At 34.5% G+C, this 142,937-nt stretch overlaps 15 protein-coding genes and 2 pseudogenes across 17 annotated transcripts in view; 11 read left to right on the plus strand and 6 right to left on the minus strand.

The window, feature by feature from the left end:
* The window catches only part of LOC117934489 (transcription elongation factor 1 homolog), a 3,182-nt gene extending 414 nt beyond the window's left edge, over positions 1-2,768 (plus strand). Inside the window, exons 2-5 of one of the 3 annotated variants that reach the window (XM_034856196.1) lie at positions 1,531-1,660; positions 2,039-2,109; positions 2,278-2,299; positions 2,383-2,768. In XM_034856196.1, the coding sequence (XP_034712087.1) occupies positions 1,548-1,660; positions 2,039-2,109; positions 2,278-2,299; positions 2,383-2,464 (288 nt within the window). In that variant the 5' untranslated portion in view covers positions 1,531-1,547 and the 3' untranslated portion in view covers positions 2,465-2,768. The remainder of the gene's footprint in view (positions 1-1,530; positions 1,661-2,038; positions 2,110-2,277; positions 2,300-2,382) is intronic. The other 2 variants (XM_034856197.1, XM_034856198.1) reach the window with 2 other exon arrangements.
* Positions 2,769-3,864: 1,096 nt separating this feature from the next.
* On the minus strand, positions 3,865-8,007 carry LOC117904695 (transcription factor VOZ1). Its single transcript, XM_034817441.1, has 5 exons — positions 7,830-8,007; positions 7,385-7,631; positions 7,115-7,273; positions 5,215-5,731; positions 3,865-5,078 (listed from the first exon to the last, which is right to left on the minus strand). Exons 2-5 carry the CDS (start codon positions 7,610-7,612, stop codon positions 4,525-4,527), a joined length of 1,458 nt encoding a protein of 485 aa, XP_034673332.1. The 5' UTR covers positions 7,613-7,631; positions 7,830-8,007; the 3' UTR covers positions 3,865-4,524.
* A 1,775-nt stretch (positions 8,008-9,782) lies between these two features.
* LOC117903936 (OPA3-like protein) lies at positions 9,783-15,078 on the minus strand. Its single transcript, XM_034816448.1, has 4 exons — positions 14,694-15,078; positions 13,609-13,743; positions 12,083-12,169; positions 9,783-10,401 (listed from the first exon to the last, which is right to left on the minus strand). Exons 1-4 carry the CDS (start codon positions 14,820-14,822, stop codon positions 10,246-10,248), a joined length of 507 nt encoding a protein of 168 aa, XP_034672339.1. The 5' UTR covers positions 14,823-15,078; the 3' UTR covers positions 9,783-10,245.
* Positions 15,079-17,669: 2,591 nt separating this feature from the next.
* Positions 17,670-19,556, plus strand: LOC117903954 (trans-resveratrol di-O-methyltransferase-like). The gene is made up of 2 exons (XM_034816468.1): positions 17,670-18,560; positions 18,751-19,556. Exons 1-2 carry the CDS (start codon positions 17,778-17,780, stop codon positions 19,051-19,053), a joined length of 1,086 nt encoding a protein of 361 aa, XP_034672359.1. The 5' UTR covers positions 17,670-17,777; the 3' UTR covers positions 19,054-19,556.
* A 3,507-nt stretch (positions 19,557-23,063) lies between these two features.
* On the plus strand, positions 23,064-24,618 carry LOC117903991 (trans-resveratrol di-O-methyltransferase-like). The gene is made up of 2 exons (XM_034816521.1): positions 23,064-23,865; positions 24,066-24,618. Exons 1-2 carry the CDS (start codon positions 23,065-23,067, stop codon positions 24,366-24,368), a joined length of 1,104 nt encoding a protein of 367 aa, XP_034672412.1. The 5' UTR covers position 23,064; the 3' UTR covers positions 24,369-24,618.
* A 4,254-nt stretch (positions 24,619-28,872) lies between these two features.
* Positions 28,873-30,494, plus strand: LOC117903996 (trans-resveratrol di-O-methyltransferase-like). The gene is made up of 2 exons (XM_034816528.1): positions 28,873-29,754; positions 29,928-30,494. Exons 1-2 carry the CDS (start codon positions 28,981-28,983, stop codon positions 30,228-30,230), a joined length of 1,077 nt encoding a protein of 358 aa, XP_034672419.1. The 5' UTR covers positions 28,873-28,980; the 3' UTR covers positions 30,231-30,494.
* A 3,079-nt stretch (positions 30,495-33,573) lies between these two features.
* LOC117904347 lies at positions 33,574-34,942 on the plus strand (annotated as a pseudogene).
* Positions 34,943-35,749: 807 nt separating this feature from the next.
* LOC117904129 lies at positions 35,750-39,085 on the plus strand (annotated as a pseudogene).
* A 1,199-nt stretch (positions 39,086-40,284) lies between these two features.
* LOC117904354 lies at positions 40,285-41,346 on the plus strand. Its single transcript, XM_034816931.1, has 2 exons — positions 40,285-40,513; positions 40,603-41,346. Exons 1-2 carry the CDS (start codon positions 40,346-40,348, stop codon positions 41,170-41,172), a joined length of 738 nt encoding a protein of 245 aa, XP_034672822.1. The 5' UTR covers positions 40,285-40,345; the 3' UTR covers positions 41,173-41,346.
* A 9,773-nt stretch (positions 41,347-51,119) lies between these two features.
* LOC117905119 (auxin response factor 3) lies at positions 51,120-60,830 on the plus strand. Its single transcript, XM_034818026.1, has 12 exons — positions 51,120-51,219; positions 51,310-51,640; positions 51,781-51,837; positions 52,242-52,421; positions 52,569-52,653; positions 52,804-52,894; positions 52,961-53,125; positions 57,168-57,287; positions 57,366-57,441; positions 58,651-58,810; positions 58,896-60,083; positions 60,461-60,830. The coding sequence occupies exons 2-11, from the start codon at positions 51,332-51,334 to the stop codon at positions 59,867-59,869; spliced, it is 2,217 nt and encodes a 738-aa protein (XP_034673917.1). The 5' UTR covers positions 51,120-51,219; positions 51,310-51,331; the 3' UTR covers positions 59,870-60,083; positions 60,461-60,830.
* Positions 60,831-62,080: 1,250 nt separating this feature from the next.
* LOC117905120 (MLO-like protein 12) lies at positions 62,081-66,878 on the plus strand. Its single transcript, XM_034818027.1, has 14 exons — positions 62,081-62,810; positions 62,891-62,948; positions 63,052-63,206; positions 63,485-63,601; positions 63,883-63,943; positions 64,270-64,358; positions 64,454-64,528; positions 64,619-64,707; positions 64,814-64,863; positions 64,963-65,003; positions 65,094-65,267; positions 65,761-65,796; positions 65,888-66,016; positions 66,124-66,878. Exons 1-14 carry the CDS (start codon positions 62,670-62,672, stop codon positions 66,439-66,441), a joined length of 1,533 nt encoding a protein of 510 aa, XP_034673918.1. The 5' UTR covers positions 62,081-62,669; the 3' UTR covers positions 66,442-66,878.
* An 11,996-nt stretch (positions 66,879-78,874) lies between these two features.
* Positions 78,875-79,620, plus strand: LOC117934526 (glutaredoxin-C9-like). The gene has a single exon (XM_034856241.1). It carries the CDS (start codon positions 78,958-78,960, stop codon positions 79,408-79,410), a length of 453 nt encoding a protein of 150 aa, XP_034712132.1. The 5' UTR covers positions 78,875-78,957; the 3' UTR covers positions 79,411-79,620.
* Positions 79,621-87,485: 7,865 nt separating this feature from the next.
* On the minus strand, positions 87,486-88,337 carry LOC117904947 (homeobox-leucine zipper protein ATHB-52-like). The gene has a single exon (XM_034817778.1). The coding sequence runs from the start codon at positions 88,276-88,278 to the stop codon at positions 87,763-87,765; it is 516 nt and encodes a 171-aa protein (XP_034673669.1). The 5' UTR covers positions 88,279-88,337; the 3' UTR covers positions 87,486-87,762.
* Positions 88,338-99,514: 11,177 nt separating this feature from the next.
* LOC117904444 (guanylate-binding protein 2) lies at positions 99,515-118,129 on the plus strand. Its single transcript, XM_034817042.1, has 14 exons — positions 99,515-99,907; positions 102,369-102,530; positions 102,804-102,869; positions 103,070-103,213; positions 103,751-103,864; positions 104,040-104,141; positions 104,248-104,433; positions 105,141-105,230; positions 105,296-105,430; positions 106,320-106,442; positions 113,845-113,930; positions 114,027-114,639; positions 114,763-114,840; positions 116,627-118,129. Exons 1-14 carry the CDS (start codon positions 99,647-99,649, stop codon positions 117,668-117,670), a joined length of 3,204 nt encoding a protein of 1,067 aa, XP_034672933.1. The 5' UTR covers positions 99,515-99,646; the 3' UTR covers positions 117,671-118,129.
* A 13,004-nt stretch (positions 118,130-131,133) lies between these two features.
* On the minus strand, positions 131,134-134,372 carry LOC117903953 (NAC domain-containing protein 73-like). Its single transcript, XM_034816467.1, has 4 exons — positions 134,256-134,372; positions 133,919-134,145; positions 133,636-133,825; positions 131,134-132,215 (listed from the first exon to the last, which is right to left on the minus strand). The coding sequence occupies exons 2-4, from the start codon at positions 134,069-134,071 to the stop codon at positions 131,620-131,622; spliced, it is 939 nt and encodes a 312-aa protein (XP_034672358.1). The 5' UTR covers positions 134,072-134,145; positions 134,256-134,372; the 3' UTR covers positions 131,134-131,619.
* A 2,734-nt stretch (positions 134,373-137,106) lies between these two features.
* Positions 137,107-138,926, minus strand: LOC117904983 (proline-rich receptor-like protein kinase PERK3). Its single transcript, XM_034817829.1, has one exon. The coding sequence runs from the start codon at positions 138,646-138,648 to the stop codon at positions 137,650-137,652; it is 999 nt and encodes a 332-aa protein (XP_034673720.1). The 5' UTR covers positions 138,649-138,926; the 3' UTR covers positions 137,107-137,649.
* Positions 138,927-142,014: 3,088 nt separating this feature from the next.
* LOC117904667 (receptor-like protein kinase HSL1) overlaps positions 142,015-142,937 on the minus strand; it is a 4,091-nt gene continuing 3,168 nt past the window's right edge. Inside the window, exon 2 of the mRNA XM_034817392.1 lies at positions 142,015-142,711. Coding sequence (XP_034673283.1) covers positions 142,323-142,711 — 389 coding nt within the window. The 3' untranslated portion in view covers positions 142,015-142,322. The remainder of the gene's footprint in view (positions 142,712-142,937) is intronic.

Genomic DNA, 142,937 nt, shown 5'->3' on the forward strand with positions numbered 1-142,937 from the left:
TAAATGAGAAATTTGGTGCCGGAAAATATTCCATAAAGGGAAAAAGGACAAATGCATTTATATTTTCATCTATAGCGGGGAAAAGAATTATCCTATTCATATATGCTTTCAAACCCTACCTAGATAGTTTTTGTAGATTTTTTTTTTTCCTGAAGAGCAAGGACTGTTATTTGCTTAATTAAAGAATGTTGAGAGTTCTGAATTTGATTCATATGCCGAAAATTGGTTGAATTTGTTTGTTTGAACTTTTTTTTGTTCTGATCATTGGATCTCGTATAATTTTCTTGTGTCAAATATTAGGGTTTTTTTTTCTTTATCATTATTGGATGATGCATGGCATTGTCTGATGAAGAGCTCTGCAAATCTAGTGTAGAACCTTTAACAGCAATTTTTTTTTTGATGAAAAATGAGTTATTGGCTTCAAGTCCTTCCATTTACATATTTGATTCAAGCAGTTGAATTTCAAATCCAAATCCAAATCCAGATATACACCTCCAACACAACATTCCTCATGATTCTAATTAATCTGGGTTTTAATGTGGATGTATCTCAAGGTTTAGTTTAGCACTTTGGTTTAGTGAGAATAATTTGAGTTCTTCTTGTTTGATATCATTAAATTATTTGAAAAACCTTGGGTGAAGAAAAAAGTGTTATCGAAGAATGTCCTTTTTTTGTCAAATCATTAATCTTGAAGAATTTCCAAAACAATAAATTATTTGAAGAATTTCCAAACAATTGAGAGAAGACTATCTTCCGAAACAGCTGTGAAAGATTGTTCGTAGTTCGGTAACAGCTTTGAGGGGCAAATAGGTATTCAAAAGTTATTGAATTATTTAAATCCAAATTTTCTTGGAATTAAATCCTTAAGATAAAAGCGTGCTCCACGCCGCATGTTTATATCCTAGAATGAAACATGTTATATGAATTATAAATATTATTTAAACACGATCATTCTTAGTGTTAAATCTTTGAAACAAAAGCCTATGTCATTCCACATATTGCACCGTAGAATAAAACTTATAATATGAATCATAAATATTAGGTAGTGAATAGATTATGTGTGTGCTTAGCAATCTACACCTTGGAATGAGAATACCATTTTTGAAACTTTGTACTTTCACTAATTTGTCACCACCAACTACAAACCATCACCATTAGGATTGGAAGCATGATTTGTTTCACTATCCAATGCATGCGAATGCAATTTTTAATAATGTATTTAGCAATGTACTTATTCATTTTATTTTACATTTGCTTTTTATGTCAACTAAAATCCAATCATAGAAACTCTATTGTTAGGTTATGTTTTTTTTTTTTTTTATAATATGGTATTGTTAGGCTGTGTTGATATGCTCTCAGGTTATTTGTTTGATTGCTGAGCACTTCAATTGTTTCATTGAACTCTAGAATGTTATTGTGGTGGTTATAGAATTTCCTGATAACATTCAGTTAGATTTTCCTATATTCAGATGAATATTTTTCAAGAGACAATGTCCAATAAACTAACTTATTTATTGTTGAAACTTGAAGAAAAGGACTTAAGCTATATGGGGAAGAGAAAGTCAAGGGCGAAGCCGCCTCCTAAGAAGCGAATGGACAAGCTTGACACTGTTTTCAGCTGCCCTTTCTGCAACCATGGCACTGGTGTTGAGTGCCGCATGTAAGCATTTACTTAATTCTTTGTCTGTTCCACAATTTCCTTTTGCCAAGGAACAATACAATCTACCAGCAACACCTCCATGATCCTTGGCCTAATTTATCCCCATCTTTTTGTCAACATAATCAAACATCTCTCTCTCTCCCTCTCTCTCTCTCTCTCTGGATTTCTTTGAAACATCATTGTTACCATTTCAAATAAGAGAACCATCTTGGAGATGGTCTCATGTATGGTTGAGCCAATTAAAAAAAGGAAACAGAAGTCCTCTGGTATGTGTTGTGAAAGCCATGGGTGCAATATTGTTGGTAGATGATCTGTCCCATAAGTTAAGGCTGTTGATTGCCTAGTTGTATACTTATGTTTGACGTTCTCCTGTTTCAGCGATATGAAAAACCTAATTGGGGAAGCCTCATGCAGGATTTGTCAAGAGAGCTTCAGCACTACTGTAACAGGTATTGGCATTTAGTGTGTATTAATATTGCTATTCTTTGAGAATGATTAGACTTGGAGATTAGTCTTGGATGGCCTTTTACCTGTGCAATATATTATATTGGCAATTGAACAAATAAAAAAGGGAAAAAAATCCATATCTTAACCTTTTTTTTTATTTGTCTCTACAGCTTTAACCGAGCCGATAGACATGTAAGTACAATTTATCTAAAACAGAACTTCATGATTCCTTTTTCTCTTTCACACATATTTAACCAGAAGTTGCAACTCTACAGCTACAGTGAATGGATTGATGAATGTGAGCGGGTCAACAACCTGGAGGATGATGGTACTTTAGAAGGCAGAGCTGATGCCTAGAAAACCAATTCCATTTTGTGATAAAAAAGCTTGAAGTGATCTGAATGTTTTCAAGGTTTTGATGAATCTGTTGGTTCAGTGGGAACAATAGGTTATAAGACAGTATTAGTAGTTCTAAGTAGGCCACTTCTGATTGTCACTGCTGCAGTTGGCTGGGAATTTGGAGAATAAGTGACCTTAACTGCATGAAAGTAAACTCCTTTGTTTCTGAACCCAACGGGTGCATTTGATAAGACCTTAAGGTATTATGTATAAAGAATGTGTGCTAATGAAATGCTTGTGTCGGTGCTTGGTTTTTTTTACATTTATTGTTGTGGATACGTGGCTTCACAGTTAATTGGGAGCCTTACTAGTGGCAACTTGGTTGCAGTCCCATCGTGATGATAGAGTATCTAGGTTATCATTTTGGCCTAGGGTCCGTTAATTTTTATTGGTTTTGTCTCTTACCGGAGATGTTATCTACCACCCTCTCCCTCAATTTGTCAGAAACTCTCCTCTCCCCCAAACGCATGATTGATATGTTCTAGATGAATACAAGAAATTGGGAAATTTTTGTACCTGGTATATAGAATTACTTGTGTTTGCCATTACCTACTCTTTAATTGCATAACTATTAATCAGGCTTAGATGAATAATCTCCTGCTGGATAAGTTAAATACTTAAATGCGATTAGAAAAGAAAAACCGTTCTTATGAATCTTATCCCCGGAATAAAATAAGAAAAAGGTGGTCCAGCATATTTTCTTTGGGAAAAAGAAAAAAAAAAAAAAGGCATTTTAACAACATTTTAAAGAATTAAAGAAAAAGATAGACTAGACAAAAAATAGCGGGCATAATTTGGAGAATTTATGAGAATCAGAAAAAAAAAAATTATTTTGATTTTGAGCCACATAATATTGATTTTCTCTATATTTTTATTGATAATAATCTCTTAATTAATTTTTCCATTGATTCATTCCAAAATTACAAAGTTTTTTTTACCTTAATTCATAATGAAATATTTTGTATGCTTCAAAATAATCATTTTTTTGGTTCTGCAGAAAAAGAGATGTTATGTTATATTGAAGAACAAATCATAACTTATACAAGTTAATAACTTGGGTTTGTGATAATTTATAAAATACATAAGCAGGAAAGATAGAAAAAGAAAAGGCTGGTGGAAGGCCTCGGCATAGGACCAAACTTGCTTGCACTATCACATGTTTTGGAAGAAACCTCCAACTTATCTCCCCTCTTCCCTGTTAACACAGTTTTCCATTTTGATCTTCAAGGGAAATTCATTTAACACAAAAGCAAAATCAATCCAACCCCAAATCACATGCCTCAGCAGCAGCAGAATCATGATAAAAACCATCTAAGATGCTTGAGAAATGATCAACAATGAGGAGTAGATGACAATCATTCATACAAGACCCAGACCCACCCGACAGATTATTTAACAGAAGACTCTGCAGCATATCATCTCCCCATTTAATGGGAATGGAGTTAAATTTGAAATAATATCCTATTTACAAGTCTTGGAGCATAGGAAAGACAGGAAATGTATCTCATGTATATATAATGACTAATATCATACACCCAACGACATTAAAGTACTGACTGCAACTATTATATCTTTTATGAGCAGTTTCGTGCCTCCATAATTAGCATAAGAAGTCTCAAATCCAGCAAGCAGTTTCTTGCTTACATAATTAGCATAAGAAGTCTCAAACCCACCAGTGTGATGAAGAATTTTCTAGTCATGACATGCAAAGACAGGCCAGAGTAAAAACAGCCATTTTTTGTTGTTGTAACCATCTTCCAGCAGTTAGACTAATAAGCTCCATCATCCAGACGGCAGTCTCAGGTAGCCCTTCCAGATGACAATGAACCATGCACAAAATCTCCATGGAATTGAAAAATGAAATTGGTTTTGATGTTATTGAAAATATTAAACTGAGGACCAACTGGCCTGATGGAAAAACATGACTCCATCACTCCCTTGACTTATGATGATATGCTTCAGAAAATGCAAACTAACTTATAATGCTACTTGGTCTGCACACATCCAATTTTCTTTCATCATGTCAAATAATAGTCACCTAAATTCTCCACAAGATAATCGTAAGGTCCTCCTGCCCCATAATCACCTTGCTGATTTGGAGGTCCTACCCGATTTGGAGTAGAATAAACATCTCCAACACCATCCTTCATATTAATTTTTGTCCTTCCTTTAACAGAGCGCTTGTTATCTAAGGGAAACTCAGCAGTAAGCCTTCCCATCTGCTTCTGCAGATCAGCCACTGAATCAGTTGTTGCTTTTGCTTTGGAACTCTTCTTCCCATCAACAAGCTTCAGTTCCAACCTATACAAGGCACAAGCGTCACACTTACTGATTTCATATTCATAAAGGTGCCACTCAAAATGGTTCAGAGGTTGCGGATCCATGTAGTAAGATCTTTTCAGTCCCCCATATTCATTCATCACTTGCTTCCTTGACTCATGCCAACCACGCCCGCTATAATCTGGCAATGACCTCTGCTTTCTATTTCCACTCTCAAATGCTCTTCGAGGCTTGTCAAAAAAAAGCCATTCCCTAATTGTTTCACCCTCAAGAACTGACAGATCAAATAGCTCTGCAATGAAAGAGAGAAGAGAATTAATTGTTTTACAAAACATGTGAAGGGTAAAAATGAGTATGGCAAAGAGCCTGCCCTAATTCAGAAAACATAACTGCAACATGAATTAAAGATGTGAGGACTAAAAACTTACCAGGAGCATTCCATGGGGATTTTGCAGTTGCAGCCCCTTCACATTCTGGGATACCAACATCTTTTCCTTGCACCTTTGCACTAAGAGCAGCAAAAAGCAGACCATCCTTCAGGCCAATGCCCCCAGGTCGTAGAACTGGGGTCATACCAGGAGGGCCTTCACTCAATGCCAGAGCAGCATGAAAGCTGCTGCAATAGTTTTGAGACCAATCCATCCCTTGAGCTGGCCTGGGGCAATCCCAGAGTGCACATTTTGGCCCCAAGAATGCAGAAGGTGGAAGGCAAATACTTGGCAAAAAGCTAGAAATATGAGGCATAGCATCCTCTCCACACAGACCAGTCCCATCATAACCAGCAAAGAAGTTTTGCTCAAAGTCTTGTTGCAAATCAAACTGACGATAGTCCAACTGAGTAGCTCCTTCCAAATTGTGAACTCCCATATTGTGAGCACCTGAAGGAGAAATTTTGCATTGATCCACCAATTGAAAGCCATGCTCCTGTGGGCCCTTATTATAGCGCTGAAACAAATTAAATACAAAGCTTACAATAACTATCAATCTTCAATGCAAATTAACAATTTTGTGGAAGAAAATTTCATTAAATTAAAATTAAGAAGAAAACTGCTGAAGCATGTGGTTATCTCTCTCTTTCTCTCTCTCTCTCTCTCTCTCTCTCTCACACACACACACACACACACATACACATGCACACAACACAAATAGACATTTTTCAGGAGAATAAACTAAATTTGCATCATGAAATAGAGGGCAAAATAACAAGGCAAAAACATATGATGTTTTAATACTTAAGAAGGCTGGATCAGATTATACTTATTATTTATTTATTTTTCATGAGAAACTGAAGAACATTAACCATCTCGATCCTTCTTCTGTTTCATATGCTAATGCATTAAGGAAAAGTCATTTTAATGGAACATAGATGAACCAATATTGCATTGCTTCCCATCACACACCGAAAAAAAAGGGTATCGGAGAAAGTCATAAAAGTTGGGGCTGACATTATACATTACGGCTCCCCATCAGGTTATGTTCTGGCACTGGAGGTTCACAATTATACAGTCAGAAAGGCAAAAATAGGTTAAATAAAAATTAAATATTTTGAATGTCCATTATGAGCAATCCAACTGGTAGGAAAAGTAATAGAATATATTTTCATAAGTTAATTACTTAAGCTCACAAATGCTCAAGCACACAAGCTTGAGCACATATCAAGACTGGATTGGTGTCAAATGAAAGTCCCTGAGCTTTCCTGACCTAAACCAATCTTACACTTCAAAAGTAGTGGGTGGCACAAAGACCAAATAAAGAGAAAAATGATCAAAGCAGCTTTACCTATGCAACAAAAGCCTGTAATTGGGGAAGTTAGAAGGAGCAACACTAACAAGTTTGGGTTGAAGGTGCTGCCTGTTCAAGGGGAAGACCAAACGTCAGTGAGTTGACGTGGGCAAAAAGAAGGATATGGGTGTATATTTTAACACAAGGAACATCTCCAAATAGCTGAGAGTCCAGGACAAAGCCTTTGTTGGGCTGCACAACAAGCCAGATCCCTCAAAATAGTGAAATATGAAAATGTTCAGCAAATTGGCATGCAACTAGACAAACAAATTGGCAACACTCAAATTGCTGAACATTCGCTCTCATACTTATATCCATCAGGTAATGAGGCTTCAACTCTTTTTAGCTCTCCCAAGCTATAAACATTCAACCCTGTTAGTGTGGCATATGCAACACAAATCAATCTGAGAACCCCAAGACCAACTTTATTCAAAGAAACAAAAATAATAATAATAATAATAACAACACATAGGAGAAATACTTATAAAAATAAAATAAAAATTCCAACACATAGGAGAAACAGAAGAGTTCTAGCAAAAAATCCACCTCTTGGAAAAGCACACTAGCTCCAATTTGATGGCCTTGAGCATCAGGCTCAGGTTTGGGCACTGCCCCATCAGCTAACGCACTAGTGGCATCGTCCTCCTCTTCACAAAGCTGCAACAGCCGGCAAATGTCCGAGGAAAACGACCCCAGACTACCGCCCTACAAAATCATCCATTAAAACCACAATTCACACCCACATGCTCTGATCAAACATGTCTATATATACACCCAAAAACACAAAGAGAAAATTGACCCGAAATTAATGCATACTTGTAGAGAAGATGCGGGAGAGGGTTCGTTGAGTTCGGCTTTCCACTCACGAAGCATCTGATGAAGCTGCTCCTCAAGGACCGCGACATCCACCGATCGGCTCTCCTTCCTCGCAGACTGCAGATCCGTGAACATCCCCTGTAGATCATCAACACGGTTCTTGGCCTTGTCCTTGAACATCTTGTGGGACGCCGACTTGCAATTGCTCTTGGAACCCTTCCCCATCATACAAAAACCCAAAAGTCCTCTACAAAAAAACAACAAACCCTCAATCAATCACAATAATTGGGATAAAAAATCAGATTATGAACCCTAATTGGAGTGAGATCTAAGTACTACAGCCAAAACCCCTAAAATATATAAATAAATAACAGAATAAACCCAAGAAGGTAAGTGAGAAGAAATCACAGTGAAAGCAATTATTCCAAAAGGAAGAGATGCTTACAAAGGAAAGGATGTGCAGAAGAAAAAGGAGAGAGAAAGTTAGATGAGGAGTCTTGGTGGGAAGTGGTTATGCTCTCCCTTCCTCCATGTCCCCTCTCTCTATCTCTCTGTGCTGTGCACTACACAGTCGTCTCCCACAGAAAAAGAATAAAAGGGTACGCGGCAAAAGCCGGGAATATTAGTGGGTTATGGTCTCTGTCTTCTTCTCAAATTACAAACTATCACCATTTATTTCCTTTCTTTTTCTTTTTCTTTTTTTTGCTTCTAATGGAGTTTGGAACCAACCGAATAAATCACCACTTGTACAATTCATAGCCATGCCAAAAAGTTATTAATTATTATTTTTCAAAAATATTAATTAATTAATTAATTATTAAATATAATAAATAAGATAAATATGTGATAGATTTAGAAACGTGGGTTTTGTATTTTTATCACAAGTTTAATTAACTTTGAATTTATTTTAGGTATATATATAGGTCTAAAAATATGGTTAAAATAATTAAAAAAATAAATGGTAATAAAATATTAAAATAAAAACTTGTTTGATAACTATTTTTAAGAATAATTTTATATTATTTAGAATAAAATATAGAAAAAAATATTTAACAACCAAAAAAATGTTCTTTGTTTCTATTTTTAAAAATAGAAAATTAGGTGTTTTGAAAAAACACTTTTTAGTTATTTTCACTTATTTTTTTAAGAATTATTTTAAAAAAAATTATTAAAAATAAAGTACTAGGTAAAAAAAATATTTAAAGTAAATTAAAAATATTTCAGATTCTCAAATAAATTTTTATTCTAAAAAAAATTATTCTTTAAAACTAATTTTTAGAACTGTTTTAAAAAATAGTTACCAAAGTTCAGCTCTTTTCCAATTGATATTATTTGCATTAATATGTTAAATATTTAAAAATCATTAATCAATTTAAAAATTTATGTTTATTCCATGGAATTTTTTCTTTTACGATACTTGACTAAAGTTTTTGTTTGTGTCAACAAGATGATAAGTCAGCACTACACCTAATCCCTTTAGTGTATGTTTTTTTCTTTTTCCCTTTTTGTCCTACTGCTATCTTAAAACAATGTACACAGTTTTACAACTTGTCTAATCCTTATTAGCATCAATTCTAAACCACCAACCTTAAAGTCACAAGATATCTTAATGGCTAAGGCTAACTACTTCCAGATAGACTAAAGTTATGCTTTTATTTTGTACTTAGGGACAACTATTTTTTACTTTTTAAAAAGATAAAAAGATAATTTTTTTATGTTTGGTTGTAGTATGAACCATGGAAAAGAAAGTAAAAAACAATTAAAAACTTATATATTTTTAAATGATTTAATTTTTATATGGAATAATTAAAATAAATAAATAAATTTAAAGTAACATATAAAAATAATTTGTTGACTTCCTATCCATTTTCTTTTCTTTGCAATTTTTTTTTTTTTTTTGGAACAAACATGGGTAGGATAATGAGAAAAATGAGGTCCAATTATAGGGCCTACCATAGCAGGAAAAGGTGAAAGATATGTGGGTGTGGAAAGGCATAAAGAGGCCTCTCCACTACAAACCACAAGATTCCCATCTTGATGCCCTGCTGCCTGTTGGTATGGAATGGGTTTGAAAGGGTGTCTCTATACAAAAGATTTGTCACTGTGAAAGACGACCAGCATCTCATGTTTCAAATACGGTCAGATGTCAGATCATGATCCAAAACCAAATACACTGCTTTGATAATTGGATTCCCATATCTGGAAATGAAAAAAAGGACATTGAGTAAGACTTGTTATCTAGTTCTGATCATGCATCTGCAAACTGTCAAGTTAGGCTAATTTACAGGAAATTAATATTAGAAACCAGGAATCCAAGAAGAAACTTATAGACCTATGTTATGTTCAACAGGGATGCATATGATCAATATATGCATCTTTTGATTACACTACCATTATCTACTAAAACTGTTGAATGCTTGTATTTCCTGTAAATCGAGAACGGTCAATCTCTAACATGGTTGTAGTAACAGTTGAAGGGTATTATTAGCAGGGGAAAATATACCTTACCAAGACTGGACTACCTCATGAGAGAACATTTCTGAGTCTCTCATTTGGTTAGCATACATCTGATATTTATCTCATTATGCATCACTTCAACAATAATTGCAGACCATAATTTGTATCTTGTTTCTCAGTGAACAGCATTGAGACATTTGCTATTCTAGTTTACTTCCCAACAATAGAAACAGAAACTCAATTTTGGTTGTTTTTACAAATGGAACACCGTGCCCAGCCAGTAAAAATGGCCCAAGGTGGAAAGAATGAAAAGAAGAAACCTCTGCTTGCAAAAAGTGAAGACCATCGATGAATTGGGAATTAAGTTACTGAACTGTAATTTTTGACAAATCTTCTTTATCAGATCAAACTGCTGTTGACTTTTCAATTTCAGTTTGAGCAGGTTTCAATTTGAAAATACCACCAAGCCCTCGCCCCTTGGCAAGCTGCTCTATTTCTCCAAGTTTGTGCTTAAGAAGCTCCACTTCTCTTGCTAAATTTTCATCTCTTTGCCTCAGTTCCTAAAAAGAGTGAACAAATAGTATCTGTAAATAGGTCTTAGTTTCAGGTAAAACAGAAATTTGTTTGACAAGCATGACTCTAAGCCACGTGTTTGGATGCTGCATCTGATAATATAAACAATTGTTCTTGCTGATTTAATAATTTAAAACCAAAGCAAGTCAAGATGTTTCTTAAATAAAAAAACAGAGTCCCCCATTCCCTCCACCACCACTCCTTTTTCTCATTAAATAACTACACAATGAATATGTCCATCAATAAGTCCTTATCTACTTCCAAACAACATTGAGGAATGTAATGCACTTTCAATTAACTCAAAAAATAAATAAAAAAAGAAGAAGAAGGCATATTTACTTATGATAGAACAAATCAAAGATATATTTTAACTCTGGGGTGCTTCAAATATGAATAAAAGATTCGAATATCTCAAAACTTTTTGTTTCTATCAAGTAATAGAGGTCATTAAATAATATGTAGTGCTAAGCATAATGGAGGACATGGTACTGATTCTGTTTCAATGACATAAAAAGCTGATTAGTCATATCTATCAACTTTGTGGTGATCCAACACCCCTATTTCTCCAATTATGAAGTTCCACCCACACAAATCTATCATAAGTCAACTCTTTAGACAAACCGCTTGGATCGTCTATATATCACAGTGCACCATATCATCCTCTGAATGTTTCCCGGCACCCTTTGGCCAAAAACATCATGGCTATAAAATCTTTAACTCTTCCTTTCCACTGTAGTTCATATAAAGAAAATTCACGAGGCATGCTATGAAACCATGGTGCTTCCCTGCCCCCCAGTCCGCCAAGAGAAGTGAAGCAATACAATCACAAAAGTGCACATGCCTTTTTCAGAAAAAGGATAGAACAATGTTCTATTTTGGATAATTAGAACTGGTCTAGCCATTCTTTGCATGATATTGGGAAATCTAATTGCTACTACTCAAACAAGCATGAAACATATGTTTGCATATGTTTATCCATAGGTCAAACTGAATTTGTAATTATTGGGATAATTATCAGAGATTAAAATGGTCAATAAAATCCTCTTTTGGAAATTACAGCTGCAATGACCCTTTTTTTTTGTCTGGTTGAATTGTTAAAGCTGACTCTGATTGTATCTAAACAAATGTAGGATTACTTTCAAAGAGAGCATCCTTTTATAAAGAATTTTATTTTTTATTATTTTTTTTACTTCCATTAGAAATAGAAAGAAAACTACAAGCAGTAATCTATTGCTTCCAAACTTTCAGTAAGCTTTGACAACTCCAATCTGTACTTTTATCTCAGAAAGTTTACCTTGATAATTTAAGTTCAGGAAAATGATTATAAGAAAAAATATATACATTAAAGAGGCATAACATATTGAAAGATATGGAAGTATAAACTGGATTTGGGCTGACAGAAGACAAGAAAATGAGAATGAGAACTTAATAATCATCAAAAATTGTTGTTTAACCATGCCCTTTAAGATAACTTAAAATGAAGTAGGCAGATTAAGTGACTCTTGGAATCTTACCATAATCCTTTAGGTAAAAATATCAAATATACAAATTCCAGATTTCAATCTTGTGGAGACCAAAGAAAAACAGCATTTCAAGGTCATTAAAATCCAATGAACACAAGCATTCATCATCAATTATCAAAAAAAGGGAAGAGTACAGCAATAATACCTCCAGTTCTTGCTTCCGTATTTCCTCCTTTCTGGCTTCTGATCTAGAACTTCTTTGCACCTCAAAGATCACAGCAACTCCCGCAACCTATATGTGAAAAATTAGGATGTAAGCAATATTAAGATGATCAAGTAATATATAATTAATTTGCAGGAACATTTAGTTTCAGTTGGATACTTATGTTGCATCAGCATAAAATCACCTCTCTATTCATGTACAATTATGTGCAAGAACAGGAGCAGGGGTTGTGATCCATTGTAACCCAAATTTCATCTAGTATGGATAAAAATACTCCACAGCCATCAAATTACAAACCTGTAGCCAAGGGTGGTACCTCCTAGAGCAGTCTGTAGAGGGTAGAGCTATTATTTTAACAAAAGGCAACATAAATTTTGAATTTATTTGTTTCCTTTTTCAGGAGAAAATGGAGCAGTCCTCAAAGTCCTGCAGTTTTACATGCTGATGAGATTGCTACAGTTGCTCTAGGATCCATTCCCAAAAATGAATTAGGACCAAACAAAAGCCCAAGTTTTACAAATCTTTCTAAAACTTCCTACTTTCTGTAACACTGACTCTCACCATCAAGAAAGGATGCAATGGAATGGAAATTCAAAATTAAATACACCATTACTGGTCTTGTAAGTGAAGATATTGATTCAGGATTATTCAACACCAGGAATCATTCAGAAAAAAAAGGGACCAAATTGCATATAGATGAAGGTCCAATGTCCTTAATTGACTTTGTTGATTGGTTGGATTCTCATTAAGGGAGGGAGTACTTTTTTGTGTTGTCCCTCTTTCTTTTTGCTTGTCCCTTTTGGTGGCCATTATATACATCCTATGTACTTTAGTACACTCATTGTGGCTCTCCTTTTATATAATACTCTCTTTATTTACATATCAAAAATGATTCAATGAAAAAAAATTCATATACCAGAAAATTTGAATTGCAATATTCACAAATAACTCATGAACAGTTGAATTATGTGGTTAGAAGATACAAAAATTGGTTAAAACTAGCACAGTGGGAATTCTGTAATTATAGTTTAAGATTTTGGTTGCAGAGCAGCTATGCAAGAGCTGTTGTATGCTCATGGACACTGCAATTGTCCTTTCCTCTCGTCTAGGATAGGGTATATTACCTTTTCATGTTCAACTCAAGTGAAGAAGACAATTCGATTCAGTAACGTTGACAGTACTCGGATTAGATAACTTTAATCTAACACAAAAGCTATGTTTTCTTCTTCACGTTCTAAATCTTAAGAAGTGCACATGCATGACTACATGGAGATGCAGGGATGCACATATTACTGCACAAACAACATAAGTTGCATAGACATGCACATTTACAAACACTGACTCACATGCGTACACACAAATACATCTACATACACCATCATGAAAGCATTTGTGTATGCTCAAAGGATTGCTATTAGGATTATTACTTTAAGGCAACGGGTCCAAATCACTAAATCAGTTCTATATAGAAAACAAGTTAGAATGGAGTGAAATGAAATAAAAATTACCGTAAAGACGAATAATTCCCCTATAAGGTCTACTGCAGCTTGAACAGCTTTCTCCTCATTTAGAGGACGGATCTCAACATCTGTAGCATGACCATAGATTCGTCTTTGCATTGTTGTAGTCATTCTATGGTTTGCCTGGATACAATACACCACTATCAGTACGAACACATATTGAATTCTGGTAAATCCATGCGCAAGCTAGAAGAACCAATTTTCAGGACAAATAAGCACAAAAAGAAAAAATGTTTTTCTAGGAGAGTGTTTGGTAAAACTTAATACTTATTACTTAATGAGTTAGATTAACTTTAAGTTAAATTATTTTGAATAGGGTATTCGGTAAAACTCAATATTGATTACTTAAATGACTTAAGTTAACTTTAAGTTGATATATTGTATATGCAATGAAGAATAATACAAAGATAAAATGAATTTCAAACTCGTAGCATGATAACTAAAGGTAACTGGGCAAAATTAGAGTGTGGAGAAACAACATAAAAAGAGGAACCCAACATGGTTTTGAAACCGATTTTAAAATGTCATGGCAGAAGCATCATCCAACTGGCAAATAAGGCAAACTCTGGCAGCAAAACAATAAGGCAAGTTCTGCCCTGTTGTCAGATAGAACCACTGTGCTAAAATTGATTGTATCCTAAAAGCATCTACCTTCATGCAAATAGTTGAATAAAAACAGTTTAACAGAGAACACGGATGCTTCATTTCCTGTGGATTCAGAATAATCCCCAAATGGAGCTGTAGGTGATCTTAGGTAAATTATTTTGTCATTTTAACCCATTATTTCAAATAAATGAAAGAATTCAGAAACCTTGGAAAATTCCGGCGACCCTTTACACACATCATTCACTTAGAAAATATAATTCGGGCAAAGAAACTCGGCGGGGCAAATATACAGTGAAAGTTTGTTTGAAAAATGTCTCCAATTTCTGCAGTTTTGGGCAACAAGTCGATGATCAATGTCAAATTAGGTAAAAACATGTACGAACGCATGCGAAAAATCAGCCCACCATCCAATCACATCATAAATCAACACCCCAGTTAGAAACAGACAGGTCGAGAGGACATTGTACCTGAGCCATGTTGACGATGAATTGGCGGAACTGAGGGTGCAATCCAGCCTGTTGTTTGAGCCTAGAAGCGATGGGTTTGCTGAGAGTTTTCAAGGCGAGGGTACCGAGCTTTACAAGTGGGAGGACCATTACTACAATGTATTTCGTTCTTCTTCTCCCGATTACTCAATTATTCGATCTTTAGCCTCCACAGAGAAATTGGGTACAATATAAAGAGGGAAACTTTAGTTGTTGACTGGTTCGGTGGGAGTTGCTTGGTAAAGAAGAAATAATGCGTGCAAAGCTGCGAAACAGGCCAAGGTCAAATGAAGGAGGAAGGCTTCAGATTTTTTCCATTTCAGGCAAGTTCCGCCTTGCATCGCATATGGAAAATTTCATTTTCTTTTTGTCTCGCTTTATGATCTTCCCACCCTTATGTTATTGCTCGAAAAGAAAACCTAGAAAGTTCCGTAACTTTCGGTTCAGTAAGCTTCGTCATTGGATATTTCATTTATTCACGTGTAGTCTTCTAAATGGTTGGAGTTTATTTGGCAATAACAGTTTTTTATTTTTGAAAACAAAAAAATTGTTTTAAAAAATTTATAACACTAGTCTATGGTTATACTCCAAAACAGTTTTTAAAATTAAAGTAAAACAAAATGTAATGTTAGATTTTCCTAAACGGGTCATAAAACTACCTATAATCTTCTATCAAGGAATAATGTCAAACTTTCCCAAATTGGTCTAAAAATCTAATCCATAATATTTTGAGATTTCGATTGATTCAATTTTCCTTTTTGATTATCATTAACAGTCATAAATTTATTCAGATACATACATCATGGTTCCTAAGCTTTCAATATTTATTCAGATACATATACACATTGTTTTAAGATTGGTTAAGAGTTTATAAGCATTTCAATCTTTCTAAATATTATATTTGATTTCTAGATTTCCAAATTATTAATGACCAAATGTATGTTTCATTGACTTTGTGATGGACAAAATGAATATAAATAGAACCTTTGTGGTTAGGTCTCTATGCATCCGATATCCATTTAGACACATACATCATGATTGATTAAAGGTTTAGAAGCATCTCAACTTATGTGCATATTAAATTTGATTTCCGAATTCTCAAACCATCAATGGCTGGATATATATTTTATTGGCTTTGTGATGGGCATAGTGAATATAAATAGAACCTTCATAGTTAGGTCTTAAGTTTTCAATGTCTATTTAGATTGATTAAGGGTTTAGAAGCACCTCAACCTATATGAATATCAAATTTGATTTCGGGATTCTCAAACCATCAATGACTAGATGTATATTTCGGTTATTTTATTTCTGCATTTGATATATGCTATTAAGTTTTTTTGAATATGTTTAGATTGATTTTAACACTTGCATATAATACAACAAAGTCATAGAACTAAACAAATTGATCCAATTAATACAATAAAGTCGTAGAACTTAAAATTAGATTGATTAATATTAAAATGTAATAGACCAAAACTCATTTTGAATGAATTTATTAGTTCCTTATTCACTCAAAACTATATTTTTTTGAATTTTTTTATTAATCAAATAAATTTTAAATCAAGTAATACTAAATCTGTTAGATTTATTAATAAGTATATTAATTTTTAAAAATAATTTTAAACTCAAATACTAAACTAATCAATACAAAAAAAAAAATTATGGACAAAAATTAATTTATATTTCTCCTCATAAATTTTTAAATTTTCTCACTAAAAAAATAGATTCTATGTCAAGCAAAACTTAAAACATTGAATTTGCTAATAAGTTTGTTAATTTTTAAAATTATACTTCTTAAAATTCTTTTAATGGACAGATAGATTTCAAATCAAGTAACACATAATATATTAGAGTAATTATTAATGAGTATAATACAAATTTCAAAACTAAATCCAATTAATACCAACAAATATTAGACCAAAACTAGTTCTAAATGAATGATGAATTTACTATTTTTCTTTTATTAAGCATATTTTCTATAAAAAAAAAAATCACTAGACAACTATATTCTAAATTAAGTGAAACTTAATGCTTTATATATATATATAAATGAATCTACTAATTTTTAATAATAATTTAAAATGAAAAGGTTGAATTGAAGTAGTCCAAAGTGTAAATATGCAATAACTATTAATTATTACTATTTTTAAATTATTATTTACTTTTAATAAAAAAATCAATTATACCATAATGAAAATATTTATATTCTTATTTTATATTATAGACTAAAATAGTATCATTTTTAATAAAAGAATATTTAGGATTCATATTTTATTAAAATTTATTTATTTTAAATTTATTTTTAATTATAAAACTATTTATTATTTTTAATAAAACATGAATTAAATTTGTTAATATTATATAAATTGAATTTACAAATTTTTTACAAAATCAAAATAGAAAAATTATTTTTAAAAACAACTAAAATTAATTTATATCCAAACAATTTTATTATTTTTTGTTCTTTGAAAAAGTGTTCTTAAAAATAAAAAATCTAGTCAAATACCTAGTTTTTTTAAAAAAAAATATGATCAAATAGACCCTTTGTTTAAAAATATGTTTTTTTAAAATGATGAGTAGGCACATTCATGTAAACAGCAAGAGGAAACAAAGGATGCAAACATTCATGTAAACAGATACTTGGATTTCAAAAAGAAGACTTTTTTTGTCTTCTAGATGGTCAGACTCTACCAGTAGCAGTGTAGAAATTCCAAGTTAAGCGCATTACGCTGGCTGATTTTTCAAGTCAACGGGTGGGGGTCAATAAATAATTGATAGACTAACGGTAACCTTTGAAATTTTGAAGCTTGGGAAGTTCTATTTGAACTCCACTTCCTCCTCAGCCAGTAATCATTCTCCCATTATCCATTACTAACAATAAAGAAATAAAGAACTTAGTAGTATGAAATAATTGTCTCCAAATGCCAACTCCAGAAGAGATGCCGAGAATTCATGAACACATGACATCACGTTAGTGGAAAATGAAAGAATGGCCCGACACGCTGTCCTCCATAATTATTCATCTATGTAAGGGAAGCTGCAGGACAGGTCTATGGTGAGCAGAGGATGGATCTCATTCATGGCGAGGGAGGAAGTGAGTTGTTTCAAGCTCAATCTCATATGTACAAGCATATTTTTAACTACATAAATTCCATGGCACTCAAGTGTGCAGTTGAGCTAGGCATACCTGACATAATCCACACCCATAACCATCCCATCAGTCTTCCCCAGTTGGTCTCCGCCCTTCATCTCCCCCCTACAAAAACCAGTTATGTGAACCGGCTCATGCGTGTGTTGGTGCATTCGGGCTTCTTTGCCACAGCAAAAGTTCATGAAAATCAAGAAGAAGAAGATGAAGGGTATGTTCTCACACCTTCTTCTAGGCTACTCCTCAGCAAGGATAACAATAATGTTCCCAACTTGTCAGCCTTCGTTCTGGCAATGCTCGATCCAGTCTTGGTAACTCCTTGGCACTTCCTAGGAAACTGGTTCAGAGGGAATGACCTCACAGCATTCGATACTGCGCATGGGAAGAGTTTTTGGGACTATGGAAGCCATGACCATAAATTTTTCAACCTTTTCAATGAAGCAATGGCCAGTGATTCTCGAATGATGAGTTTGGTCATTAAAGATTGCAGACCAGTTTTTGAGGGGTTGGGTTCGTTGGTTGATCTAGGGGGCGGCAAGGGGCTTATTGCCAGGATCATTTCCGAGGCCTTTCCTCAATTGAAGTGTACAGTATTTGACCTCCCACATGTCGTTTCTAACTTTCCAGAGTGTGGGAACTTGAAGTATGTTGGAGGCGATATGTTTCAGTCTGTCCCTACTGCAGATGCCATCCTACTTAAGGTACGCATTTCCTCCTCCATAAGACGATCAATCTCTCTTTAAATTGAGCATATGTTCAAAAGTTATTATCTTCCATGGTTTGTTTTTGTTACCAAAATCTGCTAGATCTTGTGTATGTATGGTGATGTTGGAAAAAAAAGAAAGTAATTTTGCTTTCATTTTTCTGATGGAAAAATGCGAATGATGGCAGTTGGTTTTGCATTCTCTGAGTGATGAGGAATGCGTGAAGATACTGAAGAAATGCAGAGAAGCAATTCCAAGCAAAGAGGAGGGAGGAAAGGTTATTGTCATAGACATAGTGATAAATGAAAAGAAAGAAGAACATGATATAACTGAAGCGAAGCTCCTGTTTGACCTACTGATGATGACTGTGGTTACTGGAAGGGAAAGAAATGAGAAAGAATGGGAAAAGCTTTTCGTGGAGGCTGGTTTCAGCCATTACAAGATAAACCCCATATTCGGTTTAAGGTCCCTTATTGAGGTGTTCCCTTAGACTGAGAGTTCAGTTGTGGATATGAGTCCAATGTTGCTCTGCAGCATGGTCACCGTTGTTGCAGACTCTACAATTTGATGTGCAGCAACTAAATGGAAGAATGGCTTCAAATGGGTAGCAGAATTACTGGTTGTTTCCAATTAATTAAGTTGTTACTTGGTTGTGTCTGTCTTAAATTTCATCCCATCCATGTTCCATCTACACAAATTTTGGGCTCTCTGCAGTCGGGGGAAAAAGGGCTGCTGGGAGGGTTCTTTGATCTCCTGGGAGCAACTGCTTTTTCCTTTCAGGCAGACGATCAAAAACCATGTAAGCTGGGAAAATTTGTTGCTTGTATTGAACATTGAATGGTGAGTTTTTCAGCATTAGATTTACAGCAATTAGCAAAAGTGGGGTTGTGATCAGCTTAGAAGTTCATTTTGGAAGCTCATATAACCCTGCTGGTGATGAGCTACTTGATGGGTTTTGTGTTTATTATCTTGAGTGGGATCTTTCCTTCTTTATCCTTGCTTTTTCTAATTTGTATTGTGATTACTCTTGGAGAACGGAGAACTTCACTTACCTCGGAAAATTCGAGGAATGAAACTTAAAGAATTTTTTGTTTAAATAGAAAATATATTCAAAGTCAATAAATTATATATATATATATATTTTAAGCTCATTTTATTTATTTATTTTTATTATATGAAAATTAAATCATTTTTAAATATGTAAATTTTTAAATAATTTTAATCATATTTGTTTTTTTTTTTTTAATATTTTTATTATAGAATTGAATATGAAAAAAAAAATTTAAATATTTTTTCTTTTCTTGCGACTTTGGAATCGAAGCATAACCAAAGAGTAACGATTTTTAGGAGTAATGATTAGAGGCAGTTACCTCAGGGCATTTGGGATGAGGTAATTAGTTATCAACCTTTATATTTATCATTCATTTTTTAATAATATATTTCCCCAAATGCTTTTAAATTTATAAATTATTGAATTCTATAAATTAGCAAATGGATTGATCAGGAAAACACAATGAGAATAGGACGGGATTTTAAAATTTTTATCATAATAGAATAAGTTTGGTATAAATATAGATGAGTTTGAGATAGGTATGAATTTTTGAAAACTTAGAATGAGTTTATGTTTGAATTTATCTAGTCACATTTTGCTTTGATTATATATAATATTAAATAAAAAATATTTTAATTATTTTTTTGTTTTTTTAATATAAATGAAATATTATTTTTCTTAAAAATGAATTATAAATATTTATAGTATTTTTTAATCATAAATTATATTTATTTTTAATATAATTTTACATTTTAAAAGTAAAAAAATTGAAAAAAAAGAGGAAAACATTAAAGAATAAAAATAAAAAGGTTCAATGAAGTTGGTTCGAATGGAGGTGACCTGTCTTGAATTTGCCTTGTTGCTATCCTTCCAGACACCTCACACTATATACAACATATCACAAATTTATGTATTATTCCTCAACCCACAATGTTGATCCTTGTATGTAGAGGTGTCTAATGGGTTGGGCAGCCCATTTTGGCCTGTTGCTTGACATGCCAAAAGACTGGATCAGGCCGGCATGATCCAATTGCAGTAGTGGCCCAGACTAGCACAACCCAAAGCAGCAGACCGTGTTGGGCCTATGGAAACAACCAGCCGTGCCATCATGCCGACCCACCCATACCTTTTTTTTCCTTATTTTTTTATGTAATTTGTTGAAATATTGAATAAAAGAATTATTTTTTTTATACATTTCATTTCCTTTTATATTCAATTATTTTAAATTTATTGTTATTTTGATTAAAAAACTAAATTCAAATATAATTTTTTTTACTATTTTTAAAAACAAAAAACTAATATTTCTATAAATTTTATAATTACAAATTTGATAAATATAAATGTAAAAAATAAAAAGTATAATTATATGAGATTTTTAAAGTAAAAAAAAGAAATTTTATTAAATAATGAAAATAATTTAAAGACAAAATAACTTTAAAAATTAAATTAAAATTTTAAATCAACACGATTAGTTTGTGGGCTTATGAGTTGTGTCAGGTTACTTATTTGGTTTGCATGGACTGGCCTGGCCTGACACAATTTTTAAGTGGGCACGACCTTGGACACCTCTACCTACATGACACATCACACTATGTATAATAGAGACCACAAATTTATGTGATATATCCGCTGAAGACTTTCTTAGTTCTTGCCGATTAGCTTCCTAGTAAAAGACACAAAGTTATGATATTGATTTTGGTGATGATCTTATTACTTATGAATTTTTAAATAATATATTAGGTTTTATTTAATTCCTAAATGTTAAGAAAAATAATTTTTTTATATTTGATTTTATTATGTAAAATATAAAAGAAGATAGAAAAATATTAAAAATGAGTCAGATTTGAACATTGTCTGATAATAATGTGTTCCCTTTGTCCATAGAACACATTAACATCAAAGAGTCCATTGATCAAACGAAAATAGAATGGTTATAATGCTGAAGAGTGTCCTTCTCCTCTCAATTGTTCATTGCACACAATTTTTTGACATCCTCCTACGTAACACGATAAGATTAATTGAGACTTCATAATCCAATCTGTGACTTTTACTCCTCTTACTCTGCACAGCTCATCTGTGGTCTACAATGATTCATACTGACAATGATACTCTGCCTGCTGCGTTTCTAGCTGATCCATAACTGCTCTAATTCGATCCTCTAATGTTTGGTCTCCACTTTCATCAAGTCACTCATCTTCCCAGTAGGAGCCATTTTCATAGGAAATGGTGCCAATTGTTGGAGCAAAATTTTCCAACAACACTTCTTCTCAAGCTTCCACTCTTCAACTCTGCTGACAACTACAACAAGTCCATCAACTAAGTAGCTTCGTACTCCTTTGGGAGTTTCTTGCACATAGAGGGAAATATTAGATTTGAGTGCTCCGACGCTCCCCCTCCTCTCATGATTAAGTTATCACTTAAGTTGGAAAAGGAAAAAGGGAAGCAAAAGAAGAAGATTCTAAATACCAGATAATAGTCATCCAGCGGGTCATTGTCACATGGGATCATCCTTTTAAAGGGTGAAAACCATTAGCAGACGTATGCCTCTAGACGTGCCTTTATGAAATTAGGCACGAGTAGAATTTTTGTCCATTCTACACAAATAAAAGATGAAAACCCAGATACATATTTGCCTTGAGAGGGGACGGATAAAGGGTAAGACTAACTTTGTCTCAATCACCCAATTAAAAAGGCACCAAGCTGAGAGGAATAATGACAAGCTTGGCCTCTTGACAATACACAGGGTAACGCATCCTCTGCATCACACTCGAATAGCAAGGGCGGATTCCAATTCCTTCACTCCCTTCAAATTCTTCTATCCATCTTCCCAAGGATTGAAAGAAGAGGTTACCACTACTATTACAACCCAAATATTATTCTCCGGAATTACTTTTGTTACATGACCAATTTACTCTTGTCAAACCCCAATACAGACGTTGGCTGTTAATTTTATAGATACAAAGAGCATCACGGAATCCTCTGGTCGTCGAGACTTGTAAACATGACCTGAGACTCAAAACCACCTTGTCTTCCAATACACAGCACACAGAAAAGAAAAGGTGGTTTTTGAAAAGATCCATCCAGACTTTGTCCTTGTTCCATGTAAGTTGCTGGCTTTATTTGTTTTCTCTCATCCTAGTAAATCACCAACACGTATGCCTTAATCTTCTTCTCTTTGTCATCAATCAATCGTCCAATAATTTATTAATTTAAATGTATTTTTTTTCACTTGACGTGGCAAAGGTTTTGTTATTTCTTTCCTATTGTTTCTCTTGTGGGACAAGAGAAGATGGTACGTGGCATTCCTTCTTGGAGATTTAAATCAGAACTAGATAACCTTTGCCTATAATTTCAGCAAGTCAAGTCAAGTGGGCTGACGAGTATAATAAGATGGAGTCGTTTAATTAATCTTATCCTAAAAATCAGCTGTAGGGTAGCGAATTCATCTATATGAGCAGAAGCTGCTGGACGATAGAAAGCAACAGAAACATGGATCACAATCATGGCCAGGGAAGGAGTGAATTATTTGAAGCTCAATCTTTCATCTACAAGCATGTATACAGCTTCATGGATTCCATGTCACTTAAATGTGCAGTTCAGCTAGGCATACCGGACGCAATCCACAACCATAACCAGCCAATTACTCTTCCTGAGTTGGCCTCCGCTATCCAAGTTCCCCCAGAGAAGACCAGCCGCTTGAACCAGCTCATGCGTTTACTGGTGCACTCTGGTTTTTTTGCCACGCAGAAAGTTGATGAAAATCAAGAAGGGTATGTTCTTACGCCCCCTTCTAGGCTCCTCGTTAAAGATAACGCTACCAGCTTGGCACCGATTGTTCTAGGAATGCTAGATCCTGTTCTAGTGACCCCATGGCATTTCTTGGGGAGTTGGTTGCAAGGGAGCAACCTCACTGCGTTTGAGGCTGCCCATGGGATGGACATCTGGAACTATGGGAACCAAAATCCGGAATTTTTTAGTTTTATGGGTGAGATTATGGCAACTGATTCTCGAATGATGTGCTTGGCTATTAGAGAGTGCAAGGAAATCTTTGAGGGGCTGTCTTCATTAGTTGATGTGGGAGGCGGCACTGGGACAATGGCTAGGGGCATTTGTGAAGCGTTTCCTCACTTGAAATGCACAGTGTTAGACCTTCCACAAGTGGTTGCTAACTTACCAAAGAGTGAGAATTTGGACTATGTTGGAGGCGATATGTTTCAGTCCATCCCTTCTGCAGATGCCATTTTTATTAAGGTACGATTTCTTGATGAAGTGTAACATAAAATCTGTTAGCAATCACTGCCAAAACTCTATATACATAGAAATGTTAGTTAAATTGTTCACTGGACCAAAACTTGAACCACCATTAGCTCTGCTTTTAACTACAATGTAGAAGTGAGTAGATACTTTTACTCTCAATTTTGTGATGGCGATGGTGACTGGTTAATTTGCAGAGTGTTCTGCATAATTGGAGCGACGAGGACTGTGTGAAGATTCTGAAAAGATGCAGAGAAGCGATTCCGAGCAGTGCTGAGGGAGGAAAAGTGATAATCATAGATTTGGTACTGAGTAACAAGAAAGATGAACATGAGTTGGCCAAGACAAAGCTCTTCAATGACATGATGATGATGGTTTTGGTGGCTGGGAAAGAGAGGTGCGAGGAAGAATGGGAAAAGCTCTTCTTGGAAGCTGGTTTCAGCCACTACAAAATAACACCTAGATTTGGTGTACTATCGCTTATTGAGGTCTATCCCTAGGCTAAAGATGATGTGGTTGATTGAGTTTGTTACTGGATTGTAATCCCAGGAGTACTGTATGATTACTGCTCTTATTTTTATTGCTTTTGAATTGGGATGGGCCTATTTTTCTTGTCATTGTACTTGAAATAAGTCAGTTTTGCTGCTCAAATAAGTTCCATTTTTACTATTTAATGGACTTATTATTGCATATTTTTGGGCTTCTTTTCTGTATTTCCAAACAGGGGAATAGAATTATGCTATTCAAACATTTGTGGTATGCATAACATTTCCAAAAGTTTTGCCTTTCTGGAGTTGTTACCATTACTGGAAAGGCCAAACTTAGATGATGAACACAACCCCCACTAAAATATGTTGCTGTGGTGGCCCTGGAAAAATGGCTTCTAGAGAAATAATCAGGTCATCAGCAGTACACAGGCAAGACTTCTAGAAATTAGGTAGCAGTCTTTAAGATTAGCATCCCCTGGGCTCTGCCTAAATCCTATCCAAAAGTTTGTGTGAACAGCTAAATAATATCAAAGACAAAGGGGAGAGGGGTCCCATAAAATTGGGACCAAGCCTTCTCCAGGTTCTTGTGTCAAATATTTTGAGTTTGGAACTGATTTTGAAAATATTTTTTTTCCTTAAAATTTAAAAATTGGTTTTGAGACTCAAGACATGTTTGATATATTTTTTTTAATAAAAAGTAATCTTCAAAACAAAGTGTTTTCTTGAAACAAATTGTTATCTTCACTTGCTTTCTAAAATTGTTTTAAAAAATAATTATACAAATACAAAAAATAAATTGAGAATATTTTAAGTTTTTAAACAATTTTTTATGAAATTGTTTTCTGAAAATATTTTTATATAGACACATATTTTTCTGGGCATGGATTATTTGTTTGTCTGGATTATGAAAGATGAACTCAATGATTGGATACTGAAAGATGTATAATGAGTAAAGAGGAATGGTTGATTATATCAGTCATCAAATCACTTAAGCTATCAGGGGATCTTATTTCTTTATTATTATTATTATTATTATTATTTTTCCAATAAATTGCTAAGAGCCATAGCTTTGGTATTGTTTCATAAGGCATGACCCATTGTGCATGTACTGAATGAGTGGTGCAAGCAAGTTGTGGCATACGATCAATCAACTTAGAAAACATTTTTATCGGTTCTCTATGACCTCACTTGAATCATAACATTTAATAGCTTATGTACAGCAACGACCTAGGACTACTTGTTTAAGAAACGTGCAAAAGAAAGAGAAGAATCAAAGACGTATTGCGTTTGAATCGGGCCTAGACTCATTTGGTGGGAAAGCCATGTAGCTGGGCCCTTGGTGAAGCAAAAACCAGGGCTGGCCGAAGCCTGAGGCACTGAGGGAATCAGGAGAGCCGGAGCAGTCATTGGTGAAGCCTTCCATTGCGGTGGAGCGTGTTTAATGCTTCCAATTCTGTTAGAATTTTGCAGGACCAGCTGACAAGCGCGTCATCTAACCACTCCTAACAAGTTCAATCAAAGACTCTAGATTCTAATTGAAGTTTTTCAACACCGTCCCACTGACCACTTGCTCACTGGTGGTGGCCCATGCGCTTGTAACGATGGTAAGAGAATTTGGCTTAATTATTTTAATAAAAAGAGCTACACCGTATGTAGTTGATAAAATAATTAAGAGCCCGTTTGATAGTGATTCTAGGAAGCGTTTTTAATATTTCTAATACTTGAAAATTTTTATCATTCAAATGTTAAAAATATTATAAACACTTCCTAAAATCATTACAAAACGCACTTTAAATGTGATGCAGCCAAGTACATAATAGCCTAGCTATATAGTTGTTCATCTACTTTGGTTTTCTGATTTTGATTATCTACCTAATATCCTTTTTAGTTGCTTAATATTTTACATAGCGGTGGGAAGTTTAATGTTCGTCGTTTTTGTTGATTATGCATAATATGCATCTAACTTCTTGTTCATATTAATTGGACATACCCACATGCAGATGGATTTCATTATTGATTGGACCTACTCACAAAATTAGTTCCATGCCTTGATTTTTCACCTTCCCATTTGTCCTTCTTTTCATAAATTCTCTAGTTGGATTCATAATTACCTTTGTGTAATTCTCCTTTACTCAAAATACAAAGTTTTAATTTTTTTATTCTTTTAGAAAAAGGTCGAATACCTTAGAATGATGGTATTAAAGCCTAAGGATCATGGCAAACATTGGCCAATAATACACTTTACGTAGAGGGAGGGGGAGGCAAAAAACTGGAAAAGGCCATAGGAGAGGGAGGATGCCCTAAAAATTAAAACACGGAATGAGCACATATTCACAAACATACATGAGAGAAAGAATGGCAAAAAAGCAAAAGAGGGATGGGAGGGTCCCCTTCCCAGCACACATCTTCAAACGCTCTCAAATCATCATCATTACGATGCCACACCCCACTTGAGAATTCCTTCCTCTTCAAAAGCAGGTGTGATGTTTGAAAACTGGGCGGGCGGCCATTGATGGGAACACCTCTTTGGAAACTTGAGAAAAGAAAATGTTACATGGGAAGATTGTTAATTAAAAAACCCACTAAAGTATATAGTTTTAAAATCATGGTATAAAGTCTAATAGCCCTGGAATGCCTGTAACATGCTACCACATTGTAATAATTAACTTCCAATTATAATCTAAATGAAGTTGATGGAAAGTTCAGTTCAGGGTGTTAATTCCTTAACACCCAAAAGGTGAGAAAAAGAATGAAGAGAAGAGGAGACCAGGAACACCACCCTATATAATAAGGCAAAAGGACTGAAAAGATTCTCTAAAGTCTTTCATTTTGCACTTCATTTCCACTAGGCAGTGTCCTTGGCAGAGGAAGTGCATGCTTCTTAACAAGGAAAAGGTGGATGGATATGCATCATGGGCATATATCATGATTGTCTGTCACACATGCCTTTAGGCTTTAAGTTATAAAGAAAAAAAAAAGTTTTTTTTTTCATTTTTTTTTCCAAAGAATTTTGATTAATCAAAATCCAAAAATCAAAATACCGGGTAAAAATGGAAAAAATTGCTTGTTCTAGAAACAGAAAAAAATTGCTTATTCTAGAAAAAGAAAAACTATCATAAAATAATATAAGATAGTATTAAGCATTTACTCTTATTAATTTTAACTAAAATTTATCCTTATTGATTTTAACTCATCTTTTTTTTTATTAATTTTAAGTAATAAATTTATTTATATTTAAATTATTATAATATATAATATATTTATTATAAAAAATGAGTCATGAATGTAGAATTATAATTTTAAAATATACTTTCACTTATGTGGGCAAATGAAATAAAAAGGATTGGAAATTAAGAATAAGTTAACTATTTTAATTTAATACTTAAAATTAAAAATAACTTTAAATGGTATTTAGCAAACCAACTTAATAATAAAAGTAACTTAATTATTTAAGTTAAGTCATTAAGTAAATTAAATATGTTTGATAAAATAACTTAATGGTATGAATTAAAGTTAAAAATAACTTTAAGTAATAAGTAAAAATAATTAATTTATTCTTAAGTTCATACTTTCATTTTGTCTTTCTATCCTCATTTGTCCTAATTATTTTCACAATCTCTTATACTACCCCACAACTTTTATTATTACTCGACCTCATTTGCTTTAACCATAATTTATGAGTATATATATTAATTTGATGATTTACAATAAATTTTATTAAATAGTCTTAGTACTTAATGTAATAATTAAGTAATAAATTTTAAGTTAATAAGTCAAATATAATTTAACTTAAAACAAATTTAAGTTATTAAGTAATAAGTATTAAGTTTTAAATATATTTATGTGAAAATAATTATTTTAAAAAATAATTTTGGATGCATAAAACAAAATAAATATAAGTACTAAAATAATGATCATATTCTTATCTTGGTCCATGATACTAATAACACTTTTGAAGTGAGATTGAGTTACCTTGTGAATTGTATTGTCAAAGTTTTAACTCACTACTTTCATATGGTAAATAAGTCACTTGTGTGGTATCTATTGTTAAAAAATAAAATAACAAAAAGACATAAGTATGAGAGTGTGCTTTGGGACCTTAACTTATAAAAGTTGTACATCCCTTAGTCTTCTCATCAAAGAGAGTTATACTTGTTATTTACAACCATTATGTACAAAAAAATGGGTAATGGTGGATTATGAATGTAAATGCATCTATATAATGATATAGTTTATATTTTTCCATTTTCCTCAATTACTCGTAAACATAATGTACAAATTAAATTTCATAATGATAGAGTTATAAAAGTTGTAACACCACATTCATATAAATTAAATTTTCTAATTTCTCATTTATAATTGAGTCTTTCATACATAAAACTCTTAGATATCCGATCAATTGATTCACCTATCTGTCAAATGATACTCTTAAACAATATTTACACAAATATAATTATATATAACCACATTATGAGCACACATTATTGGAAAAAAAGTTAACTCTTCCATCGGTCCAGCTATTTCCAATGATTGATTGTTCGTCATCAATCAATCATCCCGTATATAAAAAACACAGGGCCAGGAGTGTTTTACGGTTAGAGGAGGAAGGTTAAGTGCATTATCCATGGATCTTATTCATGGAGAGGGAGCAGGTGAGTTGTTTCAAGCTCAATCTCATATGTATAAACATATCTGTAGCTTCATGAATTCCATGGCACTTAAATGTGCAGTTCAGCTAGGCATTCCTGACATAATCCACAACCATACCCACCCCACGACTCTTCCCCAGTTGGTCTCTGCGCTTCATATCCCCCCCACAAAAGCCAGTTGTGTGCACCGGCTCATGCGTTTGCTGGTGCATTCTGGCTTCTTTGCTATAGCAAAAGTTCATGAACATGAGGAAGAAGAAGGCTATATTCTCACACCTTCTTCTAGGCTCCTCCTCAAAGACAACCCAACTTCCAACTTATCACCCCTCGTTTTGACCGTGCTTCATCCAGTATTGGTAACTCCTTGGCATTTCTTTGGAGACTGGTTGAGAGGGGATGGTTTGACAGCCTTTGAGACCGCACATGGGGTGAGCTTTTGGGACCATGGGAGCCATAACCCTGAAATTTTCAATCTTTTCAATGAAGGAATGGCCAGTGACTCTCAAATGATGAGTGTGGTTAATTTTAGAGAGTTGAAGCCAGTTTTTGAGGGGTTGAGTTCATTGGTAGATCTAGGAGGTGGGACAGGTCTTCTTGCCAGGATCATTTCGGAGGCCTTCCCTCAATTGAAATGCACAGTGTTTGACCTTCCCCACGTTGTTGCTAACTTACCAGAGAGTAGAAACTTGGAGTATGTTGGAGGTGATATGTTTCAGTCCGTCCCTTCTGCCGATGCCATTCTACTTAAGGTTTTCATTTCTCCCCTTAAGTGTTGATTTGTTTTTGTCCTTGATCAAATTGTTCGACCTGTTAATTTCTTTTACTTTTCAGATTTGCCATTTAAAATTTCTACATGTTTTTTTTTTGTTCTTTATTATGCTTTCTGATTTCTGGTGAGAGAAAAAAAATGAATGATTGACAGTGTGTCCTGCATGATTGGAGTGATGAAGATTGCCTGAAGATACTGAAGAAATGCAGAGAAGCAATTCCAAGGGAAGAAGGGAGAGGAAAGATTATCATCATAGACATAGTGATAAATGAAAAGAAAGATGAAGATGACATAACAGAAACAAAGCTGCTGATGGACATGATGATGATGACACTGGTAAATGGAAGAGAAAGAAATGAGAAAGAGTGGGAAAAGCTCTTCTTGGAGGCTGGTTTCAGGCACTATAAGATAACCCCCATATTTGGTCTAAGGTCCCTTATTGAGGTGTTTCCTTAGTTGGAGTTAATTGTACATGTAATACAAGCTTGATGATAGTGTGGAATAAATCATGTGTCCCAAGCTTGGATGTGAGTTTGACGCCCCCCTATGACTTCTGTCCTGCCATTAGTCTTTCACAGTTCCTACTAGATAATACCATTTGTTTGTGTTCCAAATGAAGTTGGGATTTCTTGAGGACTACCCCTGTATGTATGGTGAGCTCTACTATTGTGTTCATTTTGGAATGGGTTTTAACAATATATTTGAGCCATTCTCTCCTCATAATGCTTTTTGCAGCAGATAGCCAGACACAAATAAATATTTACTTATTAAAAAATTTAATTTACTTAGATACTTAAATGTAATGGTAAAATAATAATTTTAAGATGTTCAAATACTTTAAAAATTTACTTTGAGTCAATTTAAGTTGTTAAGTGATAAATAATGAGGGTGTTTAATAAAATTTAATACTTATTAATTAATGAGTTAAGTTGGCTTTTAAGTTATTGATTTAAAACTTATTACTTATTTTTTTATTTTAATATTAAAGTTGTTTGGTAAAATTAATTTAAATTTTATTTTAAATTATTAAATTAATATATTTATCTTTATTAATTTTAATTATTATTTATACTTTTACTAAACTTAAGAAATAAAGTTATTTGTTAAACATTTATACTTTAAGTATTGTAAAAATATAAGATAACTATAAAAACATTTACTACAAAAGATGAGTTATCAATGTAAAGTCATAGTACTAAAATATATTTTTACTAAACATAGGTAAAAAAAGGTAAAAAAAGTTTTGAGATTAAGATTGAGTTAATTTTGTTGACTTAATATTTAAAGATATTTAATAACTTAAATTAAGTCATTAAATTATATTAATTCATAAAGTCATTTTAAGTGATCAATGTGATTTAGGTGGTATTTGTTTTTTGTCTTAATAGAAAAAGTTAAAATATTTTATTTTTTCTATTAAGTTAAAAGTAACATGTTAACATCTAAATTATTAGCTTAGATGGTACCAGGAAATGGTTGGACATAAGGTTTAGTCCTAGTTTCGAATACTCTTGGGGACGCAGTCACAGCTCTAGGCCTCTGGCCTTCCCTTCGGATATGCTAAGTGCTAGCCATGTTGGGCTATATGGCTCAATCCCACTATGTTTTTCTCTAGTTCTCTTTTCCTTTCCAGTTATGCCATTTCAAATTCGCTCCAATCAGGAAAACGAGCAATTATGCTTTCTGATTTCTGATGAAAAAAAAAATTTGAATGATCGGCAGACTGTCTTGCATGATTGAAGTGATGAAGATTGCGTGAAGATACCAAGAAATGCAGAGAAGCAATTCCAAGGGAAGGAGAGGGAGGAAAGGTTGTTATCATAGAGATGGTGACAAATGAAAAGCTGCTAATGGACATGATGATGATGATGAGAGTGGTGAATGGAAGCGAAAGAAATGAGAAAAAGTGGGAAAATCCCTTCTGACCTTTTTTTTCTTTTTCTTTTTTCTCGAATTTCAATGAAATAATGGAATTACCTCAGACGCCCCTAACGCATGGATTTGGGCTGGGTCTACTCGAAGTCCCCAACATCATGGACACATATGGCTCAATCCCAACATGTTTTTCTCTAGTTGTCTTTTCCTTTCCAGTTATGCCATTTCAAATTCGCTCCAATCAGGAAAACGAGCAATTATGCTTTTTGATTTCTGATGAAAAGAAAAAATGAATGATCGGCAGACTGTCTTGCATGATTGGAGTGATGAAGATTGCATGAAGATACCAAGAAATGCAGAGAAGCAATTCCAAGGGAAGAAGAGGGAGGAAAGGTTGTTATCATAGAGATGGTGACAAATGAAAAGCTGCTAATGGACATGATAATGTTGATGACAGTGGTGAATGGAAGAGAAGGAAATGAGAACAAGTGGGAAAATCCCTACTGACCTTTTGTTTTTTCTCTCTCGAATTTCAATGAAATAATGGAATTACATCACACGCTCCTAACGCATGGATTTGGGCTGGGTCTACTCGAAGTCCCCAACATCATGGACACAAAACCAAAACCTATTGGGCTGTAGGTGGTTATGGACCCAAAGATTCCAGGCCCACATCACTACGTCGTTGGAAGAACCGGCAAGATCTCAGATTCATGATGTCAAACCTGCCTCTATCAGGAAACTTCTCTCCTTAATTCCTCCGTCCCTGTTAGAAAATCTGAAGCGAAAGACACCATGATCCAATGGCTGGGAATGGATCTCTTTGAGGTTCCAGACAAATCACAAAAAGGGGGTTTAGGTATTCTTGCTTACACAATTGACGTTGACCTTAATGGAGGATAAATTAAGAATTTTGGGTGGCATTGGATCATGTGACCACCATTTGTTTACATATAAATTTAATGTGACCAAAAAAAGGATAGGGAAATTCAAATGATATTATTGCCAAAATATCCTACGGTTGAGATTGGAAAGGGTGTGATGCAAGAAAAAGGATTTTCATTCATTAAAGTATAGTTTCAAGGTTGAAGAGTTTCATACGTCCAATTTAAATTAAAGGCTAAAAATTGAAATCGTGTACACGTTTTGTCCATAAGATGTTGCGTGGAAGCCTGTGCAAAATAATAACACTTAACGGAGTCAATAAGTATTCTAATATATTCATTTATACCTCTCATATTTTAAATACTTATATTCTCTTTTATATGTTTTTTTTGTGGGAATTTTTTTATTTTTTAAATTTTCTAAAAAATTGTTTTCATTTTTAATGAGAAATTTTTTAAAAACAATATTTTTATTTTTTTTATTTTTTCATTTTATGAGCAAAGGTTTTTTAGGAAATAGAAATGGAAAATCCAAACTGAAAACTACAAGACTAGATATTTGGAGGCTCATAGAGTTGAAATCATAAAGTATAATGATTTTCCATGTGAAGGCATGATATGGACTTATTTACAACCATTATGTACAAATTAATGGGTAATTGTGGGTTATGAATTTGAATGCATCTATATAATGACATAGTTTATATTTTTCCATTTTCCTCAATTACTCATAATCATAATATACAAATTAAATTTCATAATGATTGGATTACAAAAGTTGTAACACCACATTCATATAAAATAATTTTTTTAACTCCCAATTTATAATTGAGTCTTCCATATATAAGACTCTTAGATACCCGATTAATTGATTCACATATCTATCAATTGATACTTTTAAATAATATTTACATAAATATAATTATATATAAGCACACATTATTGGAAAAAAAGCTAACACTTCCATTATTGGAAAAAAGTTAACACTTCCATCGGTCCAACCATTTCCTTGTTCGTCATCAATCAATCATCCTGTCTATAAAAAACACAGGGCCAGGAGTGTTTTACGATTAGAGGAGGAAGGTTAAGTGCATTATCCATGGATCTTATTCATGGAGAGGGAGCAGGTGAGTTGTTTCAAGCTCAATCTCATATGTATAAACATATTTGTAGCTTCATGAATTCCATGGCACTTAAATGTGCAGTTCAGCTAGGCATTCCTGACATAATCCACAACCATGCCCACCCCACGACTCTGCCCCAGTTGCTCTCCACGCTTCATATCCCCCCCACAAAAGCCAGTTGTGTGCACCGGCTCATGCGTTTGCTGGTGCATTCTGGCTTCTTTGCTATAGCAAAAGTTCATGAACATGAGGAAGAAGAAGGCTATATTCTCACACCTTCTTCTAGGCTCCTCCTCAAAGACAACCCAACTTCCAACTTATCACCCTTCGTTTTGACCATGCTTCATCCAGTCTTGGTAACTCCCTGGCATTTCTTTGGAGACTGGTTGAGAGGGGATGACCTGACAGCCTTTGAGACCGCACATGGGGTGAGCTTTTGGGACCATGGGAGCCATAACCCTGAAATTTTCAATCTTTTCAATGAAGGACTGGCCAGTGACTCTCAAATGATGAGTGTGGTTAATTTTAGAGAGTTGAAGCCAGTTTTTGAGGGGTTGAGTTCATTGGTAGATCTAGGAGGTGGGACAGGTCTTCTTGCCAGGATCATTTCGGAGGCCTTCCCTCAATTGAAATGCACAGTGTTTGACCTTCCCCACGTTGTTGCTAACTTACCAGAGAGTAGGAACTTGGAGTATGTTGGAGGTGATATGTTTCAGTCCGTCCCTTCTGCCGATGCCATTCTACTTAAGGTATTCATTTCTCCCCTTAAGTTTCGACCTGTTAATTTCTTTTACTTTTCAGATTTGCCATTTAAAATTTCTACATGTTTTTTTTTTGTTCTTTATTATGCTTTCTGATTTCTGGTGGGAAAAAAAAAAATGAATGATTGACAGTGTGTCCTGCATGATTGGAGTGATGAAGATTGCCTGAAGATACTGAAGAAATGCAGAGAAGCAATTCCAAGGGAAGAAGAGAGAGGAAGATCATCATCATAGACATAGTGATAAATGAAAAGAAAGATGAAGATGACATAACAGAAACAAAGCTGCTGATGGACATGATGATGATGACACTGGTAAATGGAAGAGAAAGAAATGAGAAAGAGTGGGAAAAGCTCTTCTTGGAGGCTGGTTTCAGGCACCATAAGATAACCCCCATATTTGGTCTAAGGTCCCTTATTGAGGTGTTTCCTTAGATGGAGTTAATTGTATATGTAATACAAGCTTGATAATAGTGTGGAATAAATTATGCGTCCCAAGCTTGGATGTGAGTTTGACTCCCCCTATGGCTTTAGCATGTGAAGTGTCCTGCCATTAGTCTTTCATAGTTCCTACTAGATAATACCATTTGTTTGTGTAATACAAGTTAGGTATAAAGTTAGGTATAGAGTTAGGTATAAAGTTAGGTATAGAGTTCCCATATCAGATAGAGAAAAATCAATTATGGGAAAAAATCAAGATGAACCGATTGTTATGGAGTTTAGACTAAACATCTTAGATTAAATGTTAGATTATATTAGGATAAAATGTTTATTTAATCAAGTTAGGTATAAAGTTCTCATATCATATAAGAGAAAAAGTCATGTGAACAATATATAATACAAGCTTGATAATAGTGTGGAATAAATTATGTGTCCCAAGCTTGGATGTGAGTTTGATGCCCCCTATGGCTACAACATGTGAAGTGTCCTGCCGTTAGTCTTTCATAATTCCTACTAGATAATACCATTTGTTTGTGTGATACAAGTTAGGTATAGAGTTCCCTTATCAGATAGGGGAAAAATCAGTTAGGCGAAAAAGTCATGATGAGCTGGTCATTATGGAGTTGAGACTAAACATCTTATATTAAAGGTTAAATTAGATTAGGATAAAATGTTTATTTAATCAAGTTAGGTATAAAGTTCTCATATCAGATAAGGGAAAAAGTCATGTGAACAATATGTAATACAAGCTTGATAATATTGTAGAATAAATGATGTGTCCCAAGCTTGGATGTGAGTTTGATGCCCCCTATGGCTTGATCAGCATGTGAAGTGTCCTGCCATTAGTCTTTCAGAGTTCCTACTAGATAATACCATTTGTTTGTGTTCCAAATGAAGTTTGGGTTTCTTGAGGACTACCTCTATAGGGTGAGTTCTACTATTGTGTTTATTTTGGAATGGGCTTCAAGAGTATATTTGAGCCATTATCTCCTCATAATGCTTTTTGCACTAGATAGCCGGACACAAATAAATATTTACTTATTAAAAAAAATTAATTTACTTAAGTAAAGGGTAAAATAATAATTTTAAGATGTTAAAATACTTTAAAAATTTACTTAGAATCAACTCATGTTGTTAAGTGATAAATGTTTAATAAAACTTAATACTTATTAATTAATGAGTTAAGTTGACTTTTAAGTTAAATTATTTTTAAGTTATATATTTAAAACTTATTACTTATTTTTTTATGTTAATATTAAAGTTGTTTGGTAAAATTAATTTAAAATTTATTTTAAATTATTAAATTGATATATTTATCTTTATTAATTTTAATTATTATTTATACTTTTACTAAACTTAAGAAATAAAGTTATTTGTTAAACATTTATATTTTAAGTATTTTAAAAATATAAGATAACTATAAAAACATTTACTACAAAAGATGAGTTATCAATGTAAAGTCATAGTTATAAAATACATTTTTACTAAACATAGGTAAAGAAAGTAAAAGAAGTTTTGAGATTAAGACTGAATTAATTTTGTTGACGTAATATTTAAAGATATTTAATAGCTTAAATTAAGTCATTAAATCATATTTATTCACGAAGTCATTTTAAGTGATCAAGGTGATTTAGGTGGTATTTGTTTTTTGGCTTAATAGAAAAAACTAAAATATTTGGTTTTTTTCTATTAAGCTAAAAGTAATATATTGACATCATCCAACATAACTAAACTGAATTTATTGATAACAAGTTCAGTTTAGTTATATTGGATGATATCAACGGATTATTTTTAACTGAATAGAAAAAGTCAAATATTTTTATTTTTTCTATTCAACCAAAAAACTAACACCACTTTAATAAATACCGACATTAAGTTTTATTAAAAGAACCCCTGAAACTGTTACCTACATTGGCTCTATATTTAAAATTATATTTTTTTATGGAATTATAATTAACAATGAAATGGTGATTCAAATTTCTTTCTTTGATAATAATATTCAGATGAAATTATTAAAATCAACCGTAGCGCATGTGACTCTCACCTTGGTTTTTTATTTTTGACCCTTGGAGCCACCTTCCATGTGTCTAGCCGTTTTTGCCACTTTTGGACAAAAGGGAGCTGTTGGCACTTGGCTGAAAAATGCTATTTACGCATGGGGAGGTGTGGAACCATATCCTATCCTATCCTATCCTATCCTGGCGTTCTCACAATTAATTGTTCAGTCGATCATCCTATAATAAGCACCAGGTCCAGGATCCATTTGTGATTAGGCATTAATTCCTGACATAATCCACAATCATACTGGCCCCATAACTCTTCCCCAATTGGTCTCTGCGCTTCACATTCCCCCCACAAGACCAGTTGTGTGCACTGGCTTATGCATTTGCTGGTGCATTCTGGCTTCTTTGCTATAACAAATTAAAGTTCAGGAACATCGGGAAGAAGGCTATACTCTCACACCTTCTTCTAGGCTCCTCCTCAAAGATAACCCAAGTCCCAACTTATCACCTTTCGTTTTGCTTGTGCTTCATCCAGTGTTGATAACTCCTTGCCATTTCTTTGGGACAGGTTGAGAGGAAATGACCTCAACAGCATTTGGGATCGCACATGGGATGAGCTTTTGGGACCATGGGAGCCGTAACCTTGATTTTTTCAATCTTTTCAATGAAGGAATGGCCAGTGATGAGTCTCGAATGATGAGTTTGGTTAATGTTAGAGAGTCGAGACCAGTTTTTTGAGGGGTTGAGCTCATTGGTAGATGTAGGGGGTGGGACAGGACTTACTGCCAGGACCATTTCCGAGGCCTTCCTTCGGTTGAAATGCAGAGTGTTTGACCTTCCCCATGTTGTTGCTAACTTACCAGAGTATAGGAACTTGGAGTTTGTTGGAGGTGATATGTTTCAGTCTGGCCCTACTGCGGATGCCATTCTAATGAAGGTATTCATTTCTCGATCCCCTTGCTTGAATGCTGGTTTGTTTTTCTCTAGTTCTCTTTTCCTTTCCAGTTATGCCATTTCAAATTCGCTCCAATCAGGAAAACGAGCGATTATGCTTTCTGGTTTCTGATGAAAAAAAAAAAAAAAAAAAATGAATGATCGATTGGCAGACTGTCTTGCATGATTGGAGTGATGAAGATTGCGTGAAGATACTAAGAAATGCAGAGAAGCAATTCCAAGGGAGGAAAGGTTGTTAGCATAGAGATGGTGGCAAATGAAAAGCTGTTGATGGACATGATGATGTTGACGACAGGGTTGAATGGAAGCAAGGATGAAAATATCTGTAATCATGAATATATCCGTATTTGGATTTTACGGATATATCAGATGTATCAGAGAAATATCAACGGATATTTTGATATATCGATAGACCAAAATTCATCAAAACTTATAAAAATGTAAGAAAAAACTCTTAAAAATGAAATTATAAATATAATATACATTTTAAAGTTATTTTGTTAAAGAAATTAATATACGTATGATATGATTTGTGATATTAAATTTAATTATATAATGTCAGCTAATAAGAAATGTGAATTTTGTAAGTGTTGACTCATTATGAAGTTAAATTATTACAAATATACTAATTATGTGATTTAAATATGTTACTATGTTAAATTAATTTACTTATCTCTATTAAAAATATATTAATTAATTGTAAAAATGTACTAATTTAAATTCAATGTTATACTAATTTAGAAATATACTAAGTTAATTTATTCTCAATATACTATTATTACACTTGAATATCAAAATAAAATAAAATAATTAATTTAAAACTAAATTATTGCAAATATACTAATTATGTTATTTAAATATATTTATGATTTTTATTTAAAAATATTGGTACATTTTGATGCAAAATATTTTTATTTAAAAATATTGAAAATTTTATTTATGATTTTATATTTGTTTTATATTTAATTAGTATACAAATTTAATTATAAGATAATTAAAATTAACTTATTTATAATAATTTAATTTTTTTATCGATATATATTCAATACATCCTCGAAATTTCAGCATTTTTTTCCCATTTAAGACTGATAATTTGCTTATATCACCGATATATTCGTGATTACCGATATATCTATATATCGCTGATATTTACCAATATTTCTGTAAGACGATATATCTTGTCGTATCCACCTTCTCCGATATACAACCGATATTTTTTTCCTTGAATGGAAGCGAAAGAAATGAGAAAAAGTGGGAAAATCCCTACTGACCATTTTTTTTTTTTTTTCTCTCTCGAATATCAATGAAATAATGGAATTACATCACACGCTCCTAACGCATGGATTTGGGCTGGGTGTACTCGAAGTCCCCAACATCATGGACACAAAACCAAAACCTATTGGGCTGTAGGTGGTTATGGCCCCAAAGATTCCAGGCCCACATAACTACGTCGTTGGAAGAATTGGCAAGATCTCAGATTCATGATGTCAAACCTACCGCTGTCAGGAAACTTCTCTCCTTAATTTCTCCGTCCGTGTTAGAAAATCTGAATCGAAAGACACCATGATCCAATGGCTGGGAATGGACCTCTTTGAGGGTCCAGACAAATTCCAAAAAGGGGGTGGTTTAGGTATTCTTGCTTACACAATTGACGTTGACCTTAATGGAGGATAAATTAAGAATTTTGGGTGGCATTGGATCATGTGACCACCATTTGTTTACATATAAATTTAATGTGACCAAAAAAAGGTAGGGAAATTCAAATGATATTATTGCCAAAATATCCTACGGTTGAGATTGGAAAGGGTGAGATGCAAGAAAAAGGATTTTCATTCATTAAAGTATAGTTTCAAGTTTGGAGAGTTTCATACGTCCAATTTAAATTAAAGGCTAAAAATTGAAATCATGTACACGTTTTGTCCATAAGATTTTGCGTGGAAGCCTGTGCAAGATAATAACACTTAATGGAGTCCATAAGTATTCTAATATATTCCTTTGTACCTCTCATATTTTAAATATTTATATTCTCTTTTATATGTTTTTTTGTGGGAATCTTTTTTTTTTTTTTTTAATTTTCTAAAAAATTGTTTTCATTTTTAATGAGAAATTTTTTTAAAAAACAATATTTTTATTTTTATTTTTTTATTTTCATTTTATGAGCAAAGGTTTTTTAGGAAATGGAAATGAAAAATCCAAACTGAAAATTACAGGACTAGATATTTGGAGGCTCGTATAGTTGAAATCATAAAGTATAATGATTTTCCATGTGAAGGCATGATATGGACTTCACAAATATTTCCTCAGATGTTGGCCCAGAAATTAATGCATGGAGTGGAATATCAAAGATTGCAAGCTGGTCTGCACCCCAACCCCATTGGAGAACAAGTCAAAGGCGCCTTAAAAATTCATCAAAGGGGATCATCCTTCTAGTTTAGATTTATAAACATAAGGTCAAGATCCAAGTAAGCCCACCCTTTGATCTCTTCTACTGTAATCTCTTAGCAGTTGGCACACTCAGGGGAAGAACACAATGGCTTTTGAAAAGGCGCACCTTGATTTGCTGTTGGTCCCCAGTGCGCTGCTAATCATGTTTGCTTACCATCTCTTCCTCCTTTACAGATACCTTACTGCTCCTCATACCACCGTCATTGGCTTTGAGAACAATGACAAGAGAGCATGGGTTGAGAGAATTATGCAGGCAATTCAAGCATCTCCCTCTTCTTCCTTTTCCTTTTGCCCCCACCAATTCCGCCCATCTTTGCTGAATTTTTCAATGTTTTTTATCAGGTTGATAAGAGGGACGTGGGTATCGCGTTGAATGTGATCGCCTCCAACACATCTGCAGCGACTTTCTTAGCTTCAGTCTCCTTGACTCTCAGCTCTATAATTGGAGCCTGGATCGGGAGCTCATCAAACAACGTCTTCCAGAGCGAACTGATATATGGGGACACAAGGCCTTCCACCATTTCCATCAAGTACATAAGCCTCCTCACATGCTTCATCCTTGCTTTTTCTTGCTTTGTTCAATCAGCTAGGTGCTTTGTCCACGCAAACTACCTAATAAGCACACCAGATAGCGACATACCTGTGAAAAATGTGGAGATGGTTGTTATTAGGGCAGGCGAATTTTGGTCGCTTGGCCTTAGAGCAATTTATTTCGCTATCGATTTGCTGCTGTGGTTTTTTGGCCCAATCCCAATGTTTGTCTGCTCTGTGGTCTTGGTGATTCTCCTATATTACCTGGATTGCAATTCCAATCCACTCCATCGACATCGGTCTCTGGCAAGCCGGTCAGTCAAGAGGGTAGGTGAGCAAGTGACCGCTGCAGCCATGACCATTGAAGACCATGTTGCGTAAGGCCACAAAGGTTTCAGAAGGCCCAAAATGATTTTTTCAACCAAATTGTTACTGTTGGTACAAATATGTATATGAGAGGAATTTTTCCTTTGTATGAATGTCTCCTTTTGATGGTTCAGACTTGTTGGTTAATATTTAGAATCAGTGCCTAAAAAATCTGGATTGGGATAAGAACACGAGGAGTCATTGATTTCCCATTTATCTGAGTCTGATAGCCATTTATAAATAAAAGTGGGTGTCAGTGGATCACTGTCTCATAGGCAAACTTTCTCTTGTAGACCCGTCTGTCACATGCTTTCTATTGTGCAGCACAAGCTAACTGAGATTTTACATTTGTTAAATTTCATCTAACTTGTGTTATAAGAAAGGCTTTAATTGATTGTGACAATTTCCCCCAAAAAAAAGAAAAAAAAAGGAAAAAGAAAAGAAGAATGTTTTTACCTTTGAACAATTGAAATGACTATATATCATTAACTTATGCTCATGGAAGATGATAGAGTTTTCTCACCAACGCTTGCATTCAAATTATGAACACTATGATCATTCTAAGTATGTTCTCTTTCAGAAAATTGAATTGACAGAAAAACTGATATATTTTCATTTACAGTGAATGCCCATATTTACAAAAGTTCCCAAAATGATAGCCTAAACAGTGGAAGACTGGTTATAATTGACCAAATAATCAATCATTCTATATATGATGCATAAATTCAGTCATTAGGTGATATTTGGCTCAATTGATGAAGCTTGATGCGAGGAATTTGATTCTGCGCTATTATGCCCCACAAAATAGTGTTTCTATAAAAGACACCAATCTTGAATTTGAGTCATTGGATAGGTTGGCAGCTGAAATTTAGTCAAACATCCATAAGTTGATTTTTGGGGGAGATATGTGATATATTGAGATTACAATTGGCAATATGATCATTAACAAAGTGAAAGTCAATAACATTGTGTTTCATTTTTTTAGTGGAAGACCAATTGACAAAGAGATATGTAGCATCAACATTGTTATAATGTATAATAGGTGACTTAGGAAGCAGAACGCCTAGTTCACCTAAAAGATATTTGAGCTAAAGAACTTTGGCAACTGTGGAAGCAAGGATTGATATTCAATCTTTGTAAAATATTGAGCTACTATCTTCTACTTATGAGAGCACTAAGAGATAGCATTATCATCAATATAGACATGATATGCAATGGTTGAGATCTTATCATCCCTATTATTGGCCTAGTCAGCATTTGAAAATATCAAGATTGATAGCATTTAAGGAACCATTGATGACTAATGTATAGTGTGTTGAGATGGCAAGGTAAACGTTTGGTTGCAGACATATGGGTTTCAATTGAATAGTTCATAAACTTTATAGCTTATTTACTACATAAGAAACATTACAATATGTCAAAGGAAAATATTGTTAGGCACCAAAAACTTGGTGACTTTGTCTAGAATTTATAGAAAGCAAGCCATCAGGGAGAACGAATGAGGTAAAGGTAGAGAGTGGTGTAGTAACTTCCTTGGCACCATCTAGTTTGGTGTGAGTGAGAAGATCCCATACGTGATAGAGCTTTTATTTCAAGAAAATAATGCAAGTATCTCATGTCTTTCATTGAAATTTTGGTTAAAACTGATTCATGGAAGTTGAATATGAATGACATATTATTTTCTATCACAATTAGGTCATCCACATAAGCAAGAAAGTATACCGAAACATTGTTGCAATTGTAAATGAAGAGAGATGCATCTCTTGGAGTTAAGAAATCCAAAGGAGTGCAAAAAGGATTTAAACTCATTTTACCAAGCATGAGAAGCTTTCTAGAGACCATACATGACGTTTTTAAGTCTGTAAGCATGAGAAAGGTAAGTGTTGTTAGTAAAACTTGGTAGTTGTTGCATAAACACCTCCTTAGTTAGTATGTCATGTAAGAGGGCACCATTGATATCGACCTAACGAATAATCTATTTGATTTGAAATACCCACTTGTAACTAACAATAGTCAAAAGTGTCAGAATATTTGGATTACTTCATTCTAAGTCCTAGATAGTGCGATGCATGCTACTACAATCCTAGGGATACTAGATCTAACATAACATAATCTTAAATCTTGGTGCTTCAAAAACAATACTTATGATTTAGAGGTTCTTAGATTAATTCTAGATGATGAAGAGATTAGCGTGGATCTTGAATATCTCATGATTTTTCACCTAATGGCTCTCTCTAAGACCTTAGCATGTGAATACGGTGAAATCTTCTATGTAAGAATGAAGGCTAGAGCTCCCTTTGTCTAGAAAGTAAAAATGATTGAAATCCTAAACCCTAAAACCATAAGGGGGTTTATATAAGTTTGTTTGTGGGCTTAAGTGACTTTAGTTTATCTTGGGTTTGAGTCATTTAATTTAGTCTATTGGGTCCTAATTAATTAATTAACTCAACATAATTACTTAATTGGATTGATGCTACCTTTCACAATACTTGAATGATAGGATGCCTTGTGGTGAATTAATATTAATTTCCATAACAAATATTTAGACTCCATAGAATTAAAGAGGGAATGAAAACTTCTATTAAGTTTTAAATTTTTGTTTATTTTTCGTCCCGTTCAACTAGAATTAAAAAAAAAAAAGACAAAAAAATAATGAATATAAGATCACCATTTGCTTATATTCAAAGCTTGTATAAAATAGTGAAAATAACAATAATAAAAATAGTGAAATAAATTAATAATTCACATTTTTTGAAATAAAATATTTCAAAATAGAAAAAATATTTGAAGCTTAAATTAGAAGCACTTTCACAATGAGAATGAGATACTTTAGCAAAAAGTCTATTGAAAAAAAATTAGAAATAAAAATTATGAAATTCTAAGCCTATGTTTGGTTCTTTTATAAATTTTGAAGGAAAATATAAGAAAAATAAAATAGAGAAAAAGTAGAAGAAAATAAAATTTGAAGGAAAATAAAAATTAGATTTAAAGTGAATAAATTATATTTTAATTATATTTTATTTTCTTTCATATTTTAATAAAAAAATTAAACACAAGAAAATATTTTTTAATATTGTTTTTCTTAATACTTTTCAATAACCAAACATAACCTAAGATATTGAATTTGTACCTACCTTACCGAATATGCAATTCAAGCCATTGAAAATGCATAGTAAAACTTTGGTTGATAAGATAATAATATGATTAAGATACAAAAGAATGTAATCATATCCAAATAATGGGATCAATGTATAAAAATTGGACTAAAGTACAAAGTATTGAGACTGAACTTGAAACAAAATAATGAGACAATTTTGGGTATGTACCAATTCGATACTGTAACCAGACCCTTAAAATTTTCTTTCTTTAGACAGATATTTTTGGAATATAAACCTAGGGCAGGCCCTGATTCTGCTCTCCTAAGTATATAGGTTGTTTGGGCCTAGGATGGCTTTTGGGGTGGCAATTGGGCCAAATCAGGCCTAGGTTTTACCTATATTGTGTTGCTGCTTGTATTCGGCCTTAGAAAAAATTTACTAAAAAAAGATGCTTCATCATGAACAACTGTCATCTGAGGTTTTACCATTATATATAATTATTAAAAAAAAAATTAAAAAATATTTTCTTCTTTAAAAGTATTTTTTGAAAACCAAACGTCTATTTTAAGAGTCAACATCATTCATAAAAATTACAAAAAATAGTGAGGGAGGAGAGGTGAACCCCACACAGTCAAAAGGCTACCATAATAGAGGATCAGTTTCAACGAGTGATAAAGGCTTAATAAATTAATTCAAAAATAAAAAATAAAAAAATAGGGGTTTTGGTGACCGTGCGTCAGCTTGCGAGAGGTGTAACCTTCAAGGAACCGACAGCCTCCACGTGGAGACGAAGACCGGTCTAGTTCCTTTTGGCAAGTCCTCATGCGGGTCCCATTCACCACATAGCATATGCCACGTGTCCTACTACTTGGGGATAAGACCAGATGACGGAGAGAGAAAATAAAAGGAGAGAGAGACAGTCGTTTGTCCACTGTTTGGGTGAGACTACCGAGAGGAGCTGTTAATTACATGCTGAAATCACTTGATAAATGACGTGGAAGCCCTCGGATCAGGAGGTGTGGGACACGTGTAGGGCAAGGAAAGGGTGGGAGGAAAGAGGGCGTACGTAGAGGACGTTGGGGCGCGTGTAGATGATTGACATGACTAAAGTACGATGAAAGGCTGGCTAGAGGCAACAGCTCCCGCGTAAAAGTCGAGGGTCTCTGCAAAAGCCACCTTTAGTCATTGCTTGCTTTTTGGTCATCCCCGACCTTTTCACCTCCCCTATTTTTCTCTCTGATCTCCCCCCACGCTCCCTTACTTACGCGTGACAGCAACTCTCGCATCCCGTTTGGCCAATGGTCCCTCCTGATGAGAGAGTAATTCAGTAAGGATTCCGGCTTTGGATAGAAAAGAAAGAAAGAAATATTTAAAAAATAAGGGAATTCTGTTCATGCTTCTCTTTTTGCTTTTACAGAGCCATTGGATGACAAAGTAAAAAAGAATAGACACTCTCTTAGTAACATCACCCTCCCCAAAATATCTCATCTTTGAAAAGGACTGAATATTAAACCCACTTGCCATGATCCGTTTGAAGATAATATTAATTTCACTAACTTAGATTTTTATTGATTTGAAGAATGATGAGGGTATAATTTTTTATTTTTTTCGATTATTTAAGGAAGTTTGATTTCAAATTATTTAAACTTGATTTGGGCTTTGATTTAATTTCGAGTCTTTAACTTGGGTTTTGACTTGATTTGAATTTTTTCCAAATTTAGATCTTGGTGTAACTTAGTTCTTATTATAATTTGAGTCTCGTCTTTGTTTTTTTAACTTTTTGTTTTCAGATTTTAAATAATTTATATATTTTTTATGTTTATTGATTTATTACTTATTTTTTTATATTTTTTTAAATTAAATAAAAAAATTAAAATATTTCACTTTTTATTAATACTAGAAATAAGCCATCATAATTAAAGTGAGTGCGTTTTTTTCCTTATTAATACTTAATAAAAATGAAATATTAAAATTGATATTTAAAGAGATTTGATGGGTTTAACTCTTATTTTAAATTTAAAATAATATTTAATGACATTTAAAATATTACATTATATAGTCTTCAATTTATTTATTAACAAAACTTGATAATTAACTTTTTAATTGTCAAGTGTTCATTCAAATGCATTTGTTATTTCTAATATTAAAAAGTGAAACTTTTATATAAAAAGAAAGAAAGCAAATATAGAAAATATATACTTAGTTTATCACCTTAAAAATTACTTTAAAATTTTAAAATTTTAAAAAACTTAGGTTTGTATAGTAAGGAGGATCGCTTGTCCTGATTTCAATCCAATAATAGTACATAGATATTTTTTGAAAAAAGTTTAATTAAAAGTCAAAGATAACGAACTTTCGTCAACTTTTGAATTTGCTTTTGAATTTGTGTTGATCTCCTTCTTTAAAGGTAGATAAGTGACATTTTTTTATTATAGTCAATATTCTTCTATAGGCTTTTTGAAAATCACCTCAAGGTTAGACTTGATTTAGAGTTAATGATGACTCGGTTTTAAGAAAACTTACAAAAAAACTTTATCGAGTGTTGTAAAGAACAAATAAAAGTGTTAACTTAATCTTCTTTAACTTGGACAAATGACATTTTTTACCATATTTGATATTATTTCATATACTTGTTGAAGAATATTAGGAGTCTAATCCTCATCAAGCTTCTAAATTGCATATTTTTCTTTTTTTCGAATTCCAATTTTAGACGAGACTGAGGAGAATCTAATTTAAAATTTCGTAGGCCTATGATTTCAAAAGTATCACAAATTTTCAAATTTTGATTGTATTTGCTCCATATCATATGCTCATGCAATTGATGGAATTGAGTTTATTGTTAGGATGCTAACAAAAAATTCTGGCCCAGAGATCAGACAATGGCAATGAAGTGGAGGTACAGGGAAAAAAAACTTTAGAACTACATTCCTTGTGTCCTAAGTCCAAACCCACATGCAAAGTTGGTAGTTACCTAATTTCAAGGGCCAACTGAATTTAATAACGGTGTGTTTGGATGGAAAGGAGAAGTGAAAGGAGTAATTATTGAAATAGTTAGTTGTCGTTAATCACTCATTAGATATTGGTAATTTGATGTAACCAAGAACCTTTCCGCATTTACTCAAAGCTCATTCATATCTGTCGGTTGCGTGAGCACGGGGTTAGCTTAGATTTGCTCAGCTGCAAACAAATTAAAATGATCAATGTTGTGACATGTCTATTAAAAGTGCGTAATGCTACTTTGCATAAAGTTGGATTTGGTAATCAAGAGTAAAAATAAACTAGCATGATTAGTGTTCGTTGAGGAGGTGCATTTTAATTTGGACAATCTATTAAATCTCCTAAATAATTTCAAAGATGAAAACAAAAAGTGGGTTGGTTTCATATTGCTTTAAATTTGTGGAAAAATGTGGATTTGTGCAATCAATTATAGAACAATGGGTGTAACTTAGGTGGCTTCAATGTATTCCAACTTGAATCCAACCGGATTTTGGATATGCTTCAATAACTTTTTTTCATAATTTGGATCAGGGTTAAGAGAAAATAAATAAATAAATGATGTGTTTTAAAATCGTAAAAGCATCTTTGGACGCAGAGTAGATAATATTTATACGGTTGAATGCAAATCGTTTCTATATCAAATAGGGGAAAAAGTCATGTGAATAATATCTATATGATGAGCTGGTCGTTATGGAGTTTGGACTAAACATCTTAGATTAAAGGTTATATTATATCATAATTTGGATTAAATGTTTATTTAATCAATTTAGGTATAAAGTTCTCATAGTAGATAGGGGAAAAAGTCATGTGAACAATATATATACAATGAACTGGTCGTTATGAAAAATGTTTATTCGATCAAATTAGGTATAGAGTTCTCATATCAGATAGGGGAAAAATCAGATAGAGGAAAAAGTTCAAATTAAACATCTTAGATTAAAAGTTAGATTACATTAGGATAAAATATTTATTTAATCAACTTAGGTATAGAGTTCCCATATCAGATAGGGTAAAAATTAGTTAGGGGAAAAAGTCATGATGAATTGGTCGTTATGGAGTTTCAACTAAACATCTTAGATTAAAAATTAGATTAGATTAGGATAAAATGTTTATTTAATCAAGTTAGATATAGATTTCTCATATCTGATAAGAGAAAAAGTCATGTAAATAATATCTATACGATGAGCGGGTCGTTACGGAGTTTAGATTAAACATCTTAAAATAAAGGTTAGATTAGATCAAAATTAGTATAAAATATCTATTCAATCAAGTTAGGTATAGAGTTGCAGTCGAAGACGGTAAAGTTGGATGTAAAGTTACAATCCTATTTCCACTCCACATGTTTGACAAAATTGAAAAGCAAGAAAGTATGTCTACCCATCTTTTTGGTTCCTATTACCATCTTTTTGCTAAATTCCACCCCCATGAATGGGGATCTAGGAATAGATCTAGGAATAGGTTTAAAATCTTTCTTTTATCTTGCCATATATAGAGGATTAGTTACCATCTTCGTGCAGGGCTAATAATTTTTAATTTATTATGGTGCTAAAGAACTAATGATACCAACCATTACCACACGCGACAAAGCAACCGACCAAAGCAGTGTGGTCAAAAACATAATTGTGTGCTTGGTTAAAATAAGAATTATGGTTAATCATGATTAGCAAAACAATATGATATCATATGCATTATTGATTTCATCCAATGTGCTTTACGCGATTGCACGTGAGACATCCCACACACCTTCCATTTGTGGCAATCTTCCCATAAAGATCTCCTCAAACATGCTTTGCAACTTGATAATTTTTTTGTTTATTTTAATCACACGTAATTCCAAAACTTAGAAATTGTCCGGATAAGAATGATTATTTTGAGTATAGTGAGATAATTAATCAACAAAAAGTTCAACCTTTGGTACTAAATAATTTAAATAACGTCACGAAAAATTCGTGTACTATATAATACGAGTTATTCGAGTTTGAGACTTTAACGCTAGAATTGTCTTAACACAAGAAAAAAAAAAAGTATATATTTTATATAATTTCCAAGTCCATGTAAGCAAGGAGACAAGCAATTAAAATTAAATGCTAGGAAAAATAGCAAACACCCAACCAACTGGTGCGGACACATGCAGACATGGAGAAATGGTATATATTAGGTTGGTGCTTTCCCAATAGGGGAACTCACTCATACACCATTTGACCTTCATAAAAAGAAATATTGGAATTTAGCAACTTATATGGGGCACCTCTGATTTTCCAGTGGCTCTGGTCCCCCCTCATAGGACCTAGCCCACGGTTAATTCCATGCACCCCCTGGCTCAGTCCCGTGAACCGAGGGCAACCTTGTCTTTTCACATTGGGCCCTCCATCGCCTAAGATGAGCTGCCCGCATTCTGTAAAGGAGGTGGGCGCCCATGTAAGAGACCGACTAATTATTAGACAATATGTAGTGCGGTGGGTGGAACTGACAAAAAAGAGAGTAAAGTGAGTGAAAAAGAAGGCTTCAAGATTCCGTCTCACGCTCTCGGGGAGACGCGTGTCTACACGAGGAGTTTTCAGAAGTGCAAAGTCGAGAACGCGCTGCGGGGGACGCGTGGGGTAGGGAACCCCCACCGGAATAAGATAAAAGCACAGGCCGAGTCACGACCAATTAGACACTGAGTTGTAACCCGTTTTGTCCGGGTTATCAACCTAGGCCTAGAGTAGGCCAGACTGAGTTGGGCTGGGCTCTTCGCAATTGATGGCTCTGATAAAGACCTGGACCCTCTGTCCTCACCCAATTCGAATTTACGGATTCACCCTTGGCCTGCAAAGATTAAAACGCCTTACAAAAAAAGGCAATTCTCTTAGCAATTATGGAGGGTACAAGGCTTTTGTGGTTCCCTTTTTGGTTCGTATGGACCATTTTCCTGCTCCCCTCTCTCGGTCTCTCCTACCTAAAACCCCATTCAAGGTTGCAAAAAATAAATGAGTTGCAACAGATTAGCCTATTTACACTGCCTTTTAATAAATGAAGCTCTGATACAAATTACTTCCACACCACTAACCAATCCAAAATGTTAGTACTTTGAAAAAGGTCCCAAGGTTTCAGTTTGCCTAATAAATGACCCAATTCATTGTCATGATATCTCACTTGACCTACCCCTCTTGTCATATGAGTTTAAAAACCAAATTTAAACCTTACCCATTCAATGTAAAAAATGTAACACAGAGATTATGTAACCATGGTTGTTGATTTTGCTACCGGAAGTGGAGAGACACCATTCCCTGCGTTTGCTATTGCTTATTGCCTAAGAAAAAACACCACCCGTAATGACCCACAGAAATGATCGACCAAGTCAAAACTTGATGCCCAGTTACGAAAAAAGTGGTGGGTGCTTTTGTCCGGAAGGAATAGTTACTGAGAAAATATCTTGATTTAATTTTTGGTAAAAGGAAAGGGGGGGATACAAGGGAGAATAGGTGAAAAGGAGGGGGAAGGGCGGGGGAAGAGACAGGACACCGAAAATAAAGGGAGGCCACTGGGAGACTGTACGTAAAGCCTTTTTCCGGATCCATATTATATTGGGATTTAACGAGTAAAGAGCTGATTATCAGCTTCTCTCTCTTCTTTCTCTCTTTCTGCCACACATCACAGTCGCAGTGTTGCAGTGGCAGAGCCTGCAGCTGTGAACAACATTAGCATCACCACCTCTTTCCCCTGCAACCTACAAAAAATTAATATTAATTACAGAATTCAGAGAAAAAGCGAGGGAGGAAAAAAAAGGGTGATTTGATATGTAAAGTTTGGAGAGAGAGGGTATAGGACTGTAGAGAGAGGAGAGGGAGGGGGGGAAGGGGGGGGGGGCGGGGGGAGGGGGCTGTACGGGCGCGTGGTGAAAGCATCATCTTCTTTTGGCAATGCGGAGGGTGCGCAGGTTAAGTAGCAGGTGCACCCAGCGCAGCCTTTGCAAATGCAGCACCAGGCATGTCCTCTCTTTCTCTTTCCACTTTCCACTTTCTCTCTCCTCGGACTCTTTATTTACAGCTTCTGCATCTTCTCTTCCTCTCTTCAGATTCTGCTAGGGCTCTGATACTATGGTGGCTATGATCGATCTCAACACCGTCGACGACGACGAGACACCCTCGTCTGGGTCGTCGTCTTCCTCCTCCTCATACGCCTCTGCTTCTGCTTCCACAGTTTGTGGTTCTTTGTTGTCGGCGGCGTCGTCGGTATGTTTGGAGCTGTGGCACGCGTGTGCTGGCCCGCTCATATCGCTTCCGAAGAAAGGCAGCCTTGTGGTGTACTTTCCACAGGGCCACCTGGAGCAGCTTTCTGATTATCCGGCCGTAGCCTATGATCTCCCGCCTCACGTCTTCTGTCGAGTGGTTGATGTCAAGCTCCATGTGAGTGTTTGGTTTCTTGTCTTCGTGGCTGAATGAATGCTGTTCGTTTCTAGGGTTTTAATTCTCCTAATTCTGTGGAGGGTTTTTCTTTTTTTGGGAAAATGTTGTGAAATTTGTATGTTGGATGCTTTGGGGGACAGGCCGAGGTAGTTACGGATGAAGTTTACGCACAGGTCTCGCTGGTTCCTGAAACCAAGGTGCGTTTTTTTCTTAATTTTGTCTATTCTCATTTTGGTAGCTCTGAAATTTGAATGAAAAATCTAAAAATTGGTTTTTGTTCTTATTTCAAAAAAGCTGGAAATTTCAAGCAAACCAGGCTAACTAGTTGAATCAGGTTCATTTGCATGGAGTTTTCTGTTTTCGCAGGTTCTAAATAATAAAAAATGCACTACTTTGTTTGTATTTTTTTTTCTTTTGTTTTTGTTTTTTCATTTTTTTTTATTTTCCTTTATTTTCTCGATAGCCAATCAGATTACGGTCATAACTTAGGTTTTAACACGTAATTACTTGTGACCAGTGAGATACTGCTTCAGCTGGTATTTTATGTTTGTTTAATTCTTGGGTGAGTATGATTTTTCAAAATTATTGGCCTGTGAAGCAGATTAAGCAGAAACTGCAGGAAGGGGAAATTGAAGCAGATGGTGAAGAAGAGGATATTGAGGGTTCTATCAAGTCCATGACACCCCACATGTTCTGCAAAACTCTTACTGCTTCAGATACTAGCACCCATGGGGGTTTTTCTGTCCCCCGCCGAGCTGCAGAGGACTGTTTTCCTCCCCTGGTAATTATGGTGCATTTAGGTCACAGAAAAATTGGACAGAATCTAGTTGCAGTTTTTGTACTATATTTGAAAGTCCTCTTGAAACTAATGCATGTTCAAACAACTATATCAAATTGGATACTGAGTTTAGCTAGATTTGTGCTGTAGGATTACAAACAGCAGAGACCTTCACAAGAGCTTGTGGCCAAAGATTTGCATGGCTTCGAATGGAGATTCCGGCATATCTACAGGGGTATGTTGTGAAGACCACATATGCATTTTCTATGTCTAGTTTCTTGAGTCTACTTTGAACTGTGTGAAGTGATGATGATAAAAAACTTAGTTCACTTGGTGTTCCTGAAATTGATGTTTCTAGAACTTGTTTTGTGGTTGATCTGAGCAGGGCAGCCAAGGCGGCATTTGCTTACTACTGGTTGGAGTGCATTTGTAAACAAGAAGAAGCTTGTGTCTGGAGATGCTGTACTCTTTCTTAGGTATTAAAACCTTTGATCGAAGTAATTTTTACTGTTCTTTGTCAATCTAATGTCTTATTGATGCAGGGGTGGGGATGGAGAACTAAGACTGGGAATCCGAAGAGCAGCTCAAATTAAAGGTTCGTCTCCTTTCCCAGCTCTTTGTAGCCAACAGTTGAATCTCAACACCCTTACAGCTGTGGTCAATGCTATATCCACAAGAAGTGTTTTCAACATATGCTACAATCCGAGGTATTTTACAGTTCATCCGTCTAGTTAATTTTCATATAATAAGTTTGCTAGATGACAATTTTGTTGTTAAAATGTGAACCTGTTAGATGGTTTATGCAATGGTAAGGTATAGATACAGCTCTATATGACCTGCAAAAGGTTAACCTTGAGGTTGAGTAGGCTGTTTGCATGGGGTAGTTCTAGTTTGTTGGTGTGTTCATGTTGGAATAAGGTATTACCCTTTTAATACCTTCTTTTTTTGCATATTTTGTGTAATGTGAGAATATATATTAAAGTCACATGACAGAAAGGATAACTTCTAGGACTAAAGAAATGAAACTACGATTCTTGCAAGGATATAGCACCTAGTTGCATGTTAAACATTTCTGTAAGGGCTATTATTTGATTTGAAGCTGCTTAGAGATAATTCTTTTTAGCTTAATTGTAACCATGAACATCAAATCTAAAATTTATAAATGAGGCTAAATCCATGTATGATTATAACAATATAAGTACAGACTAGTTTGGTGTAAACTTAAGCTGGGTTGCCAGTGGTTCAACCAAACCAAAAATTAGCCTGGCATAAATCTGTGTCAGGATTGTTCAGTACTAATACTATGTGTTAAAGGTACAGCCTACGCTTGTGAGTCAATTGGGATTTGTAATTTGCCTAACTTTTAGCTAGACTTGTAGGCTCTTTTAGGAAATTGTTCTTGAAAACACTTTCCTGTTAGAATATAAATAGTTTCTAACTAAGAGAACATGTTTGACAAACTATTCATAGAGAACCTTTTTTTTTTTTTTTTTGACAATTTGTTTTGAAAACATGTTTTTTAAATCAAATTTTAGGTGTTTTTAGTTGTTTTCTGTACAATGTTTTGAGTAACAACTGAAAATATGGGGAATACGTTGTGGAAATATTTGCGATGTAAGTAAGCGCATAGTACCTTTTTTTCATATTTGAACTCCAAGCGAAATTTTGTTTTCATTAAAACAATTGAAACTATTATTAAGAGCTATTGTCAAAAACTATTTTCTTTAACACAGATGGGCCCATAGATTCTTACTAGACTACCTTTGCCTTTGTTCTTCAATCTGCTTTGCTTTTGTCACTTCAACTTGACATAACAAGTCTGATTATGTTGTTAATTTGTTGTTTAAGACACAGTGCTTTGTTACTTTATTCTAGTTATGGATGCCATTGAAACAACTTAGTTTTCTTTTAGTTGCTCAGGACTCAACCTTACTTGAAAAAATTGGTCAGGTGCAATGACGATAACACTGCCTTTAAAATTAATTTTGCAACTTCTTTGATTGTTTGTCCCAATGTATGAGGCTCTCAAGATTCAAAGGCTGCAGTCTCCAGTCAATATGCCCTTGCAAAATAAAAGTCATGGAACATGACTTGATGTTGTGCCTTAGTCTAGACCATCAATTCCTTAAAATCTTAAAGATGATAATTTTGTGAAACACAAATGGCATCATTCAAAGTCATGCACAAAATAGACTCTCAAGAATTATATATAAAGTTTGGCAGCAATCACTTTTATATAAACATCAGTTTTTATATAACCAAGGAATCTTTAATGGCTGAGCCCTTTGGAAATCAAACCCAGGACTGTGTGCCTCTACCACACATCCCGGAATTCACCTTAGCCAACTAGGCACCTTGACGTGCTTTATATAAACACCATAATACTCAGTTAAAGAGGCACCTGTCCTATCCACACACTTACGTGATGAAGAGACAGCACAGATAATCAATCTGTTTAAATGAGTAACCATACTTATCCATTTTAAGTGGTATAGACATATTTTGGAAATAAATTTAGTTTCTTGAACTTTTTAATATTAGACTTGACTTTTATATAAATATACCTGAGAAGTAGATGATGTGGAGCTAAATAAACGTACCTGATTAATTGCATGGAACTGAATCAGAACTCATTCAGCTCCATTATGTGAGAATCTGAGATAATTGATTTGTTTTTTTTTTTCTAAGGAAATTCCAGTAATTGATAACTGGGTTCCCAATGATACCCCCTCTATTCAATTATGTAACTATGTTTAAAAGCTTATCTTGAAAACAGAAGAGCATAGGTATGAGATTGATTTATAATGCATAAAAAATTTGCATAAACAGTGTAGTTTGTCACATTGATTCATAAGTTATTAGTTGATGGCCAAAGTTACCTCAGTTATTTCCTTCCTCAGCTTCTTATTGTATTGGTTTTTGTCATGGGTCTCCGGTCTTTGTCATCTCCTCAAACTTGCTTGTGTGAGCTCTCTATATTTCCCTGTCCTCACATCTGGCTCTATCAACATCAATCTTTTCATAAAAAGTTATCTGTCTTCAAGCATCACTAGATTTAAGCTAACCCTTAAGAGTAGGGTTATTTGTTTCATGATATGTTTTGGCTACGCACTCAAATGTAATCTAGTTGAAGGTTGGGAAAATAATCCTTTTGAAATATTTGGAGACTATGAGGTGAAGATGGGTAGGGATTGTCTGATACAAGTATCATCTTAGGAGTGGTTTCATAACACTTTCATGACAAGGTTGGATGAGATGTGGGTGTCTGGAGAAAACCAGAGGCGGATGGTGCAAATTATTGATTTCTGGGTGATACAACTTGAAAGCTTTTGTTGCATTTTTCCTTTGCTTTTGTCACCATGCAGGCCTGTTCAGCATATCATGTTCCTAACAAAGATTAGGAAAGGAGAGAAGTTTGCATTGGTTGGCTGCTGATTTTTTAGGAATTGTAAGATTGATATCATGTAAGCTTGATTTTTTTTTTTTTAAAATGGTTTTTCTGGACTCATTCTAAAGCTGCTTTCCTTTAACACATTTCTTTCATAGAGCTTTTGATAAGGATGGTCTTCCATTGAAGCTGAAAATATCCATCCCCATTGGTGATGCGGAAACATCAGTCATAAGCTTAATGAGTCAATGGCAATCTCTTACACTTCATTTTGGAGTTGTATGGCAGTATTGTTCTTTAAGTTTGGGTGCTTTCTTCAAAGAACTTCAAATTTTTGATGTCCCAGCATAAAGTGGAAATTGGTGATGGATTTGTCTCAATTTTAATTCCTGCCACCTTTACCATCACCATGTGGTGATGATGGAGGTTGCCTTTCCTCCTCACACCAGTGTATGTAGGTGGTTTAGCTTGGACACTGGTGCATTTTGGGAATAATTGAATCACTGTTTGCCTACTAAAGCCACCTTCAAACATTGCAACCAATGCTTGAGTTGTTCCTTGCATTTGAGGGTTATAACAGACAAATGGATTGATTGAGGCAACATAAAAAGTATTGTCTTAGAAAACTTATCTTCATTTATTCATGAAAATTCCATATATGGTAAAAGGTGACCAAATTACTAGCAAAGAAGTCCATATCATTGTGAATTATTTGGTAGCAATGTTTTGATCTGATTGTAATCACAGTTAGTATTTACTCTTTTCTTCATGGATTACTGTTGTCATAGTCAAAATACATTGCTAGATTTTCTTTGAATGGTTCCTGATATACCATTCCTCTTTATTACCGTTGTTGTGTTGTTGTTGGCCTGGTAGAGGCCTTTTAGCCTTGTTGGGTACTGACTATGATTTTATATTATAGATGTTCTAATTTAGGGGATGATCTTAATTTGGGGGTGTAACAAGTTCTTTAATTATGAACTGGATGTGCCATCCTTCATGGTCACTAGTGGAAATTGGTGAGATTAAGATTTGACATCAATTGATTAATTTAATTCAATTTTATTCTTTGTCAAGTTGTTCGATCACTTTAGATTATCTCTGCGCATTAATATTTTCATGGTCAGTTATATGTCAATTAGATAAGCTATGATCCCACTTGTGATTCAGTTTACCTTTCTTCATTCCTCTAGTTGATTGGCTTGGCAATATTACTTGGCTTTGAATGTTCTGTTAATCATTGTAACATGTTTTGCTGGATGATTTTATGTTCAGATATAGTTTGGTGTTCAGGGAGTAGCTTGTGGTCCATGTTCTCCATAATAATCTCAATGCCTATATGCTTCAAATGCTTCTTGTAGGGCTAGCTCATCAGAGTTCATAATACCCCTCCGTAAATTCTCAAAGAGCATTGATCATTCATTTTCTGCTGGGATGAGGTTCAAAATGCGTGTTGAAACAGAAGATGCAGCAGAACGAAGGTTTGGCATGCATTTGCTTGTAGTATTTCAAGTTAAATTAATTCTCAACATCTGAAGATAAGCTGTTTTTTTTGGCAGATATACTGGACTTATAACTGGGATCAGTGACATGGATCCTGTTAGATGGCCTGGTTCTAAATGGAGGTGCCTATTGGTATGCATGTATTAAATATCTTGTGTACCTTGTTATTGTTCGCATGCACAATTTTGTAGTTTGGGAGCACACATCTCAGTGGTGGTGTTTTTAAGTTGTGAATGAGTCTTTGGCCTCAAGGCACAACTTTAAGGGTCATGTCTCAATGTGTTACATTAAATTGAGGCTGAACTTGATGCCTAAGGTCCAGCTTTGTGTCTGAGGCATGTACTTTGAACTTGGCGGGAAGTGGGATTATTCCTTTCCAGATATGTTCTGGAAAAGCCTTAAAATTTTCCTTGTTCTTTATATTCGTGTGTAAAAGATAAATTACTTCTTTATGTTAGTATATCTTATATTTCAAAACTCTTTAAATGCCAATTTTAGAGTGAGAATTTCTTCAGTGATTCTCTAAGATTTGGGCTGCTGCACTACATGATAATTTTTCTTTTGTTCTTTGAGTCATTTTTGGAATCAACATCTTTTATGCTACCTCCTTATTATTCCACTATATGTAGTTAAATACTTTCCATTATTCTTTTGCTTGATTTGAAGGCTAAAATGAATGACCATATATATGAGGCTTAGGCCTCCATCACCTTGCGCTTTCACTCACATGTTTTTAGAAGAAATCATTTCTCATATATATATGTATTGTTGTAAATAATCAGTCCCCTTTTTTGATGATGGAGCAAGTTGCATACATGCATCCCCTAATACTTGAAAGGAATCTTATACTGTCAGGTCTTCTGAAGTGGTATTTGGAGTAGAATTCTTGTTTGCCAAAAAAGGCAAGGAAGTGGATTTAAGGTTTTTGCTCTTGGTCAAAGGATATGTGCACCTTCCTATGTTGTATGAAGGGAACCTAGTTGATGACATGCATTAGATAGTACTTGTTCTACTTCAAATTACCATAAGCTTGACTTTTTCTTATCCCCCTCTGAGTCACAAGTAGATCAGACTTCAACTGGAGTGTTCATTAACTGTTGCAGGAAGCTAATTATTATTATTATTATTTTTGGAAATGAGACTTTGAAAACTTTTTAGTATTTGTATATTTAAGTTTTATCAGTTTGAGAAATTACGTAATTTTTATGGATGCTTCTGGTGATCTTTCACCCTTGATCTCCTGTTTCCCAGCTTCATCATAGTCATGGCTCGGAATGTGTCTTGCTCCCATGTCTTCCTTATTATTCTGATAGTGCTACTTTTTTTTACTTATCTCTGCAGGTAAGGTGGGACGATATAGAGGCTAATCGACATAACAGGGTTTCTCCATGGGAAATTGAGCTATCTGGTTCGCTTTCTGGTTCTGGCAGCTTGACAGTTCCTGGCTCAAAGAGGACCAGGATTGGTTTGCCGGGAACTAGACCAGATTTTTCAGTTCCCAGTAGGTCCATTTCCAGCAAACATTTTTTGATAACCAGTTCCATTTCTTTCCTGTGTAAAGTAGTTAACTTCTTTATTTCTTACAGATGGGATGGGAGTGTCAGACTTTGGGGAATCTTCAAGGTTCCAGAAGGTCTTGCAAGGTCAAGAAATTTTTGGTTTTAATACTCCTTATGATGGTGTTGATACCCAGGATCATCATCCATCTGAAATAAGGTGTTTTCCTGGTTCAAGTTGTTCTGGGATTGCTGCAATAGGAAATGGTGTTAGAAACCCTCTTGGGAATTCTGATATTTCCTATAAAGGCATAGGCTTTGGTGAATCTTTTCGATTCCATAAGGTCTTGCAAGGTCAAGAAACATTTCCAAGCCCACCATGTGGAAGAGCTCTGTCTGCTAACCAGGCTCATGAAAATGGTAGCTTTGGAATCTTTGATGGTGTTCAAGTGCCGACTTCTAGAAATGGATGGCCTGCCCTTGTGCAGGGATATAATGCCCACACTCACCTGTCCACACCATCAGTGCAAGTGTCGTCACCATCATCGGTGTTAATGTTCCAGCAAGCAAGCACTGCTGCTCCTAACATTTACTCAATGCATAGCGCCAATAATCAGGAGAAGGAGCAAGAAATTAGTAACCGGAGTTCATTTGATATTCCTGAAGTGTATGGTGAAAAGCTCACACCATCACGTTGTGAGCTTAGTGTCAGGGGAGGAGGTCAGGGAGGTATGAATTTCTTTGGTCTGTTAAACGAGCATAATCAACTAGCTGTTCCACATCCTCTTGTAACTCAATCAGCATTTAGAGGCAGTCAAGATTTAGTTCCTACATGTAAAAGTAGCTGCAGGCTCTTTGGCTTTTCCTTAACTGAGGAAAGAAGCATTGGAAATAAAGTGGACAACCCCACTCCTGTTACATCTTCATTGATTCCTGGAACCTCTTTTCTGCCCCAGCAGTTGCACTCAGAGCCTCCAGTGATGACCAAGGCAATTGGAAGCAATTGTACCAAAGTAAGTGACTTCTATGCTGTAAGGGATATGCTTTTTGATATTGCGCTGTAGCGTACTGCTGTTGTAAGATCAAAATTGCAATTTCACAAGCTGGGGAGTGTTGTAGACCAGGCAATTAATCACTGGAAGCTTGATAGGCATGATGATTTGATTTGTGCATTGAAGCATTTATTTGATATGGAGGGAGGGCTTCTGCATGGTGAGGGAAAGTTGTTTACCAGGATCATGAGGATGTTGTGATGCTTGTTCGAGATGACTCATGGCAGTAAGTACCTACTTACCTGTTTTTCATCATTTAAACTATCATGTTCTTTAACAGTGATATGCATCTGAGCCTCAGACCAGCCTTTTATAGTCCAAAATCAGGTTTAGCAGAAATTCAAAATGTAAGCATTTTTTATTTTCAATTTTTTTTTTTAAGAAAAATTATTTTCTTCAGGGGTACCCATTTGCCAATCTCATATGTTAGGCCTGTTTTCCCTGAGAATAGAATTGTAGTGTTTGATGGTTAGCATCCTATTTTCTAGTGGTTTAACTGTTTATGAATAGGCTTTACATCCTTCTGATCTTTTAATCAAGTGTCTATTTATTATTTATATTTTTAGTTGAAATTTGATTAAAATTCTTAAAATGGTTATGCAGGGAAATCTGCAGCATTTGATAAAAAATTATGATATTTACTAATGAAGACGTAGTGATGGCACCAAACATAGATGCTTATAGTTGCTGAGAGGCACACAGGGCATCATTGATATGTTTTTAGCTCTTGGGCGAAAGAACTGTAATTATTTGCCATAACAGTAATGTATCTTAACCTCCCTTGCTATGGAGAACAATTTAAACTAATTTACTAGGTTCCTTGGAATACTCAGTTAAGAAATTACTTTTAAAACTGTATCAAAATATTACTCTATGTTGTTCATCAGTTGTGTTACTGTATTGCAGCTATTGCTTCTGTATCTCTGCTTAACATTGTTGGCTTAAGGCTGTTTCCCAGCCATGATTTTTAGAATGTTACTGAATGCATGCTGTGGGCTTTCTACTCCAGGGCAGGGGAGATTGCCTTGGGTCCAAGAGTTAATATGCACTGATGTTTTTCACATGATTTCTCATGTCTGAGATGGAAAACTGTCTATATTTCCGATTAGGTTTTTCACATCCGCCACCATTGTAATCTTCACACCAGAGAAAGGTCATAGGGTTGGAATTGTTGTTTCTTTTCCCATTTATAGGCATGAGCCATCACCCTATTAGAAACAAGTTCATGACTAGTAAGTTACCTGAATGAGAACGGAGATTAATTGAGTGATGAAGTCTATAATGATCAATAGGACTTGTGGATACCCTTCTATGATAAATACACCGCGTAGAAGACCCATCAGTATCAGCGGTGGTCCACCCTTCAGAAATGGTGAAGGACCTGCTACTGCTCGTACTCTGTTGCGTCGAGCCAATTTCTATGTTTACCATATTTTTCAAAGGGTAGGAACGGACGGTTTCTGTCTCATTATAACTTTTGGCAATGGTCCCCTCACCCAGCAAGCTTTTATTTCATGTAATAATTGACATTTGGTCGCCAATTTCTGTGTGAACAAAAAAATTTTCACATGCAGCGAGTTTCCTCTGACATCTAGGTAGAAAGAAATGAAAGGAGAGAATTCCCTCAAGAGTAGTGAGTTGCCAGCCTGAATGTCGGTGTCTAAAGTGGTAGCTCTGTTAGGACAGTCTCAAATCCAGTGTCCAGTGGCTTTCAACTTGGGCCCTTTTTTTTAATGTTCTCACTTAACCATCTTCGAATTTCTGAACTATTCCAGCTCTCCACCTCAGACTTTGTTGAAGCCTCCGGAATGTGTGATTGAGTTGAGTGGCCCAGCTTAGTTCTAAAAGAAGTCTCTCATCTTTACTTTCTTAAATAGTCTTTAAATTGAATCACTAACATATGTATTAAAAGTTGTATTCAAATTAGAATTTAGAATACCCAGATTCTAGAAATATTTATGGAAGTCGGTTCAAACTTGCTTTGCTCACTTCCAATAAATACTACTAGATAATTAAGCCCAGATGAACCGACCCCAAGAAGCTACAAATTGTCAATGCTCAGCCCTCATCCACACACCATGAGTCGTGCTTGCAGCCTCACCATTGGCTCCAAAATCACAGAAGTAAACTGGCGTCTTTGATTGGCCGGCCGAGTCAAACCGTCACAGGGTTAAAAATGTCTATTAACTCAAAAGAAAAAAGAAATAATAATAAAAAAAAACGTGGTTCTGCCTAGAAATAAGAAATAAAGGGAGAAATAAAAAAACAGAGAGCATTTAGCAAAATAATACAAACGCCAAAAAACGTGTCGACATCAAAATATGAAAATGCTACAGAATTTAGTACCAGTGAAAGCTGCAAGAGAGGTATGTGATGAGTTCCCCAGTAACGCGCATTGGGTGGCACCATGCAGTGTGAAATTGTGAATACCAAGCACTTTCCTTGCAATTTTCTTCCGTCTTTTCTTTTCCCATGTACCCAGTTCATATTATTTTTGTCCTTTTCTTTATATCGCCTACCTGTAAACACGAGGTCAATATTTGACCTGGGAGCTTCACCACCCCTCCACGTTAGCTAAGCCTGTGGTTTATTGGAGGCTTCCCTGTTCTTCTTCCTCTTTCACACGTCATGGCGCCCGTACCATGTTGTTGAAGAGTCAGACCCGGCGCACGCTACTCTGGGATCCTCAACGCGTCCACTATAATACGCACCTTTTAAACAAGACTGCGCCACCCACGAGGTTGCACCACACTATTGCTTTCTAGAATTTGTGGCAACAGACCCAGGTTGCCAAGTAAGGGGAAGAGAGGATATGGCTGGCGACGAGGAGACGACGACGACGACGACGACAGCAACACTTGAAACAACGTCCACTTGGGCTGTTGCCTCTGTTTGCTTCATTTTGATTGCACTCTCCATACTTATTGAGCATGCCCTCCATCTCTTAGCCAAGGTACTTCGTGTTTGCCTTTGCCCGTTTCATGAATGCTATCAATTTCCATGTTTAGTTACTAGGTTTCTTTTGTTTTCCAGTACTTCAACAAGAAGCGGAGGAGCTCTCTCATTCATGCTCTTAACAACGTCAAATCGGGTGAGAATTATTCTAGATTGTTTTCGATTTATGGTTTTTTTTTTTTTTTTCTTTCTGTATGAAGCTAAGATACTTTATCCCTCCGTTTTGTGTTTACGTTTAGAGTTGATGCTCTTGGGGTTCGTATCTTTGTTGCTGACTGTGTGCCAAAAGTCTATTGCGAAGATTTGTATCCCAAGGAGCGTAGGTGAAACTTTTCTTCCCTGCAAGACCTTGACAGAAAGTGATTCAGAAGAAGAAACCAAATGCGAAGAGCAGGTGTGAGGCAAAAATTTCTACCCATCTATGTACTGATATCAAGTATTGATTATGAAATTCCTCGAAATTATCTTGATGCCATGCTTATATTTCAGAATTAACTTTGTTCATCTCAACCCTTTCTACATGATGAGATTCTTGTCCTAGAGTATTGGAGCAATGTGTAGTCATTATAAATGGACACATCTACACTTACAAATTAAGATCATGGCAATCAAATGCTCCATTTAGCTTGTCAATGATTGTAGATTTGAGTTGCATTCTAATCTTGCGCACAGGGAAAGATGTCTTTGTTGTCTAGACAAGGCGTGGAGGAACTACAGTACTTAATTTTCGTGCTGGCCTTCTTCCATTCGCTCTACTGCGTCCTCACATTCGGTCTTGGGATGGCCAAGGTAATCTTCTTGTCATCTCGAGGCTTCTTTCTACCTTTCTTTGCTTTTCTCTTCTAGAATTTCGCTTCCGTGCAACTTTTTGGTGTGGGATCGGGGAGGTTTGCCAAAAGTTTTGACACAACAATCTGAAAACACGGATTTTGAAGTTGTAAAGGAAGTGCCTTTTCCATCTTAAACGTGAACCTTGTATTCTAGAGACTTTTTTAAATGGGAGGCCTTGACTTATATTTGACAATTGATATACTTGCATTTATTTATTTATTTATTTTGTGAACATTCAGATGAAGAAATGGGAGTCCTGGGAGGCAGAAACAAGAACACTGGAATATCAGTTTACAAATGGTAAGCTCTGAGGATTCTGAATCTTGTCCATCAAAAAGTCTTCATGCCACTCTTAGGAAAAGCATATGCTACTAAGTTATGGTAATTGGTGTTGTTGAGCTTCCAATGGAGTATTCCATTCCCCTGGTCTATTAGTCAGATTACTTAGATTGTAGTTATCAGTAGAGGGCTTCTTTATTTGAGTAACAATCTCGTCGAAATTGGATGTATTATGGTTACCAAATTAAATTTCCTAAGAGTAAAAAACTTGAGAAAACCATAAGTTTTCTTCTTCTCCAAAATTTAGTTTTGTTTTTCTTAATGATTCCACTTAACGCATTGTTTAGATCCACGGAGGTTCAGGCTCATCCATCAGACATCATTTGGAAAGCAACATCTGAGATATTGGAGTGAGCATCGGATACTTCGTTGGCCGGTTAGTTCCAATTGTTACCTCCTCTTAACTAAACCCCACCTGATTTAATTAGTAAAGCCAATGTATCAAAATGTTGCTGCTGCCATCTTTTGCAGGCTTGTTTTATTCGGCAGTTCTATCCATCCGTCTCCAAAGTGGATTACTTCACTCTTAGACATGGGTTCATTATGGTATTCCTCCATGACCAGTTTTAATAGACAAAATTAATCTTCTAAATTTGGCTTGGAAGTTCTTAATTTTTTTTGTGCCTTCTCTTCTAGGCCCATTTTGCAGAAGGAAGCAACTATGACTTCCAAAAGTATATAAAAAGAGCTTTGGAAAAAGACTTTGGAGTGGTGGTGGGAGGAAGGTAACCATATAAAGATAACGGCGTTGGTCTATGCCAAGTCTTTGATATCTCTTATACCGAACCTAGAACTGACCAGAAAATAATTCTTGGGCATCTTATTTTGCAGTTTCTGGGTTTGGAGTTTCTCCATGCTTTTTGTGTTCTTCAATGCTCAAGGTAACACTCTACTTGTTTCTTTTCTATATGTAAAATTAATGACATTGAGATTACTAATCTAGCTAATCCTAACTTGATTCATTTATTCTGTCTCTGCAGTATTTTACAACTATTTATGGCTACCCTTTATTCCATTGGTGGTAAGCAACTTGACTTGAACTAGAAGTATGATTTACCAGGAAATCAAAGTAACACTATAAACTGAAGGATTAATTGTTCATATTTTGCAGATGCTGTTGTTGGTTGGAACAAAGCTACAGGGCATTATAACTAAGATGTGCTTAGATAGCCATGATAAAGCTCTCGTTGTTAGAGGAACTTTGCTTGTCAGGCCCAGTGATCACTTCTTCTGGTTTGGAAAACCGGAATTGCTCCTACATCTTATGCACTTTATATTGTTTCAGGTGATTCTTTAAACCTTTGCTTCAAATCATTTCAACTGGATAGCTTTTGGGTGGATTTGGAAGCAATTTGATCAAGTAAGAAATAAGTATTCAGGACAGATGATTAATGCATGTCTTATAAGTTCGAAACTATCCCTTCCTACTATTTTCTTGGTAGTCCAACTGGACAGAGCATTAGGGAGGATTTGAAAAAATGGACAGGATAAAATAGACTTCAGACATAAATGGCCAACTGAACTTTCTATCAACCTCCAAAATGGCCCTTCTTTTGCAGACCAAATGGCATGATGTTAGTAGAAAAGTCCGGTGAAAGGCTTTGCCTTAATGTTCCTTCCAAACACACCTTCATTTTGGCATCCTTGGGCTAGCATTTTGAGAGTACTTTTCACTCTTGAAAATCAATGAAGCACTTCCAACATACTAACCAAAAAGTATATTAGTTGTGTTTGTTCTTTTATAACTCTGTTCTCAAGAGATGTTTTTGGCTTTGCAGAACTCTTTTCAACTGGCGTTCTTTATATGGACTTGGGTAAGCATCTTTCGGCTTTCCTGATGTATTGCTTTATGTCTTTTAGCCAAGAAGGAAATAAATCACTTACTAATTTCCCTTTGAAATACAGTACAAATTTGGATTCAGATCATGCTTCCATGATACAACTGAGGATATCGTCATAAGGCTTGTCATGGGTGTGTTAGTACAACTCCTTTGTGGCTACGTGACACTGCCTCTGTATGCCCTGGTCACGCAGGTATGTTAAAAAAAAAATGGCTTAACTATAAAAATGAGGTAGTTGGTTGGTCCAGGATGGTATATATAATATAAACACTCAATTGCAACCATGGTATTTTTCATCAGATGGGGACATCAATGAGGACAATTGTCTTTACTGAGGGGGTCGTTGAAGGTCTGAACAGATGGAGAAGGAAAGCCAAGAAAAACATAGCACGCAGGAACAACCACTCAGCTCGTCCCTCCCTGGATGCTTCACTCGACAATTCACCTTCTTTTAACACTCTGGATACTTCTTTCTCTGTAGACCTCGATCAGCCATCATCAGATGCTGGTTATTTGACTGTTGAAATATCAGATGAAGAGACGGTCGCTACTAAACGGCCAGAACCGCGTCAGAAGTTGGGATCTTTTGAGGGTTTCGACTCCTGCAAAACATCATAATATCTGATTATGAGAGGATTCGATTAAAAGCTATTCTTGACAAGCCATATGCAATGCCCACATCGCTTGTCAGTGATCAATGATGAGGTTGTTGATTCAATTCGAAGCTTAAATAGTACTAAGCTCAACACAAATCAAATGGCATGGTGATCATAGTTCAGTGGTGGCTGAAAGAGAGGTTGTACAGTCATTTCTGCTATTTTTTCATCTCTCTATATATTAGAAGCAGAGTACGTATATATTGATAGATGATATTCATTTACAGAAGAACACAAAAACAATGATGCCTTCTATGTTAATTAAACATACATGATGTGATTTTGTTTGCCATCTTCCTCGTCTTCCTCATTGTATTTCATCAGAAGAACAGCCACATTTTGTAATAGCACAATTGAGATTCATAGGCATTTGTTTAGGATCAACCGATCTTCAAGAAACCGACTCGTCTTTCACTATATACATATATATTATTGTTAAATTCATGACAGCTCAAGCTTGGCTTAGTGTAGCTTTTTGAGTCCAATATGGCTGCAGCAATGTTATGTTCCCACCGCCGCGAGCTTCCTTCAATTCACTCACTGTGGGGATGTTAATTATAAGAGGAGGATGAAACCTCTTTTAGTTTTTAAATTATTTTTAATTTTAATAAATTAAATATATAAATGATATATTTACCATGTTTGATCCCATTCAAGGTAATCTGGTAGATTGACAAAAATGCCTAAAAGATTAATTTTCCTGACACGATGTATTGTTAAAGATTAATTTTTTTAACAAAACAATCTCAAAATATCCTTTATTACTTTTTATATTATTTTTCTCAAAATTTTTGTGAGTTTTGATAAATTTTCATTTGATTGATATTTTGTGTAAGAACATTCACCAATATTTCCCGATATATTATGATATATCCATAAAATCGAGTTACCGATATATCCATAAGAATGGATATTTTCATATTTGGTTTCAATAACTTTCAATGTTTTTAATAATTCTCCTTATAATGGTGAAAACAATAGTCCAGACTCAAGGATGAGTCTTTTCCAACGGGGGGAGCTTGACACAGGAGTGTCTCATTACACGTTCTAGTACCCAGATCAAAAAGAGTGACGACTAATTCTTACCTTGATCATATGAGATGCAGGGGATGCACTATTTTTTTTTAAAAAAACTCGCATTGATTTGGTGTGAAGCTGCATGCCATCATAAAGAGGTCTTTGAGTCAAGATTCAAACACATTTTACGGAGATTCCTTTGGAGAAAATCATGGTCAGTTTTCCATACAAAGGTAAGTAGTCTGTTCTATCATTCGTCAGTTGATTGTAATGGGATTCAAAATTGCTTTATATTATGCCTTAGCTGGCTGGCAGGATGTTCTTCCTTCTAGGAAGTAGCTCCTTCAACTTATCATGAGCAGTTGCCTATAATCTACCCCAACTCTTGGTAAGACCTATGATGAGAGGGTCTTGCCTTCAATAGTTCATCAAACTTTGAAAGCTTTTCTTGGGACGGTAGGTTCAGGGACAACTGGTCACTTGCGAACCTAACTTTTGGGTAGGTTTTGTGGCTGCTAAGCTCAGAAGGTTGCTAAGTCCCGTTGGACTTGGATTCTGTTGTATGCAGTGAACTACTTTTCTTTGTGGGTGAAGATGAAAATTCGGTTTCATTTTAAGACATCTAGGAATTTCTTGGGTTAAATATTTTATTTGAACATTCCTGTTCAACAACGAAGAGACTCCTAACCCTCAGCCAGATGAAGTATTGTATTACTTAATTACTTTAACTGTTATGCCACAAAAACTCTCTTCGGATTATAATCTAGATTGATGTAAAGTAAGGTTTTTGGGTTATCTTATGAAATGCCCAAAAAAAGAAAGACTCTCTTCTTGTTGTCTGGGAGAGATCTTCTCTATGGGAGAGAAAGAACATCCCCTTATTTTATTGCTTTTTAATGGTGACAGTTGTGGATAGTTTTAAAACCCTCCAAAACTGCTCCCCATCTTCTCATTTGTTGGATTGGATCAGATCAACCTACTTGAACACCCAAACCTAATTCCAACAAGAATGGTTCAATCTGGACCACAACATACCACCAAGAGAGATTGAATAACATCAGAGAAAATGGAGTTCTCTGTTGAAGAAGCCGACATCCTATAGAAAGAATGCTCATTTCGGCAGAGATCCCCTGGTTTTGGAAGGGATCCCAGTTCTAAATTTGGCCAAGCATTGGATTCTTTGAATTGTTGTAGCACGTGGTATGTTCAAAACAATTCTCATGAACATGTGAGTTGTTTTCTTACATCTCCAAAGGAGTGATGCAAGGGTGTATTACCACCGACAACATATGATGAACATGTGAATATCGTGCGAAGAGCTTCAATCATTGAAATTTTGGGAATCGTGGAGGCTGAGGTAGTAAAAAAGACGGGCACTTCATCTGATTAGACCTAAAGATTAAAGAGCTCTGGTTAGTGGTGAGTCTTCACGCTGTAAAAGGCAGTCCTGCCAAAAAAGCTATTTCTACTGTGCTTTCCCATTTGAACACCGGCCGAGAATCTCTAATGGACCACAGAAATATTTGTTTGTTTTCCAAAGTTCCAATGGGCAATCTTGGCGCTTCTCCAAAAGAAATCCGCTCCAAAGCTTTATCTCTTCCGTGCCCGTATCTGCTCGACCATATAAGACAAAGCGTGATCATTCGTATGATTTTAATTAATTATTGAACCCACCCAACCAAGTTCAAAAAACAAATTTGCAAATATGGCAGTTTGGTTATTATTTTGATTCAAAGTAGAAAATGGCGTAGCTGTGTGAGTGGAAGTTAGTGTCTAAGCTTTTGACTTGGTGCCATGATAGACCTTTTCCTCTCGGATTTGATTTCAGATGATGAAGATGATGTGGGCGGAACACTCAGAGGTGGTGGCCTAACTTGACACGAAATTGGGGAAACTTTAGACTGGTCTATTCTTTCCCGTGGGTATCTTTCTTTGACAAAAGGGAAAATTGTAAATAAAATATGAAGCTTCTGTTTCATGTGTTGGGTCTGACTTGCGAGATTTGCCTTGATTCTCACTCGGCTCCGCTTTCATCCGTGCCCCCGCTGCCACGGCCTGTATTTCAAAGTAAACCCTTCCCTAGAGAAAATTCTTAAGATTCTCTTTCTCGATTGGTTTGTCTGATCTTTTTTCTTAAGCCCATTTTTTACTAATACGTTATGATTTGATTAGAAAGTCCAATGCCCTCGAATTGATGTCACCAAATAATAATGAATCACAATGCTTTTTTGGCGTTCCATATGGTTCTCCCACTAGTTGGTTTGGCCGACACATTGTTGGAATTTATTCTTCTGGATGTTGTCATAGAAATTGAGTACTTACAATAAGATTTGGGCGTGGGAATTAAAATGTAAAAAAGCATAAAAAATATTGGTGGTTAATTATATTTACAAAAATATCAAGAAATATAAAAAAAAATCAAAGAAATGATAAAATAAGTAATAATTCAGACATTAAAATTATTTTATTGAAAAAAGGAAATAATCTATTATGCTCGAAAATAAATTTAATACTAAAATGATAATTTATGTAATTTTAATAATATAAATATTGGATTTGTTTTATTAAAGCAAATAGTAATCTACGATGCTTGATGATTCCTCGTGAGAATGTCCCATATAATATATGGCTAATAGTGAACATAACCATGGCATGCATTTTTGTCAATTATATGATTGTTATTTTGCTCATACTAGCTAGCTATAGATCGTGTGGCTAGAGCATGACCATGACATGCATTTTTGTCAATTATATCATTGTTCCTTTATACTACTAGACTGTGCATCCATTGAGTACAGAGATAGGAAAGGTGTGAGAATACTATATTAAATCTCACATAAGCTAACATAATTTATCTTCGAAAGGAAGTGTTTCATTTTGCCCTAGGCTCATTTAGTGTAAATTAAATTAAGCATATTTAATCCCTTTGGAAAAATATTTTAGAGTCGTGTTTTTAGTAGTCCGCTCACAAATATATTGCAACATCAAGTGTGCAATATTAATTGTTAACAAGTGAGCACAATATTAGGATGTGTCATTAAATAGTCTTCTGATGATCCTCATACCATTCAACTTTGGCATGGTTACTTCCCTAGTGATATCCCTTGAGGTCACATCTAATCATGACCATAGACAACATATTAGAGTAACATATACCAAACCTCTATTTCATGACATAGTCAAGGGTCACATAAGGCATAAAAAGTTATCATAAAGGTTTATATGAACTCAACGCAATGAGGCAACATCCATCCACTCACCTTATTTGATTGTCAAGCAAATGTAATATGAAATATATGCCACAAAGAAGCTCTTCAAAATGAGTGTAGGCCTTATTTTTAACATTGTACCAATCTTTGTTTAGTCACATCAACTAGTTGGTTTAAGTCCCCTTATGTTCTAGCTAACTCAAGTGTTGTATCAAGACTCAATATGTACTATGGGTTTTCTAGACTCAATACCCATCATCATAGTCATGGACCTCATCTTCAATCCTATCCAAAGCGACACATTATGATCCAATTGGCATGTTATCTAAGCACATTGGATTTAGTTTCTTACCTTACATAGAGCCAAAGTCCAATGATCATGTGAGTGAGCTAATCTCTATCCATTTATATACTTGTTCACATATGGTATAAACCATACAACGAAGCTATGTGTGTGCCAATCAAATAACTAATCATGTCTCAATCAATCAAAGATCACAAAACAAATATTATATCTCATCATTGAAGGAATATATAGATAAAATAGTTAATTGGACAATACAATATAATCACAATTTACTTAATCCAATGTTTCTTGCATGAGTTTGATAAACACTTTTAGATATCATCTTAGCCAAGAGATTTGCAACTATGAGACTCATAGAAATTTATTCCAAGACTGTTTTTTCTTATTATGTAACCATCTATCTTAGAATTGATATTTGATATTGATATGTTTGGTTTAACCATGATACTTGGGGTCATTTACATAGGCTAGAGTTGTCATTCCATGGCAATAAATAGTAACAGGTTAAAAAAAAGTGTGCAACAATGCCAATCTCGTGTAGGAACCTACTCAACCAAACACCCTCCTGGACAATTGTTGAGCAAACAATGTACTTTGACTCTATAATAGACAATGCTATATAGAACTATTTTTTTTACTACTTCAAGATATGGCAATGTCATTTAGCAAAAAACATAATATCTAGATATAAATTTGCTCTTATCCAAGTCTCTACCCCAATCTTCATTATTATGGCCAATTAGACACAAATTTGATCCTTGATAGTAGAGTACATAGTCCCCTATGCCTTTAAAGCATCAAAGTATCCACTTCACTGCTTTCCATAATAAGCAAGGCTAGGATTCACTTGGAACCTACTAACTAACCTAAAGGTATAATAGATATTAAGATGGATACACATCATATTGTATATTAAGCGACCAACCCCACTAGTATAGGGAATGTGAGCCATTTTTTTCTTTCTCTTCTAGAATCTTTAAACACATATTCAAGCTTAAGGCATTTCTTTTCTTGAGAGAAGTGTTAATAGGTTTGTAGCTTTGCATCTATAATCATTCAAAAACCTTCGTAGTGTAAATCTCTTGAGATAAACTAAGAAGTCTCCTTGAATGATCTTTTAGGATTTGAACTTTGATCACATATTTTGCTTCACCAATGTTCTTGTTGGCAAATCGGAGGGTTGATTGCGTCCATTAACTCCCCTTGTGTTTGTCATAGGCGTTTGGGTGAATGCACTATAAGGTTAGGATATGCATATTTCCTAATAGAAATTGCTTTTAGGAGAGTTGGTAGTACCTAAAGTCCTACATGTGGTATCAGAGTCGAGGTCACGAGTTGGAACCCCAAGAGTGTCGTTGGAGGGGAGATTGTTGGCAAATCAAAGGGTTGGCTGCGTCCATCAACTCTCCTTGTGTTCGTTGTGAGCGTTTGGGTGAATGCACTATAAGGTTAGAGTATGCGCCTTTTTTAATAGCAATTGTTTTTAGGAGAGTTGGTAACATCTGAGTTCCTATAGTTCTCCATCTCAAAAGTGGAAGATAACCACCCTTTGGATCATCTCCTTGCCATTTCCTACCAATAGGATGTCATTAACATAAAAAGAAAAGATGAGGAATCTATCCTTGAGACCATTTAACATACAAGTAGTGGTCTTATTCAATGTTTATAAACCTATTAGTGATAATGGATTAGCGGAATATATTACACCACTACATATAAATGGACTTTTGAAGCTTATAAACTTTGTGTTCCTTTTTACTTGCCATAAAAACCAATTGATTGATCCATATGGGTCTTTTCATTTAGTTTTTCATTGAAAAATATAGTTTTAACATTCATTTGGTACGTAGAATTCCATATCCAAATGTATGTCAATGGTTAAAATGAGGTGAATTGAGGCAAACTTTACTACCAATGAGAAGGTGTCATCATTATCTATACCCTCTAATCTAGGTATATTCTTTCACCATAAGTCGAGCCTCTTACCTCTTAATTGAAACATCTATCTTACTTTTAAGCTTAATAATTCACTTGTTCCTAAAGGTCATAAACCATGGCAAAAAATCCACTAACTCCCAAGCAAAGTTCGTCCTCATAGACTTTATTTTCTCTATCATTATGATTCTTCATTTGTCATAAGTATAGGATGAAAAAACCTCTTTATGACTTCTAGGTTCATCATAATATTAGGGAACACACATGAAAGTGTTTCACTCAATTTCATAACAATGATGATTGTTCCATATTTGTTTCTATCCACTAGTTGATTCTATGAATCATTCATCTAAATGTTATACTCCCACTCAATAGTGCACTTCCACCAGGTGGTTGGTCACCAATAAAAGGCAAGCCCCCCACTAGCTTGTAAGTTGCTCTCAACATCCTTAGTAAGATTCATAGTACCTTATTGTGATTCAACTATCTCAAACAAGTTAAGATTTCTATCCACTTCCCTTATACTCATAAAATCATCCTCTAGGAAGTTGAGATCTTATGAGTCAATTTTAGTTACACTTCCATCTATTTATTCACCAAGTATCACATAACCCTTTGACTTATCAAAATATATGATAAAAACGCACTTGCTCATGGGTTATGTTTTCTATATCTATAAGAACTGACGTAAACATAAGTTGTTAACCTCCAAGATCGCAAGTGAGTTTGTTCAAGTTTTCTACCTATTCGCAACATAGTAAGAATAAATGTAACTAATTTTGAAGGTAGTGCAAAATTAGATTGTAGTCAAAAGTGCCTCTTTTAGAAAAATATCTGGAGATTGGTTTGTGCCATCATGAGTGAACCGTATCCCTCTTAGCAACACCATTTTGTTGTAGAGCTCCTAAAATTGTAAACTATCTTTAGACCCTCTTTTCATCACATAAATTCTTAATATTCTTTGATAGATACTCAAGCCCATGTTTTGTTGTTAATGCTTTAATTTTGATTATCTACCATATTGATAAAATGTCTGAGCAATCCAATGTTTCTAACCTATGGGAGATTAAATAGACATAACCATAATACGTATAGTCATTTATAAATGTGATGAACTAGTGGGCACCATGCCTTACACTCACATTCATCAAGCCACATATATCAAAATGTACTAGCTAGTTGTAGTAGAAAAAAGACTCTAGTGGTTTTTTTAAAAGGTTTCCTTATTGACTTTCATGTCATACAATGTTTATAAAGGAATAAGTCAATTCCAACGATCGAACTTAATAGCTCTTCTCTAACTAACTTGTTCATCCAGTTTTGCCTAATAAAGCTAAATATAACATGTCATTTCACATAATCTTCAATATTAATCATAAAGAGAGACGAAATATTTATTATCATAATTTAAATAAAATATCTAAAAAAATAATCAACTTATCAATAATAAAACCACTACCATAAAAAATTATTCCAAAAAATAAACCAACATTGTTATTATCAAATATGAACTTAAAGCCTAGCTCAAGTAATGCAACAATTGATAGTAAGTTTCATTGAATGTTAGGAGTAAACAAGATAATGGAAAAATGAAGTGTGGCTAACACACATGAAGTTGGAAACTGACGACCAATCTCATTTATCTTGAATACTAAGCATAAATTAAGTAGCAACTTTGATGACGAAAAACCAAAGATAGAGTTACTATGAATTTTGTAGAACTTTGAATATAGTTTTTAAGGACTGAAAAATGTCAAGCTAGGTCAAAATTGTTGTTTTTTTTTAATCTTAATTCTTTAAATTGAAAAATGTGTAAAATTTATATGAATGGATTTGGATTTACTACAATAAACCTAATTAAAATTTATAATTATTATTGATTTTTAATTCAAATAGTCAAGGCTAGGGAGTTCCACAATCTTAAGGTATTTAGAATACACGGTCTAAAGACATAAACCTGAATTTCATACCTCAAAATTGATTTGTATCCTAACTTCTATTATTTTATTCCATTTTGAATTACCTAATATATAAATGGATATGAAATATAAGTTTAGGTATAAGATTTTTAGACTTTCACTACTATGTGTAGATTTGCCTTATGGTAGATAACAATAACAAAATCTCATATAACTATAGATCAATAATTACCAAAAATTTCTAGTATCAAGGAATATATGATTATATCATCTCTTAAGTTAAACTAACTTTGAAGTGTATTTTGACCTTGATATTAGTGTCCGACCCTTTCATTCGATCCATTATTAAATCCCATTTTGCCTATTGTTTTCTTTTGGATCTAACCCTAGGTTTTTATATTTTATAACCTTACAAGACTTTTGACTTTTTAGCCTCTCACGAGTGTTTTCTCATATATATACAAGCCATAAAAGCATAAGAAAGAACTATCTTTGAATTCAAGGAAATTGATAATAATATTCTATTCAATAATAAAAGAACAAGAAAACCTTCGATGTCCTAATTTCTTTCAATAATCATCAAAAAATTCTTTAAGTGTTTTTCTAAAACCTAAAATGGAGGTTTTTATAACAAAAGTAAAAATAAATAAATAAATAAACATGTGACATTCTCCTATTGGCCATTGATTTCCCAAATAATTAAAAATAATAATAAAATCTCGATTTCTAATTATGCAAGGCCCACATGGGGTTAGTGAAGTGTCGAAGATGCAATTTTCAAGGTGAAGGTGGCAAAAAGTCCCGAAGTGGCAATTACCCATTTTGAATTAGGCATGACTTCGAAATCATAAGTTGAGATCTTCTTCTAGTAGTATGTCATTTTGAAATTAGGATCATTTCGAAATGGATTTCAAAATTATAATATGACTAGAAACATAAGAACTATCTTATTTGATTCCGAATGATAACAAACAAAGTCTCATTCCTTTACTATAGTAGAAGCATATTTTTCCAACTTTACCCTTTTTTTTACTGCCCTTATCTTGCTTCCTTCTATGGTCTTAGTCCTTTTAGGCTTGAGTCCATCATTCTTGCTCTTTTGGTAGCTCTATTATGCTTAGGGTTGACTTCCTTGTGTATACTTCCCCCTAAGTTCTAAGCTCTTAGTTTAATCATCTTTAACAATAGAAAATTTTATTACTAATTTTTATGCTAAATTTTGTGCAAAAAAAACTAAAAGCAATATTTCTATTTCCCATAATTAATGATATTTTTTATGCAAACAATAAATTAATAAAAATTGCATGAAAATCTTCTAGAATAATTATCATATGCATAAAATGCAAAAACATTATTTCAATTAAAAAATCATTAAAATTTTCAAGGAGAATTAGACACTATTCCATGTTGCATGTTTATTGCATGTCTTTTAATTTCTCATTGTCTAAAAAACCTGATAAAATATATAAAACAAAAACACAATTCCTAAGTCTTGAACAAAAATAAATTAGGAATTAAGTCATGAAAATTAATGTCATTTAAGTAAAGACAAAAACAATCGCATAAGCTAGGTTTTTTTTTTTTTTCAAATATAGAGCATAAAATAGTTTTGGAAGGAATTCTTGAAAAATAAATTAGGAGCCATCATTTCCTAGCAATAAGGTTGTAATTTGGAAGTATTGGATTAAGTTAAGTTAGTGGCTAAGTTCATCTCACCCTAACTTAAGAAACCTTAATCTCAATTAGGAAGCAATCAATTTGACATCTATTTCAAGCTATTCAATCCAAACTCAATCAAATCTCATTTTCCTACTCCCGATTGAATTTGAATTGATTGCAATAAACTTGGGTTAGTCAATTAATAGATTCAAATCTCATCAATGATGTTTTTTAAAAACCCTTTGTCTACATATTTATATCAAAATTTAAATAGTAAAAGACAAAATTTCTAGAGAGTAAGCAAAAAATAAAAATAAATGTATATATATTTATAAAAAAATATAAAAATATATAATATAATTATAATTTGATTTTTTTAAAAAAATATAAATTAAAATGAATAATATTATAAAAAATAATATAAATTATAAATATTATGAAATAATTGACTTTAATTAAATATGAGAAAATCATTTCACTTAAAAAAATTATTCATTTTTCTTTAAATACTTCTCAAAAACTAAACATAACCTAAAGATTTATATAACACATGGAATCAAATTTCTATGCAAACCTTCAGTATAACAACAAAATGGTAGGGCAAGATCACTCTTTATTCTATTATTCCAAACTTATGGCATCACCCAGACTAAATTTCATCTTCTAGCTCTTTTCTCTAATAAAATATGGTACCTGTTTCTTTGGTGGCACACAAACTAGATTCTCTTCATATTTGTCCACCTTCCATCTAGATGGATTTTGATTCCATAAGGTGGTCAAAATATGGGGGTGTGGTTTGGGGCTAAGTAACCATGCTTCTTTTTTAAGCTTTGATTTGTTATATATATATATATATATATATATATATATATATATATTAAAGCCGCTGGAATGTCATCATTCTGAAAGTAGCGGAAAGGAGGCGGGCATCAACCATGCTTTTAACCTGACATATTGGCCTACTTAAGCTGACAAAATGTTAAAAGACTGATATCTAAAACTTGTTGCCCAAGGAATCCCATCCTTATGTTTGCTTCCTCTACGAAATGAATCATTTCACACGTAAATTCTGATTTCATATAATGTTATAAGGAAGTTCCCAACCATGTTAACCATTTAAGCATATTTTAAAACCGCGGTTCATAAATTTTGTTTGTAACATGTATAATGAAGTTATAATTATAAGATTTTTTTTAGGGTTTGTGGTGGTAGGGGAGGGATGACCTCAGTTTTTTGATATTTTAAATTAAATTAAAAGATAAATACCATAATTAAAATAATAATATTAATATTAATAATGCCATGTGATTCAAATTTTAATTTAAACCTGCGTCTACCCATTCACATTTTGCCAGGCTAAAACCGAGATGATTGAAAAGAGAAAAGACGGAAGGGTTAAAAGGAATTTGTGGAAATTGGCGGTGGCACGTGATGGGAAGACGACAAAGTGATGAGTGAGATGACATATTTAATACGGAGGGAATGGGAATCGTATATATCACACATGAAATGAAATGCAACGAGGAGTAGTGTAACAAAACTCTCCTCCATATCAAACTGCCTTGAAAACGTGGAAGGAGAATGACTGGCCCAAAACCACACCCCTCTCTCTGGTGAGTGGGCCCACCACTCTGCGCTTGTGGAGTCATCCACTCGTCAGCAGGCTATGCATATGTGGCCGAAAATGACAGGTGGGGAGGCAATGTCAGCAGCGTTATCCATGCCACGTGGTGCGGGACAAGTAGTGATGTCGTCGCGAGAAGCAGCTGGTGGATGATGACGCACGGGTCGCGACAAAACCCCCCATCCTCTTGCTTACGTGTCCGTCTTTCTCCCTCCGGCACCGGCTTTGTCCCCCTACTTTTTTTCTTTTTTTCTTTCCTGCAGGGGGCTTCTTATTCAACATTACTTTTCATCCACCCTTTTGTCCATGGATCTTGATTCCTTGCTTAACATACTACAACTGGAAAATAATATGGCATCCCTTAAATAGAATCTAAGTAAAGGATATAAATTTTAGTGGAAATATGGTTTAGTTGAGATTGATGTAAAATATTTATAAATTTGTAATAAACAGAGTAGGGTAAAATAGGTTTGAATCGTACGCGGTGGATTTGACAGTGAAGAAATGAAGGGGAAAGAGGATAAGAGGTCCGTGGAAGGAGCGCGTGGCCAGGGATGTCAAAGGAGGAAGATGTCATATTCGGTAGGACGTAGCTACTTGGAATCCGTCGACCAATGGGTGAGTGCATCTACGTAACCCACAGTAGTTGTGACGTAGAAGAGTGCGTAACTGCCGTTGACGTTAGAGTCTTCGCAATCTCCCCCACGATATAACCACCCCTCTGCCCCAAGGGCCACTTCCCCCGCTCTCTCCTCTTTCTCTCTCCTCTCTTTCTTTTTGTTCTCTCTCTGTTGTCTGTATTGTTGCCATGCACCAAGCACTTCCGTACCGGACATGGGTTCCGACCACCGGCGGCGGAAGCTCCGCCGGACTGTCAAGCGCGACAATTGAGCCGAGTGACGGCCCCATGAACCCTGGAGTGGGAATGAAGGATGTGACTTGTGTGACGAAAATGGTGTCAGAGAACGCAGTGATTGTGTTCGGGAGACGTGGGTGTTGCATGTGCCATGTGGTGATGCGGCTGCTGTTGGGTCTGGGTGTGAACCCTACTGTGTTCGAGGTTGACGAGGAGGATGAAGCTGCCGTGGTCGACGAATTGTCGAGAGTGATCGCCGGCGAGGATGCGAAAGAAGGCCGGCCGCAGTTCCCGGCGGTGTTCATGGGAGGGCAGCTGTTTGGAGGGCTGGAGAGAGTGATGGCCACTCACATCTCCGGTGAATTGGTACCCATCTTGAAAAAGGCTGGCGCTCTCTGGCTTTGATTTCAGTTTTACCGGTTTCTTCTCATCTGTTTTTGGTGAGGGGAATGCAGAATTTTGTTTTTGTTTCTTGTGTTTTTTGGAATTGGAAAATCGCTTTGATAACACAGCAAAAGCTTTGGAAGCATTGAGACGGTGTAATATTTGATTTTGACCGTGTGCTTGTCAGTTTATTTCTCAAATATATCATCAAATTATATCCCTTTGTTGTGAGATCTCCCTCCCTACAAATTATGATGATTTCACCGTGATGCCATCTCTGAAAATATATATATACACATGTCCACAGATGACTTTATTTGGGTATACAATTGGGAATGAAAAATGATTGAATTTTCACCCATTAGAATGGACCGGATGGAATTGACTACGAATGTTATTTGGATTAAGATAGAGCAACTCTGACCATAATCCCCACCCCCCCCCCCCCCCCCCCCCCCCCCCCCCCCCCCCGCTTCATATAAAAAATGTATAAAAATGAGGAAAGAGCAAAGAGGAATGCTTCAATATTAAGACCGTTACATGAATATAGAGGATTTTTATATATAATATATGGTTTTCTTGAAATAGATGATGAAGGCATTGGCGGGGGGCCGGGGGCATCGACTCTGGGTAGACACGTACATGCCATATGACTCAGAGGGAAGAGATTTCAGGATAGAAAGCATTAGAATAAAGGCCAAAGAAGAGACGTCTCGTGAATGAGATTAGGACACAAATCATGATAGGGTGAAGACCATTTAAGAGGAGGTGTGTCTTGTTGGAGGTGCATGACTGTACTCTGTACTATGCACATGTGGGTGGTTCCAAACTTCAGACGCGTAATCGACACCTATGGGACTGGGAAGAACCCCATTCAACTCCCTTCCCTCCTTTACCTCAAATAAGCCTTCTACAGTTCTACTCCATTCACGTGTTGCACAACAAATCCTAGCATTATTAAAGGCTTTAACTTTTGTCTGCTAATTATCTTTTGTTTGTCTTGGTCCTTGGAACTCGTCTATTGGTTTTAAAATTCTTTGAATGGAATAAATGAGACAAGAATCACCAGCATAGATTCAACTTCTACTTAATTATTAATCTTAGCTATATATATTATTGGTTGAATTTGGATTGAGGTGTTCAACACCTGTATATCTTCAATGTCAAGTACCTTCCTACATAAATTAGTGTTATCTTGAAGGTGGAAAAATGTCTTTTGTAGCACGACTCCTATTATTTTTACCACCTTTTAATAAATTAATAATAAAAGTGGTGGTGCAAGAAATATTATCATACTTTATAAATAGTTATATTTAATATGATTACAATCCCTATACGAAATTATGAATAAATTAATAATTTAGCATTCTTTATATAAGATAAGGAAGATATAAAATCTTACATTTTAATTAATTTTATTTTCTATAAATTAATTTACGATCATCTTGATGTCATATTTGTTGCAAATTTTGCCCAATTGGGTTAAGCCCTTCACCATCCATTCTTTCAAATTAATGAAATATAAGGCTCCCAAGTTACATTCTAAAATGTCCAAAAATCTCAATCAGTTGTTTTAATGACCAATTTTCTCATTTTAAGTCATAAATGAAACTACGAAGTCAATAACCATACTTATGTTTTCAGAAAAAGAAGAAAACATACTCTTCACTTTTTTATTTTCAATGAGAGGGAGTTCTTATATAAAAGGAGAAAAAAAATAATTTTTTTTTAATAGTAGCCGTTTTTAAGTAGTTTTAAAACTCTTAGAAACTGCTCCATTTATTTCTCTCATTCATTAGGGCAGTTCGGTCAACCCACTTGGGCAACCAAACCCAACTCCAACACAAATGATAAGGATTTCATAACTACCATAAGATTACATTTGATTCCCAAAACATTTGAGGGAAAATGCAAGAAAAAAAATAGAGGAAAAGGTGAAGGAGTTAAGAAAAAAAATTGATTTAAAATTAATGAATTACTCTTATATACATTTCAAACTCATTTAATTTATTTTAATTTTTTCTATATAATTAAATTATTTTAAAATGCATAAGTTTTTTTATCAATTTTAATTACATTTAATTTTTTTATATTTCATAATAAAATCAAGTATAAGAAAATCATTTTTCTTTAATACTTTCTTAAAAGTTAAAACCTAACATAGTATAAACATTTCTTATTTCCTTGATTCTAATTTACTCTCTCTAACAGATAAATGAGGCATGGTTTTATTTTTTTTTCCTCTCATTCTCATTTGTTTTGTTCTATAAACCCTAAAAATCAAGATCTCTTGGGATCATATGATTTTCTTGTGGGTTTTGTAATAATAAGTATTAGGAAATTTACTTTTTCAATTATGTTGGTTTTTGAAGTTTGTATTTTTTTTTAAATTTGAGTGAGTTAAGGGTTTTCAAATTTTTATTTTTTCAAAAATGAGGTTTTTAAAATTTTGGATTACAATTGGTTCTTGGAAATCACAAGTTATCAAAATTAGAGTGTTTGAATGTGCTTGAGTATGAAAATATGGTTTTTATTAAAACAAGAAAATTAAAATAAGTTTTCATGTGAAACAATACTTCATCTCATTTGTGAAAAAAAAAAAAAGAATTAAAATAATTTGATTTACCTTCTATGTTTTGCAATCTTAAAATGATTACGTTCACTCCGAACATAACGAACCTCAATGTTACATGAAATTGACCTAAAAAGGATCTTCGATCTTGATTAGTCCTTTATGATACCTACTTTGATCTTCCTTAGCTCTATATCATTGAGTTGCATAGTTTCTTCTTGATTCATAAAAAATTATCTTCTTTTCTATATACTTGAAATTAAATGTTATACCAAAAGCCTTATTTTGTTATTATTAAAATTTAGAGTTAGCCAAATCTTGAGCTACCAATATCAACTTGTATATATTTTTTTTTCTAGGAAAAATTGGAATAAGGTGTAATAGGATCAAAATATTTGAAAAAAATAAAACAGATTTTGTATTTTTTTTAATACAAAAGATTAAAATATGTTTTATTTAAGATAATGACACTAATCACTAAAAATTAAAATTTTTATTGAATAATAAAAAAATTATTTAATAAAGATAAAATACTACCAAAGCAAATAAATTGTCAATAATTAAATAACCTTCTAATATTATCTATGAATCCTTGAAATAATCCCTCTTAGAAGATTCAAAAAAACACATGAAGATGATGAAATTAAATAAAAACATAAAAAAATAAATAATTAAAATCTTAGTTTGCCCATGATTTGGAAAATGTCTTTTTCAGCTTTGATAATTTTCTATTTCTAATTTCTAAATTTTTTTCCTAATTTTTTTCTTGAAAATATGTTTGATTAAGAAAATAGAAAATTGTCTTTGGGGAATAAAATTTGTTAATCTTACCCGGCTTTAAGTTTTCATTAATTGATGTAAAAAAAATGGTGAAAATAGATATAATCTTATTTGATGATATATTATATGTTATGTGATTTACATATTTGGATTCTAGCTATATTAGGTAATCACCCTCGTAAGGTGATGGTTACTTTTTGCAAATTATAACAAATATTAATTATCATGAATGTAAGAGAAATAAGTAACAATATAATAAAAATAATAAATGATAATTGCATATAAATAACGAGAGGAAGGAAGAAAGAAATGTACATTTGTTAGTTTAACAAGTATTTATAATTTTTCTCAAGAAATATCTTACTTTTCAGTTCCTTAAATGATATCTCGTACTTGACAAATATTAAATAATACCTCTTATTTAGATTTTTCTTTCAAATGATACTTAGCATTTTGAGCTTACCTCATAAGATTTACAAGAAATGAATATCAAAGTACAAATCCCTAATGTACAATTTTTTTAGCTTGAACACAATGCATTTAAAATATTTTTAAGATTCAAAAAATGATTATATAATAGTTTGGAACTTTTTACTAATTTATAAATTATAGAGTTTTTATATAGAAGTTAAAGCTTTAGAAAACCTAAATAAATAAGCCTTATTTTTTTTTTAAATTCTAAAACATTATAATTAGCTTGAAAAATTAGGAAAAGTGCTTAAAAATAAAATAAAATTTTAAATTTTAGGATGTAGTGGAAAAAAAAAGTTTATTTATTTATTTTTAGTTTTCATTAGTCAAATAAAAAGTAATTTCCTTTCTAAAAAAATTATTAAAAAACCAAACAACCATTATAAGACCAATATTAAATGGGTTTCAACAAAATATTACATAGATATAAAATAATTTTAAAAAATATATTAATTTTTTAACAGAAAAGGTGAAAAGTCAATTTGATCCTCCAATACCTTATGCCAACTTTCTCCTTTTTGATTTTTTTCCCTCTTTAACACAATGTTTAAGTATTTTAAACGTTAAACAATGAATATTAAAAAGAAACATCAGGAAAAGTGAATTTCAAATTCTCCTTCAAACCAAACAACCCTGTGCTGCCTAATTTATCTAAACCCAACGCCTGATTTGGATGGATTAGAATTTAGAATTGACCTGAATTGGATCAAACCTTCCCCACTAATGCCCCCCTCGAGTCAACTGCAAGTGTCATTACATAAAACAGTTGAAGTCGAATGACGAGAGGCATGATGATGATCATTGAAATTGGACAGCCTCCCTCTAATCATTGACTATTCCCCCTGATCATCTACGTCACCTTTAATTTTATCCCATCAATACCGCCATGCCGCCATGCTCCCATGCAGATTCACATCATCACCACCATCATCATTCATTGTTTCAGTCAGCTTAGAATGGGGTTGGTGTAGTGTGGACTGTGGAAGCCCATAAATTCAAATAGTAAGAGGCCCGTGAGCTCTTTGGGCTTTTTCATTGTTTTGGTGCCTATCTTGGAGCATGTATTTGAGTTTACTTGGTCAACCTATTTAACCTATTTACTTAATCCTGTCAAAATGATTCATTTTATGAACCAACCCATTTATTACTCGTTTGACCCATACAAATTTATTGATTTTAAAAATATTTATGAATATTATATAGTTAAAAAAATAAAATTGTATATATTTTATTGTAAAGATTAATAGTATTTTATAATTAAAAAATGTAAATAAAATAAAAAACAATGGTAAAATTAAAATTTTAATTTACTTTCTATATTATAATTAAAATTAAATAATTAAATTAATTAGGATTTTAAAAAAATAATACTTGAAAGTTAAAGCAATTAAAAGTATTTTAAAATAATATATTTTTAAATTTTAAATATGTTAAATGGGTTGTAATTATTTTAATAAATTTAAAGAGTTAGAATTTGTTAATGGGTTATTTGTGTCAATTCAAACATAATCCAACTTATGTATTAAATGGGTTAGATGGATTATGTCATGTTAATTCTTGTAATAAATATGTCATGTTCGATGTCAAATCATTTTAAATTGGTATAAAGCAAATTGTATTTGTCCTTGGTACTTGAAATTGTATTGAAATTGAGCAAATTTTAACTATCGATAATCTAAACATAATACCAAACATGACCCACGGCTATCCTTACTTGGTACTTGGGAATTCCAACAATGAAAATTCAACCCCAAGAATACACTTTTTAGGAAAGTGCCTAAGGACATTAAGGGTTGTAAGAGGACGAATTATCCATCGCATCAAGTTTTAGAATTTTCTTTCAATAGCTAAGATATACAAAATCTTAATTAGTTTATCAAAACTCATCTTATCTACTCAACCCCATTCCTTGATAGACGGCTTGTTCCTTGATAGACGGCTTGATGAGATGGCGATGTACTAGCTTCTTTTGACAAGGATCTTTGTCCTTGCACTTACAATGGCTTGAGACACACATTAACACTATTTGTTAATATTAACCCACCCCTCAATGATCTTAAAGCCACCATACTTCAATCCTAAACAAAAATATCTTTTTTAGGATAATTTGAAACTAATAGAAGAACAATATCTCCCAAACCCTAAGATCAAAGCCATATTTGAGGTTTAAGATGGCATAACCCATTAGGATGTAGTAGAAATTGAAATTACAATAAATTGGATGGACTTGACAAAATGAGAAAAAAATCTCATCTAATGACAAGGAGGAGAAACCATAGGCAAGCATATAATTGTTGGGATATAGAAAAAATCTCCTCTCTGGCTAATTTATGGGGTTTCACAACGAAACCAATAAGGATGAAAAGTTGACATTTACACAGATAGACATAGAGAAGACATTCCTAAACCATTGAAAATTAGAAAATCATCTTCTTCATCCTCTAAAGGTGATGTGGACAAAGACTAGGGATGACAACCCCGCTCCGCTCCACCCCTAATGGGACGGGGTTTAAATTTAATAAACGAGTTTGGGACGGGTATGAGATATTTTTTTTAAACCCAGGGCGGGTTCGGGTATTGCTTCATCCCGTCCTACCCTGTCCCATTTACATATAAAATTAATTTTAATTTTAATTTTAAAATTAATTTAATTTAAAATTTTATTTTACTATTTTTAATATATAGATAATAAAAAATTTTAATAAAATAAGTTATAAAAAATATAATAATTTTATTATTTATAAAATATATTTATTTTAATGTAATTAAAAAATTTTAAAGTAATTAAAAAAAAAAAAAAAAAAACTAAACGAGGTGGGGCAGGGCGGGTATGGGAATTTCCCATACCCGCCCCGAATTCCCATACCCGCCCCGCCTCATTTCAGTTTTTAAACGGAATGGGGATGAGAATTGTTTTTAATAAACAGGGTGAGGTTGGGATGGGGGCGACCCGTCCCCGTTGCCATTCCTAACAAAGACTCCTTATTTGAAACCCTGATATGTTCTCTTTACTTTCTTTCTACTCAAATCTTATAGGGATTTTAGGGAGTTTAGGTTGATCCTTCTCCTTAGACATCTATAAACAAGTCCTAAAACATGACACAAAAATTTGAAGAACAAAAACTAAAAATCTAAGGGGCTTGTAAAAATTTCCTTAGACACTATTATAAAGGGCCTAAGATTCAACCTTGAAATCCAATAAAGAAAGGGGGTAATTAAGAACCCAAATTGCCCTATTCCCTGGTAAAGTTTGGGTTTTTTGAACAACGGGTTGGTGAAAAAGGAAAATAAAAGTAGAATCATAGAAGGTTTGCCTTTTAAGCACAAAAGAGAGAGCTCAAGAATCAGGAATACAACACTTCCCGTTGTTTGCAAGAGATCTAGAATTCAACAATGGATAGAATTGTTGCATTTACCAATAAGGTTTCAGAGTGGAACTCTTGGGGAAGAGTTTGTTCTATACATACACAAAGGCCTATATTTTTTTAAATAAGCAACCAACTTTGTTCCATTAACATCCTCTACAAAGAGCCACCTCTGTTTTTTGAAATTATGAGCTTATTTTGCGGAATTCTTTAAAAATTATAGCCCCGCATGCTTGAACAGTTGTTATCTACCCACTTGGTTCTATAAAAAGAGTCACCTCCCAACAAAAAATTCTATACTTTTTATCCCCTTTATTTCTATTTTAAAAAGAGAAGTCTGAAAGTGAGAACACAGGAAAAGTTATAGAGGGTCTGATGTACTTCTTGCTTCCTTTTATATTTCCCTTCCCTTATCCTTTTCCTCCAACCCTAAAAAAACAGATCCATGTATAAATTTGAATTGTGGAATTGTGGATATATAGAAGGGGCTCGATCGTGTGCTAATCTGAGTCCATGATGAGCCTGTGCCTCTGCAGAAGTTTGGGTTATGTAGTAGGGGCAACTCGTCTTAGCAAAACTCAGGTGAGTCAGGTCCTTTGCGATGGGCTCCATGCGGATTTGCTCCGGATGTGCTTCAACTTGTCCTCAAAAACGTTGACCCCCTGCCAGTGTCCGGACCCATTACTATGGCCCAACTATATGCCTCTCTATTCTTCACAAGGCTAATAGATTTACACTTATTATATGGTCAATGAATCGCAAGTGGGGTTGATCTATCCTAAATGCAGACAACCAAATTGGTTGCATCCACTGCACCCCATTAAGACCTTTCAAGTCATACACATACTAGACTAGGACATTGAAACAACCACCTTCATGCATTATCTCACAATAAACAAACACAAAAATAAATTAAAAATCAGATTCTCCAAAACCATATGTTATTTTCACAGCAAGAACGCCACTACTACCCATTAACTTTTGCGATGAGAACTGTCTGGCCAAAAAAGTATGGAAACATAAATTTTCATTAGCACGCTCTATGTACAAACTACAAACGTGGTCTTTTATGGAATTCTGCTGTAATGCTACCGTACATAGTTCAAACTCTAATCAACATTCGCAGAAACCTCGAGTGGGGAACAGTTGCCACATAGATTATTCTTACTGTGCTTGAAGATAATATCAAGTGAAGAGACCATGGCTATCATCAGACTTTGGAAACTGATCTCCGCCACCGATTAAACAAGCATAGAGTTCCTTGTCCAGGCCGAGTTTGGAGTCCCCGAGTAAGCTCGAGCTGCCATCTTCATCACAAGAGGTTGAGAGAGAAGTAAGAGTAGAGTAAGTTACGTTGCAAGAAAGTAAGACTTCATGGGCCTTTTGCAACTCTTGCTTCAGCCTATCAACTTCTTTCTCAAGCTTCCTCTTATCTCCCAATGCAGCGTCCAGCCTTAGCTGGAGGGCGTTGTACTCGAGCTCAAGGCTCTGATTTTTCCACCGGGCTCGCTTGTTTTGATACCAAATCGCAACTTGCCGTGGTGGGATGCCGAGTTCTTGGGCCAGCTGGAGCTTGCGGTCGGAATCAAGCTTGTTGTTCAAGTCGAAGCTTGTTTCCAGGAGTCTTACCTGGTCTTTGGTGAGCCTTTTCTTGCTGAATTTGGGTTGGTGTTTTCGGGCTTGGGATTGGAAGAAATCCATCTCATGAAATTTGAGGAAGTGGTTATTGGGACCGAAAGCCTGAAACCTGAGAGGCTTTATAGGGGTTCTGTGTCTGAAACTTGGGATAAGAAGGAAGGTTGGGGGCCTGGGGCTGCTGACTTCGTTTTCATGCATGCACCCCCACTGGTCACGTGGGTACGGCCCACATTGATTGATTGGAACTCTTGAAGTAACAACTCTCCTCCTTTCTTTTTGGGTTTCAAGAATTCATCTAAAATATTTACCCAATCCTTGCTTACTTAACTATAATATTCATATTTTTCCGACAAAATAGCATGCCATTCCCAAATAATTGAGATCAAAAGTTTCATTTCCTGTGGATTGTTTCAGGTTTCTACTGCGGTTTATTGTTGGAAAATCATGACTAACTTTCATACATATGCCCCTTTGTGGTATATATAGATATATAGTAGAATTATGCACCCTTATTTTCGACCTTCACTTAAATGATTGTTCAGTATCCAGCTAGCTGGCATGACTGATTCCACGGCCATCAATACAGAAAGAAGTCAAAATTGCAGGAATCCCAGAGAAAAGATGAGTTGGGTCAGACATGTTGAAAAGAAGGGACACTTAATGTCGATGGGATGAATTCAATCGCTCATACTATTCCTTGACATTTCACACTGAATTGACTTGTCTTGGCCTTTTCTATTTCCAGCCAATTCCCATTCGTTTCACAACCGATCAAACTCATACATAGGAACTAATCCTGATGCCCAACGTCACTCCTTCAAGTCAAACTACAGCAACTATACATTGATCATGAACACACAACAGCAGGACAACATAGCAGTCCAAATAGGAACCAAAGGCACTACTGGAGACGTTTGAGTCATTGGAAAATCACGAGATCATGTCGTATGGATAGGTTGCATTGCTTCCCTACTCCAGTGTCTCCATTGGGTGTTGGACCTCGTGTTCACGTCCACTTGTGGGGTACGTACGCCTCTGGGTGTTTCATGATTCACACCAAATTATAGTGTCAGGTTCAGGGTTTAATTCAACCCTGCTAGCCACAGTTTATTGGCCTTTGGCTTTCACTGGAAAGTGCATGAACATGGCTACAGAAAATATGTCCAATCTTTATATTCTAGCTAGCTCCAAGCTGAGATATATTATTTGAGTTGGGTGTACATATAAAAAGGTTTGATGTGCCACTTTAATTGAGATTTAAGACTCTGTCGAGCATATGTTTGGGATAATTGAAGATGGAAATAGTCTTTTGTCCATATCAACCTAATTTTTAGGCTCAAATACACCGTACTTTTCCTTTCTTCCCATAAAAAAGACAAAGACACCATCAATTATGTTGTGTTACCTTCCATTATTTTGGACTTGAATCCACGTATGGGTTATTTTGCTAATTTTCAATATAATGTACACATCCCAAAAATTAAAACCTTCTAAAATGGCAAAATGCTAGTCATGACTGGGTTGGGAATCCCTGAAAACTGAAAAGTTATCGCTAGTTAAGCAAACATTTGGAAGAGGAATATGAAAAGAGAAAGTCAAAGAATTTAAACCAAAAAAAATTCAGTCTAGTGTGCAATAAATTTGCACTACTGACGAGTCCTCATCAAGGCCCACGAAAATAAGTCTGAGGCTTCTTCTTACAATTGACTTGGCAAAGACATCAAAACAACGTGCTATGACCGCAGAGTTTTCACACTAGAAGTTATTTAGTGTCTATGGTTGTAGAGTACTACAACGAATTACAAAAATTATATTTTAAAAAAAATTGAAATTGTTTAAAAAGGATGCTTAATTGTGCTTAATAAGCACGCATTCATGACTATGTGGAAAGAGAGAGAACACGTGATCCGACGGCAAACTTATCAAGAGGTAACATAACAAAAAAATTATTTAACTTTTTTCAAGCACAAAGTAATTGAGAATTTGAAGAAAGTGAACTAATTATGATTTTTTTCGATCACTTTTTGTATTGGCTTAAAGCATTTAATTAAATGTAATTCATTACTAAGAAGTTAAAATTCTTAAATGATTTCTTGTCAAGAGAGGACCTTATTGAGAGTTGTTAGGGGAATTTTGAATGGTTACAAAGACTATGAATGTCCCTCCCATTGCTTGATGGTGATGGTTTTATACAAGTTATTGTTATTCTACTGCTACAAACATTGTAAGCTTTCTATTCACGTTGATTTTTGGACATATGAAGATAAGAGCGGTTGGAGTCTACTTTTTAGGTGTAGGTTATCGATGAGATCAATTTACAAGTTTAGAAGTTATCTCTTTTTATGGTTTTTATTTTGAAGGGAGATAAATTTATAACTCTTGGGTTTTGAGGTAGACCATTCGCCTTGATGGCTTGAATTTTTATGACTTGAGTTATATAGTAATAAACTAATGATAACGATCGTTTTAAAGCATTTGAGCAAAGTAAATAAAAGAAATTCATAGGGGCACAGAAATGTTTGAATTCGCCCCTCGGGCTGATTGGGCCCCAAGCCACGGGAGCCACGCCCACCCAAGTCTATTTTCTCATAGTTCTCTTGGCTTCTCCTCCTGGGTGTCCTGTAGGTTTCCCATCCAGCACCTCCCCTTTCCAGTACTGATCGTGAAACACCATAGGCCATCCACGCCCCTTTCTGAGATGTCTGTATCTTTGTTTTTTTTCTTTTGTGAAGTCATTTCCTTGACGAGTAGGCAAATATCATGATATCTGCCCATTTAAGATGCTGCCATAAACTATTCAAGGCAAGCACAAGGCTCCGGTTGGTAAATGAATTTATAATTCAACAGTGAAGGAAGTTGCAATTTTAAGGTCATTAATTATGGCCACAATATAATAAACATGGATAGGCCATCAAGCACCCTGTAAAACAAACACACAACTTATGATCATTATTAGTATAGGTAGTTGTCTGACTTCTTCTACAGTATATTTTTCCTGTCCTCATTAACTTCCTTTCTTCATTACTAACAAAAGGATCTTGGTCATATTTTCAACTAGTAAGGGAGTCAGCCTTACCAATACTACCTGTCCTTCCCTCTCTCTAAATAGATTTTTTTTTTCGGTATTTACATAAACTGGAGGCATGGATGATGAATTCCATCACCTAAAAATACATGGTCTTGGAATAAACAATGCAATCAACCCTTGCCCTTGTGTGATCGAAAATAAGGCTTCAAGACTATCTTTTAAAATATCCAAAATTTGGATTGATTGTTTTATTGATAAATTTTTTAATTTTCTTGTTTCAAGTCGTAAATAAAATTATGAATAATTTACTACTTTATTTTCACAACACAAATGTCTTTTTTTCTCATGAAAAAAATTTAAAAAAAACCTTTAAGAAAAGAAGTCGTGTTGTTTAAGATTTTGAGTGAGGGGGAGTGTTAAGAGATTTTCTTTTTTCTATTTTAATAGTGGCAGTTTTGAATATTCTTAAAAGTTAAAACTCCAACTTTTCTCGCTTATTGGGCCGGATCATGTCGATCCACCCCACCTAGACACCTAAACCCAACTCCAACATTGTCACCACTCATCTTGTAGATATGTCATGCATTTACTTGAATGAGCACAGCTTTAACTCAAGGCAATACTAGCCAGTTAGGAAAGAAGTTACCTGCACAACGGATGTGGGAAAAACCCAACAATCTACCTCTCACACATCGAGCCGTGAGTTGGAAGACTGTCAACCCGATAATCGGGTAATCACGGGTGAGATTTGTTATAAAACCGAGCTCTAATACCACGTTGGATGATTTTAGGCCTTCTCACCCTGAAAGCTAGCTAGCTCAAAGAATGAGACTTCCCTCACACTTATAAAAAGTCACTCGGTCCCTTTAACAACCATATAGGATAACCCAACCAGATTTCAGTTGAGATCAATACTAAATATTACATGTGGGCAGATATGAATGTAACTCGATGATGAAATGTTTCCAATTGAACTTCTGCTCTGGTTCATTTAATTATTTTGCCCACTTAAAAATTTCCCATGCCCTCAAGTTGCTTCCAAAATGCAGTCAGGAGGCTTCTGATATAGCTATGATCACTGTTTTAGTTCATTACCATAATCTGTAAGTTGAAGATTGTAACAGAACATTGATTGAGGTGGGCAGACTCCGGAGAAAGTACTAATCTGTACAGTGATATGCATGGGCATGTTTGAGGTTCTGTTTAAAAGCAGAATTTGATAGATAAGACATCGGAATGTCCAATGCTTTCTTTATTTTTTAACTATCGCAGGAGCTCTCATGCAGCTCTCTTCTTGTCTTGTAATAAACTACTAAGCTTTCATTAAGGCATTATTTATTTGAAGTGGTCTAATTTCCAAAATTTCAACATTGACATGGTGGGAATCAATGGGAAAAGAGTGGAAATTCTCTTAGGAAACAAACCCTTCTAGTTCATGATAATTCCTTAAGGTCAACGAATATGTACTAAGTTACAGGATTAGATTGAGGTCAAGTCAAAAATTCCAAAAAAAAATTCTGAAATTAAAGTCAAGCGAAGAATGATTTTCTCATTTACCAGAATAACAGAAAACAAGTTGCCATGTAAACCAAACACAGAAGGACATGCAGGAATAATATCACAAGCCAACAATGAACTATCAGCCAGTACATGGTGGTAGGGTACGCTCTCCGAAGATCCTACTCAATTTATCTGCTTCTCCATTAATATTTCTCTGTTTGTAAGTATTGGGAAGAGCTTCAAAAAATATCTCCCCTATCAATCACTGCAAGGAATAAATTATCTCCAAGCCTATTCTTCCACCAGGGTTCAGATTCCATCCTCCTGATGAGGACCTCATCGCCCATTATCTCAAAAGGAAGGCCTCATCTTCCAATCCAGTAGTTTCTATAGTATCTGAAGTTGATCTTTGCAAGTTCAATCCTTGGGAACTCCCAGATGCTCCTTTTTCCTTATCCTTTTTTTTTTTTTTTTTTTGTCTCTATACAGCAGACAATGCTGTTATCTATGAGTTTAACTTACAAATAGCAGCATGTCATTGTGTATCACAGGCTAGGTCATATTTGGGGAGAGTGAATGGTTTTTCTTCAGCCCAAGAGAACGAATTATGCCAATGGTGGTTGCCCAGACAGAGCGGCTGCATCTGGTTACAGGAAAGCCACTGGAACTGATAAACCAATCCTTAATTACCTCTACTGGGACAAAATGTCTTGGAGTGAAGAAAGCATTAGTATTTCATTAAGGTTGTCCTCATAAGGGTGTGAAAACTAGTTGGATGGTGCATGAGTACAGGCTCCTTGATCATTCCACTCTTTCCCATAGGCTAAGGGGATCAATGAGAGTAAGTTTGAAGTTGCAGAAATTATTGAATTATCCATCAGAAGCATGCTTCTCTATATATAGTGCAGTTTTAGCTGAACTCTGCTATGTAAGAGCAATAGATTTAGCCGTGAGCAAACAAAAACAAAATAATTATATGGACCTAATGAACTTCACCTGGATGATCTTTATGTGTTCACTTGTTTAATATTTCATTTCTTGTGTTTTTAATCAACAACCCAGCCACTGCTAATTTTAGTGTCTTTTCTAATTTTTTTTTTATCAGTTGGATGATTGGGTTCTATGCCGAGTGGCCAGACAAGCAACACCCCCCTACAAACAGTACTTGAAAACTGTGAAACCAGCTCCTCTCCTTTTACTCTTGGGTATTCAGAAGACTAAGGGATGATTGAGAACAATTTTCTGAAGGACCCTGTTTTTTAGTTTGAATCTTATCTCATGACTCCAGAAAAAAGGCATCTAGACTTCCAGAGAGGGTCTTCAAAAACTCGATTTCAGATGCTAAATCTGATTCTCAAACAGCGACGGTTTCTTCCATGGAGACCTTTGAATCCATCAAGAGAACACTATCTATCAACTCTTTCCATGACTTCTTACTCATTCTCCTTCAATAACGTGAACAATGCAAACATTTTTCAATGTTCTGCAATAACTGCCTCTGCTTCACACCCCCAATGCTTCTGGGAGCTTAGAATCTGAGGCTTTAGTGGAGATGAATACAAGGCACCTATGGGGTAGGAAAATCTCTTAACTGGGTTTGGACCCATTAGACAAGAATCCGTAATCCAACATGAGAAACAAGCTCCTTAGTAGTAAAATAAAACACTTGTTGCATCACAGAGAAGAAATGAACGGAGCCATGGTTCAAGGGCAGTTTTTTTGGGCATACCTTTTAAGAAAGGAGTGAAGTAGTTCACTAAAAAGATAGGCAATGCAAGTGGGTTTATTTAATATATATATATATATATATATATATATATATATATAGAAAAAGAATACACTTAGAAACGTTGTTGCGTGTTTCATAAATTATTCTATCAAATAGTTCATCATCATATTGAAAAAACTCAAGCTTGTAAAGTTTATTTAAAGTATTCTATAAAATTTGTCATCCTTGTAAATGAATTGAAGTACTTTGTTGCATGATAAAGTCGTCGTGATAAAAGTAGATTAACTAGAAACTATTTTTGGGATGACAAGGGGTGGGTTTGAATGGGTTACTTTCATCCTCATCCGTTCATTTTTTTCTAAACTTACTTTCATCCGATCCATAAATTAATTTAAACATGGGAGTGGGAGTATGGGAATTTTTCATACTATTTATTATTATTGTTTTCTTAAATCCTAATTATAATATATATATATATATATATATATATATATATATATATATATATATATATATATATATATATATATATATATTTTATAACTAAATAAATTTTTATAATTTTTTTATTTTTTTGAAAGGTAAATTTTTATTTGAATCTTATTACATTAAGGACGGGGCAAATATCCCAAAAAACTTAAGGTCTATTTGGTTAGTGTTTTTAAGAACTATTTTCCATTCTTGAAATACAAAAATACTAAAAACATGTTTGACAAAGAAAGTAGTTTTTGTTTCTAGTGTTCCTCGTGTTCTCAAAATGCTTTTTTTTAGTGTTTAGAGAATAAAAAGAGCATATTTTCATGTTTCCCAAAGTGTTTCTCCTTATTCTCATCTTTCCTGCCTGTAATTTCTCCTCCAACACACTAAGAGTGAATCCAGCAGCACGAAACCAAAGTCAACACATCTCTAGTTTTCATTATTTTTGTATCTATTAAAGTTGTTTTTGCAAGCTAGATTTGGTAAAGTTAGGATTATTTTGCTAGATGTGAGAAATTTGTAAGGAAAAATGTTAGATCTAAGCAAAGAGGAAACATGGTAGAGGTTTTTTGATAAATTTTTTGCATTCTCAACTCGTTATACTACTGTTTTTAAAGTATAATCTAATTACTTTTTTGGATTTTTAATAATGTGTATAGCACATGTTCTCTCTTATTTATGATTTCCATTCTTGATATGTGTTTGTTTTTGTTGTTTTTGAAATTGATGTTATTGTACTGTTATTTGTTTAGCTCGTATTGATCAAATCATTTGTTTTCGTAGTTTTTTGTTTTGTTAATCAGAGTGATTGAGATTTTTTGAATTATGGAGAGTTTCTTCTTCCCTGTTTTCGTTGGAAATTTATGATAATGGTGTGAGGATGTGCTCTTTGTGCTTCTCAGACCAATCAAATTTGAATTTGGATCAAAATTTGTTTGGGTTCTAAGTGTATCGCATGCAAGATTCAACTCATTTGTGAACTTCAAATTGGTGTAGTTGATTTCAATCTTAAACATAAGGATTTCCAAATGATTAGAGAAGAATTAATCCCTGCTTGGCTAGTTTTTACAATTGAAAGTTGTTTTCCATGGATCAAATCACTCTTTAAAACTTGTATGTTTAAAGGTTGAAACTTGATAGAAAGGTTAATTATTTAATATGCAATTTATTGGGGGATTTGTTTTTTGTTTTGTTTTATTATAGTTATTTTTGGTTTACTTAGGTGAATTCTAGTTCTGACTTGTTATTTTAGTACTATTGTTCATCCATTCTATGAACTTAAGAAGTTGAAAAATGGATGTGGATTAGAGTTATATATAGTCCAATTCATGTTTGAATACTTAATTATTTCATGATCAACATTGAGTCGGTTCGATAAGATCAATAATATTGCTTACTGATTAAATATGATGTCATTAGTGTTATGTGATATATGTTATAACTTTTAATGATTAAATATTACTTATAAATTTGATTTATAATTATAAAAGTAGAATGGACAAAAGAGTCACGTGTTACTATGGTTGTAGATGTATGCGCATTTTCATGTCGAAAACACCTAAAAACAATGGTTGTTTATTTTATCGTTGTCTATTATATCATGTAAATATATTTATCTATCACATAAAAATAAATTGATATTATTGAAATACATATATCATATTTTATTCTTTTTAATAATTTTTGTATTATAGGAATATCCCCACTGCTTTGCTTTATATAGGTTGATGAATATGATCCACAACAATCTCAACAACTAGTTGTTAACTTATGACACTTAATGTCTATATCAAATCCTCAAGGTCATCTTCTATTTCTTGGTTGTTGTGGGTATCACGTCGTCATCTGTTCTTTATTATTTATCGTATTTCTTCTTTTTATTTTAATTATTGCGAAGTGAATGTATATATTATCTAAAAAATTATCATCTATAAACTCTCGAACTTTAATACATTATATTAAAATATGATGTTGGTGTTATAATACTTATAGTATTTATTTGTATTAAAAAAATTATAAATGATGTAAATAAATTTAAAAATGAAATATTTTTTTAAATTTAAATGAAGTGTGAATCTAAAAATTATTTATATATCTACAATACCAAGTTAATCGAAGAAAAGTTAGAAAACACTCAATTTAACAAAAAATAAATAAATAACTTTTGAACATCTTCTTTGTTTTACTTGTTCTAATTTTTTTTTATTAATTCAATCAAATATGTTTTTTTTTTAGAACAAAAATTATTTTTCAGAATTCATTTACCAAATGCAATTTTGTTTTTGAAAACATAAAAAATTGTTCTTAAAAATTGTTTTTCAAAACAATTTTCAAAAATACCAACCAAATAGACCCCCATCCTCCCTATCCTCTTAAACAAAGGGAATAATGACAAATATAGATGGTAGAAGTTGTTATTAGGTAACAAGGAACTTGGATTTATTAACATTTTTTTTTCAAGAGAAAAATGAGTTATGACTCACTAATTTGAAAAAAAATATAGAAAAAGAATCCCAAATTTTATATATAAGTTTTATCTTTATTCATTTAAAAAAAAATTAAATACATATATTTTTTCATAAGACAAATAACCATTTCCTAAAATGTTAACCATGAGACCCAATTTATGATTTTTTTTTTCTCTCTAGAAACAAACATTCTTAGGAATATTGAATAACAATAAGATAAGAAATTTAAAAAATAACAAATATAATTAAAACTAAAATATTTAAAAATTAAATATAATTACAACTAAAATTTTTTATATTAGAACAATGAGTTTATATTGTATGTTGACAATTTTGTTTCAATTATTTTGTGATTTATGAAACTTTTTAGATGGTGACTTACTTTCTTTCCATTGAAGATTCAAAATTGTTATTTGTTCAATTGGCAAGTAAGTGTCAAAAAAAAAAAAAAGTTTTTTATGATAAAGTATGATTAAATTAGAAGTTTTAATTAAGTTCAAATGTTTTAATTATTTGGAAAGAATTTTAAATTGAGAAGTTAAAAAAAAAAAATATTTCCAAATAATAAAACTAAAAAAAATTTAAATTGAGGATTTAAAATATAAGAATTTTAAATATTTTTTTTTCAAATCTTTTTAATTTAAAATATGAAATATATTTTTTTAATTATTTTGAAAGAATTTTTAAATTGAGAATTTTAAATTTAAAATATTTCAAAACAATAAAAATAATGTTAAATTAAGGATTTAAAATATAAAATTTTTCTAAGTCTTTTTAAGTTTAAAACATGAAATCTTAATCGATTCCTATTTCACTAGTTTTTTTCTTGTATATATTTTACCTAAATATGTTTTTTTTTTTTTTTAAGAACACATAAAAAAAGGCTCAACCTAATTTACCCTACCATTCCTAATCTCTCAAGACAGATTCAAAGGGTTGATTTTGGGTTGTTTGAGGTTATTCACCGGAGCAATTGAATATTGTTGTGTCGCAAACGTGGATCAAGTTCTGGATTGTGTAGAGTAAATCTTTAAGGTAAAAACAATCGGATAAATTTGTGTGACTTGAGGTCCTGTGGTTTTTTATCTCCACAATTAGCGTAGAGTTTTCCATATAATTCCTATTTCATTTGCATACTTATTTGTTTATTTTTATTATAATGATTATTTGTTAAAATTGGATTAAAAATTCAACTTCTTATTTAATAATTTTTGTAAATTCGCTCATTCACCCTCTTTGATGTTATCATATTGAACATTTCACTTTAAAAATAAAAAAATAAAAATATTGACTCTTATTATATTTCTTTTTCTCAATATCTATATTTTTAATTAACATATTTTACAAGTGAAGTTAAAGTTAATATTTTATTTTTATTATGTAATTCTATAATTTTAATTAATATACTTTAGGAATGAAGTTAAAGTCAATATTTTTTATTAAAAAAAAAGAAGAAGATGGAATGATTTATATAATATAAAATATAAAATATAAAATCATTATAAATGAGAGGATTAGAAAATATTTTATTTATCATATGAGAATCTTATAAAATTTATCACTTAAGCATATGAAAGAATTTTTTATATTTCATATATAAGATACTTTTATTTACTTAAAATGATAAATTAATTTTTGATAATTTGATTTAATATTTTCAAATAAAGGGTCATTTTAAAAAATAATTATCAAAATTTATATATATAAAAAAAATGTATATATATTTTAAAATTAATAAAAAATAAAAGTGATTATAAAATTTGAGAATTTTTGTTTATATATTTTTAAATTAGTAAGGTAAAACCCACTTTACCCTTTTTTCACTCAAAACCGATCGTGATTTTTACCATGAAAAATTGGTGGATCGCCTAGATAGAAATTTATAATGCGTATTAGAGGCGCATTTCGGATTCAAACCCCAAATCCCATACCCGTAGCTTGGCAACCACGCCGTCTCCAGAAATTTATTGGCAATTAACTAAAACACCCTCCATTCAGGGCAACAACCGCCAAACCAATCAAGGGTAGCATAGTAATTGCAATTCCCTCTCACAAACACGGCACACTAAATCGCTTTCTGCCTTCCCCGAAAGCCAAACCTCCACAACTCACACCCCTTCCTTTCCCTCCCCCATTTTAAATCTCTCCCTTTTTATTTCTCTCTCTGTATGTAAAAGACACTGAAAAAGGGCTGAAACAGATCAGAAGAGGAAGAAGGCGAAAGAGAAGATGATGCGATTATTTAACAGAGGAAAAGAATCCTCCGATGTTTCGCCCCAGCCCCTTCCTACCTACTCCTCCCCGTCGTCGTCTTCGGCAGCGCCTGTCACCGGCCCTGCCAGGCCAATCCGCCTCGTCTACTTAGATGAGAAAGGCAAGTTTCGGATGGATCCGGAGGCCGTCGCCACGCTTCAGCTCGTCAAGGAACCCATCGGCGTTGTCTCCGTTTGCGGTCGCGCTCGCCAGGGCAAGAGCTATATCTTGAATCAGGTTCCTTCTCGTTCTTTTTCTTCACATTGAGGAAAGTTAGTGTAATTTGGGTTTTCTTCTTCTTTTTTTTGTTTGATTTGCGTTCTAGATTTTGTATTTCGGAGCGTTGCATGGCTTGTGGGATATTTAGTGGTGATTTTTATGAAGTTTCGTTTTGTTTCGAGTAGAGGGACTTGTTCTTGAATTAGGGTTTGATTTGGGACTGTTTAACATGTGTCATTCCTTAAGAGAATTACATAATTTGTTGCAGTACACAGAAAATTCCCAAAACCAGAAAGGAAAAAATGGAGTACTTTTGCACTTTAAAAGCTATACTATAACCAACAACTTTCATAGACTTCTATCATATTATTTGACTTATACCAATTTACAAACTCTTTGTAAGAATTCTGTCTCAAGGTCGGTGTAGAGGGATTTCACTATGAGTCCGTGGTGAACAAGATGATTTGACTTCTTTTTTCTTTTCTTTTTTTTTTTCCTTTTAACTAGACTCAATATTATTTGACTTCCATGAATGAATAGATATGAGATCCATAGACAAGTTGTGGTGTGGCAAAACTATGAAAAGAAGGAAGTGAACTCAAAAAATATAACATCTTTACATAGAGAGTATTTTCAAGATATAGGACTATAACAATGGTAAACCCTCCTGAGTACAAGAGTATCCCTTAATTTATAAATACAAAGAGAAATGATTTCGATTATGAACAAAGCTAAGATAACCAAATGCACGACTAAGTTGAAATGAGATCAACTTGGATGTAGAAGGGAAAAAAAGTAGGATTATTGATAATAGGAAAGGGAATACGATTAATGAGGTGGTGTGCTTTGAGAATCATTGGTCTAAAAATGTTTTTGTACGTGCATATTAAACAATAAGGTACAACAAGATTCAATAAATGATTTATTTTTTGCTCAAAAATACCATTTTATTAAGAAATGTGGGGCACAACTAGTTTAGTAAATAATAACATGATCAACACAAAATGAATTCATGATTGATTGTATCTATTCCAAGAATGATCAAATAGAAGAAATTTAATGTTTTTACTAAATTAGACTAGAATTTCATTGTAAATTTTAGAAACAACATCAGGTAGTTTAGATAACTTTGTCATAAAAATAACCATTGCATTTGAAAGTAATCATTGACAAATACAACAAGAGTGTGGGAGGAAGCTAGGGAGGGGGCCCAATGGAGCCCCCCCACTTTTCAAGACAACTCAGTGACTAGGAACTTGAGGGAGTGGATGCCTTTTTAATGAGGAGGATAGGATGAGTTGGACGAAACTAAGAGAGGCATCTTTTGATCAAACCTCTCTATGCTTTCTTAGCCAGGGGTGGAGGAGGCCCTTTTCTTGCAAACATAGTTTGGAATCTTCAGGTGGTGACAAAAGTAAGTCTTTTGCATGTGCTACTTGTGCAACTTTGATGAAGAATCAATTGATTATTTACTCCATTGTGCCAAAGTAAGAAATGTTATGGCAACTAGTTTTTTCTCTATTTGATGTGACATGGATGATGCACACTTCAGCTAGAGAGAATCTTCTAAGCTAGTGTGATTCATTTTTGGGGGAAAAAAAAAGGAAAGTTTGGAGGGTCACTCCTTTATTCCTGTTTTGGACTATATGGAACTATGAAGGAAAGAAATAGGGGGCCATTTCAAGATTTGGAGCAGTTGGATCAAGTAATTAAATATTCTTTTTATAGCCACTTTTTTGGATTGAGTTAAGTGTACATATAACATCGCTCAATGTCCATCATAGGCTTTGTTGATTGGCTAAGCTTCAAGTTAGGAGAGGGATGTTTCTTTTGTATTCTATTTCCTTTGTTAGCCTTTTGGCACATATTATATACATTGTGTGTACCTTGGTATGGCCTTTCTAAGGCATTCTTTATATATTTTCTTTTATTGCCTATAAAAAACAAAAATAAATAAAAAAAAGATGGAGAACCAGGGAACAACTAAAAGAGAGAGACTAAGAGAACTGCACACTTTTTCTGATCAAAAAAAAAGAAAAGAGAACTGCACACTTTAAGTTAAGATTAAAATTGCTTCTTAATAATCATTCTCTTTGCTGTTAGTTCTTTAACAAAACCAAAGCCGCAACCTCCCTTCAGCCTCACCCACACCCCACTTTCCCCACCCCAACTAACAAAAAGAAAAAACAAAGAAAACAACTTTAGGGTGATAAAGCTCCATATTTATTTGAGGTCATTGTATCCTAGTTTACTATGTTATTGAATGCTTATTCGGATGCTATAATGCTCTATAGGGCTCCAACTAGACAGATTTGAATTTGAATTATTCAGCTTAGATGCTTTTGAATGTTAATTTAATATTGCCATTACAGTAAAAAAAAGTGTACCTCTCTCCTCATTCTTTCCTGTTATATATCTGTACAAAATGTTTTGTGTCACATCTATAACTATGTGCACTGCTTGCGTGCATTTGTTGTAGCTTCTTGGGAGGAGTAGTGGGTTTCAAGTTGCATCAACTCATCGGCCATGTACCAAAGGGCTTTGGTTGTGGAGCACACCCTTAAAGAGAACTGCTCTTGATGGAACTGAATATAATCTTATACTATTGGACAGTGAAGGAATTGATGCTTATGATCAAACGGTTAGTTTCAGTTCCTCTACACAAGAATGAATCCATGTTGGTTTGTCAATTATTTGGTTGATTAATGAAGTAATGAACTTGTTGTGCTGGATCTGTTTCTTAGCTTTTGTAATTTAGTCCTGGACACTGGGCAAATCTCATTTTACTTGTTCATCAGTTTGTTTATATCCATTTTTAGCTTTTTGATATTGTTTCTATCTGTTTATTTATTTGGTTTGCTAACTCCCAGTGATTATGTTTTCTTACTTTCTTATGTTTTTCTTTTTTTGACAGGGAACATACAGCACACAGATTTTCTCCTTGGCTGTCCTTTTATCTAGTATGTTCATATACAACCAGGTTGGTACATCATATGCTCAAGTCCTCATCATTGTGGACAAGGATTGGTTGTGGGATTTAGTAGACAGTTTCTTTTTATTGAAATTTGATCTATTTTGTGTTTTCTCCTCACAATCAGCATGCATTGTGTATCATGCCCATAAATTCTGTTGTATGGGTTCTTGATTCTTCTGCCTATTTAAGTTCTTCCTTCCATTCAGATGGGTGGTATTGACGAAACCGCACTTGACCGCCTCTCTCTTGTCACCCAAATGACTAAGCATATACGTGTTAGAGCTTCTGGGGGGAGGACTACATCTTCTGAGCTTGGGCAGTTCTCTCCAATCTTTGTTTGGCTTCTAAGGGTAATTGTATTTTGTATTATGTGATTTCTATCTGTTCTCTTAATATGAAAAGACTGTTAGAACCTTTTGGCTCTCTTTGAATGTTTTATAGTTTTATATGTTTGTTAAGTCAGTCTGTGAGTCCACATATGTGGGTCTCACCATCAAGTTTCTACTCTCAAACTCATTGGTTTGAGCTCATGCTGTTCCATAACTTCAAATTGCATTCATCAGCCATGCTAGCTTTAACTTCTTCATGTTTAGGGCTCTAAATTTTCAAATGGAACAGAATTGTTGTCTCCAAAATGATGAGATGATAACTCTACTGAACTTTGTTGTTGGATGGTGCAAACTCATGAGGAGAGCTGGCAGCAACAATATGAGATTGCTCTTGTGATATCTTTGCTTTAGTATTATTTTGTTATGTTTTGCAATATGAGCTTTTGATTCCATGAAGATTACAGGTTTGGTTTTGTGCATTAACTGATTTCCAATTCATATCTTATTGAAGAAAGTTTAATTTTTAATGGGTATTGACATCTAGCTGCTTACCTGCAGGACTTTTATTTGGACTTAGTTGAAGATAATAGGAGAATAACGCCCCGTGACTACCTAGAGCTTGCTTTGAGGCCGGTTCAAGGTGGTGGGAGAGATTTAGCTGCCAAAAATGAGGTACCATATGGCATTAGTTTTAGTCCTTGTAAAAAATTTTAGCCAGTGTGACAGTTCTTCATTCTGTCGCCTGAGCTTAGGTCTCAGAGCCTTGAATGCTTGATATTTTGGTTGCCAATTTCTGTTGTAAATGTTCAATTGGAAATGCTAATTATATAACAATAATTATCACTAGATCCGGGATTCCATTCGAGCTCTTTTTCCAGACAGAGAATGTTTCACCCTTGTGCGGCCTCTGAATAATGAAAATGATCTCCAGCGACTAGATCAGATTTCGGTCAGTATCTCATGTATGCTATTATTTATTTATTTGTGTTTATGAACCCAATTCTAGTTTTTTTCTCCCTTCTCATTGGTGTACTGAGATATTGGGCTGTATGCAGTTGGACAAACTAAGGCCAGAGTTCAAATCTGGTCTGGATGCATTGGCAAAGTTTGTTTTTGAGAGGACTAGACCGAAGCAATTAGGGGCTACAGTAATGACTGGGCCCATACTTGTTGGTATTACAGATGCTTATCTGAATGCTCTCAATAATGGTGCAGTGCCTACAATATCCTCCTCATGGCAGGTTAGTAATGCATCCAGAGTCCTGTTTCCAGTTATAATGTTTTGTGCTACTTTTGTGTATTTGGCAATGGTCAAATTTGTTATGCTTGAGTGACATGTTTCAATTTGACATGTTTCAATTTCATCATGTTGTCCATGATTGGTAGCTTGAAAATGGTGCTTTTTTCAGAAAAATAGGATACTTGTGTCTCTGATAATATGAATATGGAAAAAATGTACGTAAACTCTGCTGCAAATGTGGAACTAAGTTTTGTTGCTTCCTGGCTTAAGAATTTGACCAACCTCCCTTCTGTAGTGGACTGATATTATATATATAGTATAAATGTTGTTGCAACTTGCACTGTTGGAGAACACAATTATATCAATCAAAACTCCAAACATATTTTCTTCTTTTTTTATGAGTGATAAAAGAAAACATCCTGATGAAAATGGGATGAATGCAAAGTTTGTATAAGATTTGGACCCAAAGAGGGGTTAAAGAAATAAAACCTAAAAGAAATATTTAAAGGAAATTCTCCAAGGCATCAAATAATTCAAATGTAATCATATTGTTTTCATTTTTTCTATCCTTTTTTTTTATAACTTGTAATAGAATTGAAATTTTAGCAATGGAATCAAGGCTATACCGCAGCAGTTGTTTCTTTATATAAGGTCGAAGATTTTCATTTTATACTTTCACGAGGGTTTGAATTATTCTTTGTTTTGCAGAGTGTTGAAGAAGCAGAGTGCCGAAGAGCTTATGATTCAGCAACTGAAATTTATATGTCTGCTTTTGACCGAACAAAGCCTCCTGAGGAAGTAAGTATTTCTTATGTCCTAATTTTCCAGATATTTCTGTTATCTTCTAATTCTACTGGTTGTAGGTATCACTAAGAGAAGCGCATGATGAAGCAAAGCAAAAATCACTGGCTGCATTTAATGCTAGTGCTGTAGGAGCTGGTCCAACGAGGCAGAAATATGAGAATCTTCTCCAGAACTTCTTTAGAAAGGCATTTGAGGTGATTTGGTTTTTGTTTCTATAATAAAAAAAGGTTATGAGAAAAAAGATGTGGATGTGGTGTCCTATGATTTAACAAAGGATATGCCCCTTGTATATGTTATTATATATCTGGTCTATATTTTGCATTTGGTGTTTTTTGGTCCTAATTTCATGGAATAAAAATGAATTTTCTTTGTTTTTAGATTGAGTGTCACTTTTACTTTTTTTTTATCTTTATTTTGCATTTGGTATTTTTTTTGGGTCCTAATTTCATGGAATAAAGATGGCTTTCTTTGATTTTAGATTGAGTGGCACTTCTTTTTTTTTTTTAATCTTTATTTTGTATTAAAGATGAATTGAACTTCAGACCCACTTGTATATATTTGTTTGTGCATGTGCGCTGGTGCAGAGTCTGTACAAGTATATAGCTATTCGCCCATGCTTGATTTATTGCTTGGGTGCTTTTTTTGGAGCTTAGAGATTTTAGTATAGTGGTTTTTTGTGAATGTATGTAAACTTAAAGGGTAGAACTGGCAAGTTTTGGTACAATTATATTGATGTATTTTGACTCTTTCTTGTAGTATGTGTGTTTGATAAAGTCTAGATATGTTTTCTCTTTGTTTCCGCATATGATAAAAAGGGAAAAGGAATTATGATATGCAAGTTAATACAACGTGGTACACAATACTGAAAATGGGGGAACAATACACTACAAATCTTACAAGCAGACAACTATTTGTGTGACAAGGAGGAAATTTCTCTTATTTTATAGTGTTGGAAGTATGCATTAGTTTTTCTATTAGCAAATGCTGATATCGATTCAGTTGTGCATCTTTAATTTAATATTAATCTTTTAAGCAGATATCTTGTGCTTTTTGTGATTTGACTTGGATTTCCCTCTGATGCAGGATTATAAAAGGACTGCATTTATGGAGGCAGACTTACAATGTTCAAATGCAATACAGAGCATGGAAAAGAAGTTGAGAGCTGCTTGTCATGCTTCTGATGCAAAAATAGACAATGTCCTTAAGGTTAGTATTCACTTTCAAAATATTATCGATCTTTGTAGAATGCTTTTCCCTTGGATGTTGGCATTTCCTTTTTCAAATGAGATTCCCCATAAAGGAGAATTATAGGTCTGATCTTCTTAAGCATGATATATGCAATCTAAGATGCTGATATGTATGGGACTCTAATGCAAGAAGTATTTTATAAAAATCAGTGACCAAATAAGCTCAAGCTCACGTACCTATCAGAAAAAAAAAAAAAAGGCTCAAGCTCACGTGAGCTTGAGGAACTATAGAACGTTTTAAGACTGAATTGATTTGAACATCAAGTTTCATCTCCTTTTATTCTTCCGGTTCATACCATGCCTTCCATTACTTCATAAACCATTAATCACTCTAATACACCATTCCACGACCTGTTGTTCCACAAATTCTTCTGGATGCAGATTTCATGACAAGATGGGACAAAATACCTGCAACAAATTAAAAATGATAGAATTTTTAAACATAGTAATTGCTGCACAACTGCAATGCGACCTTAATTTATGAAATTACCATGAGACCCTCAGTCACCATTTTTATGTACAGTATGGGCATCTGAATCTTCAACTTTCATCTGAAAAGAGAAAATGATGGGAGAGGGGGGAAGGGGTTTGACAATTATAGGAATTGTTGGTTTACACCCATGGATGGAAGGACATCTACGCTAAACTCTCCAACACTAGGCAAATAAGTATGCTAGAAAATATGATTTGGGACTAGATAAAGAACCACAAAACAGAAAATGATTCAGTAGAACTGAAAGAAAAGGATATAAGCGTCTTCATAACCAACACAACATATGTGGAATTTGCAAAAATCAACTAGATTATTTATTAATGAGTATAGTCAAGTTCCAAAAAGCGAAGTGTGGGGAAAAAGCAGCATTGCCATATATGTATATACATATATATATATATATATATTGATAAGTAAGCAAAGGTATTGTATTAATAAGAGGTGCTAAAATAGCGGCCCAAGATGTACATATGAAAGAAACTCACCCTCCTACAGCTGTGACCAAAAAGAAAATTGATCACACAAGATGTACAAAAAAAACCTCCCTCAATGGGAACCCACTCAATCAATGAAATCTATTAACGTCGTAGGACCAACTTTTATAAACAGTTTGGTCTTAGACCAAAGTGAAAAAACAAAAATGCTTTCAGCCTTTCTAGGGACAGCACCTCATCATCAAAAGCAATGTTGTTTCTAGCCTTCCAAACTGACCAAAACAAGCACAAGGGGGCCGCTTTCCACACTGATCTATGCTTCTTGCCTACCCAAGCACCATCCCATCTCAAAAGAGTCTCCCTCACCGAGGATGGAAACACCCAACACACACCAAACAGAGTAAAAAACAGTTTCCACACCTTCCTCGTCTTGTCACAATGGAGAAAAAGATGGTCAATAGACTCATCATTAACTTGGTATAAAAAACATCAATTGCTAAAGCCCGACCCTTCTTTTGAATTTAATTTAAATTTAGAACTTTTCCCCAAGAAGCTTCCCAGGCAAAGAAACACATTTTTGGCTGCACCTAAGAGTTCCAGATAATCTTTATTGGAAAGCACATTGATGATTCCAGCTCTAAAACTTTGTAAAGGGATAATTGAAAAGTTACCATCTTTGGACTCCAACCACCTCACCCTATCCTCCTCATCCAACATCACTCTTTCCTTGCACAAACGCCCCAGCAGGTTGTCCACCTCATCCAGCTCCCAATCATTGAAACGCCTAGTCAACCGAGGATTCCAACTCCCCCCAACACCCCACTTGCTGAAACAGTCCATAAATCACTCACCCAAACCTCTTTGGCTGCAGCTAACACAAATAATGAGAGGAAGGAATCGCACAACGATGAGTTTCCATACCACTTATCCTTCCAAACACTCGCTCTTTGACCATTGCCCGCCACAAAAGAAACTCTAGAGCTAACAAGGTGGCCAAGATTTCTTATAGCTTTCCACAACCCTACTCCATGTCTTCCCTTAACCTCACGAGAAAACCACCTACCCTGATCCTCCTCATATTTCCCTCTTGTAACCTGGTTCCAAAAAGCCTCTCTTTCGTTTGCAAAATGCCACGTCCATTTTCCAAGGAGAGTCTTGTTGAGCGTAGCAAGACTCTTAACTCCTAGCCCTCCTTTACTTTTATCTAAGCAAACTGTCGACCACCTCACTAAATGAGGTTTTCGCTCAAGAGCCCCACCTCCCCATAAGAAGTCCTTTTGAATTCTCTCCAATCTCATTCTAACCACTCTTGGCATATGGAGGATGGACATAAAGTAAATAGGGGGCTGGAGAAGGAGCTACGAATCAAGATAATTCTCCCTTTCTTAGAGATATAATGCTGCTTCCACAAAGCCAACCTTTTGTGGAGTCTTTCCTCAATACCATCCCAAACTGCCACGGAGTTAAAAGAAGCCCCCAACGGCATTCCTAAGTAGGTAGACGACAAACTACCCACCTTGCAGCCCATCTCGCCTACCAAATCATCCTCATTCTCCACCCTACCCACCAGGATCGACTCACTTATATCCAAATTAACCTTCAAACTAGAGATTGCCTCAAACCACATCAACAACTAGCACAAAAACGTCATTTGCTCCTCTCACGCCTCACAAAAAATCAGTGTCATCAGCAAACAACAAGTAAGAGACCTCAACCCCTTCCCTACCTCTCCCCCATACTTGACAAGCTGATAAAAAACCACCACAAACTGCTCTATTCAAAAGACAGTTGAGGGCCTCCATTGCTATCACAAAAAGGTAAGGTGAGAGCACGTCTCCTTGCCTTAGACCCCTAGAGTTTTGAAAAAACCCGAAGGGGTTCTATTGACCAAAACGGAAAAATTGGTTGTGGATAAACACCACTTTATGCATTTTAACCACTTCTCCCCAAACCCGATTTTCTCCATAATCGTAAGCAAGAACGATCACTCCACATAATCATAGGTTTTCTCAATGTCCAACTTACAAAGAATCGCCCCTTCATTGTTTTTCAAAACCGAGTCTATTACTTCATTCGCAATGAGCACTGCATCGAATATTTGCCTACCTTCCACAAAAGCATTTTGAGCCTTGGAAATCACCTTAGTGAACACTCCCTTCATCCTATTGGCTAGCACCTTGGCCAACCACCTGTACGCCCCACCCACCCCAACCAAGCTTATTGGTCTGAGGTCCCTCAACTCCTCTGCTCCCACTCTTTTCGAAATTAGAACTAGAAAAGTGGCATTTAAACTCCACACAAAACAACCCAAATCGTGGAATTCCCTAAACAAATTCATCACCTTGCTCTTCACAAACTCCCTCGAAAACGGCTTCTCTAGCCCTACCACCTCTACATTCTCCAGTCTCTCAAAAGATAGTCCACTAATACTAGGATGTCGGTTCCTCGAGGTAGAAAACAAGACCTGAAAGGCTCTGCAGACTTCCTCCTTCATTACACTGTCCTATGTGATCCAAGACCCATTTATTTTGATTCTGGCCATTTGGTTTCTCCTCCTATGAGCATTGGCCATTCTATGGAAGAAACTCGTGTTTCTATCCTCATTTTTTAACCAAATTTCTCTCGATTTCTACCTCCAAGACATTTCTTCCAATAGGACCCATTTTTTATGCGTTTCTCTAGCATCTTTTCTAGACTCCTCCCCTTCCAAAGACAGAGAACGGGAGGTCTCCTCCTTATCCCAAAAATCCACCCAGTTCAAAGCTAGCTCCTTTGGCAATTCAGCCTTACCAAAAACTTCCTTGTTCCAGCATCTCAGAATAGGCTTCAAAGCTTTCAATTTCTCATAAAGGATGAAGCTAGCAAACCCTCTAAAGTTCAGCCCCTCCCACCACGATCTCAAATGAGTCTTAAAGCCCTCCTCCTTAGGCCACATGTTATCAAACCTGAAAAGTAAGGGAAGTGGTCTGAAATCGGCCTAGCGATAACAAACTGAACAGCTCCCGGAAAATGAAGTTCCTAATCTTCAGAAATAAAGAAATGATCAATTCGCGATTTATTCCGATTATTAAGACCACCACTCCAAGTAAATAGATCTCCCTGCAGGGGCAAGTCCTTTTACTAAGTCCTTAATTACCTTTGAAAATCTTCTCATGGATGAAGACAAACAACCTCCTCTGCTATGCTTTGATGGGAATCTAATCATGTTGAAATCGTCTGCCACACACCAAGGATCAGTCCACAAACCCTAACGGCCCCCAACTTACTCCAAAAAACTCCCATCTCCACCTTTAGCGTGGGACCATAAACCCTTGTAAAGCTCCAACAAAAGCCATCTTCATAGTTCTTAAAATGACAAGACACTGAAAAACTCCCTTCCTCCAAATCCATCAGTTGCAACACCCTATTGTCCCAAAACACCATAACCCTCCCGCAACCCCTCTCAAATTCACAACCCCTCACTCTAGATATCTACCCACCCCTAAGCTTCAAACAATCCCGCTAGTCAGTTCCTGGACTTTAGTTTCCTGCAAACAAACTAAATCCGCCTTCTGAGATTTAATAACCGTCTTTATTAACTTTCTTTGGTCACTATCATTTACCCCTCTTATATTCCATGACAGAACACGAAGTTTCATTTAACTTCAGCTGGATTCCCCCGAGCCTCCCTAGATCCACAATAATTCACCGCAAACTCCAGTTGCTTCAATTCCCGATCAGATCTAGAAGATTTTTGCCATTTTCTCTTTTTCCCCGTCACCTTCTCAAACTGCTATTTTCTCTCATTCTTTGAAGAAGCTTCAAAATTTCACCCTCAAAGCCCTCTATTGGCATTCCCAAACAGTGGCAAAACTTTTCTAAACAACTAAACTTCCAAGACTCCAAATTCCCACCCTCTTCCTTCGGCACTCCAAATCCCGCCTCCAAAGACATTAGAGAATCTCTGACACCCTGTCCAATACCCTCTTCTTCCGCCAAAAGCACTCTCAAGGGGTTTACAACCAACTCCCCTTCCCTATGCATCGGCTCACCGATCAAGATGTGGTTCTCCTCTACTATAACCAAAGCCCTCTCCATTCCAGAAGAAAGAGTAGAAGAAGAAACAAAGCCTCACCTCCCCAAAGCACAACAAGTATTAGACGAAAGAGAGAGGTACCTAGATGCTTCCTCCACAAGGCACGCGTCGACCGAGAACACATTGACGGAAGTCCCCTCTACCGCTGCTAAACCTTCTCCACCAAACAGCTCTTCTTCCATTCCCCACGGTTTTGAATAAAGAACACTCCTCGAAGCCCTACCCTTTTTTAAAGATCCAACACACCCAACCCAATCTAGACCCATGGCCTTTTCAACAACATGGTTGGGCTGACCCACTTCCCAAAATGGGCTTAGCCCTCTGCATTCATTCTTCAGTGACAGTCGCCCCAATTCACTCTCTGAATTAGAAGGGCCCAAATTCAAGCCCTTAATCCCTTGGACTTGACAATCTAGCCCAACGTGCCCTAAACCCTTTCCAGAATCGGGCCTCCCATCACAACTTAGAGGTGTCTTCTTCTTTCTTCTTCCTTCTCCAGTGTCAACGTCGCCATCAAAAGACGCAGCCACTTTTGCTGAGATATCGCCATCATTATGCTCTATACCCCCATCCTCTCTGTCTAAGTCTACCGAGCCATGCTCTGCACCACACAAAGACTCCTGCCCCAACCTTGTGCTCCACCCTGTGCATGAAACTCCTGCAACATCATCCCTACGCTTTGCTTCCTCACTCCCTCGACTCCTACTCATCGGAACCACCGTGGAGACCCACGACAGCATCTCCCACCAAAGTTGGATTGCAAAGCAAGCAGAGTTCACCACCAACTACAGCGTCCTTGAAAGGTCTATCCCCTCAGATTTTACGAAAATTCTGGCCCATTGCAACTGGGAGAAACTCCTCATGTCATTGTCCATGCCAACGAAACCCCCACAATAGTTTCCTATTTTCCAGAACACCTCTCCATTCCAAAAGTGTAGTGGGAGACCCACCACCCTCACCCATACCTCTTTGGCAGGATTTCCTAACTGCAAACTACCAGCCTCAGTGTTCCATCTCTCCAAACGCAGAACTCTATTCTGGAACCATCGCACCCCCTTTTTCAACACTCTCTCTGCCTCATCCCCATTTTCAAATTCCATCAAGAAGATCAGACCTCCCAATTTCGCGAATCTCACTCCCCCTTTCAAATTCCATAAAAGCTCCCCCCATCTTTTTAGCAAAACCAAATCAGACCCCAAAATCAACTCTTCTCCCCACCTTCCAACTAGACAACGACCCAACTGGTCCCCTCTGCTCAGCAACTCTCTACCACCAAGCTGAAGCCAAAAGGTGTCCCCTACCCTACCCGTCGTCGCTCTACCAACATCCACAAAAGCCCTCATCTCCACTTCTCTTGGTCCGTCAAGACTCTTCTCAGCCAAAATGGCCCAGCCCCCAAGCAACCCCTTCCCTTCAGGGAACACCAAACAAAACCTCTTGCTCTCCAAATCAAGAATCGAGCACAGGACGAATCTCTCTACTCCATTGGTCCTTTTTTCTAGCCTGAACTTTCTTTCCTCATCCTCCCAAGAAGTGGCAAATCTTCCTTTTCCTTCTTGCAACATTCTTCGATTACACCCAACAGCCTCCTTAGGCTCAAATCCCCAAAACGAACCTAAGAGGAAAGCCATATATGAAAACAAAGAAGATACTTTGGTAGATAAACGGATATGATTATGAGATTTAGGGTCACAAATGGATGCTTTCAGATAGTAGAAACCTTTTAGAAGATAAAAACTTATTCTAGGAAAATTACTAGAAAATAGAAGGTTTTTGAAATGGGAAAACCTTTTAGAAAATAGTAGGGTTTAGAAAATGGGAAGTTCGCAAGTATAGAAACTTATTACAAATAAGAAATTCTAGCAAAAGGACTTCCTAAATTCTAAATAGGACCCAAATGATTAACTACCATTAACTTGGGCTCTAAACAATTCAAATCAGCAAAATGTCTAAAACACCCTTTTATTCTTTTTCATGAATAAACTCTAAGGGCATCATCTCCATCAATTTCATTCTTACTTGCCTTTTAGGAGAAAGAAAACCATCTTACCACTTCAATCTATGCTAGCCCTCTCATTTTTCTCTTTACAACTTGAACTTCTTCCCTTTTGGTGTAGAATTGTTATCATATTCATAAGTGGACATTACTTGGGACCTATTTGTTTCCAATTCCTTTTTGAAAACACAACTCTTATCTCATAAGATGACTTCCTGTCTCCTAATCAAAATATAGTTGGCCGAGAAAGGTTGCAAGGGTTTACAGTCAAATGCTTCTGTTTCAAAATCTGGATGAGAATTCTACATGTTAATATAATAATCAAATACTTCTTGTCTGATATAGTTGTGATATGCGATGCAGGTGCTTGATAATCTTCTTTCCGAGTATGAAGCATCATCTCATGGTCCAGGAAAATGGAGGAAACTGTCCATATTCTTACAGCAAAGGTTTAGATTGACTCTTTCTTCTTTTTTTTTTTTAATAATTTTTTGGGTGTGTGGTTTTGCATCTTAACTTTCATTTAATGTTTTTGAACTGCCCAGTTTGGAAGGTCCAATACTTGACCTGGCCAAGAAGCTAATAGATCAAATTGGATCAGAGAAGAGTTCCCTCATGTTAAAATGCCGTTCAATTGAAGATAAGATGGGATTAGTTAGCAAGCAACTAGAAGCAAGTGAGAAGTATAAATCTGAGTATTTGAAACGCTATGAGGATGCTATCAATGACAAGAAGAAACTTGCTGACGACTATATGAGCCGCATAACTAATTTGCAGAGTAAAGGCAGCTCACTGGAGGAAAGATGTTCCAGCTTGTCGAAAACATTGGATTCTGCCAGGCAGGAATCATTAGAATGGAAAAGAAAATATGAACAGGTTTTAGGAAAGCAAAAGGCTGAAGAAGACACGGCCAATGCAGAAATAGCAATTCTCAAGTCCAGGAGCAGTGCTGCTGATGCTAGGCTGGCTGCTGCTAGGGAACAAGCTCAGTCTGCCCAAGAAGAGGCAGAGGAGTGGAAAAGAAAGTATGATATTGCAGTTAGAGAAGCAAAAACTGCCCTAGAGAAGGCTGCAATTGTGCAAGAACGAACAACTAAGCAAACACAGCTGAGAGAAGATGCTTTGAGGGCAGAATTCTCTGACAGTTTGGCTGATAAGGTGGCGACCTCCTCCCCCTTTCCTATTATCTCACGTCTGTTTTTTCTTTGTTCTTCATGTTATCCTCAGTTCTCAAGGATGTAAAGGAGTAGTGATGTGTCCTCTCCTTGAATGCAAATGCAGGAAAAAGAAATAAAGGATAAGGCAGCAAAGATTGAATATGCTGAGCAATGTATGACAACTCTGAATCTAGAGTTAAGGGTGAGCTTCTTAGATCTTTACATTATGCAAACAAACAGCTATTATAATGTCTTTTTGAACTTAGACTTGTCACTTGAATGTGAGCATCTTAAATATTTCCTTTCCAAACAAACTGTTATTTAATCTCTCTTCCTCTCTTTCTAACATCTTTTTGAGTTTAGAGCTGAAATTGAGATTCTTGAATGTTCCCTTAGTAAACAAACTTTTTTTGATAGGCAAAGAAAGGTGTATGTAACACAATATAACAGAAAAGTACACATCACGGATACAAGAGGGACCAAAAGGAAAGGCCTCGAAAGAGAAGCCACAAAAAACCACCCTCACTCTCAAGGAGACCCCACCCAATCTACAAAATCAAACAACAAAGTGCTATTAATCTCTCTTCCTTTCTCTCTAACATCTCCGTGAGTTTAGAATTGAATGTGAGCTTTCTGTTGCAAACAAACTGCTATTTAATCTCACTCTTTAACATCTTTTTAGTTTAGAATTGAATGTGAGCTTTCTGTTGCAAACAAACTGCTATTTAATCTCACTCTTAACATCTTTTTAGTTTAGAATTGAATGTGAGCTTTATGAATGTTTGTTTTGCAAATGAACTGTTTTTGATAAGTAAAAGGGTAAATATTATTAATGAACAAGGATGCTTTACATCAAGGTATACAAGACATATACAGAGGATACCCAAAAGCACAGCCATAGAGGGAGGAGAGGACAACCAAAAATACATTCATTCCCACCTGTACCAAGAACCCATCCAATCTACAAAATCAATAAGAGACAGAGAACCTATTTCTATGTACATGCTATGCCAAGACAAGAGAGTACTAAGGAAAGAGCGTTTCAATGCTTGAACCAGATGCTTCTTACTGTCAAACACTCTTTGGTTTCTCTCTTTCCAAATTGTCCAAAACATGCAAAGGGGAGTCAGTCTTCAAACTTTCTTACTTTTCCTCCCTACAAAAGGAACTGTGCCACCCTAAAAGAGTGTCCCTTATTGACAAAGGAGGGACCTATGCAATGCCCAACAAAGAGAAAAGAAGCTACCTAAGTGAACTCGTTACATCACAATGAATGAGAATGTGTTCATCAATTCCTCGTTGCAGTTGCAAAGGACACAGCTATTCACCAAAGCCCAACCTCTGTTCTGAATCTGATCCAAGGTTAACACTTCACCACAACTAGCTTTCCAAGCAAAAAATGACACTTTTGAAGGGACCAACGAATTCTAGATGATGGCAACAGGGAATGGAGTTGCTTTGTAAACGAACTGTTATTTAATCTCAATCTTTCTCTTTCTCTCCCTTCCCCCCCCCCCCCCCCCCCTCTCTCTCTCTCTCTCTCTCCTTCCTTGCCTGATGAACATATGCAGAGTCTTGGGAAAATTTTGACATTCATGTGGTTATAAGAGTGGGGTATGCACCTCTCTCTCTCTCTCTCTCTCTCTCTCTCTCTCCCCTTCCTTGCCTGATGAACATATGCAGAGTCTTGGGAAAATTTTGACATTCATGTGGTTATAAGAGTGGGGTATGCAATGTTTTGGGTGGAAGTAGGCTGTATGGTGATTCTCTCCGTCCCCCTCTTTCTTTGGATTGATGGCATGTGCAGTGTCTTGACATAGTGAAAGGGAGGGGTGTGTTTGTATGGCGGTTATAGTGATGAACTTTAGTGACTTCTTGCTCTGCATAGTTTGCATATGACTAGCATTCATAAATAGGAATATTTTGTACATCACTTGTCTGTATGTATTGACAACAATATGTTTACTCTGTTTTATCCTCTTTTGCAGGCTGCTGAGTCAAAAATGAAGAGCTATGATGTGGAAATCTCATCCTTGAAGCTTGAAATCAAGGAATTGGGTGAGAAGTTAGAGGCTGTAAACGCTAAGGCACAATCTTTTGAGAGAGAAGCTAGAATGCTAGAACAGGAGAAAATCCATCTGGAGCAGAAGTACCGTTCTGAGTTTGACAGATTTGAGGAAGTTCAGGAAAGGTGCAAAATTGCTGAAAAAGAAGCCAAGAGAGCAACTGAAATGGCTGATAAAGCGAGAGCAGAAGCAGTCTCTGCTCAAAAGGAAAAGAATGAGATTCATCGGTTAGCTATGGAAAGATTGGCCCAAATCGAGAGGGCTGAGAGGCATATTGAAAATTTGGAGAGACAGAAAACTGACCTGGCAGATGAAGTGCAGAGTTTGCGAGTATCTGAAGTGGAAGCCCTTTCCAAAGTCACGTTGCTGGAGGGAATGGTTGAAGAAAGGGAGAAAGAAATAGAGTCACTAATGAAATCAAACAATGAACAGAGGGCAAGTACGGTTCAAGTCCTTGAAGGCCTTCTGGAGAGTGAGCGTGCAGCACGTGCAGAAGCAAACAACAGGGCAGAAGCTCTTTCTGTTCAACTACAATCCACACAAGGAAAACTTGATTTACTTCAGCAACAATTAACATCGGTTCGTCTGAATGAAACGGCATTGGATGGTAAACTCAAGAGTGCTTCCCATGGGAAACGTTCAAGAGTAGATGACTTTGACCTGGGTATTGAATCTGTTCAAGATATGGATGTTAATGAAAGAATAACAAGAGGAAATAAGAGGTCTAGGAGCACAACTAGCCCTCTGAAGTTCACGCAGTCAGAAGATGGTGGTTCAATATTCAAGGCCAATGAGGACAACAACAGCCAACAGACGAACCCAGAGGACTATACAAAATTCACTGTGCAGAAACTTAAGCAAGAACTCACAAAACATAATTATGGGGCTGAGCTGCTTCAGCTGAGGAATCCCAACAAGAGAGACATCCTTGCTTTGTATGAGAAACACGTGCTTCAAAAGTCGTAACAGTTGTAAGTTAGGAATTATAGAGGTAGTGTGCCTGTAATCTACCGAGAATTGACTTGATAGATCAGCTTATGAACCTAGTACTTAGTGCTCAAGAAGGTGTTTTGTGTGTGAACGGTTTCATTCCCATTAGTACAAAGCTTGGAATATCTTTTAGTGCAAATTGTCATGTTGCCTGCCACTGACATCATTAGCAACCCTTTAGGTGAGGTATATCATTTGTCTATTTTTACATTTGTGTGTTTATGTATTTTCTGCTTGTGTGAGAATGTTTCTTGGTAGACCTTCCAGAGGCCATATGTATTTAATGGTGTGATCACTGTGGTTGGGAGTTTCCAGAACAGCATTTGCATTTATGTCCCTGCTGTATCTCGTGCTCATTTGGGTGGCAATGGGAAAGCACTGGGTGAATTTTTATTTGAAGGAATGTATTGAGTTTGGAGTTGTATTTTATTGTCATATGCTTTCTTCTATGTATAGGAACTAAGTGGATGTGCGAGAAAACTTAATATTAAATTATGCTTTTTAAGTTATGAACTTCTAAAACTTTCTATTTAATTCTTTTAAGTAAAAATCAACTTTCTTTTTAATACTATTAAATTGACATGTTTGTTCGAGTAATGAAATAATTAGATATATAAAAAGGAAAAAAAATAAGGAAAACATACATGGATTATTAAGGTAAAGGATATTTGGGATTTAGAAAGAGTTAATTATTTGAACCTATCACTTATTTTATTTTTAAAGTTGTAATATTATGTTGTTTTACCAAATATCCTAATGATTTAAGATATGTTATTGGGCTTCCTATCTTCGGTGCTCGAGTGACAAAGAAAAAGAAATGTTCTTGTTTTGATCAATATTATACTTGTTGGGGCCTTATATGTATATTGGGTATGAGTTATAATAATTTTTTGGAATTCACAAATGTGCAAACTGATGTATTCTTAATTTTGTATTCCTACAGTCCCCAATGGGTAGAGAAACTCCAAGCTTAAAATGTCATTGAAGTTTCTGGGCTCTCAGTTGTGAGGGCTAAAGTTTTTCTGTTGTCTTAAGAATGTCAAGCAAACACTAATATGCAAGGCTACATTGATCACATGAAAATCCCCAGACTCAAAAGCTTGAAGGTTATCCATAAAACTGATGTTTAAAAATCAATTTAAATAACTCAGTTATGAAGTTGGTGTCTAAATTGTAAATTGTTGGTCTTTGTATAAAAATGCTTCTCTGCAGTCCAAATTATCCTACAAATACAAGCGTCATGCGCCCTGTAAGAGTAACAAAGAGTAGGGTCTTTCATTCTGTTTTTAATCGTTTTATGGTATTAGAACCTTCCACAAACATCCCAATGGCTAGCTCCCAAACCGCCCAAACCAATAACTCTGCTCAATCAAACGATCTCCCACCCAAAATAATCATGTCCCTCTATTCAATGTCTCCTTCAATCACCCACTATCACTCAAATTAGACAACAAATTTTCTCCCATGGAAATATTCCTGATCATCTTGCACTTGATGATATACATGATTTGCTACTTAGCCATGCGATTCGGCTTCAACAAAGTTCTTCATCCACCAGTGATTCTGGGCAGCGTGGTGGCTTTCCTTGCAGTGGTCATGGTTCCGACCTTGGTGTCAAATCTGCTTGAAACTAGGACATACTGCTACTAAGTGGTACTATCATTTTGAGTAGGGCTACCAACTACCAATCTCTCCTAAATCTTCTCAAACTGCTGCATTGGTTGCTAGCCCTGAGATGGTGCATGATCCCTCTTGGACCAACCAACGACTTGACTGCAGATCAAATTAACATGACTGTTCAATAGGATTATCAGGGACTTGGGAATTGGTTGTCTGTAATGGCACAGGTTTGCCCATTCTCCATATTTGGCCATTCTTTTATTCCTGACTTGAATGTGCCGAATATTAAAGACAAATTTAATTAGTGCTGCTCAATTCTCTTCTGACAACAAAGTATTTTTTCAATTCTGTATTTGTTTGTCCAGGATCAAGAAACTGGCCAGATATTACTCCAGGGGCATCATAATCATTAGGGCCTTTTTGGGCACAAGTCTGCTAGCTTCAAGTTGATTTAACATTCTGTTCTCAATTCATCTCGTCAAGTTTACTAAGCTCAATCTACTAGTCTTATTAGTCTTCATTCTAGCTGTAGGATAAGCTCTCTCTCTCTCTCTCTCTCTCTCTCTCTCTCTCTCTCTCTCTCTCTCTCTATATATATATATATATATATATATATATATATATATATATATATATATATATATATATATATATATATATATATATATATATAATTCTTCTGCGAAAAATTAATCAAAAATTGTCTTATTCTTCCTGTCAACTTGGCAAAAGCCATCATTTCCCATTTACTTTTACTTTTCCCCTTATCACAAAGGCCTTTTGATTTACTTCATTCCGACATCTGGGTCCTTGTTCTCGTATTTCGATTGATGGCTACAAACACTAAGTTAGCTTTATAGATAATTTTGGGAGGTTGGGGTGTTGAGTTTCATTCTTTTACGGCATCCACCATCAGCTATTTTGTCCTCGTACTCCAAAACAGAACGGTAATTGTGAGCGAAAACATCCTGACATTGTAGATAGGAATTAAAACTTGTTGCTCAAGCTCTATGCCCATGAAATTTATGGACTTATGCCTTGTGCACACATCTCGGTTAACCACTCTTACATTCGAATCTTCTTTCACCTTTACAAAAGCTGTCTTCCTTACCTACGCCGCTACAATTCTAATAAACTTCAATTTCGTCTAGCAGGATGCCTTCATCCCGCATGGTTTGCATTTCAGTTTTCATTTCAATTTCCCAAACATGCCATTTTTAATGAATAAGAAGTTGCTTTTGCTCTCATCTCAAATTCTACTGGTGACCATCTACCATTTCTGACATCTCTCTTCATCAAGCCCACTAGTTGTCAAGCCAATGCCATCACCTAGTCTTCCTCTTCTTCTATTGCTAGTTTAGTCATACCTCCTCCCCCGTGAGGCTTCTCTACTTCCCTTCCAGCTTTTGTCTACTCATCCCAAATTTTTGGGTCTCTTCCATTTCTTCTATGTAAGCCTACTGTTCCTGATTCCGACATTTCAAGTCTCTCCTCCAATATTCATCCCATGATAACTTGATCCGAAGTAGGAATATCCAAACCTTAAGTTTGTGCTGCCACCAATTATCCCAATCCTCCAGTGGCCATACCCTCCACAACCAACTAGTACTCAGGATCTAAGTGATCCAAAATGGAAACAAGCCATGAATGAGGAATTCTTCTCTGTACTACTAAAAAATAAAACCTGGGAATTTTGTGGGTTTTAAGGTCAAACAAAACCCACATAGTTCTATTAATTCTCGGTACAAGATTAGATTGATTTTTTTAAGAAAAAATATTTAACCCCGTCATCAAACCTGTCACAATTCAATTTGTACTGACTTCGGCTATTTCAAGATTCATTTTTTAAATTAATAATAAATAAAAACAAAAAAAAAATGGAGAATTTTATCTTAACATAAATTTATTTGAAAAATATCAAAGAAAGGACAAAGTGGAAATCTGTTATGCTAAATTTGAATTTGAATGGCCTTGAAATCCTAGAGTTTGAATTACTTATCCAACACGCTCCTCCTTATTAATTCAAATGTTCCCCACATCCAAATAGATTCCTTGATCTAGTTGTGTGAAGCTGTTGCCAATCTGGTCTTTTATAAGGCAATTGATTGCTAGTTTGTTGCCCATTAAATGATAACTGAACCAAGACTGCAAGCAAACCTAGAAGTTCTCTTCCAATCATCTATACAATACAGTCATCCTAATCACTATCAATATATGCCACCAATTTAAAATTATTAACATGGTGATAACTTATTCCAAACACTACAAGAAAACTTATTTTTCCTGACAAAAATTTAGGGGCAAATTGTAATTTTGTCGCTAAAAAGAACTTTTACCGATGAAATTTTAGATATCGTTGCTAATGTCAAATTTCTGAAAACTTTTTGTAACGAATTTGAATTTTTTGTCTCCAAAAGACATGGCGGGAAAATTTGGCGGTTTTTTTTTGGCGCAAACGCTATTGTGATGAAAAAAAGACTATTTGCCAACGAAAATATTTGTTACTAAATACAATTTTTTTTGTGACAAAAATAATTTCCTTACTAAAAGTTACAAATTTTTATCCATATTTGCTTACAAAATGGTTTCATCAGTAAATATATTATTTTATGACAAAATGAGTAATTTTGTCACTGAATAGTGTTGCTAAATTGTAATAGTAATAAGTCATATTGACAAATAGATAAAAAGTTTATGTTATAAAATAATATAATACGTATTTTTTGAGACTTGATATTTAAATTATAATATTTTATTTATATATATAATAATAATACTAATTAAAGATTCATAAAATTAAATACTAGAATATAGATTTATAGAAATTTAAATGTTTTTTTATGTAATAATAGTATTGTTATGAAATAATAAAAAGGTAAATTATTTAAGCAATTAATTTTTATAGTGTAATATATATGTTATATTTTTTTTATATAGATAATAACAAATAATCCAAGATATAATATAAATTTATTTAAATTTCAATATTATTATATGATGTTAACCAAACATAAATAATTTTAAATCTTTTTTATTATACAATGTAAAAGTTATTTTTGCAAGTTTAATATAGTAGTATTGAACTTAAATTAGCTATGAATAAGTAATGATCCTCTAATTTGTTCTCATTCAAAATCATGTCGTCTGAAGTAAATTTATACTAATATTTAACTACCTAGTTTAAATTAATAGTTTTTTATAATTATTACTTGGTTTTTAAATAGTTTTTCATAATTGAAATTATCAAATAAATTACCTAATGTCTATAAAGACATTATATTTGCATAGAATTTATACTTGTGTGTATAAAAAATATCATATATTATCAATACATATATGATTGCAATTAAATATTATATGATATGATATATGGCATTATATGCCTAACTACTATAATATTAATAACAAAATAAAAAATGTGTCATATATATATATATATATATACACATATTATAATGGGTATATGAAGAAATTAATATATGAATGATATAAATTGTAACATTTTATAATAATCAACAGTATTTGAAAGCATATTTAATGTTAAAATGATAATTTATTTACTTTATAATATGTGAATAATTATTATATTTTTATTTCATTCATGATTTTTGTGCTTTCAATAATAAATTAAATGGAAAATAAAATCAAACATTTAAAATTAATAGATTTATTAAAACTTTATTTTAATATTTTAATATTTAAAATGTATATAAAATTTAGGTGTAAACATAATTATATATAATGTAGGCACTTTAATAACTCAAATAAATGACTATCCTAGTGGTGTATAGTTAACTTTGTAAGGTTGGGAAGTCTGAACACTTTATTGATCTCATTATAAATTTTTATTTTTAATTGTTAAATATTAATTTATCATAAATGATTACTTATTAAAAAAAATCATAAATTATATCACAAAATAGTAAATGTTGTATACTAACTTGTAAAGAAGTTTTTATATTTGTATACAATTTTTTAATAAAACATGTAAAACAAATATAGTTATCAAAATAATTGTAACATATCATAAAATAGTATATCATTTATATTTATAGTGTTTTATTGCATTTGATATTTTTGTTTGAAATATAAGAGAAAGAAAATGAAAAAAGATAAAGATGACTTTTTGACACGAATTGTTATACTTAGGCTTATTCACTTTGAAAGTAAATTTATACTAATATTTAATTACCTAGATTAACCTAATAAAAATATTTTTTTTAATTATTGTTTAGTTTTTAAATAATTGTTAATATTAGAAATTATCAAATAATAACCTAATTTTTGTCAAGATATTCTATTGACGTAAATTCCAAATATGGTTTATGTTTATAAAGATATCATATATCATTAATGAATATATGATTGTAAGTTAAATATCATATGATACAATACATTGTACCATATGCATAACTACTATATTATTATTTTAGAAAATAAAAAATGCATTATATATTAGTAATATATTATATACATAAAAAAAATTGTAAGGTATCTAACCACTTCTTAATTAACAATTGATTAGTTTAATTTTTAAATAATTTTATGATGTATTAATGATCTTTAGCTTAACTACTAAATTAAGATAATAAATTATGCCACAAAAGTAGCAATTATTATAGCTACTAATTTGTTAAAGATTGTTTTACACTTTTATATGTTTTTTAATAAAATATTTAATCTATGATTTTTATTCCTTATTTTAAATCTCAAATTTTATTTTACTCTAATTTCTAATATATAAATTATGATTTAAAAATTTTTAATTTTAAATTTCTAAATTTTAAATAATACAAAACTCATAAATCTTACATTTTATTTTTAGTCAAATTTGTAATTTATAAATTCTAATTTTTTTATTTTTTTATTTTCTAAATTTTAAATAATAAATAGTCCCAATAATAGGCAAATAATAAAGTTTCAATTTTATTTTTAATCTAATTTTTAATTTATATTTTTAATTTTAAAAATTTTAAATTCTAAATTTTAAATAATATAAAACATAAAACATCATGAAATGCATTAAATGCGCCGAGTTGTAGCAGCATGCTACTGAGATTTGGTTGTAGAGTCGGCACAATGGATGGTGTGGAGTATTGGTTGGGAAATGAAATGAAAAGAAAGTGAAATAAAAAAGAAAAAAACAAATCTCCCAAGCACCCACGTAGCACTGGGACTTTGAAAAGTGTGAAGACTTTCTCACCAACTCTCCATCATTTGCCTGCAACTTTGAAAATGAAAAAGAGCATCACTTCCCACCACATCTCTAACATCTACCATAACCTCCTGAACCTTCCACCATTTTCACCATCTCATCTACCTTCTTAAAAAATCGTTTCCCACTTGCAAGCCATATCCACCATTCTCCACCAAAGTTTACCGAGCCGGCAAAGCTTCTTATCTGCCATTTTCATAGGTCTGTTATACTACAGAAATCTACCACCGGTATGTTCCCTTATAATTTTTATTGGTTTTTTTATTTGTTTACATGTTTGTTAATACTTGATTATTCTCTTTATTTCACATAAAATGTTGAAATAATTTGTGTTTAAATTTAATAAGTATTTATTTTTCTTTCTCTCCAATGGACTTATAATTCTTAATATTAATGCATAATACTTGACAGTCAACAGAGAATGGAGAGATGGTTGGCCAAATTGAACTATTCAAACTAGTTCATTGGAAAAGTCAAGATGGATGGATAAATCAAGAGGCTAGAGATTATTATGTAAGATTATTTTGATAGCTTTCTATGTTTAAATCATGTTTGGGATTATGAATCTTTGTGGAAGTGTCATCGTGATAGTTTATTTACCATGTGATGATAAATAAGGCACTTCCTTGGTAGTTTTCATAAATCTTTAAATTTTGATTTGGTTATTGATTGCTTGGGTGTTCAATGTTGTTAAATTGATTAATAGCAGGGAAAATTTGGCAAAGTCTAAAAATTAGGGGAGACTATGCCAAAATTTCTATTGAAATTTTATCTTACCAACTTATTATTATAACTTTTCTTACTCAAAATTACATTTAAGATTATTAGTACTTGTAAAGTATTATTATATCAACTTGTATACTAGATTCTTATTTCAATTTTTATATTATTTAATGTGTGATTACAAGCTAATTAGGTTCTTCTTAGGTAGAATCCTTGAAGTAAACTTTTGTTTGGGCATTAACTAATCATAAATCTTTATTGTTAAATATTTTATTATGTGGTTGGTAAAAATTTGTGGAAATAGTAAAGAATTAAAGAGGGATTAGTATATTATTAACTTAAATATATAATAGGTCAAATTTTGGAAAAAAACTAAGAAATATAAGGGAATATGCCAAAATTTAAATAGGATTTTTAACTTGTTAACTTCTTGTTATAATTTTCCTTGCTTAAAATTAAGTTGAGATTCTAAGTACTTTTCAATTTTTACCATTTTATTATGTATATAAGAATCTTGTTTACGTGATAACAAGTTTAGATACTTTTTTAGTCATTTCTTTGCTTAAAATGAAGTTTAGGATTATATGTGCTTGTGGGGTGTTACAATATTTGTATAAAAAATATCATATCCTTATTTGAAATCTAATATTAAGGGATTATTCCAAAATTTAATTAGGATTTTTAACTAATTAACTTCTTGTTGTAATTTTCTTTACTTATAATTAAGTTGAGATTCTAACTACTTTTCAATTTTTATCATTTTAGTATGTATATATGAATCTTGTTTATGTGATAACAAGTTTAGATACTTTTTTAGGAATTTCTTTGCTTAAAATGAAGTTTAGGATTATATGTGCTTGTGGGGTGTTATAATATTTGTATAAAAATATCATATCCTTATTTGAAATCTAATATTAAGGGACTATTCCAAAATTTAATTAGGATTTTTAACTTGTCAACTTCTTGTTATAATTTTCTTTACTTATAATTAAGTTGAGATTCTAACTAATTTTCAATTTTTACCATTTTAGTATGTATATAGGAATCTTGTTTATGTGATAACAAGTTTAGATAATTTTTTAGGCATTTCTTTGCTTAAAATTAAGTTTAGGATTATGTGTGCTTGTGGGGTGTTACAATGTTTGTATAAAAATACCATATTCTTGTTTGAAATATAATATTAAGGGACTATGCTAAAATTTAAATAGGATTTTTAACTTACTAACTTCTTGTTATAATTTTCTTTACTTAAAATTAAGTTAAGATTCTAACTACTTTTGAATTTTCACCATTTTAGTATGTATATATTATTCTTGTTTATGTGATAACGTGTTTATAAACACTTTTTTAGGCATTTCTTTGCTTAAAATTAAGTTTAGGATTATGTGTGCTTGTGGGGTGTTACAATGTTTGTATAAAAATACCATATTCTTGTTTGAAATATAATATTAAGGGACTATGCTAAAATTTAAATAGGATTTTTAACTTACTAACTTCTTGTTATAATTTTTTTTACTTAAAATTAAGTTAAGATTCTAACTACTTTTGAATTTTCACCATTTTAGTATGTATATATTATTCTTGTTTATGTGATAACGTGTTTATAAACACTTTTTTAGGCATTTCTTAGCTTAAAATTAAGTTTAGGATTATGTGTGCTTATGGGATGTTACAATGTTTGTATAAAAATACTATATTCTTGTTTGAAATCTACTATTATTTGCCATATAATAACAAATTAAGGCACTTGGATGTTTTGTTGTGCTAAAAATCAATTTGATTATTAACTAATTTGAAATTCCAATGCTTATATTTATTATATATAGTAGGTATAATTTAAAAAATATCTACTAAATATGGGAGATCATGCCCAAATTTAATGGAAATTTTAATTTACTAACTTATTAATTATGTTTTGGTTCTTTTTTTTATTTTTTTTATTTTGCATATATAGGAGAAGATGTTGGAGCTCCAACGCCAGCCTATTGCAGAAGGAGCTGTGGCTATGACTGAGACAGAAATTTGTGAGAGAGTTTTGGGACAAAAATCAGGATATGTCAAGGGCCTTGGTTTTGGCCCTAAACCAATCTCATTTTCTAAATCTAGACCATCATCTTCTGAACATGAAATTGAGTTGGAGCATAGACTTGTTGAGACTCAACTACTTGTGGAGACTCAACAACAACAACTTGAGACTCAACAAGATCGAATTGACCAATTGGAGGCCTTGGTACAAAAACAAAACCAACAACATCATCAACAATTTGAAGAAATATTGCGTCATCTACGATCAAGCCAAGAGTCCTCATGATCCCTTTTTTTATGATGTGCATATGATGGACGTTCATTTCATTTTTTTGCCTATGCTAATATAGTTTTTTGTGATAAACACTTTGTTAAACTAATACTTTATTTTGTTATGTAGTTATATTAGCATAGATATTATACTACTATGATCACATGTTATGGTTACATATATTACTTACCAATGAAGTTATGTGATATATATTTTGATTTTTGTAAGCAGGTTTCAGAATTAACTTTTCTATTATAATTAATGTTTTAAATACCAAATACCATACATTTGTAATATGAAAAATAAAAAATGTAAATACATTTCCTGACAAAAAAAAAAATTATTACTAGCATACGTTTTAGGGACAAAATCATTTTGTAAATAAAAGGATTTAGCAACGAAATGAATTCGTCAGTATTAATGATAAATATTTTAGTTGAAAAAATCCTTTAGCAATGAAATATCTATTTCATCAAGAAAAACTTTTAGTGACAAAATGGAACTTTCGTTGGGATTGCAAAGCCTAGGGAGACGAAATTAAATTGTTACAAAAAATATTTGGTAGCAAAATAAATTCGTCAGCACTAAGTATTGACGACTTGGAGGACAAAAATTTATATTTTTTAGTGGCAAAAATTCTTACTTTTGTTAATGAAAAATTTCGTTGGGGAAAATATTTAGTAACAAAATTTTTATTTCATCAGGGAAAATATTGGGCAACGAAATAGGATTTTTGTCGGGATACTTTTAGCGACGGGTCTAGGGCGACGAATGTGACACGAAACATTTTTCGTTGGGAAATATTTTTGCAGACGAAATTTAGACTTTTAGTGACAAAATATTTTATCACTGAAAGTCAATTTTCTTGTAGTGAAAGTTGAGGGCAACACTAATATTTCTCAAGACCCTTTTCATTGCACCAAGACCCTTATTCAAGCTAATGGTTCAAATCAAGTTAAGTTTTTCAGGTTTACAAGGGACATTCAAAGAAAGTTCATACAATAATATAAGAAAACCAATTCCATGAAGACTTGAGTTCCTTAAAGACTTGAAGTAATCTAAGATTAAATGTAAGATAATATTTATTGGTGTATTTACATCTAAATTATTTTCACACTTAAAACTTTTGTTTTCATCCTTCCTCAAGCTTAAAATGATTATTTTTATTTAAGAAATGGATGAATCTTATTTTAATTTAAAACCTTAAACTAAATTCCTTTTAAACTTATCCTAACAAGTTTTAAGAAAGTGCATACAAGTTGTTGGAAGTTTCAAATATCAAATTGGATCATTTTAAGCACTTTACAATGAAATCAATCAAGGGTGTCAAGAATCGATTGAGCCAGTTAGACTCGACCGATCAAAGATGCCTTTTAATTCTCTCTTCTAGTAGTTAAGGTGTAAACGATTGAGAGATAACCTCAACCAATCGAGGGTCAATAGAGCCAATTGCCCCAACGATTAAGGTTATAAGCTCCAACAGTCATTTGCAAGGCATTAAACGCACAATGGCTAGTGAATTAGTCAAACCAATTGCTCAACCGATCAAGGCCTATTTGTGGGTTTTAGGATCCTTGAGGTAGAAACCTATAAATTGAAAAGTTTTAGTGTATTCAATTGAAAAGCAGTTGTTCTTCTCATTCAAAGTTCTTCTACAAGTACATTGAATTCTTAACTTGCAAATTCTATCGTGTACCTTCAAATCCATTTTAATGTTTTTTCTTATATTATGAGTTTAACTTGCTACTATGTTTAAAATCCTTAAATATTTTCATACCTACTTTGTGTAAGAAAAATTATTAAAATAGGTTGAGTACTTGAAGAGACTATGAAGATTTATTGAAACCTTGAAATCCAAGTGTAAAGAGTTTTAAGACCTTGATTATAAAAGTCTTGAAGATAGTGGAACATTTACTCAATTAAAAACTTAAGGAGAATATTGAACATAAATGAGTTGTTGAATACTAAAAAATAGTTTGCATTTCTCCTCTCAATATTTCTTTATTATTCTTGCTTCATTCCTCATTTCTCAATAATTTTGCTTTTGGTTGAGTGTTTTATCATTCAATTCAATCCCCCTCCCTTTTGGGTGACTTCCTTAAATCTAATTAGTTGTTTTTCACACCTTAGTATATCCTACAATTCTAGCTTCCTTTATGATTGCGTTAAGCCAAAAATTATGCTAGGATCTTATTGTATCGTTTCTCTTCCAATAGTAATTTTATGAGAAAGTTCAAGAGTGAAACATTTCTTGAAAGCAAGCTATGAAAGACCCCTTGTAATTGAGAACGCAAGTGTGAAGTAGATTTACACTTGATTTGAAGCCTTGGAGTTTAATAGAATCTTCGACTTAGTTTGGAATTTGAGGAGAGTTAATGTAGTAGGAATTGCATTGAATCACCATAAAAATCTATTTACATCTTTCTTCTCTATTTTGTTACTTCACATTGCTCTTGTTATTGTTTAATTTGTTATTTGCATCATTCACTATTAAAATCAATCAATAATTAATTCACCCCCTCCTCTTGGGAATATACCTAAGTAGGATTAGTTTAAACCTCACACGAAAATATCAAACAAATATCCACTTTCTATAATCCTAAGCCTATGGAACTCAATATTTTGAATCACCGTGACTTTCTCATGTACCATGAATGCTTTTTGTTCAATTCTAGTACTCAAATCATTCAAAAACACTTTATTGATTCTATCTTTGAAGATCCAAAAGAATGTATAAAAGAGACTACACATCTTACATAGAACATGATGTTGTATATATCATATTCGTTATTAGAGGATAACTTTACCTTCAATGAAAACTCTCTAATCAAAAGAAAAGTAAATTTTAGTCATGCATTAGCCTCATCGAATCCACAATTTCCTTGATTTTAAAAATGTTACTTAAAAACAAGTACTAGAATAAAATTGCAACGTATTACTAGTCAAATGATTCCGAATTTTAAGTCATCAAATATTATTTGATTTAAAATATCACCTAATCTTGACTGGCGACGCCATTAATACAACTAACAATTAATTTAAAGTTTAATGCTTACTATCAGTAGGCGTCAGCTTATCTCATCTTATGGATCACTTTCCTAAATCACTATTGAGGGATGTAGAGTTTTTGGCCGTATGTTTGATTTCAGCTATTTCTTTTATCTTTATATGTACAAGAATCTCTTTTTTTTTTTTTTTTTTTTCCTATTTTAATGCTCCGACCTCAATTGGATGATGAACTTGATTTAACTTTTGGTAATCATCAAGGAACCTTCTCAACATCCAAGATTCTGAAGTCCGTCTTCGGATGATTTCTATAAGTGTACAATTCAACTCCGAACCAAGAAAAGTCCTTCAAAAGCATAAAATATATACCTTTCTTGGCTGAGAAATTCCCGAGAATCTACCCGCACCCACATGAAGCTCACATATATTAATGCCTTTTTTGGTTTAGAAACTTGATGCCTACGCCTAAATTTGGGTAGGAGTTCTTTAGAACTTTCTAAGACATGGAAGGCGTGCTACGTACCTTACATAAGTTGACTGACCAATATTCCTGCAAAAATGAAGAGAAACTTCCCATGCTGAGCAATTACCAGAAAGAGAGCACTTTTTATTAATTCACTCAGAAGTTTCCAGAAGATATATAGAACTAAGTTTTGATCGACATAACACATAAATATATATATATATGATGAACCTAAAGCATACCAAACTACCTAAATATAGGTAAGTATCGATCATATTTGTACAGTTCTTCAATCAATATGCATGGGTCTCCCATACGCATGGTTGTATGACAGTGCTCCTCCTTCATCCACTTGCTGAACCAACAACTACTCTGAAAACTACAAGGCAGTGTCATGGCCAAATCTTCAATGCCCAGTTGAAGAACCTGGAAAACCTGGCCTCTTTTTCTTTAGTTAAAAAGAAACCCCATATATATGTATATATGTCCACCTTATTCTCCCTTTTCCTCCTCATTAATTAAAATCTGATGCTATTAATTTATTTTCGAGTGTTACACAGCAACAAACAACTACCACCACCAACCAGGAGTCATTGTCGTTGCTATATATCAGCTCTTCCATCTCTATTTCCTCTCAAGTTTCCTTTGCTTGCATCAGCAGCTAGTCGAATGAAGGAAGACCCGTCGCCTTGGACTACCAAGTTGGGAATCAGCTGAGGTGGGCTTTCTCTATTATGGCTTACTTGGTCATAAGAGATAAAAGAAGGATGATAATATTCTACCAATGCAGCGCTTTTAATTATAGGACCATCATGCGCACTTCGACTATTTGATTTGTTATCAAGTGAATCCTTAATGCTCAAACCACATTGTCTAGGCTGTGTTTGGTAGAAAACCTTTGAAACCACTAATTCTCCATCTTTCTCTTCTTCATTATTGCCAAGATGGTACTGGTGCATTACCCAGTTTGTCTTCTCCGGCTTCCTTTGTCTTCCATAGTTGGTATAGAGCACCAGTATCTTTTTGAATCCCTTCACTGCCCCACCAACAAAAACTGGTCTAGTCTTGCCTGTTTTGTGCCATCTGGTCTCGCCTCCGTCTTCATTGGTATGCACCTTTCTTCTTTTCCTCGTCCCAGTTGTGTATGCCTTTGAAGGTCGATGAAAGAAGTGACGAATTAAACCATCTTTGCTTACTCCTGCATCATCCAGAATGTGCATATATAGAAAATGAGCTGCATGCCATATACTGTCAAGAAAACTCAGCATTGATGTATAGGGGAGTTGGAAATTATAAGTACTAAAGTTCTACCAAAACAGAAAGAAAATTTTGTTCTGATTATTTCAATATGAATCATAGAGGAAATTGAGAGAAACTTCGTGTAGGTTAAGGATGTACCTTGTTCATAAGAATCCATTTTTTCATTTCCATGTCAAGATATTTCTCAATATATCAACATTTGTGATTTACTAAATTAACAATAAAGAGATAGGTTTGATTTATTAACTAGCTAGAGTAAAAAGTGTTTTGAGAAAAAAAAAATTACAAAAAACACTTCTAAAAATTTTAAAAAACTATTTGTAGTGATGGTCAGAAAACACTTAATAAGTAATTCTCTCAAGAATAGTTCTAAATAAAACACTTCAAAGAAAAATACTGCAAAATATATGCTCTTCATCTATTAAAAAAGTTGTGTTCGTAACCTAATAAAAAATTTTGAAATTTCATTCCAACATTTTTCTAGCAGATGCTTCAAGGGGGTAATATAAAATTTAAAAATAAAAATAAAAATAAAAATAAAAAAAATGACAAAATAATGGAGGTCTTATTGAAAATGTTGTGACTAAGCTAAAATGTCATGAATGCTGGATTATGAATGGCATCCTCTGGCACAGAAACATGTCCACATACAACTTGAAGAACAAATGAGGATTTGAGTATGACTCAGAAAACCAGTGTCAATGGTAAAACAAAACTCTGTTACTTCCTTTCATGATAGGGTTCTTTTGTTGCCTTTGCCAATTAAGGTAGCTTTAGGCATACACTTTCTGTTGGAGGATATGAGGGATGCAATTAGTAAAGTGGAAGAAGCATGTTACACATTGGCATCGCTATTCGTTTTAATAAACACAGATTAAAAGGAGCAAGTGGGTTGTAGGGCAGGACCAAGCTAGCCAGGGTTACTCCAAGCAGAAAAGCACCATATTAATGGTGGTAGAAGCAATTAAAGTTGGTATTCCGAATTCACACCAACTTTGGTATTTACTTGTAACATAATGGAGTTGGTCATACAGTTGAGAATGCCCATGTGCAGGTTATTATTTTGAGAAAATTAAAGGGGCAGAAGAAGAAGATACATCCCACACCCAATCATTTTAATTTTTAATTATGGATCAAATTTACAAGAAAACATAGAAGCAGACAAATACTATGGAGTTCCAACCGGAGACCTTTCCGGGATACTCAGGTGAGAAGCTAATCATTTACAGGCCTTGTGATGGAAGAAAGTTAATTATAGCTACTCATTATGCATGCACCTTACTATGTATTGACCAAAAATCATAGATCTAAAAATGGTAATATGGGATCAAGCTATACTCATGGACAATTGAAGTCACCTGGTAGTTTCTCCGGGTGAGTGTAGCAAATTCCATTCTCTCCCTCCAGTGTAGGGATAAATTCATCAATTAGGGGATGTGTCTTATGTGTATCAGACAGCACCTTTGCCTCTAAGTGTTCAAGAATCTCTTGGTCTGTCGGATCGAACTTCACTCCCGCAGGCAGTCCCGGTAAATCATGAATCCCGGCCTGATTCAAGTATAATTGTCCGTCTAACATGAAAATCAACACCAGATAATACAGCACAAAACAATTAATAAAAGATAGCATGAGAAAAAAAACCTGATCTTGGAATTCTATTTGGTGGCCACATGAAGGGCATGTTAGTGTCGGAAGTATGTCATCAGCCTTTGCATCGATGACACTCTTATCTTCACAGGAGGTTGAGATTATTTGAATAGCTCTTTCATCGTCTGAGTCATTACACCATGTCATCCCTGTTGTTGAGCCTCTATGCCCATCCCAGACGGGAATTTCCTCTCCTGGCTCCTCCACTTCTCCAAAATAGACTGAATTACAGCAACAGGCAGACATAAAATAAAAAGGATTCAATTTGGAATGGAAAAAAAGAAAAAAGAAAAGCAAAGCAACAACTTGTCTCTTTTAAAGCATGTTTTACGTTAAACAATTCTTCTTCTTGATGTTTGGAAAGGAATTAATTCTCCTTCACTTTATGTTTTTCCTTGAACTGTGTCCTCTCTACAGCTTGTTTCTTTCTAAGAGGGAGATGAAGAGGAGGAGAAAGGGTATAAAAGAAGATGAGAAGAGAATGAAAATTTTCTAGAAATATAAAAAAAGGTTGCTTGGACGTCAAGTTAGGTTTTGTTAATGTATGGATACTGACTAGTATAAGAATATAAATGCAGTTTTGGTCGTTGCATTCTTTACTATGTTTGAAGAGGAGTTTGGGTTTATTGAAAAGGTAATTCAAGAAAGTTAACCTTAAATTTAACAACCTATATAATGCATAAAGGGTAGAGTGGAGATGGGGCAAGCTGATATTCTCCTGGGACGTTTCACCCTCCCCAGTACAAAGAGAGAGAGAGAGAGAGAGGGGGAGATGGCTTTAGCTCCAGCGTCACCCTAGAGTGTCTTTAAAGCTATGTGAAATTTTATATATGTTTACAATCCCACCAAAAAATGAAAATAACAAACGGATATTACACCAACCTCTACATGTATTAATCCATTTCTTCACGTAGACTTCTCATTTGAAGCAAGGAATCCTCTCTTTCTCGTGTGTATGTCTGAGAGATCAGCACCATTCCTTCTTCTTTTGGATGATCCGTATCATATTATCACACACTTTCATTACATGAACACGTGAAACATGATTTTGTCCGGATGATTTCTCATTCTATCTATGTGTATAGATATCTCTGTCTGAACTGGGTATATGTATATATATATATGGTTAATTCTTATGGTGCGGCTAAACCATTTCTAACATACTTCTCATGGCCAAAACAACTTTTCTTTACCTGAACATGGCATGACCGAGGTGCGGAATAAGCTGATGAAAATGTAGACTTGACCATGCAAAGGACAATGTCGAGGTAGTCTATACAGACTTTTTATTTATCCCTGCAATTGTATAGCAATTTTCTCCTCAAATAACCCTATGTGCCTTGCAATTGGAGAGAAAGTGGCAAGTGGAAGGAGTCAAAGAGAATGTGAATTCAATATTTTTTTAGCCGACAGTGATACAAGGATTGGTTCCAACTTCTTCAACAAGCTACGCAACAAAAACTTAAGCCCTAAGCTTCTCCACTAGCTTTAACGTATGGATTGGGATTTGTGGGATTTTTTGTCAACTTGTTTCTTTATTTGGATAATAATACCCTTTCCTTTGTCCATTTCCCTGTTTCACGGATATGACAAATCACAGAACCTGCTGTTCGTATGGGTCGGCCTAAGGTGCTTTAATAATTGGGCCTAAGCCCAAAGTATCGGCCCATACAGCACCCATCCTTTTCCAGGTTTTAGGGCAAAATTCATGAAAAATGCTATTCACATCATCATTTGTATCACAGATGATATAATAAACGATAAATTATTGGGCTCCAGCTGGGTTGCCCTTTCTCTTTGTGGCAAGTGTGGCTAACATTCATGAGAGGCATCAAGGTCAGGTCCTTGGCCCGGCCCAAAATGAAGCCCAGACCCAAACTAATCCGATGACAAGCGTCCCAATTTGCTTGGAAGTTAGCCAAACCCAAATTCAATGGAATAGGAAGACAACGGTAAAGATTTGAACATATTATGCCTCTCGTCTAGATATTATCTATTATGGTCAAATTAAACTAGAGTCCAATCCAAATCAAAATTAAGAAGCAATTAATTTGAATCGGACTTAATCCAATCTCATTTCCTTATGTTCAGGTTATGTTAGATTGAGATTGGTTAGGTTGATCAGGTTGTATAATTCAAAATCATTTTATAATATTTTTCTATTTAAATGATAAATATCACAAAATTTCAAGATAACAATAAAATATAAAAATAAATTTATACATTGTTCAAAAAGATTTAAGAATAAAAAATGTATGATATGATATAGTTTAATATTTTTTTAGGTCTATAAATAAAATAATATTATTAAATAGTATAATATATATTATAAATATTATAAAAATATTAAATTAGATCTGGTTTATCTAAGCATCAGTCTTAACTCCATCGAAATCAAGTTTGAGTTAAAAAAAATTAATTTAAGTCTAATCCAAGTATTAAAAATAATTGTTCATTCAAGCATTTAACGTGGTCAACCCAATATAACAACTTGTTACTCAAGATATCATACTTTATAAAACTTTGTTTAAAAACTTTTTCCTCATGCTTTATAATACAGTAATCAAATTGCATTAGCATAACACACGAATAAAAACATTCTTTGAGATACGTCTTATTCCTATTTCAGATAACTCTCTTAAAATCTTCAGACAAAACAATGCTTCTCAGAGCTTCATCTCACCGGCCCTTCACAATGCAATGGTCTTGACTTTCTGCCACGTCTTCCAAACAACCCCCTTCCATAATCAATTCATCAAAACCCTTCAAATGAAAGAATTAATCCTCAAAAAATTTATTCAAATAAAAGGACTGAAAATTTTATGATTGCCATGTGAAGTCACAGTATAGGTTGATAAGAAATAGGTGGATAATAGTCCCACCACCAATTATGGGTTTAGTAAATCCATTGAAAGAACATTCCACCAACCATAGGGTGGTAGATCTACCTGCGACTTTGACGTTTTTTAACACTTTGTTTTTTAATTCATTGTTCGACTCATCGCATCTTTTTCAGAAGATAATGCCATGCTGCCAAGATCAACAAAATCTTTCCACGCCCATACATTAAGAAACCTTTAATTAACCCCAAAAAAATTATAAATAACCCTCCATTACCGTAATTAATGGAGGGATGCCCACTCACAATCGGTTTGGGACAAATCATGAGTCCATGATGATCGTATGATAAAGATTTTTTAACAACTATTCATATATATTTAATAATACAAAGATTTACAAGGGTAACAGTAGAGTCGAATGATGAAGCAATGACAAGCACAAAAGACTAGGGCGAATAGGGGAGTTGATGGAATGGGGCATTGGGAGGTGGGGGTCCTCTTGGTGCCCAAAAAGATCCTCAATTCTACACGGAAACAAAGAATAAATTCACCGCCCGAAATATAAAGGCACCGTCCTACCTTTCTATTTCAACATTCCCCCACTTACGGCGAAGGTCTTAACATCAACCCCACCACAATCACCTCCCCACCCAACATGAGTCTCTACTATATTATTATAGCTAATTAAAGCGAAACTCGACTCATCATAGTTTGTTTCCAGCTTCATCATCTGGGTCCAGAGGATTTTTCATCAGAGTCACCAAATGTACTTGGGATATAGTGCTTGCTTCTAGGGGCCCGTAAATGGGGTGTCAAAATTTCCATCTTCAGGTAGTACTTCAAAATTGTTGCCAGCTGGCTAATTTGTGAGAGACCCAAGAAGAATCAAAGACATACCTCCATCTCCAGACTGCTCAAAATGGCCACCACTTGAGCGATTGAAGGTCTGTTCTTCCTCGAATTGCCCACACATGCTGAGGCAACTTTAGCCAGTCTGATAAGATGCTTCATATCAGATGGGATCACAAGTCTAGGATCCAAAAGCTCACTGATATTCATTTCCTTAATCAAAGGCAATGCCCACTCAACAAGTAACCCTTCATCACTTCTTCTCCCACTCAAAAGCTCCAACAACATCACTCCAAATCCGTATACATCACTTTCCTTGGAAGCGCCCCCTCTCTCAGCCCAATACTCATCATCCACATACCCCACAAGGCCTCTCTTCTCATGGGGTGCCAAGAAAGAAAGCCCATAATCACAAACTCTGGCACAAAACTTCACATCTATTATGATATTTGAAGCTTTGATGCAGCCATGCACAATATGGGGTGTCATCCCTTCATGCAAATACTCAAGCCCTCTAGCTGCCCCTGCTGCAATCCTCAAACGCCTGCCCCAATCCAAAAGAGACGCCCCATCAGAGTTCTGCTGCAAATAGAAGTCCAAACTCACCATTCCAGCAAACTCCATTACAATAATTCTCTCCCCCGGGCCTTCTGAGAACCCTACAATGGATACTATGTTGGGATGTTGAGCCAAAGAGAGTGACCTAAGTATGGACGAAAACCCAAAACAGGCATTGCTCAAAACAAGCCCCGGATGGATTCTCTTCACAGCAACCAATTCCCCTCTTCCTGACAGAGCTGCATATACAGTTCCCAGACGACCCTTACCAATAATTCTACGATGGTTAAAGCAATCAGTAGCAGCATCGATATCAGTTAAAGGACACGCTTGTGCACAAAGCTTGATAGGAAGAGTTTCTTCAGACTCCACCGGTTTCTTCCTGCAAAGGATGAAAAGGAGGACACCGAGGATAACGGTGGATGTCGAAAGGAGAGCCATAACAACTGCGTAAGATATACCCTCACCATAGCTCATGTTAGCGATCCTCCCAGCAAGCTCTCCTAAGAAATCTTGGCAGCTGCTTCCCCCCCCCTTTACCCCTGAATTGTATACAGGAAATGAGTCAATGAGGGATTAAGAAGTAGGCCAACCCATAAAGCAGAGAGTGGAAATGGGGTTATGTATGAGTTTGAAAAAGGGGTCCGGCTCCCTCCTCCTCCAAAGGGTTAGAAAGAGAAAAGTATGTGAGAAAAGACGGCATCAATTTAGCGTATAGATATGCACTTTGAAAAAGGGGCTTGATTGGTAAGAAAGTTGGAATAACATGCATGAGTTTAGTTACATCATATATGATGGTTTATATGTGGTTGGCCGCCCTCTCCTATGTTTTTTCTTAAGGGGCTTCCACAATATCCATTTTGTCTCATGCGAGATTGGTGGACGGAGCACAGGGAAGGAGGGCCATGGAGTCCTCTATTGACTTATATATGGATTACTTTATCAACCGCTTGGTTAGATATAACAACTCAAGTACAATTTCCATCAAACACACCCCTGTAAACGTTTTAAGACAAAGTTGCTTCAAAAGTTTGATGGAAGATTCAACTGCGGCATTAATCACACTATGTAATCCGGAGGCATCCATCTAAGGGGAATTTTCAACTCTCTAAAAGAGTCTAAGCTTCCAAAATCACGTGTTACAACACTTAGCTAGAATAGAAAAACCATACATCTAGAAAATAGAAAATGTCAAAAAGAAAACAATTAATGTGAAAAACTCTGACCTGTCTTGTGAACAGTGTATCACTTTCCCTTGGGAAAGGTCTATAAATTGTATGACCCAAGATTTCGCCTTTGACAGTTTCCATATTCATGGATCATGTTCATATTGGGATAATCCTCATGAACCATGAAAACATGGAAGAAAAGGAAATTGCAGAAGCCCCACTTGGAAATCCCTGTGTCTTTGTACTTTCCCGTTCTGATTATTCTTTTGTACCTTTCTTGTAGTATCGGTCTAGCGGTATGCACATGACAGCATGCCCAGTGCCAAATTAATTATCTTCCTCATTCGGCCGGCACTGTAAGAATATCTTTAGAATTATGTGTAGGGATGCCGGAGAAATGTTGACATATGGATGTTGTAAATTTTAGGGAATTTTCCAAAATAAAGACTGCCCAGGATTTGAACAACAACAACAACAAAAAAAAAAAAAAGTAAAATAAAAATAAAAATATATATTTCCACATTTTCTATAGATTAGGTTTCGTATTAGCTTGTAGATGGGATTTGTATGGGTTTTGTATTTTCCTGTATAACGTATTACTTATTGCATGTTGTTTCATCATTTAATCATAAGGTTGTGTTAGGGAACTCAAGATTTGGCTCATATTCCTTTCAAAATGAAGCAACATATATAATACTCGTGTTCATGCTAGCACAAACTACCTTCTCTATGGCACATGACACTTAGAGACTAATCCTAAACTTCTTATTTTAAAGCCTCAAGCTTCCTCATCTCATGTTATATGGGAGCACGAGTTCTAAACCTAGTTCCTTTACTTGTCCCCAAATGGTGAATATCCATTTATTTTCTATGCATATGCCACAATCTATGGGTTTGTCATTTCATCTCTCCCGTTTCCACTTTTTCACAAACTTCATTCTCACAAAACCTTCTTATATAACATCCATCTTCATACCAAAATCCCAATTATGGGTTTCAAAGAAAAAAATATCATAAATACAAGTAACTAACAACATATTCTAAATCTACCAACACTCAAAGCCAACCACAAAACCACATACAAAATCAAGCCCAAACCAAAAGCACAACAAAATGGTATTTATGATCTCAATACTTACTGCTTGCAGAAAGTAAGAAGAAACTTGTCAAAATTTGGGATAAAATGGTGATGGCTCGCCGTAAATGGGAAGAAGCTCATTGAAAAAGGAGTTTAAATGGTGACAAGTCACAAACAATGGGAAGAAGGTCACTCCGCAAATCTACTGCCTCTTGTTTATTGGCTGGGTTACATCTCAGCCAAAGCCCAACTCGCGTCCATTCTCTTTGGGACATGGATTACTAGTTTTTATATCTTAACGTATTAGACAAGAGAGATTGTGATGTTGTCTGTAGATGTATTTTGCTACTCTTTATACATGAGATTATTTATCCTTCCAAGCACTGCCCATGAGATGCTCGATCCAACCCATTAGCAACACAAAGGCCACATTCGATGACAACTTCAAAATGGCCACTACAAAAATGGGCTTTGCAAAACCTAATGCTAGGATTGGCGACCCATTTAGGACCCAACAGGCTGGTAGATTTGTTGTGGGCTCCAATTGGCCAAGATAGACATTGGTGTGAGACCTTGATGTTACGCCACACAATTCAATCAAGATCCATTGTGAGACCCAATTACAGAAGAATGCGTTAACTCTGTCTCACTGTCCCTAGGTATTTAGAAGTTAACATGTCCTTTCATGATGAAGTAGCTCACGCCCACCTATGGCTCCCCATGTCATGGAATAAATAAAAGTCGGATGTGCGTTCATAAGGTTGTGAGGACTCGCAAGACTGAGCGAGATGTGGATAGATATTGACCAAAAGGCTGGGGTTGTCCGTGGCCTTAAAGGACACCACAAGAATGTTTTAGGATTGGGCCTGCTCCAACGTATATGTGAATCAAGGGCCTTTGAGGTGAAGTGGGTATATACATGGGCCATTAGAGCGGACAATATATTTTGCTGGAGTCATCTATCAGTAATACGGTAAAGGGTTACAACTGAGAGTTTAGCTGAGGACCACAATAGAGAGATGGGATCATCATCTTCTAATGTTTTCGGACATTAGTGAAGAAGTCAGCTTTATAGGCCAGTTTCAACTTTCAAAGGCTTGTTTGTTTTTTGCACAGTTGGAGTGCAACATCTCATTAAGCACTCAAAATTGTTAGATTAACGAAAACAACCAAACATATCTCAGTCCCATCACTATCCTCTGCAATTCGAAAGTTCAAATGATAATAATAAGACGGAACATACAAACACATGTGCAACCAAAATGGCATGTCTGCAAGCTGGGACAGATCATGGTAACTGTTGGATTGTCCTAGTTATTTTCAAACAAAATTGTTGAAGGAGGGACCCTTTTCACTTACTGAGCAGGACCCATGAAAGACACCCAACCCAGCCAACAGACCTTATTAACTGAACAATAGCTGTCTCCGGCCATAAGGGCAGCCCCACTGAAAACCTCAGTGGGAAGAGAGGAGTCAAAGCTTTTAACTTGGATCATCAAGGCACAGAGGATTTTGAGATATTCCCACTCCTGGGATCTTTTTCATATAGCATAAAAGATTGTATTTTCTATTGGAGTTACTAATAGAAGGCACAAGTTACCAACTAAACAACACCTAAGAAATCCTGGAGACATATCACCATCAATGAACAGTGTTAATAACAACATCCATGAGAGGTCTTTCATGCCCATGGCTGGGTAAGGAACACTTACTTTGATAGTTGATTGATTTACAGTTTATAACTCCAACTCCTTAATAACGCTCTTAATTCACCCCCAATTCATCTTTCATCCCCCATTAAAGCAAACATCAAGCAGGGATGAGAATTGAGAAGTTTGCTGAAAGAGCAGCTCATCTCACTCCTTCCATATTGATATCTTGCACAAACCCAAAATGAAAAATTCTCAAACTACACTTCCCTGATCAGAAGCATCTTCATGATAATAGGGCGACAATTTCCCATCCTTTTTCACAGGCTTGGGCTGGTTTTCTCCTCCCACGTCCTGCAACATCTTCACTACCCTTCTCATTGAGGGGCGGTTTATGGGAAGGGGACTGGTGCATAGAATACCTATATTGAGGACCTTGCATATTTCTTCCTTGAAACAGGAATCGAGTTTGGGATCAAGCACATGGTCCACTCCTTTCTGGTCCAAAGTTGTGCACACCCACTTCACCAAGTCCTCCCCAAACTCAGCATCAACCGGATGTCTCCCTGTGACCAACTCAAGAATAACCACACCAAAGCTGTATAAATCACTCTTCTCATTCACACGAAGTGTGTATGCATACTCTGCAACAAGTTTACACAAACAGAATTAATTCAAATAGAACCTAGCAAAAAGAGAATTAATATAGGAAAACAGTTACACCATACAGGAATTAATTAATATGGCAAATGCAAAATCAATTTCTCTAGGATCAATTAATTATAAAAAGGTGATGGAATATACTCTTTTTCCATGGATAAACTAAGCAAACCTGTTGAGTTGTAGTGTTCAAAAAATGGTAATTCAATC

The sequence above is a fragment of the Vitis riparia genome, chromosome 17 (assembly GCF_004353265.1).
Source record: "Vitis riparia cultivar Riparia Gloire de Montpellier isolate 1030 chromosome 17, EGFV_Vit.rip_1.0, whole genome shotgun sequence".
Classification (NCBI taxonomy): Eukaryota; Viridiplantae; Streptophyta; class Magnoliopsida; order Vitales; family Vitaceae; genus Vitis; species Vitis riparia.

Bases quoted from the DNA above. Each gene is read 5' to 3' on its own strand.
- LOC117904695 (XM_034817441.1), bottom strand. From the start codon at position 7,612: ATGATGGGGAAGGGTTCCAAGAGCAATTGCAAGTCGGCGTCCCACAAG. The intron at 5,732-7,114 runs GTGGATTTTTTG...AATTTGTTTCAG, and splicing joins CTAGTGTGCTTTTCCAAGAG to CGCTATAATAAGGGCCCACA. The intron at 5,079-5,214 runs GTAAGTTTTTAG...CTTTCATTGCAG, and splicing joins ATCCCCATGGAATGCTCCTG to AGCTATTTGATCTGTCAGTT.
- LOC117903936 (XM_034816448.1), bottom strand. From the start codon at position 14,822: ATGGTCCTCCCACTTGTAAAGCTCGGTACCCTCGCCTTGAAAACTCTC. The intron at 13,744-14,693 runs GTACAATGTCCT...TATTGTATCCAG, and splicing joins TCATCGTCAACATGGCTCAG to GCAAACCATAGAATGACTAC. The intron at 12,170-13,608 runs GTAATTTTTATT...TTTCACATATAG, and splicing joins GGGAATTATTCGTCTTTACG to GTTGCGGGAGTTGCTGTGAT.
- LOC117903954 (XM_034816468.1), top strand. From the start codon at position 17,778: ATGGATCTCATTCATGGCGAGGGAGGAAGTGAGTTGTTTCAAGCTCAA. The intron at 18,561-18,750 runs GTACGCATTTCC...GAATGATGGCAG, and splicing joins CAGATGCCATCCTACTTAAG to TTGGTTTTGCATTCTCTGAG.
- LOC117903991 (XM_034816521.1), top strand. From the start codon at position 23,065: ATGAGCAGAAGCTGCTGGACGATAGAAAGCAACAGAAACATGGATCAC. The intron at 23,866-24,065 runs GTACGATTTCTT...GTTAATTTGCAG, and splicing joins CAGATGCCATTTTTATTAAG to AGTGTTCTGCATAATTGGAG.
- LOC117903996 (XM_034816528.1), top strand. From the start codon at position 28,981: ATGGATCTTATTCATGGAGAGGGAGCAGGTGAGTTGTTTCAAGCTCAA. The intron at 29,755-29,927 runs GTTTTCATTTCT...AATGATTGACAG, and splicing joins CCGATGCCATTCTACTTAAG to TGTGTCCTGCATGATTGGAG.
- LOC117904354 (XM_034816931.1), top strand. From the start codon at position 40,346: ATGGCTTTTGAAAAGGCGCACCTTGATTTGCTGTTGGTCCCCAGTGCG. The intron at 40,514-40,602 runs GCAATTCAAGCA...GTTTTTTATCAG, and splicing joins GGGTTGAGAGAATTATGCAG to GTTGATAAGAGGGACGTGGG.
- LOC117905119 (XM_034818026.1), top strand. From the start codon at position 51,332: ATGGTGGCTATGATCGATCTCAACACCGTCGACGACGACGAGACACCC. The intron at 51,838-52,241 runs GTGCGTTTTTTT...CCTGTGAAGCAG, and splicing joins CGCTGGTTCCTGAAACCAAG to ATTAAGCAGAAACTGCAGGA. The intron at 58,811-58,895 runs GTAGGTCCATTT...TATTTCTTACAG, and splicing joins ACCAGATTTTTCAGTTCCCA to ATGGGATGGGAGTGTCAGAC.
- LOC117905120 (XM_034818027.1), top strand. From the start codon at position 62,670: ATGGCTGGCGACGAGGAGACGACGACGACGACGACGACAGCAACACTT. The intron at 64,529-64,618 runs GTATTCCTCCAT...CTTCTCTTCTAG, and splicing joins TTAGACATGGGTTCATTATG to GCCCATTTTGCAGAAGGAAG. The intron at 66,017-66,123 runs GTATGTTAAAAA...ATTTTTCATCAG, and splicing joins TGTATGCCCTGGTCACGCAG to ATGGGGACATCAATGAGGAC.
- LOC117934526 (XM_034856241.1), top strand. From the start codon at position 78,958: ATGCACCAAGCACTTCCGTACCGGACATGGGTTCCGACCACCGGCGGC.
- LOC117904947 (XM_034817778.1), bottom strand. From the start codon at position 88,278: ATGGATTTCTTCCAATCCCAAGCCCGAAAACACCAACCCAAATTCAGC.
- LOC117904444 (XM_034817042.1), top strand. From the start codon at position 99,647: ATGATGCGATTATTTAACAGAGGAAAAGAATCCTCCGATGTTTCGCCC. The intron at 103,865-104,039 runs GTACCATATGGC...AATTATCACTAG, and splicing joins ATTTAGCTGCCAAAAATGAG to ATCCGGGATTCCATTCGAGC. The intron at 104,434-105,140 runs GTTAGTAATGCA...TTTGTTTTGCAG, and splicing joins CAATATCCTCCTCATGGCAG to AGTGTTGAAGAAGCAGAGTG.
- LOC117903953 (XM_034816467.1), bottom strand. From the start codon at position 134,071: ATGACATGGTGTAATGACTCAGACGATGAAAGAGCTATTCAAATAATC. The intron at 133,826-133,918 runs GTTTTTTTTCTC...TACTTGAATCAG, and splicing joins AAATAGAATTCCAAGATCAG to GCCGGGATTCATGATTTACC. The intron at 132,216-133,635 runs GTGACTTCAATT...TGGATGATGCAG, and splicing joins TCACCCGGAGAAACTACCAG to GAGTAAGCAAAGATGGTTTA.
- LOC117904983 (XM_034817829.1), bottom strand. From the start codon at position 138,648: ATGAGCTATGGTGAGGGTATATCTTACGCAGTTGTTATGGCTCTCCTT.